General features: G+C 48.3%; 1 protein-coding gene across 4 annotated transcripts; it reads right to left on the bottom strand.

Annotated features, from left to right (window-relative positions):
• Positions 1-27,491: 27,491 nt before the first annotated feature.
• On the bottom strand, positions 27,492-103,940 carry SLC4A2 (solute carrier family 4 member 2). 4 transcript variants are annotated; one of them, XM_072154565.1, is made up of 23 exons: positions 103,870-103,940; positions 67,806-67,987; positions 61,087-61,243; positions 56,835-57,061; positions 56,571-56,671; positions 55,407-55,615; positions 54,295-54,428; positions 53,724-53,904; positions 53,423-53,558; positions 53,150-53,333; positions 52,961-53,069; positions 52,700-52,884; positions 46,015-46,228; positions 45,706-45,921; positions 43,354-43,502; positions 42,610-42,804; positions 42,286-42,507; positions 38,690-38,779; positions 38,436-38,602; positions 38,104-38,357; positions 33,424-33,593; positions 33,133-33,306; positions 27,492-28,130 (listed from the first exon to the last, which is right to left on the bottom strand). In XM_072154565.1, exons 2-23 carry the CDS (start codon positions 67,863-67,865, stop codon positions 28,050-28,052), a joined length of 3,615 nt encoding a protein of 1,204 aa, XP_072010666.1. In that variant the 5' UTR covers positions 67,866-67,987; positions 103,870-103,940; the 3' UTR covers positions 27,492-28,049. The 4 variants fall into 4 exon arrangements, with proteins under 4 accessions (XP_072010666.1, XP_072010667.1, XP_072010668.1 ...); XM_072154566.1 differs by lacking the exon at positions 103,870-103,940 and adding an exon at positions 74,127-74,222; XM_072154567.1 differs by lacking the exons at positions 67,806-67,987; positions 103,870-103,940 and adding an exon at positions 65,248-65,418.
• Between the last annotated feature and the right edge of the window lie 39,475 nt (positions 103,941-143,415).

The following is a 143,415-nucleotide window of genomic DNA, read 5'->3' as shown; positions in this document are numbered from 1 at the left end:
CTGGCAGAGGACAGGAATATATATATATACAGGGATAGAAGCTCCTGGCAGAGGACAGGATATATATATATACAGGGGATAGAGGCTCCTGGCAGAGGACAGGGATATATATATATACAGGGATAGAGGTTCCTGGCAGAGGACAGGGATATATATATATATACAGGGGTAGAGACTCCTGGCAGAGGACAGGGATGTATATATATATACAGGGATAGAGACTCCTGGCAGAGGACAGGGATATATATATATACAGGGATAGAGGCTCTGGCAGAGGACAGGGATATATATATATATACAGGGGTAGAGACTCCTGTATTCTGCAGAGGACAGGGATGTATATATATATACAGGGATAGAGACTCCTGGCAGAGGACAGGGAGTATATATATATACAGGGATAGAGGTTCCTGGCAGAGGACAGGGATATATATATATATACAGGGGTAGAGACTCCTGGCAGAGGACAGGGATGTATATATATATACAGGGATAGAGACTCCTGGCAGAGGACAGGGATGTATATATATATACAGGGATAGAGACTCCTGGCAGAGGACAGGGATATATATATATACAGGGATAGAGACTCCTGGCAGAGGACAGGGATATATATATATACAGGGATAGAGACTCCTGGCAGAGGACAGGGATATATATATATATATACAGGGATAGAGGCTCCTGGCAGAGGACAGGGATTATATATATATACAGGGATAGAGGCTCCTGGCAGAGGACAGGGATATATATATATACAGGGATAGAGGCTCCTGGCAGAGGACAGGGATTATATATATATACAGGGATAGAGGCTCCTGGCAGAGGACAGGGATATATATATATATACAGGGATAGAGGCTCCTGGCAGAGGACAGGGATATATATATATATACAGGGATAGAGGCTCCTGGCAGAGGACAGGGATATATATATATATATATATATATATATATACAGGGATAGAGGCTCCTGGCAGAGGACAGGGATATATATATATATATACAGGGATAGAGGCTCCTGGCAGAGGACAGGGAATATATATATATACAGGGATAGAGGCTCCTGGCAGAGGACAGGGATATATATATATATATATATATATATACAGGGATAGAGGCTCCTGGCAGAGGACAGGGAATATATATATATACAGGGATACAGGCTCCTGGCAGAGGACAGGGATATATATATATATACAGGGATAGAGACTCCTGGCAGAGGACAGGGATATATATATATATACAGGGATAGAGACTCCTGGCAGAGGACAGGGATATATATATATACAGGGATAGAGGCTCCTGGCAGAGGACAGGGATATATATATATATACAGGGATAGAGGCTCCTGGCAGAGGACAGGGATATATATATATATATACAGGGATAGAGGCTCCTGGCAGAGGACAGGGATATATATATATACAGGGATAGAGGCTCCTGGCAGAGGACAGGGATATATATATATACAGAGATAGAGGCTCCTGGCAGAGGACAGGGATATATATATATACAGGGATAGAGGCTCCTGGCAGAGGACAGGGATATATATATATATACAGGGATAGAGGCTCCTGGCAGAGGACAGGGATATATATATATATACAGGGATAGAGGCTCCTGGCAGAGGACAGGGATATATATATATATACAGGGATAGAGGCTCCTGGCAGAGGACAGGGATATATATATATATATACAGGGATAGAGGCTCCTGGCAGAGGACAGGGATATATATATATACAGGGATAGAGGCTCCTGGCAGAGGACAGGGATATATATATATACAGGGATAGAGGCTCCTGGCAGAGGACAGGGATATATATATATACAGGGATAGAGACTCCTGGCAGAGGACAGGGATATATATATATACAGGGATAGAGACTCCTGGCAGAGGACAGGGATATATATATATATACAGGGATAGAGGCTCCTGGCAGAGGACAGGGATATATATATATATACAGGGATAGAGGCTCCTGGCAGAGGACAGGGATATATATATATATACAGGGATAGAGGCTCCTGGCAGAGGACAGGGATATATATATAATACAGGGATAGAGGCTCCTGGCAGAGGACAGGGATATATATATATATACAGGGATAGAGGCTCCTGGCAGAGGACAGGGATATATATATATATACAGGATAGAGGCTCCTGGCAGAGGACAGGGATATATATATATACAGGGATAGAGGCTCCTGGCAGAGGACAGGGATATATATATATACAGGGATAGAGGCTCCTGGCAGAGGACAGGGATATATATATATACAGGGATAGAGGCTCCTGGCAGAGGACAGGGATATATATATATACACAGGGATAGAGGCTCCTGGCAGAGGACAGGGATATATATATATATACAGGGATAGAGGCTCCTGGCAGAGGACAGGGATATATATATATATACAGGGATAGAGGCTCCTGGCAGAGGACAGGGATATATATATATATACAGGGATAGAGGCTCCTGGCAGAGGACAGGGATATATATATATATACAGGGATAGAGGCTCCTGGCAGAGGACAGGGATAATATATATATATACAGGGATAGAGGCTCCTGGCAGAGGACAGGGATATATATATATATACAGGGATAGAGGCTCCTGGCAGAGGACAGGGATATATATATATATATATATACAGGGATAGAGGCTCCTGGCAGAGGACAGGGATATATATATATATACAGGGATAGAGGCTCCTGGCAGAGGACAGGGATATATATATATACAGGGATAGAGGCTCCTGGCAGAGGACAGGGATATATATATATATACAGGGATAGAGGCTCCTGGCAGAGGACAGGGATATATATATATATATACAGGGATAGAGGCTCCTGGCAGAGGACAGGGATATATATATATACAGGGATAGAGGCTCCTGGCAGAGGACAGGGATATATATATATACAGGGATAGAGGCTCCTGGCAGAGGACAGGGATATATATATATACAGGGATAGAGGCTCCTGGCAGAGGACAGGGATATATATATATACAGGGATAGAGGCTCCTGGCAGAGGACAGGGATATATATATATATATACAGGGATAGAGGCTCCTGGCAGAGGACAGGGATATATATATATATACAGGGATAGAGGCTCCTGGCAGAGGACAGGGATATATATATATACAGGGATAGAGGCTCCTGGCAGAGGACAGGGATATATATATATATATACAGGGATAGAGGCTCCTGGCAGAGGACAGGAATATATATATATACAGGGATAGAGGCTCCTGGCAGAGGACAGGGATATATATATATACAGGGATAGAGGCTCCTGGCAGAGGACAGGGATATATATATATATACAGGGATAGAGGCTCCTGGCAGAGGACAGGGATATATATATATATACAGGGATAGAGGCTCCTGGCAGAGGACAGGGATATATATATATATACAGGGATAGAGGCTCCTGGCAGAGGACAGGGATATATATATATATATACAGGGATAGAGGCTCCTGGCAGAGGACAGGAATATATATGTATACAGGGATAGAGGCTCCTGGCAGAGGACAGGGATATATATATATATACAGGGATAGAGGCTCCTGGCAGAGGACAGGGATATATATATATATACAGGGATAGAGGCTCCTGGCAGAGGACAGGGATATATATATATATATACAGGGATAGAGGCTCCTGGCAGAGGACAGGGATATATATATATACAGGGATAGAGGCTCCTGGCAGAGGACAGGGATATATATATATACAGGGATAGAGGCTCCTGGCAGAGGACAGGGATATATATATATACAGGGATAGAGGCTCCTGGCAGAGGACAGGGATATATATTATATATACAGGGATAGAGGCTCCTGGCAGAGGACAGGGATATATATATATATATACAGGGATAGAGGCTCCTGGCAGAGGACAGGGATATATATATATACAGGGATAGAGGCTCCTGGCAGAGGACAGGGATATATATATATATACAGGGATAGAGGCTCCTGGCAGAGGACAGGGATATATATATATATACAGGGATAGAGGCTCCTGGCAGAGGACAGGGATATATATATATACAGGGATAGAGGCTCCTGGCAGAGGACAGGGATATATATATATACAGGGATAGAGGCTCCTGGCAGAGGACAGGGATATATATATAATATATATATATATATATACAGGGATAGAGGCTCCTGGCAGAGGACAGGGTATATATATATATATATACAGGGATAGAGGCTCCTGGCAGAGGACAGGGATATATATATATACAGGGATAGAGGCTCCTGGCAGAGGACAGGGATATATATATATATATACAGGGATAGAGGCTCCTGGCAGAGGACAGGGAATATATATATATATATACAGGGATAGAGGCTCCTGGCAGAGGACAGGGATATATATATATACAGGGATAGAGGCTCCTGGCAGAGGACAGGGATATATATATATACAGGGATAGAGGCTCCTGGCAGAGGACAGGGATATATATATATATACAGGGATAGAGGCTCCTGGCAGAGGACAGGGATATATATATATATACAGGGATAGAGACTCCTGGCAGAGGACAGGGATATATATATATACAGGGATAGAGGCTCCTGGCAGAGGACAGGGATATATATATATACAGGGATAGAGACTCCTGGCAGAGGACAGGGATATATATATATACAGGGATAGAGGCTCCTGGCAGAGGACAGGGATATATATATATACAGGGATAGAGGCTCCTGGCAGAGGACAGGGATATATATATATACAGGGATAGAGACTCCTGGCAGAGGACAGGGATATATATATATACAGGGATAGAGGCTCCTGGCAGAGGACAGGGATATATATATATACAGGGATAGAGACTCCTGGCAGAGGACAGGGATATATATATATATACAGGGATAGAGGCTCCTGGCAGAGGACAGGGATATATATATATATACAGGGATAGAGGCTCCTGGCAGAGGACAGGGATATATATATATACAGGGATAGAGGCTCCTGGCAGAGGACAGGGATATATATATATACAGGGATAGAGGCTCCTGGCAGAGGACAGGGATATATATATATATACAGGGATAGAGGCTCCTGGCAGAGGACAGGGATATATATATATACAGGGATAGAGGCTCCTGGCAGAGGACAGGGATATATATATATACAGGGATAGAGACTCCTGGCAGAGGACAGGAATATATATATATATACAGGGATAGAGGCTCCTGGCAGAGGACAGGGATATATATATACAGGGATAGAGACTCCTGGCAGAGGACAGGGATATATATATATACAGGGATAGAGGCTCCTGGCAGAGGACAGGGATATATATATATATACAGGGATAGAGGCTCCTGGCAGAGGACAGGAATATATATATATACAGGGATAGAGGCTCCTGGCAGAGGACAGGGATATATATATATATATACAGGGATAGAGGCTCCTGGCAGAGGACAGGGATATATATATATATACAGGGATAGAGGCTCCTGGCAGAGGACAGGAATATATATATATATATACAGGGATAGAGGCTCCTGGCAGAGGACAGGGATATATATATATACAGGGATAGAGGCTCCTGGCAGAGGACAGGGATATATATATATATATACAGGGATAGAGGCTCCTGGCAGAGGACAGGGATATATATATATACAGGGATAGAGGCTCCTGGCAGAGGACAGGGATATATATATATATATACAGGGATAGAGGCTCCTGGCAGAGGACAGGGATATATATATATATACAGGGATAGAGGCTCCTGGCAGAGGACAGGGATATATATATATATATACAGGGATAGAGGCTCCTGGCAGAGGACAGGGATATATATATATATACAGGGATAGAGGCTCCTGGCAGAGGACAGGGATATATATATACAGGGATAGAGGCTCCTGGCAGAGGACAGGGATATATATATATATACAGGGATAGAGGCTCCTGGCAGAGGACAGGAATATATATATATATACAGGGATAGAGGCTCCTGGCAGAGGACAGGGATATATATATACAGGGATAGAGGCTCCTGGCAGAGGACAGGGATATATATATATATACAGGGATAGAGGCTCCTGGCAGAGGACAGGGATATATATATATATACAGGGATAGAGGCTCCGGGCAGAGGACAGGAATATATATATATACAGGGATAGAGGCTCCTGGCAGAGGACAGGGATATATATATATATATACAGGGATAGAGGCTCCTGGCAGAGGACAGGGATATATATATATATACAGGGATAGAGGCTCCTGGCAGAGGACAGGGATATATATATATATATACAGGGATAGAGGCTCCTGGCAGAGGACAGGGATATATATATATATACAGGGATAGAGGCTCCTGGCAGAGGACAGGGATATATATATATATACAGGGATAGAGGCTCCTGGCAGAGGACAGGAATATATATATATACAGGGATAGAGGCTCCTGGCAGAGGACAGGGATATATATATATATACAGGGATAGAGGCTCCTGGCAGAGGACAGGGATATATATATATACAGGGATAGAGGCTCCTGGCAGAGGACAGGGATATATATATATACAGGGATAGAGGCTCCTGGTAGAGGACAGGGATATATATATATACAGGGATAGAGGCTCCTGGCAGAGGACAGGGATATATATATATACAGGGATAGAGGCTCCTGGCAGAGGACAGGGATATATATGTATACAGGGATAGAGGCTCCTGGCAGAGGACAGGGATATATATATATATACAGGGATAGAGGCTCCTGGCAGAGGACAGGGATATATATATATATACAGGGATAGAGGCTCCTGGCAGAGGACAGGAATATATATATATACAGGGATAGAGGCTCCTGGCAGAGGACAGGGATATATATATATATACAGGGATAGAGGCTCCTGGCAGAGGACAGGGATATATATATATACAGGGATAGAGGCTCCTGGCAGAGGACAGGGATATATATATATACAGGGATAGAGGCTCCTGGCAGAGGACAGGGATATGTATATATACAGGGATAGAGGCTCCTGGCAGAGGACAGGGATATATATATATATACAGGGATAGAGGCTCCTGGCAGAGGACAGGGATATATATATATATACAGGGATAGAGGCTCCTGGCAGAGGACAGGGATATATATATATACAGGGATAGAGGCTCCTGGCAGAGGACAGGGATATATATATATACAGGGATAGAGGCTCCTGGCAGAGGACAGGGATATATATATATATACAGGGATAGAGGCTCCTGGCAGAGGACAGGGATATATATATATATATATACAGGGATAGAGGCTCCTGGCAGAGGACAGGGATATATATATATACAGGGATAGAGGCTCCTGGCAGAGGACAGGGATATATATATATATACAGGGATAGAGGCTCCTGGCAGAGGACAGGGATATATATATATATACAGGGATAGAGGCTCCTGGCAGAGGACAGGGATATATATATATACAGGGATAGAGACTCCTGGCAGAGGACAGGGATATATATATATACAGGGATAGAGGCTCCTGGCAGAGGACAGGGATATATATATATACAGGGATAGAGGCTCCTGGCAGAGGACAGGGACATATATATATATACAGGGATAGAGGCTCCTGGCAGAGGACAGGGATATATATATATATATACAGGGATAGAGGCTCCTGGCAGAGGACAGGAATATATATATATATATACAGGGATAGAGACTCCTGGCAGAGGACAGGGATATATATATATATACAGGGATAGAGGCTCCTGGCAGAGGACAGGAATATATATATATATACAGGGATAGAGGCTCCTGGCAGAGGACAGGGATATATATATATATACAGGGATAGAGGCTCCTGGCAGAGGACAGGAATATATATATATATACAGGGATAGAGGCTCCTGGCAGAGGACAGGGATATATATATATATACAGGGATAGAGGCTCCTGGCAGAGGACAGGGATATATATATATATACAGGGATAGAGGCTCCTGGCAGAGGACAGGGATATATATATATACAGGGATAGAGGCTCCTGGCAGAGGACAGGGATATATATATATATATACAGGGATAGAGGCTCCTGGCAGAGGACAGGGATATATATATATATACAGGGATAGAGACTCCTGGCAGAGGACAGGGATATATATATATATATATACAGGGATAGAGGCTCCTGGCAGAGGACAGGAATATATATATATATATACAGGGATAGAGGCTCCTGGCAGAGGACAGGGATATATATATATATATACAGGGATAGAGGCTCCTGGCAGAGGACAGGGATATATATATATACAGGGATAGAGACTCCTGGCAGAGGACAGGGATATATATATATACAGGGATAGAGGCTCCTGGCAGAGGACAGGGATATATATATATACAGGGATAGAGGCTCCTGGCAGAGGACAGGGACATATATATATACAGGGATAGAGGCTCCTGGCAGAGGACAGGGATATATATATATATACAGGGATAGAGGCTCCTGGCAGAGGACAGGAATATATATATATATATACAGGGATAGAGACTCCTGGCAGAGGACAGGGATATATATATATATACAGGGATAGAGGCTCCTGGCAGAGGACAGGGATATATATATATACAGGGATAGAGGCTCCTGGCAGAGGACAGGGATATATATATATATACAGGGATAGAGGCTCCTGGCAGAGGACAGGGATATATATATATACAGGGATAGAGGCTCCTGGCAGAGGACAGGGATATATATATATATACAGGGATAGAGGCTCCTGGCAGAGGACAGGGATATATATATATACAGGGATAGAGGCTCCTGGCAGAGGACAGGGATATATATATATATACAGGGATAGAGGCTCCTGGCAGAGGACAGGGATATATATATATACAGGGATAGAGGCTCCTGGCAGAGGACAGGGATATATATATATATACAGGGATAGAGGCTCCTGGCAGAGGACAGGAATATATATATATACAGGGATAGAGGCTCCTGGCAGAGGACAGGGATATATATATATATATACAGGGATAGAGGCTCCTGGCAGAGGACAGGGATATATATATACAGGGATAGAGGCTCCTGGCAGAGGACAGGAATATATATATATACAGGGATAGAGGCTCCTGGCAGAGGACAGGGATATATATATATATACAGGGATAGAGGCTCCTGGCAGAGGACAGGGATATATATATATACAGGGATAGAGGCTCCTGGCAGAGGACAGGGATATATATATATACAGGGATAGAGGCTCCTGGCAGAGGACAGGGATATATATATATATACAGGGATAGAGGCTCCTGGCAGAGGACAGGGATATATATATATATACAGGGATAGAGGCTCCTGGCAGAGGACAGGGATATATATATATACAGGGATAGAGGCTCCTGGCAGAGGACAGGGATATATATATATACAGGGATAGAGGCTCCTGGCAGAGGACAGGGATATATATATATATACAGGGATAGAGGCTCCTGGCAGAGGACAGGGATATATATATATACAGGGATAGAGACTCCTGGCAGAGGACAGGGATATATATATATATATACAGGGATAGAGGCTCCTGGCAGAGGACAGGGATATATATATATACAGGGATAGAGACTCCTGGCAGAGGACAGGGAATATATATATATACAGGGATAGAGGCTCCTGGCAGAGGACAGGGAATATATATATATACAGGGATAGAGGCTCCTGGCAGAGGACAGGGATATATATATATACAGGGATAGAGGCTCCTGGCAGAGGACAGGGATATATATATATACAGGGATAGAGGCTCCTGGCAGAGGACAGGGATATATATATATACAGGGATAGAGGCTCCTGGCAGAGGACAGGGATATATATATATATACAGGGATAGAGGCTCCTGGCAGAGGACAGGGATATATATATATACAGGGATAGAGACTCCTGGCAGAGGACAGGGATATATATATATACAGGGATAGAGGCTCCTGGCAGAGGACAGGGATATATATATATACAGGGATAGAGGCTCCTGGCAGAGGACAGGGATATATATATATACAGGGATAGAGGCTCCTGGCAGAGGACAGGGATATATATATATATATACAGGGATAGAGGCTCCTGGCAGAGGACAGGAATATATATATATATACAGGGATAGAGGCTCCTGGCAGAGGACAGGGATATATATATATATACAGGGATAGAGGCTCCTGGCAGAGGACAGGGATATATATATATATACAGGGATAGAGGCTCCTGGCAGAGGACAGGGATATATATATATATACAGGGATAGAGGCTCCTGGCAGAGGACAGGAATATATATATATATACAGGGATAGAGGCTCCTGGCAGAGGACAGGGATATATATATACAGGGATAGAGGCTCCTGGCAGAGGACAGGGATATATATATATATACAGGGATAGAGGCTCCTGGCAGAGGACAGGGATTATATATATATATATATATACAGGGATAGAGGCTCCTGGCAGAGGACAGGGATATATATATATACAGGGATAGAGGCTCCTGGCAGAGGACAGGGATATATATATATATACAGGGATAGAGGCTCCTGGCAGAGGACAGGGATATATATATATACAGGGATAGAGGCTCCTGGCAGAGGACAGGGATATATATATATATACAGGGATAGAGACTCCTGGCAGAGGACAGGGATATATATATATACAGGGATAGAGACTCCTGGCAGAGGACAGGGATATATATATATACAGGGATAGAGGCTCCTGGCAGAGGACAGGGATATATATATATACAGGGATAGAGGCTCCTGGCAGAGGACAGGGATATATATATATATATATACAGGGATAGAGGCTCCTGGCAGAGGACAGGGATATATATATATATATACAGGGATAGAGGCTCCTGGCAGAGGACAGGGATATATATATATATATATACAGGGATAGAGGCTCCTGGCAGAGGACAGGAATATATATATATACAGGGATAGAGGCTCCTGGCAGAGGACAGGGATATATATATATACAGGGATAGAGGCTCCTGGCAGAGGACAGGAATATATATATATATATACAGGGATAGAGGCTCCTGGCAGAGGACAGGGATATATATATATATACAGGGATAGAGGCTCCTGGCAGAGGACAGGAATATATATATATATATACAGGGATAGAGGCTCCTGGCAGAGGACAGGGATATATATATATATACAGGGATAGAGGCTCCTGGCAGAGGACAGGAATATATATATATATACAGGGATAGAGGCTCCTGGCAGAGGACAGGGATATATATATATATATATACAGGGATAGAGGCTCCTGGCAGAGGACAGGGATATATATATATATACAGGGATAGAGGCTCCTGGCAGAGGACAGGAATATATATATATATACAGGGATAGAGGCTCCTGGCAGAGGACAGGAATATATATATATACAGGGATAGAGGCTCCTGGCAGAGGACAGGGATATATATATATATACAGGGATAGAAGCTCCTGGCAGAGGACAGGGATATATATATATATACAGGGATAGAGGCTCCTGGCAGAGGACAGGGATATATATATATACAGGGATAGAGGCTCCTGGCAGAGGACAGGGATATATATATATACAGGGATAGAGGCTCCTGGCAGAGGACAGGGATATATATATATACAGGGATAGAGGCTCCTGGCAGAGGACAGGGATATATATATATATACAGGGATAGAGGCTCCTGGCAGAGGACAGGGATATATATATATACAGGGATAGAGGCTCCTGGCAGAGGACAGGGATATATATATATACAGGGATAGAGGCTCCTGGCAGAGGACAGGAATATATATATATACAGGGATAGAGGCTCCTGGCAGAGGACAGGGATATATATATATATACAGGGATAGAGGCTCCTGGCAGAGGACAGGGATATATATATATATACAGGGATAGAGGCTCCTGGCAGAGGACAGGGATATATATATATACAGGGATAGAGGCTCCTGGCAGAGGACAGGGATATATATATATACAGGGATAGAGGCTCCTGGCAGAGGACAGGGATATATATATATACAGGGATAGAGGCTCCTGGCAGAGGACAGGGATATATATATATACAGGGATAGAGGCTCCTGGCAGAGGACAGGGATATATATATATATACAGGGATAGAGGCTCCTGGCAGAGGACAGGGATATATATATATATATACAGGGATAGAGGCTCCTGGCAGAGGACAGGGATATATATATATATACAGGGATAGAGGCTCCTGGCAGAGGACAGGGATATATATATATATACAGGGATAGAGGCTCCTGGCAGAGGACAGGGATATATATATATATATACAGGGATAGAGGCTCCTGGCAGAGGACAGGGATATATATATATATATACAGGGATAGAGGCTCCTGGCAGAGGACAGGGATATATATATATATATATACAGGGATAGAGGCTCCTGGCAGAGGACAGGAATATATATATATATATATATATATATATATATATATACAGGGATAGAGGCTCCTGGCAGAGGACAGGGATATATATATATACAGGGATAGAGGCTCCTGGCAGAGGACAGGGATATATATATATATATATATATACAGGGATAGAGGCTCCTGGCAGAGGACAGGGATATATATATATATATATATATATATACAGGGATAGAGACTCCTGGCAGAGGACAGGGATATATATATATATATATATATATATACAGGGATAGAGGCTCCTGGCAGAGGACAGGGATATATATATATATATATATACAGGGATAGAGGCTCCTGGCAGAGGACAGGAATATATATATATACAGGGATAGAGGCTCCTGGCAGAGGACAGGGATATATATATATACAGGGATAGAGGCTCCTGGCAGAGGACAGGGATATATATATATATACAGGGATAGAGGCTCCTGGCAGAGGACAGGGATATATATATATACAGGGATAGAGGCTCCTGGCAGAGGACAGGGATATATATATATACAGGGATAGAGGCTCCTGGCAGAGGACAGGGATATATATATATACAGGGATAGAGGCTCCTGGCAGAGGACAGGGATATATATATATACAGGGATAGAGGCTCCTGGCAGAGGACAGGGATATATATATATATATACAGGGATAGAGGCTCCTGGCAGAGGACAGGGATATATATATATATATACAGGGATAGAGGCTCCTGGCAGAGGACAGGGATATATATATATATATACAGGGATAGAGGCTCCTGGCAGAGGACAGGGACATATATATATACAGGGATAGAGACTCCTGGCAGAGGACAGGGATATATATATATACAGGGATAGAGGCTCCTGGCAGAGGACAGGGATATATATATATACAGGGATAGAGGCTCCTGGCAGAGGACAGGAATATATATATATACAGGGATAGAGACTCCTGGCAGAGGACAGGGATATATATATATACAGGGATAGAGGCTCCTGGCAGAGGACAGGGATATATATATATACAGGGATAGAGACTCCTGGCAGAGGACAGGGATATATATATATACAGGGATAGAGGCTCCTGGCAGAGGACAGGGATATATATATATACAGGGATAGAGGCTCCTGGCAGAGGACAGGGATATATATATATATATACAGGGATACAGGCTCCTGGCAGAGGACAGGGATATATATATATACAGGGATAGAGGCTCCTGGCAGAGGACAGGGATATATATATATATACAGGGATAGAGGCTCCTGGCAGAGGACAGGGATATATATATATACAGGGATAGAGGCTCCTGGCACAGAACAGGAATATATATATATAGGGATGAAAGGGTTAAGAAGTGTCACTAGGAATATCCATCTTTGAGTGGATTAAAGGCAAGTGATTGGGTGAGATTTAAAGAAAGGCGTGTCCAGTCTGGAGAAACTGATCTTGTAGGACAAGGGAAGGAGGCGCGGTCACTCTCCTGCAGCTGATAGAGGCGTGGCAATGCTCATAGGAACCAATAGTGTTTATCAATGAGAAGATGGAGGGAAGTAGAGGGGGGAGGGGCTAAGTATTCTAAACAGTAAATGTAAAAAGGTATAAAGTCGTATGGAGACGGCGCCAGCAACGCCCCGGATGAAGCCGCGCTGGTGATACCCGGGGTGTGGCGGACATGTGACACTGGCGCTGCTGGGATGGAGATATACAGGAGATATATGGGATATATACTATTATCCGGACACGGTGAAATGACCTTGGAGCCTGATGATGATGATTCCAGGTGTGAATGGTGCCCTAGTCTGCTCTGCGGAGACCTGCGGTACTGACACATCTCACAATGGACTGTATAATCCAATAGATTTTCTGGAAGGTTCCTGGAGCTCTGGTCACTGACATTTTCTTACCTTAAAATCATAGCTCCCAACCGTCCCGATTTTGCCAGGAAAGTCCCATTTTTCTTACCTCTGCTCCGCGTCACGGGCAGCTATGAGATTGTCACGGATTTTCCCCCCAGGTCCCGCTGTGTCCCCATAGTAAATACTTTGAAAGCCAGAACTGATAGTACAGAATGGTTTCTACAGACATCGGGCAGGGAATCCTTTTCAGAGAAGTGTCGGGTTAGCGGAGAGCAGGGACCACGTCATCAGGTCAGATCACCATCTGTCCATATATGGTCACTGCTCTGGGGAAGCCTAGGAGATGCAGTGACCATATATGGACAGATGCTGATCTGACCTGATGACGTAACCAAGGATTCCCTGCCCGATGTCTGCTCTGGTGAAGCCTAGGAGATGCAGACATCGGGCAGGGAATCCTTGGTTACGTCATCAGGTCAGATCAGCATCTGTCCATATATGGTCACTGCATCTCCTAGGCTTCCCCAGAGCAGACATCGGGCAGGGAATCCTTTTCAGAGAAGTGTCGGGCTTAGCAGAGAGCAGGGACCACGTCATCAGCTTCAGATCAGTATCTGTCCATATATGGCCACTGCATCTCCTAGGGTTCCCCAGAGCAGACATTGGGAAGGGAATCCTTTTCAGAGAAGTGTCGGGTTAGCGGAGAGCAGGGACCACATCATCAGGTCAGATCAGCATCTGTCCATATATGGTCACTGCATCTCCTAGGGTTCCCCAGAGCAGACATCGGGAGGGAATCCTTTTCAGAGAAGTGTCGGGCTTAGCAGAGAGCAGGGACCACGTCATCAGGTCAGATCACCATCTGTCCATATATAGTCACTGCATCTCCTAGGGTTCCCCAGAGCAGACATCGGGCAGGGAATCCTTCTCAGAGAAGTGTCGGGCTTAGCAGAGAGCAGGGACCACGTCATCAGGTCAGATCAGCATCTGTCCATATATGGTCACTGCATCTCCTAGGGTTCCCCAGAGCAGACATCGGGCAGGGAATCCTTTTCAGAGAAGTGTCGGGTTAGCGGAGAGCAGGGACCACATCATCAGGTCAGATCAGCATCTGTCCATATATGGTCACTGCATCTCCTAGGGTTCCCCAGAGCAGACATCGGGCAGGGAATCCTTTTCAGAGAAGTGTCGGGTTAGCGGAGAGCAGGGACCACGTCATCAGGTGCAGATCAGCATCTGTCCATATATGGTCTCCAGGGCTTCCCCAGACACAAGCTCTTAAATTAACCCCTTAAGGACACATGGTTTTTCTGCTCATTTCTCGCTCTCCAACTTCAAAAATCCATAACTTTTTAATTTTTCAGTGTACAGACCTGTATGAGGGTTTATTTTGTGCGTAACAAATTTTACTTTCCCGTAATGTTTTTTTTTTAAAACATTGCCGTGTACTGCGAAGCTGAAAAAAAATTCCAAATGTGGAAAAATTTTTAAAAAACGCCACGTTCTTGTGGGCTCAGTTTTTACGACTTTGACTGTGCACTCAAAATAACACCTCAGCTTTATTCTTTGGTTCGGTGCGATCGCGGTGACACCAGATTTATTGGTTTTATTGTGTTTTAATACATTTTCAAAAATTAAACGAATGTGTACAAAAAAGAAAAAAATTTTTTTGCCATCTTCTGAAGCTAATAACTTTTTCATACTTTGGCGCGCAGAGATGTGTGAGGGGTCATTTTTTGCGAAATGAGCCGACGTTTTCATTGCTACCATTTTGAGGTCTGTGCGACATATTGATAATTTTTTATTTCATTTTTTATGTGATGTAAAAAGGTGTAAAAGTCGCATTACGGACATTTGGGCGCCATTTCCCGCCTCGGAGGTCACCGCCGGCCGTAACCGTTTTTATATTTTGATAGATCGGGCATTTTGGGACGCGGTGATACCTGATGTGTCTGTGATTTTTACTGTTTTTTATGTTTTATATCAGTTCTAGGGAAATGGGGGTGATTTGAATTTTTAATATTTTATTAATTTTTTTTATTTTTTAAACTTTTTTTTTCCCCACTATTTCTTAGACCCTCTATGGTACATTAACCCTAGATGGTCAGATCGCTCCTACCGTATACTGCAATACTTCTGTATAATACTTCTGTATTGCAATATATGGCATTTTTGCCACTGGCTCATTGTAACGAATCTCCAGAAGCCATGTAGCCTCATGTCAAAAGAAGACCCGAGGATACCATGGCAACCGATCGCCGCCCCCTGATGACGTTCAGGGGCGCGCCGATCGTAAAAAAGATGGCTTTTAAACACCGCCGGCGACTTTGCCGGGGTGTGACAGGGTTAATAGCCGTGATCGGTGCAAGCACCGACCGCGGTTATTAGCGGTGGAGGTTTTCTGCAAAATACAACAGCCTCCACCTCTGTATGAAGAGGACTCAGCCCGTGAGCGCTCTTCATACACTCCTTATACCTCTGCGCCGTAGAGCTACGGCGCAGAGCGTTAAGGGGTTAAATAAAGTTTTGGCCAGGCTGAGATTCGCACCGGGGACCCTCTGCACTGCAGACAGGAGCCTTAACTAACTGAGCTATAAGCCCAGTGATACATGTCTGAGGATTTCTGGTAACTAAGAAGTGTTATCTGCCATTTACACTGTGACACAGACTAATGCCCTGATATATAGAGAGGGATCTTCTCAGAGATTATTATTGTAATTATTCAGACTATTATTATTATAAACAGTCCAAAAAAAGAGTACACTCACATTTCCCTTGGCAGGTCTGGATGTCGGGGTTCTCCAAAGCAGGTGCTGCAACGGCGTCTGGCAAATAGAGTAATCCAAGGAAAAAACTGTGGTAGCCGGAGCACATGTTATAAATTCAAAACATTGCTTTATTAAATATCCATTAAAAAGCACACATTGAGTGCATGGACGGTGCAGGTTACAGAGGCAAAAAAACCTACGCGTTTCAGCTCACTGCGGAGCCTTAATCATGGTATGCACTGCAACATTAAAAACAAACCTTTAAACCCTAAGGTACACCTGAACAATTAGTGGCTGCCGACATCACATCCGGCAACATAGGCGTCAACACAACAGTTAGCTTGTGTAAAGTTTACAAAAAGTTAACTTGTATAAAGTTTACATAAGAAATGTAAAGTTTGTGCAAAGTTTACAAAAAGTTAACTTGTATAAAGTTTACACAAGAAATGTAGACATAAATGTGTAGAAGATATATCTAAGATACATACACTTGTCCTCATAAGAGTTGTTAGTAAATATATGACAGGTCATTCTTAAAATTCATGCCATGAGGATACCTGGAATTTAGTGCGAAGATCCAAAAAGCCTCCCTCCTAAGGAGGAGTTTTCTCCAATTGCCTCCCCTTAAGGGTCGATTAACATGTTCAATGCCAAAGAAGGAAAAACCACAAAGGTTCTTATTGTGTGTCTCTATGAAGTGTTTGGCAGCTCCTGAGGCATTGACGTCTCCATTCTTTATGCTGGTTAAATGTTGAGCTATCCTTGTTTTTAACTTCTGTATTGTGCATCCAACATAAATGACAGAACAACATGTGCAACGAATAATGTAGACCACGTATTGTGTGTTGCAGTTGATGAAGGTTTTTATCTTTCTACTGGCACCCGTGTCAGTTGTAAATTCTACTGTTTTGTTGGCTGCAAAAACACAAACATTACATCTATTGCCTCCACATTTAAAGAAACCTGTCATCGACAGCCAACTATGGGGTTTAACATTCATATTGGGGACACTAGGCGACAAAATGTTGCCAAGCGTTTTACCACGCTTGGCGACACTTCTGTGGCCATTCCTCATGATCTCACACAAAACATTATCTTGATTCAATACCGGAACATATTTCCGAATAATGTTTTTGATGCTGTTGAATTGTGCACTGTACGGGGTACTGAAGGGAGGTATAAATGTAGCAACCGACTCAGAAATAGGATTATTCTTTCTCTCCAGTAAATTTTTCCTATTTATTTTTCCAGCTTTTTCCCTGGCATTCTCTAACAAGGATGGGGAGTACCCTCTCTTTCTAAGTTTGTTGTTGATGTTGAATGATTGTGCACGAAATTCCGCATCGGTGGAGCAAATGCGCCGTGCTCGTAAAAATTCACCGTACGGAATCGCGTGCACAGTATGTGGTGGGTGACTGCTGGATGCCGACAAAATGGAGTTGCCTGCTAATGGTTTCGAAAACATATTAGTAACAACAGTTCCCTTGTTTGGTATGCCCCTTAAATTTCTATCCAAAAAGTGTATAGCTGTAGAGGGATTTTCAGATGTAAATTTTAGATTGAAGTCATTCTCATTAATGTACATGACAAAATCCGAAAAAGATGTTGCATCACCCTGCCATACCATCAGTATGTCATCCACATACCTTCCATAAAAAATAATGTTTCGTAAAAAAGGGTTATAAGTGGAAAAGATGGTTCTCTCTTCCCACCATGCCACAAAAAGTATGGCTAGTGATGGGGAGAATTTTGAGCCCATTGGGGCACCGCAAATTTGTAAAAAATACTCTCCATTAAACATAAAAAAATTGTTGTTAAGTAAATATTCAACACAGGAAAGTAAAAACATTTTTAAATCAGAATCAAATAGACTGTATCTGTTGAGGTGGTAATGGATGGCCTTGATGGCCAGGGTATGGGGGATACATGAATATAAGTTGACAACATCGCAGGTACCAAATAAAAATGACTTCTTCCATTTGAAATTGGAGAAAACTCCTCCTTCCTCTCGTCCTACAGGCAGCACTGATGGGTAAGAGTCTGGAGTCCTAATTATGACAGAAGAACACAATAACAATGTTAATTAACAATAAATCAATTAACCGACTGCCCTATAAGTATCCTAGGAGTCAAGGAAGAGGCGTGTTTTTTTCTTCTGTCCTAATTAGGTTTACTGCCAGTATCCTCTTGCTCCCCTGAGGCCTGGGCTGCGGTGCACGTCCAGCAGGGTAGAAGCAAATGTCTTACCAGTGGCAATCTTGGTGAAACTAAATTCTGAGGCTGTCCTTCCCCCCGTGGTGGCGGAAGTCCAGTATTTTCGGAGTTTCTGGATAAACTCCCCTCCTACTGCGTCTCCCATTGGAAGCGGGAACCGCTGTATTCTCAGGTACGGCTTTTGAATAAGCAGAGAAGTGGAGGTCAGATTTGTGTTGCACTCAATACTTTGGGGTATAGCTGCTGTTTTGCCGCATCTCCCCCTTCCTGAAGCCACCATCTGCAATGTACCGTAAGGTGGTTTCTATATTGTTGTGAACAAAGCTCTTGCTAACCTTAGGGCTCAGCGCGTCCCCTGCATCCTTTTCTTATGTTAGAAGGATTTGGTTGTTAGCCCGGGTGTCGCCTCTGACCAGGTGCATTGCATTTCCTGTTGGGAATGTTTTAAGGCTGTACTGTTCAGGTATGCTCTCTGCACCTGCCAGGCAGCAGAGTCAGTCTGAGCTTAAGGTTTGTTCCTTTCATGAGTGCCCTTGTTCCTTCATTTGGCATGTCCTAACACTTGTTGTTTGTGTTACAGATGTCCAGCCTTGGTAAAAGGAAGAGAAAGTCTCATCATAGAGACTGTATTAGCTGTGAGCAGCCTATACCGGATGATTGCCCTGATGATGTTTGTGCCCCTTGTGCAGCTCCTGCTCAGACTTCAGGAGGAGATGTATTTTTTCAGTGGATGAAGGAAAAAATGTCTGCTGTATTTGATGAGATGAGTTCAAAGAAAAAGAAGTCTAAAAGACATCATAAACGTAGAAAACATCACAGGCAATCATCTTCTATATCTTTACCTTCTAGTAGCTGCTCAGAAGCCCAGATAATTTCTGGGGATAGCCCTGAATCGGAAGGTTCTGGGCCAGATGTATCTGAGGATTTTTTTCTGTTTCACAAAGATAAAACCTCTAAATTGATCAAGGCGGTTAAAAGTGTAATGGAGACAGATAAGAGTCATAATGACTCTGTTAACCAAGATGCACTTTTTTATTTTCCCAGAAAAAAAGCCAAAGTATTGCCTAGTCATCCTGATCTTAAAGTCCTCTTTGAACAGGGTTGGTCTAAGCCTGAAAAAAGATTTGATTTGGGGTCTCGTTTTCGAGCAGTATACAAAATCGACCCTAAAGAATGTGAAGAATGGGAATTGCCTCCCAAGATTGATATCCCAGTGGCTAAACTATCTAAAAAATCTATTTTTCCTGCAGATGAATCTTCTTTACTTAAAGACCCTCTTGACAGGAAAGCTGACGCTATGCTCCGCAGAAGCTATCAACTCTCAGCAGCCATGGCTAAGGCATCTCTTGCTACTGTGCCTGTTGCACGAGCCTTAAGATTATGGCTAAGCCAGATTGGTCGGGACATTTTGGATGGAGTCCCTAGAGAAGAAATTTATGAGAATTTGTCTTCTGTTAAACTTGCAGGCGATTTTCTGTGTGATTTTTCTCTTGACTCTTTAAAACTTGCATCTAAGAACATGCTAACGGCTAACTCTGCACGTCGTGCCCTGTGGATAAAGCCCTGGACAGGGGATGTAGCCTCCAAACATCACTTCTGTTCACTTCCCATCCACCCACCTTCCTTGTTTGGGAAAGACCTGAAGGAGGTGTTGAAGAATCTTAGTGAAGATAAGGGGAACTCTTTTCCACAAGTAGCCAGTACCTCCAAAAAACCGAGCTTTCCACCTAGAAAAGCAAGACCGGAAAGACCTTTTCGTGCATTTCGTAACCGACGTAGAGGAGTTCAGAAGTCTAAAGACAGAACTGTCTTCCACAGTAAAAAAAACGAGAAGCCTGACTTCTGACGCCATGCCAGGTCTGTCTCCAGTAGGTGCAAGGGTGGCAGACTTCGCTCACTTATGGACAGACATCACATCCGATGCTTGGGTACTGTCCACAGTAAAAAACGGATACGCTTTGGAATTCGACAAGATTCCGCCAGAAAGATTTTTGAGTACAAAAATCGAGAAATCTCAGATCCTTCCCTTGTTGCACGAATTTATCCAAAAAAGAGCTCTAGAAGAAGTCCCTTTGTTAGAAAGAGGAAAAGGAGTATACTCCGCCATATTTGCTGTACCAAAGCCGAACAACAGGTGGAGATTAATTATAGACCTCCGCTATCTAAACAAATTCTTGACCAAAATTGCATTCAAGATGGACTCCATAAAATCAGCCACCGCCATTCTACAGCAAAGCAACTACATGGCCAAAATAGACCTGGCCGATGCTTATCTCCACATTCCCATCAGGAGAGGTCACAGAAAATATCTGAGAATAGCAATTGTGACCAATTCAAGAACTCTTCACTACCAGTTCACCTGTCTGCCATTCAGCATTACATCAGCCCCTCGCGTCTTCACCAAGACCACCATAGTTCTGGCGGCTGCACTGAGACTTCGGGGGATACAGATCGTGCCCTATTTGGACGACTGGCTGATCATAGCAGAGAATCAATCTCTCTTGAAACTTCATCTTCAGATGACAATCGATCTTCTACAACAACTGGGTTTCCTAATCAATTGGGAAAAATCCCTTCTTATTCCAACAACCAGAATTCAGTTCCTGGGGTATATTCTCGACTCGTGCAGTATGACTATTCATCTTCCTCAGGAGAGAATCTTGAAAATCAAGCAGTCCATGCACTACCTTATTAAGACAAGATGCTCAACGGTCAGAACAGCCATGAGGGTCCTGGGTCTGATGACTTCAATAATAGAAGCAGTTCCTTGGGCAAAGGCACATTTCAGACAGCTACAACTCAACATTCTGGCTGTTTGGAACAAATCTCCAGCAGGATTCGACAAACCGATTGTACTAACTCCTCAGACCAGAGTCAGCCTCGGTTGGTGGTTGAGGAAGAATTTGGCGTCCGGCAGATCTTTACGTTTTGTTCAACCCCAGATCCTGACAACCGATGCCTCATCCTCAGGTTGGGGGGCCCACCTCGGCAATCTCTGGGTTCAGGACAAATGGAATTCCACAGACAGGACTCTGTCCTCAAATCAAAGGGAATTGAAAGCCATTTATTTAGCCCTGAAATTCTTTCAGACCCATCTGAAAAAACAGCATGTGAAGGTACAGACCGACAATCTGTCATGTATTACATAAACAAGCAAGGGGGTACCAGGAGCACACCCCTCATCAAACTGTGTCAAAAGATTATCTCCTGGGCCGAGGAAAACCTTCAGAGTCTGTCAGCAGTCCACATTCGAGGGTCTCTGAACACTCAGGCAGACATTTTAAGCCGCTCTCAACTAAGACCAGGGGAATGGTCCCTGAACAGTGTTATCTTCCAACAGATTGTCAGTCGGTTCGGTTGTCCACAAATGGACATGATGGCGACCAAACAGAACTCGAAGTTGCCAATGTTTTGCTCTCTTTACAGGTCAGACCAACCCTATGCAGTGGATGCCCTGTCTCTTCCCTGGACCAACCTGTTCGTTTACATATTTCCTCCGATACCGCTCATTCAGAGGATACTTTACAAAATCAAAGAAGAGAAACCGAATGCAATTCTGATCCTACCATTTTGGCCACGCAGAGTATGGTTTCCTCTTGTAATGAGGTTGTCCAAGGGCGAATATTGGAAACTTCCTGCAGTTCCACATCTCTTGGAACAGATGGGGATTTTCCATCCATCACCACAGAAGCTACAGCTTACGGCCTGGAGATTGAGAAGAAGACCCTAACAGGTCTAGGTCTTTCATCCAGAGTTATAAAGACATTGTTGTCAGCTAGAAGACCAGCGACCATTAAGTCCTATGGTAGAGTTTGGAAAGTCTTCACATCCTGGTGTTCAGATAATTCTGTATCTGAACCTTCAGTCTCAGATATTCTTACTTTTCTACAGGATGGCCTTGATAAAGGTTTAAAACCTGCTACCTTGAAGCTTCAGTTTGCTGCAATCAATGCTTTAAATAACAATAGATTCTCATCTAATCATTTAGTACGGAGATTCTTCAAGGCTTTAAGGAACATCAAACCTCCTATTAGGCCACCATGTCCACAGTGGGATCTTGCCTTGGTCCTCCATCATCTCACAGAACCTCCCTTTGAGCCTATACAGGAAGCTTCTCTCAAATGTTTATCATGGAAGATCTTCTTTTTAGTTGCCGTTTCCACTGCTAGAAGAATTTCAGAGCTGCAAGCCTTATCCTGCAAAGAGCGATACTTACAGATAAGACCAGACTGCATCATACTAAGAACCGTTCCATCGTTTCTTCCTAAAGTGGCCTCAGTTTCTAATTTAAATCAGGAATATTATCTTCCAGCTTTGTGTCCAACTCCTGCTAATGCTCATCAGCAAGTTCTGCATCTTCTGGATGTTAGAAGATCCGTCTTGACTTATCTAGAGAAGACAAAATCTTTTAGAAAATGTGAATCTCTGTTTCTCCAATTTCAAGGTCCAAGAAAAGGGATGAAGGCCTCTGCAGCCTCTCTCTCTCGATGGATAAAGCAGAGTATTTCTATGGCTTACAGAGCCTTGGGACAACCTTCACCTTTACAGATTAGGGCTCATTCTACAAGATCTACTGCTACTTCCTGGGCAGAGTATGCAATGCTCTCTATAGATCAGATCTGTCAAGCAGCTTCTTGGACTTCTTCTAATACGTTTGCTAAACATTACAGGCTGGATGTCTCCTCAGCTGGCTCAGCCTTTGGCGTATCGGTGCTATCTACAGTGGCTTCGAAAATTTGTCCCCCCCTTTGATTTGCTACCTAAATCCCATCAGTGCTGCCTGTAGGACGAGAGGAAGATCTAAATTTTGCTTACCTGAAAATTTCTTTTCCTCGAAGTCCAAAGGCAGCACTATTATATTCCCTCCCAATAAAATAATTTTTTTGCTGCATAAAACACGCCTCTTCCTTGACTCCTAGGATACTTATAGGGCAGTCGGTTAATTGATTTATTGTTAATTAACATTGTTATTGTGTTCTTCTGTCATAATTAGGACTCCAGACTCTTACCCATCAGTGCTGCCTTTGGACTTCGAGGAAAAGAAATTTTCAGGTAAGCAAAATTTAGATCTTAGGAGGGAGGCTTTTTGGATCTTCGCACTAAATTCCAGGTATCCTCATGGCATGAATTTTAAGAATGACCTGTCATATATTTACTAACAACTCTTATGAGGACAAGTGTATGTATCTTAGATATATCTTCTATACATTTATGTCTACATTTCTTGTGTAAACTTTATACAAGTTAACTTTTTGTAAACTTTACACAAACTTTACACAAGCTAACTGTTGTGTCGACGCCACTAATTGTTCAGGTGTACCTTAGGGTTTAAAGGTTTGTTTTTATTGTTGCAGTGCATACCATGATTAACCCCTTAAGGACGCAGGGTTTTTCGGCTAATTTCTCGCTCTCCAACTTCAAAAATCCATAACTTTTTCATTTTTACGTGTACAGACCTGTGTGAGGGCTTATTTTGTGCGTAACAAATTTTACTTTCCCGTAATGTTATTTATTTTAACATGCCGTGTACTGCGAAGCTGCAAAAAAATTCCAAATGTGGAAAAATTGAAAAAAAACTGCATGTGCGTCACGTTCTTGTGGGCTCAGTTTTTACGACTTTCACTCTTCGCTCCAAATAACACGCCTACTTTATTCTTTGGTTCGGTGCGATCGCGGTGACACCAGATTTATAGGTTTTATTGTGTTTTAATACATTTTCAAAAATTAAACGAATGTGTACAAAAAAGAAAAATTTTTTTTTGCCATTTTCTGAAGCTAATAACTTTTTCATACTTTAGCGCACAGAGCTGGGGGTGGGGTCATTTTTTGCGAAATGAGGCGACGTTTTCATTGCTGCCATTTTGAGGTCTGTGCGACATTTTGATCATTTTTTATTTCATTTTTTATGTTATGTAAAAAGGTGTAAAAGTCGCATTTCGGACATTTGGGCGCCATTTCCCGCCTCGGAGGTCACCGCCGGCCGTAACCGTTTTTATATTTTGATAGATCGGGCATTGTGGGACGCGGCGATACCTAATATGTCTGTGATTTTTACTGTTTGTTATGTTTTATATCCGTTCTAGGGAAAGGGGGGTGATTTGAACTTTTTATATTTTATTAATTTTTTTTATTTTTTAAACTTTTTTTTTTCTTTTTTTTTTCACTATTTTTTAGACCATCTAGGGTACATTAACCCTCGATGGTCAGATCGCTCCTACCATATACTGCAATACTTCTGTATAATACTTCTGTATTGCAATATATGGCGTTTTTGCAGGTCTTACATTACAATGAGCCACTGGCTCATTGTAACGAACCTGCATAAACCATGTAGCCTCGTGTCAAGAGAAGACCTGAGGCTACCATGGTAACCGATCGCCGCCCCCCGATGACGTTCGGGGGCGTGGCGATCGAAAAAAAGATGGCGGCGCCCGCGGGGCGGCGTTTGCGGGCGTTTAGAGGGTTAATAGCCGCGATCGGTGCAAGCACCGACCGCGGTTATTAGCGGTGGGGGTTTTGTGCAAAATGCAAAAACCCCCACCTCTGTATGAAGAGGACTCAGCCCGTGAGCCCTCTTCATACATCCCTTATACCTCTGCGACGTAGAGCTACGGCGCAGAGCGTTAAGGGGTTAAGGCTCCGCAGTGAGCTGAAACGCGTAGGTTTTTTTGCCTCTGCAACCTGCACCGTCCATGCACTCAATGGGGGTCATTTACTAAGGGCCCGATTCGCGTTTTCCCGACGTGTTACCCGAATATTTCCGATTTGCGCCGATTGTACCTGAATTGCCCCCGGATTGTGGCGCACGCGATCGGATTGTGGCGCATCGGCGCCGGCATGCGCGCGACGGAAATCGGGGGGCGTGGCCGAACGAAAACCCGACGTATTCGGAAAAACCGCCGCATTTAAAAACCGAAAAAGTGTCGCTTGGGGAGCGCTTACCTTCACCTGGTCCGAGGTGGTGCATTCCGGCGCGATGAGATGACTTTCAGCGCAGCAGCGCCACCTGGTGGACGGCGGAGGAACTGCCTTCATAAATCCCGTCCGGACCCGAATCCAGAGCAGAGAACGCGCCGCTGGATCGCGACTGGACCGGGTAAGTAAATGTGCCCCAGTGTGTGCTTTTTAATGGATATTTAATAAAGCGATGTTTTGAATTTATAACATGTGCTCCGGCTACCACAGTTTTTTCCTTGGATTATTATATTATTATTATTATAAATGTTATTATTTTTATTATTATGGAGACTATTATTATTTTTACTATTATTAATAATCATCATCTCCGTAATAATAATAATAATAATAATCTCCATAATAATAATAATAATAATAATAGTCGCAATAATTACAATAATCTCTGAGAAGATCCCTCCCTATATACCAAAGCATTAAATCTGTGTCACAGTGTAACAGTAGCAGTCACAGTTCTTAGTTACCAAAATTTTAATCCTTGTTAATCACAGAGGTTATAGCTCAGTTGGTTGGGGCGCTGTGTTATTATTGTACATGGACACTGCAGGTTCTGGGTTCAAATCCCATAGAGGATCATTTTTTTTTTTAATTGAGATGATGGAGGACCTCATCTTAGGAGCGATGGCGGCACAAACGCTTGACACCAGTTTTGTTAGATTTGAACAAGGGAGGGGGGGCTCCCTCTCCGGGGCGCAGGTCTATGTCCACGATTGTGTGGAAGGGGCTCACGAGGGTCTTGTGCACTTACCGTAGAGTCGGACCTCCAGATGCTCCAAGTCATTGTGTGGAACTGTAGATCCGATCATTTTAATCATCCAGCTGACGAGTCCAATGGCCATTATGCAGCAGGAGGACGGTGGGGTGTGGCCTGTGGACTTTGGGGTGTGGCAAGTGGGGTGTGGCCTGTGGGGTGTGTGGTGGGGCCTGTGGACTTTAGGGTGTGGTCTGTGGGGTGTGGCCTATGGGGTGTGGTCACCTCATTTTGGGCTGAATTTGTGACATCTTTTCTGAGATAGCCCGGCTTTGTCTTCTTTCCTTCCCGGGGGGGGGGGGGGGGGATTTCCTGGAGTTGGGGTCATTACTAAATCCAATGCTGGAATTCTCATCCTAGGAATTTAATGGCCACCACCAGCCAATCACAGCCCTGCCGACCTCCGCAGGGAGGAGCTTGTAAACACCAGACAATCTCGAAAATACACACACGGAAATATTTATTCCGAAAAATTAAATTAGGTGCAACTACCTCCTACATCAGAAAGTGAGTACACGCAGATAAGACGCGTGTGACAGGGGGAGGGGTGACGGTACATTCCACAGCCACCTGCCGGGGGAGGGGCTTCTGGGAAAGGGCAGGGTCCACCAGGATAATAATACTGAGTATCACCCTGTCGCTACATGTCACATCTGCTGCACTCTGGGCGGGGCTTATGAGAGTACTCAGGGGCAGGTCTGAGGGGCGGCAGCCGAAAATATCCAGGAGGGCGGCAGCTTCACCTCATCGGCTGACGAGTCAATACAATATAAGTTAATGTAACAGTAATGTCCATAAGAGGGCGCTAGAGAGCGAGCTCACAGTCTGTATCCAGGAAAGCCCCACCTCTACTGTAAACCCCTCCCACGAGGAGCTCAGCCCCTCCTCAAATCACTTCTACATTTGATTACACAGACAAGAAGATTCCACGGGTTGGTCCACCAAAAATCTTCTGCCGTACGACTAAGGCCATAACCACGAAATCCAAGGCACGGAAACATTTACACTGGCATCGGCATCTCGTTATATTCATCCACCCCCTCCTGCTCATCGAAGATCGGCTGCACATCATCAGCGTCCAACTGCGGAGAGACGAGAGTCTAAGAGACCTAAGAGTCTAAGAGGTCCCAAGCCACCAATCACCTGCTGAATCTCATCTGTATAATATATCATCCACTGTCTACTGGATATTACACCTCACCTGTATCTCACCTGTCACCGTGTATTATACTGTATACTGGATATTACACCTCACCTGTATCTCACCTGTCACCCTGTATTATACTGTATACTGGATGTTACACCTCACCTGTATCTCACCTGTCACCCTGTATTATACCGTATACTGGATATTACACCTCACCTGTATCTTACCTGTCACCGTGTATTATACCGTATACTGGATGTTACACCTCACCTGTACCTCACCTGTCACCGTGTATTATACTGGATATTACACCTCACCTGTATCTTACCTGTCACCGTGTATTATACCGTATACTGGATGTTACACCTCGCCTGTATCTCACCTGTCACCCTGTATTATACCGTATACTGGATGTTACACCTCACCTGTATCTCACCTGTCACCGTGTATTATACCGTATACTGGATGTTACACCTCACCTGTATCTCACCTGTCACCGTGTATTATACCGTATACTGGATGTTACACCTCACCTGTATCCCACCTGTCACCCTGTATTATACCGTATACTGGATGTTACACCTCACCTGTATCTCACCTGTCACCGTGTATTATACCGTATACTGGATGTTACACCTCACCTGTATCTCACCTGTCACCCTGTATTATACCGTATACTGGATATTACACCTCACCTGTATCTCACCTGTCACCCTGTATTATACCGTATACTGGATATTACACCTCACCTGTATCCCACCTGTCACCGTGTATTATACTGAATACTGGATATTACACCTCACCTGTATCTCACCTGTCACCCTGTATTATACCGTATACTGGATATTACACCTCACCTGTATCCCACCTGTCACCGTGTATTATACCGTATTCTGGATATTACACCTCACCTGTATCTCACCTGTCACCGTGTATTATACCGTATACTGGATGTTACACCTCACCTGTCACCCTGTATTATACCGTATACTGGATGTTACACCTCACCTGTATCTCACCAGTCACCCTGTATTATACCGTATACTGGATGTTACACCTCACCTGTATCTCACCAGTCACCGTGTATTATACCGTATATTGGATGTTACACCTCACCTGTATCTCACCAGTCACCCTGTATTATACCGTATACTGGATGTTACACCTCACCTGTATCTCACCTGTCACCGTGTATTATACCGTATACTGGATGTTACACCTCACCTGTCACCCTGTATTATACCGTATACTGGATGTTACACCTCACCTGAATCTCACCTGTCACCGTGTATTATATCGTATACTGGATGTTACACCTCACCTGTATCTCACCTGTCACCCCTTATTACACCGTATACTGGATGTTACACCTCACCTGTATCTCACCTGTCACCGTGTATTATACCGTATACTGGATGTTACACCTCACCTGTATCTCACCTGTCACCGTGTATTATACCGTATACTGGATGTTACACTTCGCCTGTATCTCACCTGTCACCGTGTATTATACCGTATACTGGATGTTACACCTCGCCTGTATCTCACCTGTCACCGTGTATTATACCGTATACTGGATATTACACCTCGCCTGCATCTCACCTGTCACCGTGTATTATACCGTATACTGGATATTACACCTCACCTGTATCTCACCTGTCACCGTGTATTATACCGTATACTGGATATTACACCTCACCTGTATCTCACCTGTCACCGTGTATTATACCGTATACTGGATATTACACCTCGCCTGTATCTCACCTGTCACCCTGTATTATACCGTATACTGGATGTTACACCTGACCTGTATCCCACCTGTCACCCTGTATTATACCGTATACTGGATGTTACACCTCACCTGTATCTCACCTGTCACCGTGTATTATACTGTATACTGGATGTTACACCTCACCTGTATCCCACCTGTCACCCTGTATTATACCGTATACTGTACGTTACACCTCACCTGTATCTCCCCTGTCACCCTGTATTATACTGTATACTGTACGTTACACCTCACCTGTATCTCCCCTGTCACCGTGTATTATACCGTATACTGGATGTTACACCTCACCTGTATCTCACCTGTCACCCTGTATTATACTGTATACTGGATATTACACCTCACCTGTATCTCACCTGTCACCGTGTATTATACCGTATACTGGATATTACACCTCGCCTGTATCTCACCTGTCACCGTGTATTATACCGTATACTGGATATTACACCTCGCCTGTATCTCACCTGTCACCGTGTATTATACCGTATACTGGATGTTACACCTCACCTGTCACCCTGTATTATACCGTATACTGGATGTTACACCTCACCTGTATCTCACCAGTCACCCTGTATTATACCGTATACTGGATGTTACACCTCACCTGTATCTCACCAGTCACCGTGTATTATACCGTATACTGGATGTTACACCTCACCTGTATCTCACCAGTCACCCTGTATTATACCGTATACTGGATGTTACACCTCACCTGTATCTCACCTGTCACCGTGTATTATACCGTATACTGGATGTTACACCTCACCTGTCACCCTGTATTATACCGTATACTGGATGTTACACCTCACCTGTATCTCACCTGTCACCGTGTATTATACCGTATACTGGATGTTACACCTCACCTGAATCTCACCTGTCACCGTGTATTATATCGTATACTGGATGTTACACCTCACCTGTATCTCACCTGTCACCCCTTATTACACCGTATACTGGATGTTACACCTCACCTGTATCTCACCTGTCACCGTGTATTATACCGTATACTGGATGTTACACCTCACCTGTATCTCACCTGTCACCGTGTATTATACTGTATACTGGATGTTACACCTCACCTGTATCTCACCTGTCACCGTGTATTATACTGTATACTGGATATTACACCTCACCTGTATCTCACCTGTCACCATGTATTATACTGTATACTGGATATTACACCTCACCTGTATCTCACCTGTCACCCTGTATTATACTGTATACTGGATATTACACCTCACCTGTATCTCACCTGTCACCGTGTATTATACTGTATACTGGATATTACACCTCACCTGTATCTCACCTGTCACCGTGTATTATACTGTATACTGGATATTACACCTCACCTGTATCTCACCTGTCACCGTGTATTATACTGTATACTGGATGTTACACCTCACCTGTATCTCACCTGTCACCGTGTATTATACCGTATACTGGATATTACACCTCGCCTGTATCTCACCTGTCACCCTGTATTATACCGTATACTGGATGTTACACCTGACCTGTATCCCACCTGTCACCCTGTATTATACCGTATACTGGATGTTACACCTCACCTGTATCTCACCTGTCACCGTGTATTATACTGTATACTGGATGTTACACCTCACCTGTATCCCACCTGTCACCCTGTATTATACCGTATACTGTACGTTACACCTCACCTGTATCTCCCCTGTCACCGTGTATTATACCGTATACTGGATATTACACCTCGCCTGTATCTCACCAGTCACCGTGTATTATACCGTATACTGGATGTTACACCTCACCTGTATCTCACCTGTTACCGTATATTATACTGGATGTTACACCTCACCTGTATCCCACCTGTCACCCTGTATTATACCGTATACTGGATATTACACCTCACCTGTATCCCACCTGTCACCGTGTATTATACTGTATACTGGATGTTACACCTCACCTGTATCTCACCTGTCACCGTGTATTATACCGTATACTGGATGTTACACCTCACCTGTATCTCACCTGTCACCGTGTATTATACTGTATACTGGATATTACACCTCACCTGTATCTCACCTGTCATCGTGTATTATACTGTATCAGTGGTCACTTACACATTTCATTTCTCGGTCAGTGAATATTCTTCTTAGTATGAAAATCCTCAGAGGAACAGTGAGGATGAGGATGAAGGGGAAGGCGAGAGACGCGGCCGTGGACATGACGGCCCATAGAATGGCCAGACAGACCAGCTGCAGCGCACCTGTATCTCACCTGTCACCGTGTATTATACCGTATACTGGATATTACACCTCACCTGTATCTCACCTGTCACCGTGTATTATACCGTATACAGGATATTACACCTCACCTGTATCTCACCTGTCACCGTGTATTATACCGTATACTGGATATTACACCTCGCCTGTATCTCACCTGTCACCGTGTATTATACTGTATACTGGATATTACACCTCACCTGTATCTCACCTGTCACCGTGTATTATACCGTATACTGTACGTTACACCTCACCTGTATCTCCCCTGTCACGTGTATTATACCGTATACTGGATGTTACACCTCACCTGTATCTCACCTGTCACCAAGTATTATACCGTACACTTGATATTACACCTCACCTTTATCTCACCTGTCACCCTGTATTATACTGTATACTGGATGTTACACCTCACCTGTATCTCACCTGTCACCGTGTATTATACTGTATACTGGATATTACACCTCACCTGTATCTCACCTGTCACCGTGTATTATACTGTATACTGGATGTTACACCTCACCTGTATCTCACCTGTCACCGTGTATTATACTGTATACTGGATATTACACCTCACCTGTATCTCACCTGTCACCATGTATTATACTGTATACTGGATATTACACCTCACCTGTATCTCACCTGTCACCCTGTATTATACTGTATACTGGATATTACACCTCACCTGTATCTCACCTGTCACCGTGTATTATACTGTATACTGGATATTACACCTCACCTGTATCTCACCTGTCACCGTGTATTATACTGTATACTGGATATTACACCTCACCTGTATCTCACCTGTCACCCTGTATTATACCGTATACTGGATATTACACCTCACCTGTATCTCACCTGTCATCGTGTATTATACTGTATCAGTGGTCACTTACACATTTCATTTCTCGGTCAGTGAAGATTCTTCTTAGTATGAAAATCCTCAGAGGAACAGTGAGGATGAGGATGAAGGGGAAGGCGAGAGACGCGGCTGTGGACATGACGGCCCATAGAATGGCCAGACAGACCAGCTGCAGCGCTGTGAAGAGATGCATCCGGAGCGTGCGCACCTGAGGGCGAGACACGGCAGGTGAGCTGGGACACAACACATCCCCCTCCTCCGGGCTCGGCCGCACCCTTACACCGGGGGGAGGGGACACTTACCCACACCTGCTTTATGGACCTACCTTCTTAACATAAATTTCATCAGGATGATGCTTCGGGGGCTTCAGGAGAAGTTGGATGCGCTCATAGAACTGGATTCCGTTCAGTGAAGTGATCCCCATATACAGAAATATCCCAAACAGAACCGCAAGTGGGATCTTACGAAGAACCTCTCCAATCACAATGGAAAGTCCTAACATATAAGAGTCTGAGGTCAGTACAGAATCAGACAACGAGGACCTGACCAGGATATGCAATGCATCTACATCTGGTACCAGGATATCCAACGCATCTACATCTGGTGCCAGGATATCCTACTGATCTACATCTGGTACCAGGATATCCAACGCATCTACATCTGGTGCCAGGATATCCCACGCATCTACATCTGGTGCCAGGATATCCCACTGATCTACATCTGGTACCAGGATATCCTACTCATCTACATCTGGTACCAGGATATCCTACTCATCTACATCTGGTGCCAGAATATCCTACTGATCTACATCTGGTACCAGGATATCCTACTGATCTACATCTGGTGCCAGGATATCCTACTCATCTACATCTGGTGCCAGGATATCCAACGCATCTACATCTGGTGCCAGGATATCCAACGCATCTACATCTGGTGCCAGGATATCCAACTCATCTGTATCTGGTGCCAGGATATCCTACTCATCTACATCTGGTGCCAGGATATCCAACGCATCTACATCTGGTACCAGGATATCCTACTCATCTACATCTGGTAGCAGGATATCCTACTGATCTACATCTGGTACCAGGATATCCTACTGATCTACATCTGGTACCAGGATATCCTACTCATCTACATCTGGTAGCAGGATATCCCACTCATCTATATCTGGTAGCAGGATATCCTACTAATCTATATCTGGTACCAGGATATCCTACTGATCTATATCTGGTAGCAGGATATCCTACTCATCTACATCTGGTAGCAAGATATCCTACTCATCTACATCTGGTGCCAGGATATCCTACTCATCTACATCTGGTGCCAGGATATCCTACTGATCTACATCTGGTGCCCGGATATCCTACTGATCTACATCTGGTGCCAGGATATCCTACTCATCTACATCTGGTGCCAGGATATCCTACTGATCTACATCTGGTGCCAGGATATCCTACTCATCTGTATCTGGTGCCAGGATATCCTACTCATCTACATCTGGTACCAGGATATCCTACTCATCTACATCTGGTGCCAGGATATCCTACTCATCTGTATCTGGTGCCAGGATATCCAACGCATCTACATCTGGTGCCAGGATATCCTACTCATCTACATCTGGTGCCAGGATATCCTACTCATCTACATCTGGTGCCCGGATATCTTACTCATCTACATCTGGTGCCAGGATATCCTACTGATTTATATCTGATACCAGGATATCCTACTGATCTACATCTGGTACCAGGATATCCTACTGATCTACATCTGGTACCAGGATATCCTACTGATCTATATCTGGTACCAGGATATCCAACGCATCTACATCTGGTGCCAGGATATCCAACGCATCTACATCTGGTACCAGGATATCCTACTCATCTACATCTGGTGCCAGGATATCCTACTCATCTACATCTGGTGCCAGGATATCCTACTGATCTACATCTGGTGCCAGGATATCCTACTCATCTACATCTGGTACCAGGATATCCTACTCATCTACATCTGGTGCCAGGATATCCTACTCATCTGTATCTGGTGCCAGGATATCCAACGCATCTACATCTGGTGCCAGGATATCCAACGCATCTACATCTGGTGCCAGGATATCCAACTCATCTACATCTGGTGCCAGGATATCCTACTCATCTACATCTGGTGCCAGGATATCCTACTCATCTACATCTGGTGCCAGGATATCCTACTCATCTACATCTGGTGCCAGGATATCCTACTCATCTACATCTGGTGCCCGGATATCATACTCATCTACATCTGGTACCAGGATATCCTACTGATCTATATCTGGTACCAGGATATCCTACTCATCTACATCTGGTAGCAGGATATCCTACTGATCTACATCTGGTACCAGGATATCCTACTGATCTACATCTGGTAGCAGGATATCCTACTCATCTACATCTGGTAGCAGGATATCCCACTCATCTATATCTGGTAGCAGGATATCCTACTAATCTATATCTGGTACCAGGATATCCTACTGATCTATATCTGGTAGCAGGATATCCTACTCATCTACATCTGGTGCCAGGATATCCTACTCATCTACATCTGGTGCCAGGATATCCTACTCATCTACATCTGGTGCCAGGATATCCTACTGATCTGTATCTGGTGCCAGGATATCGAATGCATCTACATCTGGTACCAGGATATCCTACTGATCTGTATCTGGTGCCAGGATATCCTACTGATCTGTATCTGGTGCCAGGATATCCTACTCATCTACATCTGGTACCCAGATATCCTACTGATCTACATCTGGTGCCAGGATATCCTACTGATCTACATCTGGTGCCCGGATATCCTACTGATCTACATCTGGTGCCCGGATATCCTACTGATCTACATCTGGTGCCAGGATATCCTACTCATCTACATCTGGTACCAGGATATCCTACTCATCTACATCTGGTGCCAGGATATCCTACTCATCTGTATCTGGTGCCAGGATATCCAACGCATCTACATCTGGTGCCAGGATATCCAACGCATCTACATCTGGTGCCAGGATATCCAACTCATCTACATCTGGTGCCAGGATATCCTACTCATCTACATCTGGTGCCAGGATATCCTACTCATCTACATCTGGTGCCAGGATATCCTACTCATCTACATCTGGTGCCAGGATATCCTACTCATCTACATCTGGTGCCCGGATATCATACTCATCTACATCTGGTACCAGGATATCCTACTGATCTATATCTGGTACCAGGATATCCTACTCATCTACATCTGGTAGCAGGATATCCTACTGATCTACATCTGGTACCAGGATATCCTACTGATCTACATCTGGTAGCAGGATATCCTACTCATCTACATCTGGTAGCAGGATATCCCACTCATCTATATCTGGTAGCAGGATATCCTACTAATCTATATCTGGTACCAGGATATCCTACTGATCTATATCTGGTAGCAGGATATCCTACTCATCTACATCTGGTGCCAGGATATCCTACTCATCTACATCTGGTGCCAGGATATCCTACTCATCTACATCTGGTGCCAGGATATCCTACTGATCTGTATCTGGTGCCAGGATATCGAATGCATCTACATCTGGTACCAGGATATCCTACTGATCTGTATCTGGTGCCAGGATATCCTACTGATCTGTATCTGGTGCCAGGATATCCTACTCATCTACATCTGGTACCCAGATATCCTACTGATCTACATCTGGTGCCAGGATATCCTACTGATCTACATCTGGTGCCCGGATATCCTACTGATCTACATCTGGTGCCAGGATATCCTACTGATCTATATCTGGTGCCAGGATATCCTACTGATCTGTATCTGGTACCAGGATATCCTACTGATCTGTATCTGGTACCAGGATATCCTACTGATCTGTATCTGGTACCAGGATATCCTACTGATCTGTATCTGGTACCAGGATATCCTACTGATCTATATCTGGTACCAGGATATCCTACTGATCTATATCTGGTACCAGGATATCCTACTCATCTACATCTGGTGCCAGGATATCCTACTCATCTACATCTGGTGCCAGGATATCCTACTCATCTACATCTGGTACCAGGATATCCTACTGATCTGTATCTGGTGCCAGGATATCGAATGCATCTACATCTGGTACCAGGATATCCTACTGATCTGTATCTGGTGCCAGGATATCCTACTGATCTGTATCTGGTGCCAGGATATCCTACTCATCTACATCTGGTACCCAGATATCCTACTCATCTACATCTGGTGCCAGGATATCCTACTCATCTACATCTGGTGCCCGGATATCCTACTGATCTACATCTGGTGCCAGGATATCCTACTGATCTGTATCTGGTACCAGGATATCCTACTGATCTACATCTGGTACCAGGATATCCTACTGATCTACATCTGGTACCAGGATATCCTACTGATCTACATCTGGTACCAGGATATCCTACTGATCTGTATCTGGTACCAGGATATCCTACTGATCTGTATCTGGTACCAGGATTGATCTGTATCTGGTACCAGGATATCCTACTGATCTACATCTGGTGCCAGGATATCCTACTGATCTACATCTGGTGCCAGGATATCCTACTGATCTATATCTGGTGCCAGGATATCCTACTGATCTATATCTGGTGCCAGGATATCCTACTGATCTATATCTGGTGCCAGGATATCCTACTGATCTGTATCTGGTGCCAGGATATCCTACTGATCTGTATCTGGTACCAGTATATCCTACTCATCTACATCTGGTACCAGGATATCCTACTGATCTATATCTGGTGCCAGGATATCCTACTGATCTGTATCTGGTGCCAGGATATCCTACTCATCTGTATCTGGTACCAGGATATCCTACGGATCTACATCTGGTGCCAGGATATCCTACTCATCTACATCTGGTGCCAGGATGTCCAATAGACAGATCTTGAGAACAAAGCAGCCCATGGACATGTAAAGGAGACAATGTGTTGGGGCAGTATCTTCTCACCTACGAGGATGGCCACCAGCAGTCCCGTCACTCTCTGCTCTTTCACCTCTTGGATTTTTGGTTTATCTCCAGGCGCCACGGCCTTACTCATAACAGTCAATGCGTTGGCATGTGTGACGGAGCGAACAGTAGTGGCCGCCATCCAAGGCAACCCAAAAAGTGCCGATATTCCACCCATTACCACAATGAGCAGCAAGTCCAGATGAAAGCCCGAGCCCTTCACCAGCATCCGCTCCTTCTTACTAATAATCAGCCTGAAGGAAAAAGTCACCGTTACCAAGGAAATCCACAGCAGCTCCAGAGACTTTACCAGACATGAGGTCTGCACTCACGTAGTGATCTGAGTCTCCATGAAGATCAGGATATAGACCAGGATAGCTGGAAGAATACTGGCAAACATCATCCAGATAGGGAAAGGCTCCACAGAGCCCAGAGGGTTGATCACCCATCCCCTCTTCTCTGGGGAGGTCACCTTGAATCCATCGGGAACACTGAGCTTCTGTGAAGAGACATTGACAACACTGGTCAATACTCCCCACACATGGGTGATTGTACAGCACCCATAACATTATTACGTGTCATCTACCTGGGTGTAGGTGTCCGTAATACTGACGTCAACCAAGACCATGATGAGAATAGCAATAGGAACTCCAAAATCTCCTATGACACGACGGACCTGAAACCACATAGAGGCCAATAAAGAAAGAGCATACAGAGGTCCATACATTATAGCAGAGGCGCAAAACGATGGGTGACCCCCTAGAAGAAAATTACTGACCCATCACGGCCCACGCATGAGACGACTTCTATACTGTACTGACCCATCACAGCCCACGCATGAGATGACTTCTCAACTGTACTGACCCTCCTCACTGCCCACACATGAGACGACTTCTATACTGTACTGACCCATCACTGCCCACACATGAGACGACTTCTATACTGTACTGATCCTCATCACTGCCCACACATGAGACAACTTCTCTACTGTACTGATCCATCACTGCCCACACATGAGACGACTTCTATACTGTACTGACCCTCCTCACTGCCCACACATGAGACGGCTTCTATACTGTACTGACCCTCCTCACTGCCCACACATGAGACGGCTTCTATACTGTACTGATCCTCATTATTGCCCACACATGAGGCGGCTTATATACTATACTGACCCATCACAGCCCACACATGAGACGACTTCTCAACTGTACTAATCCATCACTGCCCACACGTGAGACAACTTCTATACTGTACTGACCCTCCTCACTGCCCACACATGAGACGGCTTCTATACTGTACTGACCCTCCTCACTGCCCACACATGAGACGGCTTCTATACTGTACTGATCCTCATTATTGCCCACACATGAGACGGCTTCTATACTATACTGATCCATCACTGCCCACACATGAGACGACTTCTATACTGTACTGACCCTCCTGACTGCCCACACATGAAACGGCTTCTATACTGTACTGATCCTCATCATTGCCCACACATGAGATGACTTCTATACTGTACTGACCCTCCTCACTGCCCACACATGAGACGGCTTCTATACTGTACTGACCCATCACTGCCCACACATGAGACGGCTTCTATACTGTACTGACCCATCACTGCCCACACATGAGACGACTTCTATACTGTACTGATCCTCATCACTGCCCACACATGAGACAACTTCTCTACTGTACTGATCCATCACTGCCCACACATGAGACGACTTCTATACTGTACTGACCCTCCTCACTGCCCACACATGAGACGGCTTCTATACTGTACTGACCCTCCTCACTGCCCACACATGAGACGGCTTCTATACTGTACTGATCCTCATTATTGCCCACACATGAGGCGGCTTCTATACTATACTGACCCATCACAGCCCACACATGAGACGACTTCTCAACTGTACTAATCCATCACTGCCCACACGTGAGACAACTTCTATACTGTACTGACCCTCCTCACTGCCCACACATGAGACGGCTTCTATACTGTACTGACCCTCCTCACTGCCCACACATGAGACGGCTTCTATACTGTACTGATCCTCATTATTGCCCACACATGAGACGGCTTCTATACTATACTGATCCATCACTGCCCACACATGAGACGACTTCTATACTGTACTGACCCTCCTGACTGCCCACACATGAAACGGCTTCTATACTGTACTGATCCTCATCATTGCCCACACATGAGATGACTTCTATACTGTACTGACCCTCCTCACTGCCCACACATGAGACGGCTTCTATACTGTACTGACCCATCACTGCCCACACATGAGACGACTTCTATACTGTACTGACCCATCACTGCCCACACATGAGACGACTTCTATACTGTACTGATCCTCATCACTGCCCACACATGAGACGACTTTTCTACTGTACTGATCCTCATCACTGCCCACACATGAGACGACTTCTCTACTGTACTGACCCATCACTGCCCACACATGAGACGACTTCTCTACTGTACTGATCCATCACTGCCCACACATGAGACGACTTCTCTACTGTACTGACCCATCACTGCCCACACATGAGATGATTTCTATACTGTACTGACCCTCCTCACTGCCCACACATGAGACGACTTCTATACTGTACTGATCCATCACTGTCCACAAATGAGATGACTTCTATACTGTACTGACCCATCACTGCCCACACATGAGACGACTTCTATACTGTACTGACCCATCACTGCCCACACATGAGACGACTTCTATACTGTACTGATCCTCCTCACTGCCCACACATGAGACGACTTCTCTACTGTACTGATCCATCACTGCCCACACATGAGACGACTTCTCTACTGTACTGATCCATCACTGCCCACACATGAGACGATTTCTATAGTGTACTGAACCATCACTGCCCACACATGAGACGACTTCTATAGTGTACTGACCCATCACTGCCCCCACATGAGACGACTTCTATACTGTACTGACCCTTATCACTGCTCACACATAAGACGACTTCTATACTGTACTGACCCTTATCACTGCTCACATATAAGACGACTTCTATACTGTACTGATCCTCATTACTGCCCACACATGAGACTTCTATACTGTACTGACCCATCACTGCCCACACATGAGACGACTTCTATACTGTACTGACCCATCACTGCCCACACATGAGACAACTTCTATAGTGTACTAATCCTCCTCACTGCCCACACATGAGACGACTTCTGTACTGTACTGACCCATCACTGCCCACACATGAGACGACTTCTGTACTGTACTGACCCTCCTCACTGCCCACACATGAGACGACTTCTATACTGTACTGACCCATCACTGCCCACACATGAGACGACTTCTATACTGTACTAATCCTCCTCACTGCCCACATATGAGACGACTTCTATAGTCTATTGATTCTCATCACTGCCCACACATGAGACGACTTCTATACTGTACTGATCCATCACTGCCCACACATGAGACGACTTCCATACTGTACTGATCCCCATCACTGCCCACACATGAGACGACTTCTATACTAAACTGACCCATCACTGCCCACACATGGAGATGACTTCTATACTGTACTGATCTATCACTGCCCACACATGAGACGACTTCTATACTGTACTAATCCTCCTCACTGCCCACATGAGACGACTTCTATAGTCTATTGATTCTCATCACTGCCCACACATGAGACGACTTCTATACTGTACTGACCCATCACTGCCCACACATGAGACGACTTCTATACTGTACTGACCCATCACTGCCCACACATGAGACGACTTCTATACTGCACTGACCCATCACTGCCCACACATGAGACGACTTCTATACTAAACTGACCCATCACTGCCCACACATGAGACGACTTCCATACTGTACTGATCCCCATCACTGCCCACACATGAGACGACTTCTATACTAAACTGACCCATCACTGCCCACACATGGAGATGACTTCTATACTGTACTGATCTATCACTGCCCACACATGAGACGACTTCTATACTGTACTGACCCATCACTGCCCACACATGAGACGACTTCTATACTGTACTGATCTATCACTGCCCACACATGAGGTGACCACAATCAGCCTGGAAATGGGTGGATCTTCAGGAACGTGTCTATGATCATAGATAGAGTCGGGGGAACAGTAAGACCAACTCACCCTTCCCGGAAAAAAGTTGCTGTTTTTTAGCTTCCGCAAGAAAAAGGCAATAAAGAAAGTCCCAGCCATGAGCACCAGCGATAGTAGAGCGGTGTTGGGTTGTCCTGTGACATTTTTTTGCACCATAGGCATGGTCTCATTGTGCTGCAGGTCTTCGGTCACATTGAGGAACTCGGAGTCCGTCAGGTTCTTGCAGTTAGTGAGAGGATGCTCCTGAAACACCTAGGAGCCGAAGTGGTGGAGATGCGGCATTGTTCGAGGGTCATGGGTCACACAGACTAAAATAGACATTAGGAACATGAAAAGGGAAGCTTCTTATCTCACCTTAAACAATTTGAAGAAAGTCTCGTAGATGAAGATGAGGGAGATCAGGATGGAAAAGATTTCCTGGGTAAAGCGTGAGACAAAACGAACCAAGAAGCTTCCTTCACAAGCCACCATGGCCACCACAATCACAATCAGCCAAGCCCCGATCCAGACACGACCGACCAGGTACTCCATACCATTAGCCGAGCAAAACTGTGCAGGAGAAGAATCGTGGTCTGTAAGTCCATCGTGTTCTCCTACATCACTGCCCGAAGCTTCCAATCACCTAGAATCACCCCTTCCTAGCCTCCCCTGACCCTCGGGCAGCCCAATATCTTCAATCTTAGACGTCCTAAAGGAAATCATGGAATGGGAGGCAATGCAAATAAGATTCTGCGATGTTCTTTTAGAGGGCACCTACCTCCGTGAGCAGAGACAAACATTGGGCAGCTGTTATTCCTGTGGCCTGGTCTTGTGTTGAGCCTTGGGGGCTGTCACACATGGCACCTAGTCCACACTACATTGTCATGCAGCCCATATTCCTATTTGTGTCTGCTCTGGGGGGCGAAAGCCACCAGAAGACCCCCACCCATCAGAATGGCCGCAGGTCCCTCTCCTCATACCCCCTGTATCACCACCCACATCTGGAGAAGACATCACATCAAGGAATGGGGTGACTACTACCAAGGACCACTACACGTGGACCCCCATATTTTTATCTTTATTGATTCATCAAACGTTTTCCCTTATAGGAAACCTCACCGAATAAAAGGCTTCTTCAAACACCAGCAGTGGTCCCGAAAAGCCAACAATCAGCAGTGGCTGTGCCCCAAGGAGACAGAATATGACCCCCTGCAAACAGGTCCCAATGATAAGTTCTGACACCCCAAGGAGGCCACCGGTCTTCTCACCTGTGGACGGAATATTGACAACGACAAACGGATAGAAAGATGAGGAGGAAACTGAACACTGAGAATATGTGCCACGGATGATGACTACCAAATGTGTGAAACCAGAATGAACACCAAATGTGTGACACCAAATCTGTGCCACGGAGGATGACCACTAAATGTGTGCCATGGAGGATGACACCAAATGTGTGAAACAAGAATGAACACCAAATGTGTGACACCAAATCTGTGCCACGGAGGATGACCACTAAATGTGTGCCACGGAGGATGACACCAAATGTGTGAAACAAGGATGAACACCAAATGTGTGACACCAAATCTGTGCCACGGATGATGACACCAGTAGTGTGCCACAGAGGATGAATACCAAATATGTGAAATGAGGATGACCACCAAATGTGTGCCAAGGAGTAGACACTAAATGTGTGCCACAGAGGGTGACCTCCAAATATGAGCCACTAATGGATCAAAAGAGGGAAATAAAGTAGAGAACAACAGAATTTGCTAGTGCGGGTTATCTTTGGTGAATATAGGAGGTGGAGAATGTTACTCACCTTCCTTGGTTGTGCAGCCACGTCCTGGCCCCAGGATCTCAGGGAGATAAATGACCGGGACACATGACACCCTACAATCAGAGCGTCCTGGGTCCTCCCTGCCCCGTAAGTAGGTCCCCGCAGGGTCCTTCTTCTCTCCACTTCATTATTATATCGGCCACAAAAACTCATCGACCTTCTCATGGCCCCATTGGCTCCCACGCGCGGTTACACTCACTCCTGGCTCCGGGGGTCACTTATACCTACCTACCTACCCTCTACACCTGAAGATTGTGGCTTTATAATATTATGATATCTTCTATTACTAATGTTTTATACCTTTCTACATTTCCTACTACAAGGATTATATTCATAAGACGCCGACCCCACGGTCTGCAGAGCCACCTACCTGCGCTTTATCCCCCACAAGCTGTGACTGATTTCTCCATTATTTGGATGATGGATTTATGTATCTGAGAAGATCTTCACTTATTTTTGTGTAAATGTGAAATATTTTATATCTCGTTACATTCCCTTGGATTGAGAAGGTCTCTGCTGTCTTTTAGACCTGATGAAGGCCCTGTAGAAGGGTGCGAAGCGCGTTGTCCCAATAAAGAATTTCTGAGTTTTACTGGGGTTCATTTTGGACAATAACAGGTCCATAAAACCCCCTCTATGCCGACTGGGGGTCTCCCTGATATCCTGTGGCCAGGACGTGGCTGTCGCTCTCCCTTCTAGGTCTCACACTGAGGCTCATAGCACAGGGAGGTGAGTAATGTTCTCCACCTCAGGAATCCTTCCAATTATCACCAAAAATAAGTCCCCACTAGGGAGCAGCGTTGTCTTCAGTTTTTGCCTAAATATATGCCATGGAGGAGGACCACTAAATATGTGCCATGGGGGGGGGGGGGGGGGGAGACCACCAAATATGGGCCTTGGGCGGGGGGAACAACCACTAAATATGTGCCATGGGGGGGAGGGTGAACCACCAAATATGTGCCATGGGGGGGGGGGGGAGACCACCAAATATGTGCCTGGGGGGGGGGGAACAACCACTAAATATGTGCCATGGGGAGGTGAACCACCAAATATGTGCCATGGAGGGGGGTGACCACCAAATATGTGCCATGGGGGGGGGGTGACCACCAAATATGTGCCATGGGGGGGGAACAACCAAATATGTGCCACGGGCGGGGGGGGCACCAAATATGTGTTATTGGGGGCACCAAATATGTGTTATGGGGGGGATGACCACCAAATATGTGCCATGGGGGGTGACCACCAAATATGTGCCATGGGGGGTGACCACCAAATATGTGCCATGGGGGGTGACCACCAAATATGTGCCATGGGGGGGATGACCACCAAATATGTGCCATGGGGGGGATGACCACCAAATATGTGCCATGGGGGGGATGACCACCAAACATGTGCCATGGGGGGGATGACCACCAAACATGTGCCATGGGGGGGATGACCACCAAACATGTGCCATGGGGGGGTTGACCACTAAATATGTGCCATGGATACTTGTTGTGAAGGATAACCACAAAGTACACAAGATCCTGCAGCCTGAGAACCTACCAGAGAGTGATGTGTACAAACCGGTGATGGGGTAAGTGAGGAGATGGGATAGGTGTCCTGCAGGGGGTTACAGACCGAGCACTCACCCAGAAGCCCCCCGAATGTGATGGCAGGTGACAGGGCTGCAAAGTAGATGAAAATGACAGCAGCCATGCATTGTGCGTCCAGTGCGTCACGGAAATCACTCGCATATTTTGGATACCGCCGCTGGATGTCTCGTACAAGACCTCCAAATGGTCTGCCCGTCCTACGGAGAGGATCATCTCCTCCATCATCAGATACAGCAGCTTTGGTCAGAAGAGCTAAAGAGGAAACAGCACATGAACACAACGAGTGATGGAACGTGAGGAGGAGGGGGGATGTGCAGAAGAAGCCGAGGGAAGAGCATCAGCAACCTTTATCCTGTTCAGCAGTGGCTTCCTCTAGGACCTTCTTCTCCTGGCCTTGGCGCCGTCTTAGCATCTCTCGTTGGAACAGAGCTACAGAACGTAGGAGTTCTTCTCCCATCACTTCAGAAGGGGGGAGCACAACACTACAGTCCAAGAACTCATTAATGGCGCTCAGGAGATCCTGACGGTCATCAGCAAGGTAGGCGGCCTCATGGAAAGACTAAAGAGGAGACATACAGGACGGATCAACAAGGTGCCGGGAGGAGGAGAAGAGGTGCCTAAAGATAAAGGTCTGAGGAGGAGAGCACAGGAGGAGGAGGAGAGGTGCCTAAAGATAAAGGTCTGAGGAGGAGAGCGGAGGAGAAGGAGAGCACAGGAGGAGGAGAAGAGGTGCCTAGAGATAAAGGTCTGAGGAGGAGAGCACAGGAGGAGGAGAAGAGGTGCCTAAAGATAAAGGTCTGAGGAGGAGAGCGGAGGAGGAGAAGAGGTGCCGAAAGATAAAGGTCTGAGGAGGAGAAGAGGTGCCTAAAGATAAAGGTCTGAGAGGGAGAGCGGATGAGGAGGAGAGGTGCCTAAAGATAAAGGTCTCAGGAGAGCACAGGAGGAGGAGAAGAGGTGCCTAAAGATAAAGGTCTGAGGAGGAGAGCAGAGGAGGAGAAGAGGTGCCTAAAGATAAAGGTCTGAGGAGGAGAGCAGAGAAGGAGGAAGAGAAGAAGAAGAGGTGCCTAAAGATAAAGGTCTGAGGAGGAGACCAGAGGAGGAGGAGAGGTGCCTAAAGATAATAACGGTCTGAGGAGGAGAGCGGAGGAGGAGGAGAGGTGCCTAAAGATAAAGGTCTGAGGAGGAGGAGGAGGAGAGGTGCCTAAAGATAAAGGTCTGAAGAGGAGAGCGGAGAAGGAGGAGAAGAGGTACCTAACGACAAAGGTCTGAGAGGACAGCGGAGGAGGAGGAGGAGGAGGAGGAGGAGGAGAAGAGGTGTCTAAAGATAAAAGTTTGAGAGGAAAGCAGAGGGGGAGGAGAGGTGCCTAAAGATAAAGGTCTGAGGAGGAGAGCGGAGAAGGAGGAGGAGAAGAGGTGCCTAGAGATAAAGGTCTGAGAGGAGAGCAGAGAAGGAGGAGGAGAAGAGGTGCCTAGAGATAAAGGTCTGAAAGGAGAGCGGAGAAGGAGGAGGAGAAGAGGTGCCTAGAGATAAAGGTCTGAGAGGAGAGCGGAGGAAGAGGAGGAGGAGAAGAGGTGCCTAGAGATAAAGGTCTGAGAGGATAGCGGAGGAGGAGATCGGAGGAGGAGGAGAGGTGCCTAAAGATAAAGGTCTGAGGAGGAGAGCGCAGGAGGAGGAGAAGAAGAGGTGCCTAAAGATAAAGGTCTGAGGAGGAGAGCGGAGGAGGAGAAGAGGTGCCTAAAGATAAAGGTCTGAGGAGGAGGAGGAGGAGAGGTGCCTAAAGATAAAGGTCTGAGAGGACAGCGGAGGAGGAGGAGGAGGAGGAGGAGAAGAGGTGTCTAAAGATAAAAGTTTGAGAGGAAAGCAGAGGGGGAGGAGAGGTGCCTAAAGATAAAGGTCTGAGGAGGAGAGCGGAGAAGGAGGAGGAGAACAGGTGCCTAGAGATAAAGGTCTGAGAGGATAGCGGAGGAGGAGATCGGAGGAGGAGGAGAGGTGCCTAAAGATAAAGGTCTGAGGAGGAGAGCGCAGGAGGAGGAGAAGAAGAGGTGCCTAAAGATAAAGGTCTGAGGAGGAGAGCGGAGGAGGAGAAGAGGTGCCTAAAGATAAAGGTCTGAGGAGGAGGAGGAGGAGAGGTGCCTAAAGATAAAGGTCTGAGAGGACAGCGGAGGAGGAGGAGGAGGAGGAGGAGAAGAGGTGTCTAAAGATAAAAGTTTGAGAGGAAAGCAGAGGGGGAGGAGAGGTGCCTAAAGATAAAGGTCTGAGGAGGAGAGCGGAGAAGGAGGAGGAGAACAGGTGCCTAGAGATAAAGGTCTGAGAGGAGAGCAGAGAAGGAGGAGGAGAAGAGGTGCCTAGAGATAAAGGTCTGAAAGGAGAGCGGAGAAGGAGGAGGAGGAGAAGAGGTGCCTAGAGATAAAGGTCTGAAAGGAGAGCGGAGAAGGAGGAGGAGTAGAGGTACCTAGAGATAAAGGTCTGAGAGGAGAGCGGAGGAGGAGGAGGAGGAGGAGAAGAGGTGCCTAGAGATAAAGGTCTGAGAGGATAGCGGAGGAGAAGATCGGAGGAGGAGGAGAGGTGCCTAAAGATAAAGGTCTGAGGAGGAGAGCGCAGGAGGAGGAGAAGAAGAGGTGCCTAAAGATAAAGGTCTGAGGAGGAGAGCGGAGGAGGAGGAGGAGAAGAAGAGGTGCCTAAAGATAAAGGTCTGAGGAGGAGAGGAGAGCACAGGAGGAGAAGAGGTGCCTAAAGATAAAGGTCTGAGGAGGAGAGCGCAGGAGGAGGAGAAGAAGAGGTGCCTAAAGATAAAGGTCTGAGAAGGGAGAGCAGAGGAGGAGAAGAGGTGCCTAAAGATAACGGTCTGAGGAGGAGAGCGGAGGAGGAGGAGAGGTGCCTAAAGATAAAGGTCTGAGGAGGAGGAGGAGGAGAGGTGCCTAAAGATAAAGGTCTGAGGAGGAGAGCGCAGGAGGAGGAGAAGAAGAGGTGCCTAAAGATAAAGGTCTGAGGAGGAGAGCGGAGGAGGAGGAGGAGGAGAAGAAGAGGTGCCTAAAGATAAAGGTCTGAGGAGGAGACCGGAGGAGGAGGAGAGGTGCCTAAAGATAAAGGTCTGAGGAGAGGAGAGCACAGGAGGAGAAGAGGTGCCTAAAGATAAAGGTCTGAGGAGGAGAGCGCAGGAGGAGGAGAAGAAGAGGTGCCTAAAGATAAAGGTCTGAGGAGGAGAGCAGAGGAGGAGAAGAGGTGCCTAAAGATAACGGTCTGAGGAGGAGAGCGGAGGAGGAGGAGAGGTGCCTAAAGATAAAGGTCTGAGGAGGAGGAGGAGAGGTGCCTAAAGATAAAGGTCTGAAGAGGAGAGCGGAGAAGGAGGAGAAGAGGTACCTAACGATAAAGGTCTGAGAGGACAGCGGAGGAGGAGAAGGAGGAGGAGAAGAGGTGCCTAGAGATAAAGGTCTGAGAGGAGAGCAGAGAAGGAGGAGGAGAAGAGGTGCCTAGAGATAAAGGTCTGAGAGGAGAGCGGAGGAGGAGGAGGAGGAGGAGGAGAAGAGGTGCCTAGAGATAAAGGTCTGAGAGGATAGCGGAGGAGGAGATCGGAGGAGGAGGAGAGGTGCCTAAAGATAAAGGTCTGAGGAGGAGAGCGCAGGAGGAGGAGAAGAAGAGGTGCCTAAAGATAAAGGTCTGAGGAGGAGAGCGGAGGAGGAGGAGGAGAAGAAGAGGTGCCTAAAGATAAAGGTCTGAGGAGGAGAGGAGAGCACAGGAGGAGAAGAGGTGCCTAAAGATAAAGGTCTGAGGAGGAGAGCAGAGGAGGAGAAGAGGTGCCTAAAGATAAAGGTCTGAGGAGGAGAGCAGAGAAGGAGGAGGAGAAGAAGAAGAGGTGCCTAAAGATAGAGGTCTGAGGAGGAGAGCGGAAGAGGAGGAGAGGTGCCTAAAGATAAAGGTCTAAGGAGGAGGAGAGGTGCCTAAAGATAAAGGTCTAAGGAGGAGGAGGAGGAGAGGTGCCTAAAGATAAAGGTTTGAGAGGAAAGCGGAGGGGGAGGAGGAGGAGAAGAGGTGCCTATAGATAAAGGTCTGAGGAGGAGAGCGGAGAAGGAGGAGGAGGAGAAGAGGTGCCTATAGATAAAGGTCTGAAAGGAGAGTGGAGAAGGAGGAGGATAAGAGGTGCCTAGAGATAAAGGTCTGAGAGGAGAGCGGAGAAGGAGGAGGAGAAGAGGTGCCTAAAGATAAAGGTCTGAGAGGAGAGCGAAGGAGGAGGAGGAGAAGAGGTGCCTAAAGATAAAGGTCTGAGAGGATAGCGGAGGAGGAGATCGGAGGAGGAGGAGGAGAGGTGCCTAAAGATAAAGGTCTGAGGAGGAGAGCGCAGGAGGAGGAGGAGAAGAGGTGCCTAAAGATAAAGGTCTGAGGAGGAGAGCGCAAGAGGAGGAGAAGAAGAGGTGCCTAAAGATAAAGGTCTGAGGAGGAGAAGGAGAAGAGGTGCCTAAAGATAAAGGTCTGAGATGGAGAGCGGAGGAGATGGGGGGAGGAAAACACTAAGGAGGAAAGAAAAATACAAAATCATTCAAAGTTCAGGTCATGGTCCTGCTCAACACCAATATTCATCTTGCCATCCTTCCTCACCAATTCTCACTGCAACCACCATACTGCTCCTCACTACTCCCCCCATACTGCTCCTCACTGATCTCCCCATAGTGCTCCTCACTGCTGTACTATGTGCAGGGGGGTGTACCATGTGTAGGGTCCTGTGTACCATGTGTAGGGTCCTGTGTACCATGTGTAGGGTCCTGTGTACCATGTGTAGGGTCCTGTGTACCATGTGTAGGGTCCTGTGTACCATGTGTAGGGTCCTGTGTACCATGTGTAGGGTCCTGTGTACCATGTGTAGGGTCCTGTGTACCATGTGTAGGGTCCTGTGTACCATGTGTAGGGTCCTGTGTACCATGTGTAGGGTCCTGTGTACCATGTGTAGGGTCCTGTGTACCATGTGTAGGGTCCTGTGTACCATGTGTAGGGTCCTGTGTACCATGTGTAGGGTCCTGTGTACCATGTGTAGGGTCCTGTGTACCATGTGTAGGGTCCTGTGTACCATGTGTAGGGTCCTGTGTACCATGTGTAGGGTCCTGTGTACCATGTGTAGGGTCCTGTGTACCATGTGCAGGGGGTGGGTACCATGTGTAGGGTCCTGTGTACCATGTGCAGGGGGTGGGTACCATGTGCAGGGGGTGGGTACCATGTGCAGGGGGTGGGTACCATGTGCAGGGGGTGGGTACCATGTGCAGGGGGTGGGTACCATGTGCAGGGGGTGGGTACCATGTGCAGGGGGTGGGTACCATGTGCAGGGGGTGGGTACCATGTGCAGGGGGTGGGTACCATGTGCAGGGGGTGGGTACCATGTGCAGGGGGTGGGTACCATGTGCAGGGGGTGGGTACCATGTGCAGGGGGTGGGTACCATGTGCAGGGGGTGGGTACCATGTGCAGGGGGTGGGTACCATGTGCAGGGGGTGGGTACCATGTGCAGGGGGTGGGTACCATGTGCAGGGGGTGGGTACCATGTGCAGGGGGTGGGTACCATGTGCAGGGGGTGTGTACCATGTGCAGAAGGTGTGTACTATGTGCAGGGTGTGTACCATGTGCAGGCGGTGTGTACTATGTGCAGGCGGTGTGTACTATGTGCAGGCGGTGTGTACTATGTGCAGGCGGTGTGTACTATGTGCAGGCGGTGTGTACTATGTGCAGGCGGTGTGTACTATGTGCAGGCGGTGTGTACTATGTGCAGGCGGTGTGTACTATGTGCAGGCGGTGTGTACTATGTGCAGGCGGTGTGTACTATGTGCAGGCGGTGTGTACTATGTGCAGGCGGTGTGTACTATGTGCAGGCGGTGTGTACTATGTGCAGGCGGTGTGTACTATGTGCAGGCGGTGTGTACTATGTGCAGGCGGTGTGTACTATGTGCAGGCGGTGTGTACTATGTGCAGGCGGTGTGTACTATGTGCAGGCGGTGTGTACTATGTGCAGGCGGTGTGTACTATGTGCAGGCGGTGTGTACTATGTGCAGGCGGTGTGTACTATGTGCAGGCGGTGTGTACTATGTGCAGGCGGTGTGTACTATGTGCAGGCGGTGTGTACTATGTGCAGGGGGTGTACTATGTGCAGGGGGTGTACTATGTGCAGGGGGTGTACTATGTGCAGGGTGTGTACTATGTGCAGGGTGTGTACTATGTGCAGGGTGTGTACTATGTGCAGGGTGTGTACTATGTGCAGGGTGTGTACTATGTGCAGGGTGTGTACTATGTGCAGGGTGTGTACTATGTGCAGGGGGTGTACTATGTGCAGGGGGTGTACTATGTGCAGGGGGTGTACTATGTGCAGGGGGTGTACTATGTGCAGGGGGTGTACTATGTGCAGGGGGTGTGTACTATGTGCAGGGGGTGTGTACTATGTGCAGGGAGTGTGTACTATGTGCAGGGAGTGTGTACTATGTGCAGGGGGTGTGTACTATGTGCAGGGGGTGTGTACTATGTGCAGGGGGTGTACTATGTGCAGGGTGTGTACTATGTGCAGGGTGTGTACTATGTGCAGGGAGTGTACTATGTGCAGGGGGTGTACTATGTGCAGGGGGTGTACTATGTGCAGGGGGTGTACTATGTGCAGGGGGTGTACTATGTGCAGGGGGTGTACTATGTGCAGGGTGTGTACTATGTGCAGTGTGTACTATGTGCAGGGTGTGTACTATGTGCAGGGTGTGTACTATGTGCAGGGTGTGTACTATGTGCAGGGTGTGTACTATGTGCAGGGTGTGTACTATGTGCAGGGTGTGTACTATGTGCAAGGGGCACCAGATTTAATGATAAATGTGTCGCCCGGTCCGAGCAGCGGATGCGCGCCCCCCCCCCCGGTGCAGACAATTCTTATGTAAATGTACAAGTAACTTACACCTGAAAGAACGTGCAAAGTCTGAATGAAAAATGGCGCAAGCACCTTAGTAAATCTGGACGTGCACCATCGCTGCACGAGACTACAACCACCACCGGAGCAGGAGGGTTAGAAGACTCACCTTGTCAGACATGAGGGTGGAGATGGACCTCCCAATCTCGTGGTAGTCCATATTGGACGTGCTGGGACCGAGTAGGATGAACAGGAATCGCACAGGAATGGGAACCTCCAAAACAGAGTCCAACTCCACCGCCTCCTGGAGACGCACAAACGCCATGGTGGGCTGGTCAAGGAACTCCACGCACCCTGAGGACACGCAAGGACAAAATGAGCAATTCACCAACATAAACAGCCGACAGACAAGACCCCTGGGGACACTCACCAACCAGCACCACGCTGGCCTCTGCGTTCTCCGGGATCTTCTCCAGGAGCTTCAGTTCATGTTTAGATTTGGACCGTTGGATGGTGGGGAAGGAGGGAAGAGACTCTCGCTAAGGGATACACAGAGAAGGACACCATGACCGTCTGATCCTTATACAGAGGGGAACAGCTCATGTCTGCCTCATCTCACCTCACGATGATCCACCTCGATTCTGGCCTCCTGCTCTGCGGGGTCACCACCCATTAGAGGGTCAGTCAGGTTGGGCTCACTGTTCTGAGAAATATGGTTGTTGCTGTGATGTCCAAGCAGAGAGCCGAGGCTGGCAGCTGAAATGTTCCTGGAGAAGGTCGAATCCTTCTCATCACTTGGATGGCTAAAAGGCAAGGAACATGTATCATCTTGTAGAAGGGTCCAGAGTAGTGACCATCCATGATCCCACATAACACATGGACGCGTACAGACCTGTGCTTCAGGAGCAGCGCTCTCAGCACGTTGGCTCTGTCCTCAGCCTTGATCTGGTCACTGATGATCATCTGCTCCACAACCTGATGAGCGATTCCAGGCAGCGTTCTCTGGTCCAAGTCTAGAAGAACGGCACCTGGGGAAGAAAGGGAGATGCCTTCACATTACCAAACCCTACCATTTATCTCCTCCTCATCACTTATCTCACCGACTCATCCGCCACCAGAGCCACAATTCCTGATCTCTAACCTTACCTCACCTGAAGCCACCTCCAAGTTGCCATCTCCAATTTTCTACTAACCATGTGACAGCGTTCTCCGGAGCTCCAGAAGACTGCGGAAACTCAGAGAGGCCACGTGCGGCTTCCCCCATTGGTCTGTCTCAGCTTCCACATCTTCTTCAAATTTTATCCAGCGTGCTGTTTCCTTCCACTGCAATTCCTGGTGCTTGTCCAGGACTAACTCATTGAGCTCCACAAAAACCTGGGGAGGTGAGACAACGGACAGTAAGTCTCCTGCTCTGCCCCTCCTACAAGTGATGCCAGTATTCAGGCACCTTATTTTCAGTGCACGCCCCTTCTCACATCCACGCCCACTTTTTCATTCCAGGCAAAAAATTGTCTAAAAACTTTTTAAAACCCCTGATAAAAGTGGCGCAAAGCATTTAAGTTTTGGGTGCAAATTATGAGAGAATTCTGTCTCCAGCAGATTGACCAACCTGCCCCAATGTGTCTCATAGACCGAAACTCTAAAGGCTTAAACCCAAAATCTGTATCCCCAGACCTCAGCGCTCCACACTGCACCAGCACTTTGGATGTATCGGAGGCCCTGGAGGGACCTCTCAGTAACCCTGTCACGACCTCCTGGCCTCACCTCGTGGGGCTGCAGTGTCACGCTCTTCCGATGCGGATGTCTCTCTTTGTGCTCCTTGTTAATGTGAACCACTTGCCCTTTGCTCTTTCGAACAAGATGTCTCCTTACAGCTGGAAGGTCCTCAAAGCGATGACCTACAAGAGACACGAGACGATAAATAATTCCTATACAGGTTAGAGGGCGTGGAAACACCCGGAATAATTGGGGGATATGGTGAGGGGTTATGGGGGCATCTGAATAGAGGTCAAGCCAATGGTATCAGACAGCAAGGTGTACATTGTGCCAAATGTGGACCTCAATGATGGCAGCTTCAGGTTCTGCCACCACACCTGACCCAACATGTCACTTCAAAGGCCCAAACACTAGTACTGGGACATGCTATAATCTGGTGGCCTTCTCCATGGAGACCACGTTTCCACAGAAAGAGCCTGGAGAGTTATTTTAGATGTGGGGCAAGTGGTCTAAAAAGGGACATTCAATCCAGGGTAAGCTTCCGCAGAGGGTATGGTGGACCATTATGACCATATAATGGATAGCACTCTTGATATATAATCTAGGGCAGTGGTGGCGAACCTATGGCACAGGTGCCAGAGGTGGCACTCAGAGCCCTTTCTGTGGGCACTCAGGCCATCACCCTGCATAAAGGTCACCATTCAGGACTCCAAGTGACTTGAAGAGTGCAGGAGGAGCAAGGAGGAGTGGTCAGAGCTGGATTACCATTGAAGCCCCTTCTCAGGGCCTGCGATTCATCCTGTTAAAGGGACCTTAGAGGGACCTACAATAACAATCCAAATTTCTCCATCTTTCTACTGCATTGGTGTTTTCAGGATGCCAATACACATGAATCTGTGACACAGCAGGGAGCAATACGTTACTTTAAATTGGCATTTGGCACTTTGTGAAAAATTTGTGGCTTTCAATTGTAGTTTGGGCACTCAGTCTCGAAAAGGTTCGCCATCACTGATCCAGGGTAATCATTTGTGGTGTGCATCTACATAGGTTTGTTCCGTGGTTTCTGAAGATCTGTGGCTGGGATAAGGAACTGCACATATTTTAGGTCCAGGACAAGAACATCAGAGGCAAAAATCTCTTCCTCATAGGGAAGTTCTTACTCTTCATGTAGTCCAGATCGGCCGATGCCAGGGTCTGGGCCTCCGTCTCATCTGTAGGTACAAGGTGGTAGTGGTCCTCAGGATGGGTCATGCTGCCAATCCTGCGCCGTTCTGTAAGGCTGTAGCTGCGATGCGGAAGCTGCCTGTGAGGAGGACGCGCAGAGCCGGCTCCCTCTGTAGTCGGGGAGGTGCATTTTCCCTGTTCCTGTCTGATGATACCGGGATTATGGATATTAGGAATTTTAAGAAACACATCAAAAAAATCTAGAACTGACGACTAAATTATATATCGCGACAACCAACTGCTACCTGTCCAACCTGACCATCTCTGTCTGTAGGGATCAGCCACCCTCTGCGTCTACACCGCGACAGCCACCCTCTGCGTCTACACCGCGACAGCCACCCTCTGCGTCTACACCGCGACAGCCACCCTCTGCGTCTACACCGCGACAGCCACCCTCTGCGTCTACACCGCGACAGCCACCCTCTGCGTCTACACCGCGACAGCCACCCTCTGCGTCTACACCGCGACAGCCACCCTCTGCGTCTACACCGCGACAGCCACCCTCTGCGTCTACACCGCGACAGCCACCCTCTGCGTCTACACCGCGACAGCCACCCTCTGCGTCTACACCGCGACAGCCACCCTCTGCGTCTACACCGCGACAGCCACCCTCTGCGTCTACACCGCGACAGCCACCCTCTGCGTCTACACCGCGACAGCCACCCTCTGCGTCTACACCGCGACAGCCACCCTCTGCGTCTACACCGCGACAGCCACCCTCTGCGTCTACACCGCGACAGCCACCCTCTGCGTCTACACCGCGACAGCCACCCTCTGCGTCTACACCGCGACAGCCACCCTCTGCGTCTACACCGCGACAGCCACCCTCTGCGTCTACACCGCGACAGCCACCCTCTGCGTCTACACCGCAACAACTATCCTCTGCGTCTACACCGTAAGAACTATCCTCTGCGTCTACACCGTAACAACTATCCTCTGCGTCTACACCGTAACAACTATCCTCTACGTCTACACCGTAACAACTACCCTCTACGTCTACACCGTGACAACTACCCTCTACAACTATCCTCTACGTCTAAACCTTGACCACTAACCTTTGTACCACGTTGGTACCTCACAAGTCTCTGTGCTCCACTTACCTCAATGCCTCGGATTTCTGCTCCTTACTTCCAGTGTCCCCTGATGACCCCAGCACCACCCCAGAATTTCTCTGAGGGATATTGTCCTCCACTGGGAAAAACTATGAGAAGAAGACGTGTTAGAGGCTTATAGATGGAGACAACTGAGGACTCCTTGGTTTCTGTTGACAGCCAGCCTCCCACAATGCCCACCTTTATTGGAGTGCAGATGTCACCAAGCGAGATCAAGGGTCACCAGCATGGCGAGATCATGGGGCTACTCACCTGCAGCTCCGTCCCTTCATCTGGAGTTTTATCTCCATCAGTTTCCTCTCCTTCTTCTTCCTCTTCTTCTTCCCTCTCTTGAATGGTCCCGGGGGTATCTCCAGAAAGTGAGGTTCTTTTCCGCTTTTTCTTCTTCTTCTTGTGTTTACGAGGGTCTCGGCTGGCAAGATCAGAGGAGAGGTGGGAGGACAGAGGATGGTGGATATGATGTGAGGACTGCCGGTGGTCTAAAGCACAAGGAACAGTCACTTATGTTATGAGAAACAAATCAGAACTTCAGCCAGAAGTCACCATGCATTGTGCCACAATCATCTACGTCATATTCTACTGAACCCCACTTATGGCGATCTCCTGTCCCAAAATTGTCCTCATCCTCTGCCCCACATCTGTCTTAGATATCCTGTCCCTTACCTTCCTCATGATTTCCAGACCTTCACCTGATGTTCTCCTGCCCCTCATCCTCCTCATGATCTCCTGCCCCTCATGATCTCCGGCCCCTCAGCCTCCTCATGATCTCCGGCCCCTCATGATCTCCGGCCCCTCATGATCTCCGGCCCCTCATGATCTCCGGCCCCTCATGATCTCCGGCCCCTCATGATCTCCGGCCCCTCATGATCTCCGGCCCCTCATGATCTCCGGCCCCTCAGCCTCCTCATGATCTCCGGCCCCTCAGCCTCCTCATGATCTCCGGCCCCTCAGCCTCCTCATGATCTCCGGCCCCTCAGCCTCCTCATGATCTCCGGCCCCTCAGCCTCCTCATGATCTCCGGCCCCTCAGCCTCCTCATGATCTCCGGCCCCTCAGCCTCCTCATGATCTCCGGCCCCTCAGCCTCCTCATGATCTCCGGCCCCTCAGCCTCCTCATGATCTCCGGCCCCTCAGCCTCCTCATGATCTCCGGCCCCTCAGCCTCCTCATGATCTCCGGCCCCTCAGCCTCCTCATGATCTCCGGCCCCTCAGCCTCCTCATGATCTCCGGCCCCTCAGCCTCCTCATGATCTCCGGCCCCTCAGCCTCCTCATGATCTCCGGCCCCTCAGCCTCCTCATGATCTCCGGCCCCTCAGCCTCCTCATGATCTCCGGCCCCTCAGCCTCCTCATGATCTCCGGCCCCTCAGCCTCCTCATGATCTCCGGCCCCTCAGCCTCCTCATGATCTCCGGCCCCTCAGCCTCCTCATGATCTCCGGCCCCTCAGCCTCCTCATGATCTCCGGCCCCTCAGCCTCCTCATGATCTCCGGCCCCTCAGCCTCCTCATGATCTCCGGCCCCTCAGCCACCTCATGATCTCCGGCCCCTCAGCCACCTCATGATCTCCGGCCCCTCAGCCACCTCATGATCTCCGGCCCCTCAGCCTCCTCATGATCTCCGGCCCCTCAGCCTCCTCATGATCTCCGGCCCCTCAGCCTCCTCATGATCTCCGGCCCCTCAGCCTCCTCATGATCTCCGGCCCCTCAGCCTCCTCATGATCTCCGGCCCCTCAGCCTCCTCATGATCTCCGGCCCCTCAGCCTCCTCATGATCTCCGGCCCCTCAGCCTCCTCATGATCTCCGGCCCCTCAGCCTCCTTCTCATGATCTCCTGCCCCTCAGCCTCCTTCTCATGATCTCCTGCCCCTCATCCTCCTTCTCATGATCTCCTGCCCCTCATCCTCCTTCTCATGATCTCCTGCCCCTCATCCTCCTTCTCATGATCTCCTGCCCCTCATCCTCCTTCTCATGATCTCCTGCCCCTCATCACCCTCCTCATGATCTTCTGCTCCACACCCTCCTCATGATCTTCTGCTCCACACCCTCCTCATGATCTTCTGCTCCACACCCTCCTCATGATCTTCTGCTCCACACCCTCCTCATGATCTTCTGCTCCACACCCTCCTCATGATCTTCTGCTCCACACCCTCCTCATGATCCTCTGCCCCTCACCCTCCTCATGATCCTCTGTCCCTCACCCTCCTCATGATCCTCTGTCCCTCACCCTCCTCATGATCCTCTGTCCCTCACCCTCCTCATGATCCTCTGTCCCTCACCCTCCTCATGATCCTCTGTCCCTCACCCTCCTCATGATCCTCTGTCCCTCACCCTCCTCATGATCCTCTGTCCCTCACCCTCCTCATGATCCTCTGCTCCTCACCCTCCTCATGATCCTCTGCTCCTCACCCTCCTCATGATCCTCTGCTCCTCACCCTCCTCATGATCTTCTGTCCCTCACCCTCCTCATGATCTTCTGTCCCTCACCCTCCTCATGATCTTCTGTCCCTCACCCTCCTCATGATCTTCTGTCCCTCACCCTCCTCATGATCTTCTGTCCCTCACCCTCCTCATGATCCTCTGTCCCTCACCCTCCTCATGATCCTCTGTCCCTCACCCTCCTCATGATCCTCTGCCCCTCACCCTCCTCATGATCCTCTGTCCCTCACCCTCCTCATGATCTCCTGCCCCTCAGCCTCCTCATGATCTCCTGCCCCTCAGCCTCCTCATGATCCTCTGCCCCTCAGCCTCCTCATGATCCTCTGTCCCTCACCCTCCTCATGATCTTCTGCCCCTCACCCTCCTCATGATCCTCTGCCCCTCACCCTCCTCATGATCCTCTGCCCCTCACCCTCCTCATGATCCTCTGTCCCTCACCCTCCTCATGATCCTCTGTCCCTCACCCTCCTCATGATCCTCTGTCCCTCACCCTCCTCATGATCTTCTGTCCCTCACCCTCCTCATGATCCTCTGTCCCTCACCCTCCTCATGATCCTCTGTCCCTCACCCTCCTCATGATCCTCTGTCCCTCACCCTCCTCATGATCCTCTGTCCCTCACCCTCCTCATGATCCTCTGTCCCTCACCCTCCTCATGATCCTCTGTCCCTCACCCTCCTCATGATCCTCTGTCCCTCACCCTCCTCATGATCCTCTGTCCCTCACCCTCCTCATGATCCTCTGTCCCTCACCCTCCTCATGATCCTCTGTCCCTCACCCTCCTCATGATCCTCTGTCCCTCACCCTCCTCATGATCCTCTGTCCCTCACCCTCCTCATGATCCTCTGTCCCTCACCCTCCTCATGATCCTCTGTCCCTCACCCTCCTCATGATCCTCTGTCCCTCACCCTCCTCATGATCCTCTGCCCCTCACCCTCCTCATGATCCTCTGCCCCTCACCCTCCTCATGATCTTCTGCCCCTCACCCTCCTCATGATCTTCTGCCCCTCACCCTCCTCATGATCTTCTGCCCCTCACCCTCCTCATGATCTTCTGCCCCTCACCCTCCTCATGATCCTCATGATCCTCTGTCCCTCACCCTCCTCATGATCCTCTGCCCCTCACCCTCCTCATGATCCTCATGATCCTCTGTCCCTCACCCTCCTCATGATCCTCTGTCCCTCACCCTCCTCATGATCCTCTGTCCCTCACCCTCCTCGTGATCCTCTGCTCCTCACCCTCCTCATGATCTTCTGCTCCTCACCCTCCTCATGATCCTCTGTCCCTCACCCTCCTCATGATCCTCTGTCCCTCACCCTCCTCATGATCCTCTGTCCCTCACCCTCCTCATGATCTTCTGTCCCTCACCCTCCTCATGATCCTCTGTCCCTCATCCTCCTCATGATCCTCTGTCCCTCATCCTCCTCATGATCTTCTGTCCCTCACCCTCCTCATGATCCTCTGTCCCTCACCCTCCTCATGATCTTCTGCTCCTCACCCTCCTCATGATCCTCTGTCCCTCATCCTCCTCATGATCCTCTGTCCCTCACCCTCCTCATGATCCTCTGCCCCTCACCCTCCTCATGATCCTCTGCTCCTCACCCTCCTCATGATCCTCTGCTCCTCACCCTCCTCATGATCTTCTGTCCCTCACCCTCCTCATGATCCTCTGTCCCTCATCCTCCTCATGATCCTCTGTCCCTCATCCTCCTCATGATCTTCTGTCCCTCACCCTCCTCATGATCCTCTGCCCCTCACCCTCCTCATGATCCTCTGCCCCTCACCCTCCTCATGATCTTCTGCCCCTCACCCTCCTCATGATCTTCTGCCCCTCACCCTCCTCATGATCTTCTGTCCCTCACCCTCCTCATGATCTTCTGCTCCTCACCCTCCTCATGATCCTCTGCTCCTCACCCTCCTCATGATCCTCTGTCCCTCACCCTCCTCATGATCCTCTGTCCCTCACCCTCCTCATGATCTTCTGTCCCTCACCCTCCTCATGATCCTCTGTCCCTCATCCTCCTCATGATCCTCTGTCCCTCATCCTCCTCATGATCTTCTGTCCCTCACTTACACTGGAAGTCCTCTTCACTGTAGCTCTTCCCCAGCTCAGTTGGGCTTCGTGGATGAGCATCCTGAAGAATATCTTCAAATCTTTCGACGCCGAGAGCCTGTATGACATCTCCTTCATCTTCATAGTGAAGGGAATTCTGGGGCGACAGTTGTGGTGGCTGCAAAACAAAACCCAAAATGGCTCAATCAGATGATACAAGGGCCTCCAGAACTCCCTCTTGAGAACATATAGACCTTCAAACTACAAAAATGTGTGTGCAGCCTGAAGACCTTCTGTCAGAGGAGATGTAAAGGAACCAGCAGCCATGTCCTACAGCCACACCACCCGCTCAACTCCGGACTTTACATGATGTTGGAATATTTGGGAGAGGCGGAAACACGGATAGTGGTGAATTAATAATCAAATTCTTCATCTCCACCAGCTCCGATATCAACAACTGGCAAAATTGTGAATGGGAGGGGGGGACCCTATCAGAAGCCACGCCGTGGAGCTGCCTGGTGTGGTGGACAAGCACAGAATCAGAAAACTGGGGAGAACCTGGCAGGATGAGCAGAGACTCACAAAGAGACTTACCTGAGTCATGCTGGTGGAGAGCCGAGGACTGGCTGGGGGGACGAGCACTTAAAGTGAATGGAGCAGGAGGAGGCACCAGGCTTAGGAGCTCTGGACTTGGAGGAAGGGTTGACATTGTGGGGACGATTCTTATCAGTGGAAGATTGTAGAACGGACACAAGGACGCTGCGACATTACAATGTATCAAACCTCCTACCACCACAAATATTGACTCAACAACGTCACGTGTGGCTCCAGAACACAACACACGTGAAGATCATGTGTACAGGACCTAAGCCACCACAGCAGGGGAAAGTCATACATGGCCAACTGTGCTGGAGACAACACGTAGGCCTTGGATGCTACCAAAAAAAACAGAGAAAGGACAAAGCAGCAGCGCATTCCAATAAAGGAGGTACCCATGACCTTCTAAGGTCACCCACCAGGTTATATCATTCTGACTGTAGGGTGACACCAGGTTCTGATACACACAAAGTCAGCCGTAGAGCAGAGACCACACCAGCCGTAGAGCAGAGACCACACCAGCCGGAGAGCAGAGACCACACCAGCCGGAGAGCAGAGACCACACCAGCCGGAGAGCAGAGACCACACCAGCCGGAGAGCAGAGACCACACCAGCCGGAGAGCAGAGACCACACCAGCCGGAGAGCAGAGACCACACCAGCCGGAGAGCAGAGACCACACCAGCCGGAGAGCAGAGACCACACCAGCCGGAGAGCAGAGACCACACCAGCCGGAGAGCAGAGACCACACCAGCCGGAGAGCAGAGACCACACCAGCCGGAGAGCAGAGACCACACCAGCCGGAGAGCAGAGACCACACCAGCCGGAGAGCAGAGACCACACCAGCCGGAGAGCAGAGACCACACCAGCCGGAGAGCAGAGACCACACCAGCCGGAGAGCAGAGACCACACCAGCCGGAGAGCAGAGACCACACCAGCCGGAGAGCAGAGACCACACCAGCCGGAGAGCAGAGACCACACCAGCCGGAGAGCAGAGACCACACCAGCCGGAGAGCAGAGACCACACCAGCCGGAGAGCAGAGACCACACCAGCCGGAGAGCAGAGACCACACCAGCCGGAGAGCAGAGACCACACCAGCCGGAGAGCAGAGACCACACCAGCCGGAGAGCAGAGACCACACCAGCCGGAGAGCAGAGACCACACCAGCCGGAGAGCAGAGACCACACCAGCCGGAGAGCAGAGACCACACCAGCCGGAGAGCAGAGACCACACCAGCCAGAGAGCAGAGACCACACCAGCCAGAGAGCAGAGACCACACCAGCCAGAGAGCAGAGACCACACCAGCCAGAGAGCAGAGACCACACCAGCCAGAGAGCAGAGACCACACCAGCCAGAGAGCAGAGACCACACCAGCCATAGAGCAGAGACCACACCAGCCATAGAGCAGAGACCACACCAGCCGGAGAGCAGAGACCACACCAGCCAGAGAGCAGAGACCACACCAGCCAGAGAGCAGAGACCACACCAGCCAGAGAGCAGAGACCAAAACACACGATGAGCAGAGACCAAAACACACGATGAGCAGAGACCAAAACACACGATGAGCAGAGACCAAAACACACGATGAGCAGAGACCAAAACACACGATGAGCAGAGACCAAAACACACGATGAGCAGAGACCAAAACACACGATGAGCAGAGACCAAAACACACGATGAGCAGAGACCAAAACACACGATGAGCAGAGACCAAAACACACGATGAGCAGAGACCAAAACACACGATGAGCAGAGACCAAAACACACGATGAGCAGAGACCAAAACACACGATGAGCAGAGACCAAAACACACGATGAGCAGAGACCAAAACACACGATGAGCAGAGACCAAAACACACGATGAGCAGAGACCAAAACACACGATGAGCAGAGACCACACCAGCCGGAGAGCAGAGACCACACCAGCCGGAGAGCAGAGACCACACCAGCCGGAGAGCAGAGACCACACCAGCCGGAGAGCAGAGACCACACCAGCCGGAGAGCAGAGACCACACCAGCCGGAGAGCAGAGACCACACCAGCCGGAGAGCAGAGACCACACCAGCCGGAGAGCAGAGACCACACCAGCCGGAGAGCAGAGACCACACCAGCCGGAGAGCAGAGACCACACCAGCCGGAGAGCAGAGACCACACCAGCCGGAGAGCAGAGACCACACCAGCCGGAGAGCAGAGACCACAGCACCCGGAGAGCAGAGACCACAGCACCCGGAGAGCAGAGACCACAGCACCCGGAGAGCAGAGACCACAGCACCCGGAGAGCAGAGACCACAGCACCCGGAGAGCAGAGACCACAGCACCCGGAGAGCAGAGACCACAGCACCCGGAGAGCAGAGACCACAGCACCCGGAGAGCAGAGACCACAGCACCCGGAGAGCAGAGACCACAGCACCCGGAGAGCAGAGACCACAGCACCCGGAGAGCAGAGACCACAGCACCCGGAGAGCAGAGACCACAGCACCCGGAGAGCAGAGACCACAGCACCCGGAGAGCAGAGACCACAGCACCCGGAGAGCAGAGACCACAGCACCCGGAGAGCAGAGACCACAGCACCCGGAGAGCAGAGACCACAGCACCCGGAGAGCAGAGACCACAGCACCCGGAGAGCAGAGACCACAGCACACGGAGAGCAGAGACCACAGCACACGGAGAGCAGAGACCACAGCACACGGAGAGCAGAGACCACAGCACACGGAGAGCAGAGACCACAGCACACGGAGAGCAGAGACCACAGCACACGGAGAGCAGAGACCACAGCACACGTTGAGCAGAGACCAAAACACACGTTGAGCAGAGACCAAAACACACGTTGAGCAGAGACCACAGATTTTAATGAACTGCTTAAAAAACAGCACATGTGCCACCACCCTTAGGCCGGGGTCACGCGGTCCGCTAGGGTTGTGTTCATAATGCGAAGCTAGTGCACAGGGGGCGGGCCTTGGCCCCATTGCATATGCGTTTTTTAGAGAAATGCATGCGATTGGAAACCAGGTCCCGGTGTCCTGCATTAAAACAATACAAGACACCGGGGCCTGCTTATCGATTCCATGCGTTTCCCTGGAAACACATATCCAAGCGGGCCAAGCCCCGCCCCCTGTGCACTCGTGAAACCTGTGACCCCGCCCTTACAGTAAAGGGTTCTGCTCAGGGGCAATGACCACTACGCAACCACCGAGGTCCAGGACTCTCGGTCAAAGCGCGGCGAGTGATGGAGAAGGTCCCGTAGGGAAAGGGTGAGTGCAGGTAAGTACCAGGGTGCGAGCTAAGAATGGAGGGAAAGTCTTGTGTGCACCTTCCCTTATAACAGCAGAAAATAATACAGAAGAAACTGAACCTCAGGAACCTTATGGGAGGGACCGCGAGGGGCGGGGCTTACAGGTCAAGCAGAGGACACACAGAGGTTTGGGGGCACAGGGGGCAGTGCGGGTCACAGGTCATAGTAGGGATTGTGAAGGCTCATGCTGAGGTCACAGTGAGGGGAATGGATCAGAGGTCATGCTGGGGTCACACTGTAGTTTGGGGTCTGGGTGCAGCTTTGGTTTAACCCTTCCATGGCTGTGAATTCTCACCTGATGGAGCAGGAAGTCCATGGAGGGTCACGGTGTGGACAGGTCACATGTCACCACACAGGCCTGATTAACCCCTCGTAACCCTGGAAGAAGACATCTGCTGCTTCTACTGCTTCCAACCCGGGGACAGAGAGACCCCAAATATCCAGAGCAACTGAATCTCTCCCCGGAGACTGCAGCCGGGAACCAGGAGCCGCCCCGTTACTGATTAACCCGAAAGCAAACACCAACAATCAGCCAGATACAGCGAGGAAGTCCTGACCGCCGCACCTGTCCCCCCACATCAGGGACCCCCCATGTAATATCACACATGTAATACACCCCCTCCCCCCCATGTAATATCACACATGTAATACACCCCTCCCCCCATGTAATATCACACATGTAATACACTCCCTCCCCCCCATGTAATATCACACATGTAATACACCCCTCCCCCCCATGTAATATCACACATGTAATACACCCCCTCCCCCATGTAATATCACACATGTAATACACCCCCTCCCCCCATGTAATATCACACATGTAATACACCCCTCCCCCCATGTAATATCACACATGTAATACACCCCTCCCCCCATGTAATATCACACATGTAATACACCCCTCCCCCCATGTAATATCACACATGTAATACACCCCTCCCCCCATGTAATATCACACATGTAATACACCCCTCCCCCCATGTAATATCACACATGTAATACACCCCTCCCCCCATGTAATATCACACATGTAATACACCCCCCTCCCCCCCATGTAATATCACACATGTAATACACCCCCCTCCCCCCCATGTAATATCACACATGTAATACACCCCCCTCCCCCCCATGTAATATCACACATGTAATACACCCCTCCCCCCATGTAATATCACACATGTAATACACCCCCTCCCCCCATGTAATATCACACATGTAATACACCCCTCCCCCCATGTAATATCACACATGTAATACACCCCCCTCCCCCCATGTAATATCACACATGTAATACACCCCCCTCCCCCCATGTAATATCACACATGTAATACACCCCCCTCCCCCCATGTAATATCACACATGTAATGCACCCCTCCCCCCATGTAATATCACACATGTAATACACCCCCCTCCCCCCATGTAATATCACACATGTAATACACCCCTCCCCCCATGTAATATCACACATGTAATACCCCCCTCCCCCCATGTAATATCACACATGTAATACACCCCCTCCCCCATGTAATATCACACATGTAATACACCCCTCCCCCCATGTAATATCACACATGTAATACACCCCCTCCCCCATGTAATATCACACATGTAATACCCCCCCCATGTAATATCACACATGTAATACACCCCCTCCCCCATGTAATATCACACATGTAATACACCCCCCTCCCCCCATGTAATATCACACATGTAATACACCCCTCCCCCCATGTAATATCACACATGTAATACACCCCTCCCCCCATGTAATATCACACATGTAATACACCCCTCCCCCCATGTAATATCACACATGTAATACACCCCTCCCCCCATGTAATATCACACATGTAATACACCCCTCCCCCCATGTAATATCACACATGTAATACACCCCTCCCCCCATGTAATATCACACATGTAATACACCCCTCCCCCATGTAATATAACACATGTAATACAGCCCCCTCCCCCCATGTAATATCACACATGTAATACACCCCTCCCCCATGTAATATCACACATGTAATACACCCCTCCCCCCATGTAATATCACACATGTAATACACCCCCCTCCCCCCATGTAATATCACACATGTAATACACCCCTCCCCCCATGTAATATCACACATGTAATACACCCCCTCCCCCATGTAATATCACACATGTAATACACCCCTCCCCCCATGTAATATCACACATGTAATACACCCCCTCCCCCATGTAATATCACACATGTAATACCCCCCCCCATGTAATATCACACATGTAATACACCCCCCCCCCCATGTAATATCACACATGTAATACACCCCTCCCCCCATGTAATATCACACATGTAATACACCCCTCCCCCCATGTAATATCACACATGTAATACACCCCTCCCCCCATGTAATATCACACATGTAATACACCCCCCCCCATGTAATATCACACATGTAATACACCCCCCTCCCCCCATGTAATATCACACATGTAATACACCCCCTCATGTAATATCACACATGTAATACACCCCTCTCCCCCCATGTAATATCAGACATGTAATACACCCCTCCCCCCATGTAATATCACACATGTAATACACCCCCTCCCCCCATGTAATATCACACATGTAATACACCCCTCCCCCCATGTAATATCACACATGTAATACACCCCCTCCCCCCATGTAATATCACACATGTAATACCCCCCCATGTAATATCACACATGTAATACACCCCCTCCCCCCATGTAATATCACACATGTAATACCCCCCCATGTAATATCACACATGTAATACCCCCCATGTAATATCACACATGTAATACACCCCCCTCCCCCATATTTCATATCTTACTTACATTGTGGATAACAGATGACACAATCTCGTGGACCTCAGAAGACACCTGTGAGCTGCTCATGACAGAGGAACATACGAGCCGCCTGAGACTTTGTGTGGGGTCCAGTTTGGAGGGGTCAGGACCTTGGCTCAGCCCTTCTCCTTATCGCGCTTCCGCTGTAGCAGGCGTGGGGGCATCATAACCTGTGAGGATACAACGACATAAAAGATAAAGACGTAGAAGATCCCACAGGATCCGTGGGGAATGTGACCTGAACCCTTCACCCGGCATCGGAAATAGACGACCCACCCAAAACACCTGACACATCGAGTTACCCCAGGGATCCGAAATACCCCACCTCTCACCTGCCGTACAGACCAAATATACCCCACATGTGCTACATACACGATCCGACATACACATCATCATCTACCACATGTCCACCCTACACCACATCATCATCATCTACCACATGTCCACCCTACACCACATCATCTACCACATGTCCTCCCTACACAACATCATCATCTACCACATGTCCTCCCTACACAACATCATCATCTACCACATGTCCTCCCTACACAACATCATCATCTACCACATGTCCACCATACACCTCATCATCATCTACCACATGTCCACCATACACCACATCATCATCTACCACATGTCCACCATACACCACATCATCATCTACCACATGTCCACCCTACACCACATCATCTACCACATGTCCTCCCTACACCACATCATCATCTACCACATGTCCACCCTACACCACATCATCTACCACATGTCCTCCCTACACTTCATCATCTACCACATGTCCTCCCTACACAACATCATCATCTACCACATGTCCATCCTACACCTCATCATCATCATCATCTACCACATGTCCATCCTACACCTCATCATCATCTTCTACCACATGTCCACCCTACACCACATCATCATCTACCACATGTCCACCCTACACCACATCATCATCTACCACATGTCCACCCTACACCACATCATCTACCACATGTCCTCCCTACACCACATCATCATCTACCACATGTCCACCATACACCTCATCATCATCATCTACCACATGTCCATCCTACACCTCATCATCATCATCATCTACCACATGTCCACCCTACACCACATCATCATCTACCACATGTCCACCCTACACCACATCATCATCTACCACATGTCCACCCTACACCACATCATCATCTACCACATGTCCACCCTACACCACATCATCTACCACATGTCCTCCCTACACAACATCATCATCTACCACATGTCCTCCCTACACAACATCATCATCTACCACATGTCCAACATACACCACATCATCATCATCTACCACATGTCCAATATACACCACATCATCATCTACCACATGTCCACCATACACCTCATCATCATCTACCACATGTCCACCCTACACCACATCATCATCTACCACATGTCCACCCTACACCACATCATCATCTACCACATGTCCACCCTACACCACATCATCATCTACCACATGTCCACCATACACCACATCATCATCTACCACATGTCCACCATACACCACATCATCATCTACCACATGTCCACCATACACCACATCATCATCTACCACATGTCCAACATACACCACATCATCATCATCTACCACATGTCCAATATACACCACATCATCATCTACCACATGTCCTCCCTACACCACATCATCATCTACCATATGTCCAACATACACCAAATCATCATCATCTACCACATGTCCACCATACACCACATCATCATCTACCACATGTCCACCATACACCTCATCATCATCTACCACATGTCCACCATACACCTCATCATCATCTACCACATGTCCACCATACACCACATCATCATCTACCACATGTCCACCATACACCACATCATCATCTACCACATGTCCACCATACACCTCATCATCATCTACCACATGTCCATCCTACAGCACATCATCATCTACAACATGTCCTCCCTACACCACATCATCATCTACCACATGTTCTCCCTACACCACATCATCATCTACCACATGTCCACCCTACACCACATCATCATCTACCACATGTCCATCCTACACCTCATCATCATCATCTACCACATGTCCATCCTACACCACATCATCATCTACCACATGTCCACCCTACACCACATCACCATCTACCACATGTCCACACTACACCACATCATCATCTACCACATGTCCACCCTACACCACATCATCATCTACCACATGTCCACCCTACACCACATCATCATCTACCACATGTCCACCATACACCTCATCATCATCTACCACATGTCCACCATACACCACATCATCATCATCTACCACATGTCCACCATACACCTCATCATCATCTACCACATGTCCACCCTACACCTCATCATCATCATCATCTACCACATGTCCACCATACACCACATCATCATCTACCACATGTCCTCCCTACACCACATCATCATCTACCACATGTTCTCCCTACACCACATCATCATCTACCACATGTCCACCCTACACCACATCATCATCTACCACATGTCCATCCTACACCTCATCATCATCATCTACCACATGTACATCCTACACCACATCATCATCTACTACATGTCCACCCTACACCTCATCATCATCTACCACATGTCCACCCTACACCACATCATCATCTACCACATGTCCTCCCTACACCACATCATCATCTACCACATGTCCACCCTACACCACATCATCATCTACCACATGTCCACCCTACACCACATCATCATCTACCACATGTCCACCCTACACCACATCATCATCTACAACATGTCCTCCCTACACCACATCATCATCATCTACCACATGTCCATCCTACACCACATCATCATCTACCACATGTTCTCCCTACACCACATCATCATCTACCACATGTCCACCCTACACCACATCATCATCTACCACATGTCCACACTACACCTCATCATCATCTACCACATGTCCTCCCAACAACACATCATCATCTACCACATCATCATCTACCACATGTCCACACTACACCACATCATCATCTACCACATGTCCACCATACACCACATCATCATCTACCACATGTCCACCCAACAACACATCATCATCTACCACATGTCCACCATACACCTCATCATCTACCACATGTCCACCATACACCACATCATCCTCTACCACATGTCCACCCTATACCACATCATCATCTACCACATGTCCACCATACACCTCATCATCATCTACCACATGTCCTCCCAACAACACATCATCATCTACCACATCATCATCTACCACATGTCCACACTACACCACATCATCATCTACCACATGTCCACCATACACCACATCATCATCTACCACATGTCCACCCAACAACACATCATCATCTACCACATGTCCACCATACACCACATCATCATCTACCACATGTCCACCCTACACCACATCATCATCTACCACATGTCCACCATACACCTCATCATCATCTACCACATGTCCACCATACACCTCATCATCATCTACCACATGTCCACCATACACCACATCATCATCTACCACATGTCCACCCTACACCACATCATCATCTACCACATGTCCACCATACACCTCATCATCATCTACCACATGTCCACCCAACAACACATCATCATCTACCACATGTCCACCATACACCTCATCATCATCTACCACATGTCCACCATACACCACATCATTATCTACCACATGTCCACCATACACCACATCATCATCTACTACATGTCCACCATACACCACATCATTATCATCTACCACATGTCCTATCCTCAAAAACCACCCGCACAGTGTCTGGCGGACACCCCAGGACAGAGCCGGCTTTCCTAATCAGTCTGATTCTCTTCCTTGCGGAGATGTGGCTTCCCCAACAGACTTCACCAGAGAAGATGCTGATGCCAGTACAAAGCTGAAGAATGTCTCAAGTAGAGCCCCCACACTCCGAATGCCCTCAGCCTTCTCAGCAGGTAGAGCCGGCTCTAAATCCTCCTGTGATGTGCATATATCAGAGCCGGCAGGTAGAGCCGGCTCTGACCCCTCCGGAGATGTGCATTTATGTCCTCAGCCTCCTCAGCAGGTAGAGCCGGCTCTGACCCCTCCGGAGATGTGCATTTATGTCCTCAGCCTCCTCAGCAGGTAGAGCCGGCTCTGACCCCTCCGGAGATGTGCATTTATGTCCTCAGCCCACTCCAGCTTATTGTTGAGGAGGACATCCAAGTACTTATAGGACTTCACTGCCTCTGTGTCCGTCCCCTGGATGAGCACTGGCTGAGACGCAAGTTCACCACCATCTCCTCGGTCTTCCCAGCATTAACCCTAAGGTGGTTCTGCTGCCACTAGTCCAAAAATTCCCGGATCAGAAACTTGTACTCCTTGTTGTTCTCACCTGTAATGAGGCCAAAGATAGCAGACTCATCAGAGAACTTCTGGAGGTGGCGGCTACATGAATTGTCCCTGAAGTTAGCTGTGTACAATGTGACGAGGAAGGAGCCAGGACTGTACCTGGAGGTGCACCTGAACTACCTGGAGGTGCACCTGGACTACCTGGAGGTGCACCTGTAGTACTCATCATAGTGTCCCACACACAGTCCCGGCTCTCACATACTGAGGTCGGTTTGTGAGGTAGGTCTAGGGTCCAAATAGAAAAGGTGCTGGTCCACTCCAGCCAGGTCCAGTTTGTCCCTTAGTAGCCCTGGCTGTATGGTGTCTCCAGGTGATGTAGAAGGTGGGTGATCATCCCCCCAATGCCCGGTCGATAAGCGACCTGTAGGGCGTCCATAGATGTGCGAGAACCAACCTCTCCAAGGTCTCCATGGATTGGGATGTTAAGGTCCAATGGGTGAAGTGTTTTGGAGCTGGTACCACAGTTGTGGCACCGACAACCTCCTGGTCCTGCCGCCGTGGCCACCTCCAGGCTTCTCGTAGAGGAGGTCCATGTGTTGGTTAGTCTTCAGTGACTCCTCAATGGAAAAATGAGTCGTTGGGGCTCATTTACTAAGGGATTGATCGCCGCACTTTCACCGGGTTTCCTGAATATTTCTGGTTTGCGCAGAATTGCTCCGGGTTCTTGGCGCATGAGATTGGATTTTGGCGCATCGGCGCCGGCTTGCACGCGACAGAAATAGGGGGCGTGGGCATCGGACAACCTGATGGATTCGGACAAACCATGGAATTTAAAAAAGGATTTGTGTCGCAAGATTAGCGATTACCTGCACCGGGAAGAAGAAGGTGAACTCCGGCGGACCTCAGCGCAGCAGCGACACAGGAAGGAACGCACAATGTTGCCCTTTACATTTGATTCCAAAACGTTATTTAGAAATGGATAAAATCCCATAAAATCTCTTCTGGCGCCCCCTGCTCTCACCGTGCCCTTTACTGGGCCACACTGACCATCATATGAACCTGCAGAGGGCGACACGAAGACAGCCGCCACATTGCGGCTTGGGCTTCATGTACCAATGACATCTCCCGCCTCGCCCCCCCCCCAATCTCCCATCTCGCCCCCCCCCAATCTCCCGTCTCGCCCCCCCCCCCAATCTCCCGTCTCGCCCCCCCCCAATCTCCCGTCTCGCCCCCCCCCCCAATCTCCCGTCTCGCCCCCCCCCCCCCATCTCCCGTCTCGCCCCCCCCCCCCAATCTCCCGTCTCGCCCCCCCCCCAATCTCCCGTCTCGCCCCCCCCCCCAATCTCCCGTCTCGCCCCCCCCCCCAATCTCCCGTCTCGCCCCCCCCCCCCAATCTCCCGTCTCGCCCCCCCCCCCAATCTCCCGTCTCGCCCCCCCCCCCAATCTCCCGTCTCGCCCCCCCCCCCAATCTCCCGTCTCGCCCCCCCCCCAATCTCCCGTCTCGCCCCCATCTCTAGTTTCGGCTTGTAGTGATAGGACCGTGTGATGCGGCCAAACACGTGAGAAGGAGACAACAATGTCACAGGGAGAGAATATCATCCCGACCTCTCACAGCTGAGGGTTTGTAACTGTTGTATCCTGCAGCTTGGATTGGAGACTGATACACAGCAGTGACCCCTCAGCAGTGACCCCTCAGCAGTGACCCCTCAGCAGTGAGAAGTCATGACCCAGGACCTTCAGGTCAATGTCATGATGAGATTCAGAAGAAGGGTCCACACCAGTCCTGAAAGGGTTAAGCCCATCACTGGCGGGGGCTGCTGCGACCCCTGACCCAGAGCCCCAGAGACATCAGAGAAAGGGTTAACGTCATGACCATGAAGGGGTTAATGAAGGAAGCAGCAGGGAAGGGGTTAACCATGAGACCGACTGACCTGACATCAGTGCAGCAGCGCAGTCATGTGACAGGTGGTCACATGATCCCTCAAATGCCGAAACCTGCTGCAGCACAGCATGCTGGGAGAATCCGGAGGAGACCAGGGGGATGCTCTGCAGTAACACCACAAGCTGCAAGGAGGACGCTCTGCAGTCACCCCACACGCTGCAAGGAGGACGACGCTCTGCAGTCACCCCACACGCTGCAAGGAGGACGACGCTCTGCAGTCACCCCACACGCTGCAAGGAGGACGACGCTCTGCAGTCACCCCACACGCTGCAAGGAGGACGACGCTCTGCAGTCACCCCACACGCTGCAAGGAGGACGACGCTCTGCAGTCACCCCACACGCTGCAAGGAGGAGGACGATCTGCAGTCACCCCACACGCTGCAAGGAGGAGGACGATCTGCAGTCACCCCACACGCTGCAAGGAGGAGGACGATCTGCAGTCACCCCACACGCTGCAAGGAGGAGGACGCTCTGCAGTCACCCCACACGCTGCAAGGAGGAGGACGCTCTGCAGTCACCCCACACGCTGCAAGGAGGAGGACGCTCTGCAGTCACCCCACACGCTGCAAGGAGGAGGACGCTCTGCAGTCACCCCACACGCTGCAAGGAGGAGGACGCTCTGCAGTCACCCCACACGCTGCAAGGAGGAGGACGCTCTGCAGTCACCCCACACGCTGCAAGGAGGAGGACGCTCTGCAGTCACCCCACACGCTGCAAGGAGGAGGACGCTCTGCAGTCACCCCACACGCTGCAAGGAGGAGGACGCTCTGCAGTCACCCCACACGCTGCAAGGAGGAGGACGCTCTGCAGTCACCCCACACGCTGCAAGGAGGAGGACGCTCTGCAGTCACCCCACACGCTGCAAGGAGGAGGACGCTCTGCAGTCACCCCACACGCTGCAAGGAGGAGGACGCTCTGCAGTCACCCCACACGCTGCAAGGAGGAGGACGCTCTGCAGTCACCCCACACGCTGCAAGGAGGAGGACGCTCTGCAGTCACCCCACACGCTGCAAGGAGGAGGACGCTCTGCAGTCACCCCACACGCTGCAAGGAGGAGGACGCTCTGCAGTCACCCCACACGCTGCAAGGAGGAGGACGCTCTGCAGTCACCCCACACGCTGCAAGGAGGAGGACGCTCTGCAGTCACCCCACACGCTGCAAGGAGGAGGACGCTCTGCAGTCACCCCACACGCTGCAAGGAGGAGGACGCTCTGCAGTCACCCCACACGCTGCAAGGAGGAGGACGCTCTGCAGTCACCCCACACGCTGCAAGGAGGAGGACGCTCTGCAGTCACCCCACACGCTGCAAGGAGGAGGACGCTCTGCAGTCACCCCACACGCTGCAAGGAGGAGGACGCTCTGCAGTCACCCCACACGCTGCAAGGAGGAGGACGCTCTGCAGTCACCCCACACGCTGCAAGGAGGAGGACGCTCTGCAGTCACCCCACACGCTGCAAGGAGGAGGACGCTCTGCAGTCACCCCACACGCTGCAAGGAGGAGGACGCTCTGCAGTCACCCCACACGCTGCAAGGACGACGCTCTGCAGTCACCCCACACGCTGCAAGGAGGAGGACGCTCTGCAGTCACCCCACACGCTGCAAGGAGGAGGACGCTCTGCAGTCACCCCACACGCTGCAAGGACGACGCTCTGCAGTCACCCCACACGCTGCAAGGACGACGCTCTGCAGTCACCCCACACGCTGCAAGGAGGAGTTTGGTTTGAGGGCAGTATTATAGTAGTTATAGTCTTGTACATAGGGAGCAGTATTATAGTAGTTATATTCTTGTACATAGGGGGCAGTATTATAGTAGTTATATTCTTGTACATAGGGGGCAGTATTATAGTAGTTATATTCCTGTACATAGGGAGCAGTATTATAGTAGTTATATTCCTGTACATAGGGGGCAGTATTATAGTAGTTATATTCTTGTACATAGGGGGCAGTATTATAGTAGTTATATTCCTGTACATAGGGGGCAGTATTGTAGTAGTTATATTCCTGTACATAGGGGGCAGTATTATAGTAGTTATATTCCTGTACATAGGGGGCAGTATTATAGTAGTTATATCCCTGTACATAGGGGGCAGTATTATAGTAGTTATATTCTTGTACATAGGGGGCAGTATTATAGTAGTTATATTCCTGTACATAGGGGGCAGTATTATAATAGTTATATTCCTGTACATAGGGGGCAGTATTATAGTAGTTATATTCCTGTACATAGGGGGCAGTATTATAGTAGTTATATTCCTGTACATAGGGGGCAGTATTATAGTAGTTATATTCCTGTACATAGGGGCAGTATTATAGTAGTTATATTCCTGTACATAGGGGGCAGTATTATAGTAGTTATATTCCTGTACATAGGGGGCAGTATTATAGTAGTTATATTCCTGTACATAGGGGGCAGTATTATAGTAGTTATATCCCTGTACATAGGGGGCAGTATTATAGTAGTTATATTCCTGTACATAGGGGGCAGTATTATAGTAGTTATATTCCTGTACATAGGGGGCAGTATTATAGTAGTTATATTCCTGTACATAGGGGGCAGTATTATAGTAGTTATATTCCTGTACATAGGGGGCAGTATTATAGTAGTTATATTCCTGTACATAGGGGGCAGTATTATAGTAGTTATATTCCTGTACATAGGGGGCAGTATTATAGTAGTTATATTCCTGTACATAGGGGGCAGTATTATAGTAGTTATATTCCTGTACATAGGGGGCAGTATTATAGTAGTTATATTCCTGTACATAGGGGGCAGTATTATAGTAGTTATATTCCTGTACATAGGGGGCAGTATTATAGTAGTTATATTCCTGTACATAGGGGGCAGTATTATAGTAGTTATATTCCTGTACATAGGGGGCAGTATTATAGTAGTTATATTCTTGTACATAGGGGGCAGTATTATAGTAGTTATATTCCTGTACATAGGGGGCAGTATTATAGTAGTTATATTCTTGTACATAGGAGGCAGTATTATAGTAGTTATATTCCTGTACATAGGGGGCAGTATTATAGTAGTTATATTCCTGTACATAGGGGGCAGTATTATAGTAGTTATATTCCTGTACATAGGGGGCAGTATTATAGTAGTTATATTCTTGTACATAGGGGGCAGTATTATAGTAGTTATATTCCTGTACATAGGGACAGTATTATAGTAGTTATATTCTTGTACATAGGGGACAGTATTATAGTAGTTATATTCTTGTACATAGGGGGCAGTATTATAGTAGTTATATTCTTGTACATAGGGGACAGTATTATAGTAGTTATATTCCTGTACATAGGGGGCAGTATTATAGTAGTTATATTCCTGTACATAGGGGGCAGTATTATAGTAGTTATATTCTTGTACATTGGGGGCAGTATTATAGTAGTTATATTCCTGTACATAGGGGGCAGTATTATAGTAGTTATATTCCTGTACATAGGAGGCAGTATTATAGTAGTTATATTCCTGTACACAGGGGGCAGTATTATAGTAGTTATATTCCTGTACATAGGAGGCAGTATTATAGTAGTTATATTCCTGTACATAGGGGGCAGTATTATAGTAGTTATATTCTTGTACATAGGGGGCAGTATTATAGTAGTTATATCCCTGTACATAGAGGGCAGTATTATAGTAGTTATATTCCTGTACATAGGAGGCAGTATTATAGTAGTTATATTCCTGTACATAGGGGTCAGTATTATAGTAGTTATATTCCTGTACATAGGGGTCAGTATTATAGTAGTTATATCCCTGTACATAGGGGGCAGTATTATAGTAGTTATATCCCTGTACATAGGGGGCAGTATTATAGTAGTTATATTCCTGTACATAGGAGGCAGTATTATAGTAGTTATATTCCTGTACATAGGGGTCAGTATTATTGTAGTTATATCCCTGTACATAGGGGGCAGTATTATAGTAGTTATTTTCCTGTACATAGGGGGCAGTATTATAGTAGTTATTTTCCTGTACATAGGGGCAGTATTATAGTAGTTATATTCTTGTACATAGGGGGCAGTATTATAGTAGTTATATTCTTGTACATAGGGGGCAGTATTATAATAGTTATATTCCTGTACATAGGGGGCAGTATTATAGTAGTTATATTCTTGTACATAGGGGGCAGTATTATAGTAGTTATATACTTGTACATAGGGGGCAGTATTATAGTAGTTATATTCTTGTACATAGGGGGCAGTATTATAGTAGTTATATCCCTGTACATAGGGGGCAGTATTATAGTAGTTATATTCTTGTACATAGGGAGCAGTATTATAGTAGTTATATTCCTGTACATAGGGGGCAGTATTATAGTAGTTATATTCTTGTACATAGGGAGCAGTATTATAGTAGTTATATTCCTGTACATAGGGGGCAGTATTATAGTAGTTATATTCTTGTACATAGGGGGCAGTATTATAGTAGTTATATTCTTGTACATAGGGGGCAGTATTATAATAGTTATATTCCTGTACATAGGGGGCAGTATTATAGTATAAACAAAATCATAAATACATTCTTCTGTATACACAATTAGGAATTAAACAAATATAATCTCAGAGTAAATGTAACTTAGAGTCTATAGCTGCTGCTGCTGGAAAGGAAAAAGAAAAAAGCTAAATCAATAAATATAGAAATTAAACACCAGATATATTCCTCCATAATTTCCTATTTCTCTGGTCTTTTCTGACTTCCAGTGATTTTATCCACCGGAGCTCAGACCATATTTGGGATACCACAGCCGTGTAGTTATAGTCCTCACTATGTAGGGACACCCGGGTTCTGGCATGCCAGTGGTAATACTTTATCACTGTTATTATGAGATACATGGTTCCCGGATCTATATCACCATCTGGAGATGGGACGCCATAGATGATGTCCGGGTACTGGAGGAATTGCAGCCTCGGGATGTTCAGCAGGTCAGACACTTCCTTCCAGATCTTCCTCCCTCCCCAGCACTCAGAGATGAAATGCTCCATCGTCTCCTCCTGCTGACACCCCAGGGGACACTTCCTATCTGCCACACTCACAAACTTTAGGTTCCCTCTCACAAATAACTTCCCATGTAGTGACAACCAAGAGATATCAAACAACTTGGGGGGAAGTCGCTTCCCATTGAGGAACCCGAGACTCTTCTGTAAGGTGGTGGTCACACAGTCTCTGAGAGCAAGTGGGGAGTGGTAGAAAGCCCGACATATCCTAGAGTAGAGATCTCTCCTGGTGTTACTGACAATGTAGGACTTCTCCAGCTTCCACATCCTGACACACTTCAGACCATATACCAGATACTGGGGGAGGAAGCCAGGAGTCCATCGGCCCCTCTTGAGACTGCCGCCTCGCACCCAAGACTCTGCAGAAGGCAATATCCAGTCCCTGACACTACTTACCCACAGGAGATCATTGTTTGAGTCCAGGCAACCAAAATTGACTTTCAGAAACATGGAGTCAAAGAAGACCCTTGGATTTAACATATCCAGCCCACCCTCTCTCCTCTGCAGGTAGGTGATCCCTCTTTTTACTGGGTTCAACCTGTTCCCCCATAAAAGCTGGAAGAACAGGCTAAAGAGCCGAGCGGAGAAAGATTCTGGCAAAGGAAAGACGACAGAGACATAGAGGAAGACAGGGACCAGGTAAGTCTTCAGCAGAGTAACCCTTTCTCTATAGGTCAGCCTCCAGTTCTTCCATCGCTGAACCTTTACATTTCCGGCTTCCAACTTCTCCTCCCAATTTAGTTTGGCATTGTCTTCCCTCCCAAATATCACCCCAAGGATCTTAATATGGGTGGAGGCCTTGGCGAACTGTGGCAGATCAAAGCCAGGAGCAGCATCCAATGTCCAGAAAGCTTGACTCTTCTCAAGGTTGACCATAGACCCGGAGGCCTCTGAGTAACTTCTGATGGCTGCAGACAACATCTCCACCTCACGAGGCTCAGATATCACCACAGTCACATCATCCGCGTAGGCGACTACCTTCAAAGGCAAGCAATGGGGGACAGGCACCCCCTGAAAATCACACCGCTGCAGTGATCTCAGGAACGGGTCTATGGCAAACACATACAGCAGTGGACTCAGAGGACAACCTTGTCGCACCCCTGCCTCTACTCCGAAAGTGTCCCCCTGCCAACCATTGATCAGAGGAAAGCTCTTCGCCTCTCTGTACAAAGTTCTCAGCCAACCTATAAATTGTCCCGGAATACCGTACTTTGACAAAGTGGCCCATAGATAATCGTGATCAACCCTGTCAAAGGCTTTAGCCTGGTCCAGACCTACAACATATCTCCCACACCTCAGAGCTTTACATCTCTCAAACATCTCCCTTATCGAGATGACTGCTCCAGAGATGTTCCGCCCTCTTACTGTGCCGTACTGGGAGCCTGCCAACAGTGCCGGGGACAAACAGACTAATCTAGAGAATAGAATTTTTGCCAGAATCTTCCTGTCGACATTCAAGAGGGCGATCGGCCTCCAGTTCTTGATGTCACTCGGCTCCTTACCTTTGGACAGCAGAATAAGGGAGGACACTCTCATGGATGGAGGCATCAGGTGATTTTCTAGACAATTGGTAAACACATCCACAAGGATCGGGGCTAAGAGGTCTCTGAACTTCTTATAGAATTCTGCTGTTATACCGTCAGGACCTGGTGCCTTCTTCAGATGTAACTTATCAATGGCCTCTTTAACCTCCTCCTCTGTTATTCCTGCTGTCAAAGGAGAAAAGTCCAAATCCCTAATGTCAGGACCTGGAGTTGCCTCCAAGAATTGAGCCATTTTGTCTTTATCCAAAACCTTCTTCTGAAATAACTCAGCATAGTAGGATCTCACCACCCCCAGGATACCCTCCCGAGATTCCTGTAAAACTCCCTGGGAGTCAGTGAGACCTGTGATTGATTTCTTGGCCACACGTTCCCGGCAACTCTCATACAGATCTGGCGTGACTAAGTCTCCATAGTCACGCTCCACAACCAGGGACGTGTAGCGGCTGTACTGATACTGCTTTATTTCAGACTTCAGTCGGTCAATCTTTTGTTTGTCCCCCCCTCCCGCCGAATACAGTGACTCCAATTCTTTCCGCAGCTTGAGATACTGGCTGTACTTACTCTTACCCTTCTTTACTGACAGTCTCTTTAAGAGGGACCTGATCTCCTCCTTGACGTTCTCCCACCAGTCAGATATATTGTCATAGAAATACACTCTCTCCGATTCACCCTGTATAAGAGAGTGGACTTGCTCCTGGACAAAAACCTCTTCTAATAGGGTAGAATTTAGTCTCCACAAGCCTCTTCCTATATCTGGCCGTTCTGTATTACCCAAGTAGAAGTATAGGGCCAGGTGATCCGAGTATGGGACAGACTTCTCACTTCTATCCCCAATGACCTCCGAGGGACTCACCAGCGCCAGGTCTATTCTGCTATACCTCCCAGCACAGGAGTAGGTAAATTTGGGTTTTCTACCACCCTGCACAAAGACATCAGACAAACCTGACTGTGTTATAATATCATTTAAGACCTTAGAGTCCCTAGCAAGAGGCCTACCAGTGGGTCTGTCACTCAATGTCCTAGTGGCGTTGAAATCACCCGCCATGATGACTGGGAGAGATGTAAATAAATATGGCTTCACATCATTAAATAGATTGACTCTGTCAGTCACTGTCTGTGGACCATAGATATTGATAAGCCGGAGCCTTCTACCTCGGATAGTAACCTCCAGCACCAAACATCTTCCCATCGACACCTCGGTTAGTCTGTGAATGGTGACATCGTGGGTATTAAACAGTATGGAGACCCCGGCACACGGCTCCACAGACAGTGACCAGATGGACGGCCCGGAGCGCCATTCTCTCTCTGCTTCTTTTAACAAACTAAGACTATTAAGATGAGTCTCCTGTAGGAAAAAGACATCGGCATCGAGATAATGTAGATGTTCATACACCGCATGTCTTGTCCTTCTTGCCCTAATGCTGTTGACATTGCTAGATATTATTTTCAGGTTGAAGTTCGCCATTAGAGCTATAACAAGAAGCAGAGAGAGTGTCCCCATCATCATAAATCTGGATCAGATCCCTCCTCTTCACCACCCGTCTCCATGTCTGATTCAGAATCTGGCCCCACCCTATGGGGTCTCCGTTTTGAGGGGGGGTCACCATCGGGATCCTCATCATACTCTGCCACCATCCTCTGCAGTTCCTTCTCTAGCTCCTCCTCTGCGTCTGACTCTGAGAGGACACTGAATCTATTGACTGTCATGGTCATGTCTGTTCCACTGTCCACTCTGATCTTTGATGACTTGTGAACTGTGGTCCACTCACCCTCAGGCTTCCGGGTGGACCTATCTTTTTTCCTCCTCTTATTAGCAGATGTTGTGGCTGGAGAGGGAATGAGCACTGAGGGTGGTGCAACCTGCTGGACAACTTCCATATCTCCCTCTGTGGTTTGGGTCTGAGGCTGGTCTGGTGTTGGTACAGCATCACTTGATTCTAGGACCTGCTGAGGTTCTGGCGTAGCCTGATCTGACCCTAATAACAATGCCTCCTCCTCCCCCAGGTCATCTGCCCCTGCCAATAGGTCTTCATCAGGGAAGCTCTTACAGATGTTGTGCCAGGCATTGGGACAATCCCTGTGGGCATGCCCGATCTCACCGCACAGGTTACACCTGATGTTCTGGCAGTCCGCACTCACATGGCCGATATCCCCACACAGGCTGCACTTGACCACAGAGCAATTACTGGCGATGTGACCGACTCTACCGCATTTGAAGCATCTACGGAGCTGACCTGGATAGAAACATACCCCCTTCTCCCGGCCAATGAAGAAGGAGTTGGGCAGATGCTGGGTTATGTTGTTGTATTGTCTTAATTTCACCAGGACCTTCCACCCTCCTGTCCAGATCCCGTCCTCATCCCGGGTCTTGGTGAGCTCTGACATAAGGTCACAGTGCCTCTTGAGCCAGATGACAATATCCTGCTGGGGAACAGACTCATTCCAGAAGATGACTGTGACAGTGACTGGACCAAGCTTAGAGATGGGGATGAAGCTGAAATTATTCCACCCCTCTGCATCTCTAAACCTGGGGAAGATGGCCCAAAAGCGGTCCAGGTTACCCATCAGCTTAAAGCTCACATCATATCCCTGGCGATCGGGGAGGTTAATTACTGCCAAAATGTCACTTGGCGAGAAACCCATTTGTTCACACAATAGCGACCTGACCACAAACCGCCTGTCAGGTAGGTCCTCCTTGGCCCCTTTGTGCCTAAATCTCACCACATTCCTCCTCTTAAATGCCTGACCGGTGTAATGAGAGCCGGATGAAAAAGATGGTGCACCCCGGCTCCAGGCGTTGCCAGAAGAAGACTGGTGAGGGCCCGTACCCTGCTGTGTCTGGGGGCGCTGCGGGGGCTGCTGGGCTCCTGCACTCTGAGGGTCTGCTACCTCAGCAACTAGAGGGGGGAAGTCCTGAGCATCAGACTGTACTACCCCCTCCCCACCATCAGCCTCCATACACTGCTCTGCCTGCTCTATGGCAACATCCCACACAGACTGCGCTTCCCCTGCTGGAACATTATCACACACAATGGTATTATCAGGAGGAGATACAGATGCATCAGCATTATCACCAACATTGGGGGCAGCAGTGTCACAGATATTAGAAACAGCATTAGGCACTGATGTATGAGCAGTATCAGGCACTGAAGTCCCATCAATGTCAGTACAATCAGTCCCAGCAGAGTCCTGATGATCCTGCTCAGATGCCACAGCGTTACCTTCAGGATCAGGTGCACAGTCCTGCTGCAGTGAGCCGTCATCTGGGACTTGTGGTGCTTGTTCTCCGCTACCATCAGGCAGATGTCCACGTTGCACGCTGAATGCTGGGACATGTGGTGTTTGCTCTGCTCTGGTAACATCAGAGGGACGGCTGTGATCCTTCTGCTGATTGCAGGCTGCTGGGACTTGTGGTGCTTCTGCTGTGGGTGGTTGCTGTTTCATGGCTTTATCTTTCTTGTAGAGATCCCCTTGCTGGTATGGGAAAGTCGCAGGCTGGAGTATAGGTTTCCCCTTGGTCTCAGTTGCCGGATTAGATGCCCCTCCATGATGTCTCTGGGCCTGGAAGCGCTCCTGGTTCCTGTAGGTCTCTGCCAGGGGACCCATCTGCTCCAGGACAGCCTCAGTCTGGGCGACATTGTCAGCGAGCTGCTTGGCCAGGGTGGTGAGCTTCTTGTCTAACAGCTCATGTCTCTCCGGGTTTGCTGCCTTCAGCTTGTAGGCACAGTCAATGTTTTTTTGTAGCAGCAGTTTTTGTTCCTTCAGGTTTCCCAGTCTCTTTACCAGTGCTGGGATCTGATCAGCCAGGAGGAGCTCAGGTGCACGCTCAGCCGCTGCACATGGAGGTGCTGCAGGTGCACACTCAGCCGCTGCACATGGAGTTGCTGCAGGTGCACGCTCAGCCGCTGCATAGGGAGTTGCTGCAGGTGCACGCTCAGCCGCTGCACATGGAGGTGCTGCAGGTGCACGCTCAGCCGCTGCACATGGAGGTGCTGCAGGTGCACGCTCAGCCGCTGCACATGGAGTTGCTGCAGGTGCACGCTCAGCCGCTGCATAGGGAGTTGCTGCAGGTGCACGCTCAGCCGCTGCACATGGGGGTGCTGCAGGTGCACGCTCAGCCGCTGTACATGGAGTTGCTGCAGGTTTCTTACAGGTGGTAGGTGATGGCACTCTGCTGGGTCCGGGCCTCTGCGCCACTGTTGGGTTCTGACGCGCTGCGGCTCTTACTGCTGGGGGGTGACACTGTCCAGTAGCAGCACTTGTGGCAGCCTGAGGGCGCGTTCACACGTTGCGTTTTCATTGCGTTTGGAACGCATATACAACAGCTGATGTGAGGTAATTTGCCTAATTACATTACCGTTTACGTTTGTAAACGCAATGTTAACGCATGCGTTAACAAAACGCATGTGTTAACGCTTTGTTAACGCATGCGTTAACATCGCGTTTACGATGCGTTTTGTTAACGCATACGTTAACAGTGATGAAATTAGGCAAAACACCTCTCCTCAGCTGTTGTATATGCGTTTCAAACGCAATGAAAACGCAGGTCAAAACGCAATGTGTGAACGCGCCCTGAGGCCTCCCTGCTAGTTTGGTCTCGGCCTTGCTGCCTCCACTCCCATACCTTGTGCGCTCAGAGCGGATCAGTACAGGCTGCTGCAGGTTCTCCAGCAAGGTCTGCTTCTCCAGAGATGTCCTCCTCTGCCTGGATGATGGAGGTGTACACGGCACAGGTGAGGCCGGGGCTGGAGGCTTCCTCTGCCTGGATGATGGAGGTGTACACGGCACAGCTGAGGCCGGGGCTGGAGGCTTCCTCTGCCTGGCTGATGGAGGTGTACACGGCACAGGTGAGGCCGGGGCTGGAGGCTTCCTCTGCCTGGATGATGGAGGTGTACACGGCACAGGTGAGGCCGGGGCTGGAGGCTTCCTCTGCCTGGATGATGGAGGTGTACACGGCACAGCTGAGGCCGGGGCTGGAGGCTTCCTCTGCCTGGATGATGGAGGTGTACACGGCACAGCTGAGGCCGGGGCTGGAGGCTTCCTCTGCCTGGCTGATGGAGGTGTACACGGCACAGGTGAGGCCGGGGCTGGAGGCTTCCTCTGCCTGGATGATGGAGGTGTACACGGCACAGCTGAGGCCGGGGCTGGAGGCTTCCTCTGCCTGGATGATGGAGGTGTACACGGCACAGGTGAGGCCGGGGCTGGAGGCTTCCTCTGCCTGGATGATGGAGGTGTACACGGCACAGCTGAGGCCGGGGCTGGAGGCTTCCTCTGCCTGGATGATGGAGGTGTACACGGCACAGGGGAGGCCGGGGCTGGAGTCCTCCTCTGCCTGGATGATGGAGGTGTACAAGGCACAGCTGAGGCCGGGGCTGGAGTCCTCCTCTGCCTGGATGATGGAGGTGTACACGGCACAGGTGAGGCCGGGGCTGGAGGCTTCCTCTGCCTGGATGATGGAGGTGTACAAGGCACAGCTGAGGCCGGGGCTGGAGTCCTCCTCTGCCTGGATGATGGAGGTGTACACGGCACAGGTGAGGCCGGGGCTGGAGGCTTCCTCTGCCTGGATAATGGGGGTGTACACGGCACAGGTGAGGCCGGGGCTGGAGGCTTCCTCTGCCTGGATGATGGGGGTGTACACGGCACAGCTGAGGCCGGGGCTGGAGGCTTCCTCTGCCTGGATGATGGAGGTGTACACGGCACAGCTGAGGCCGGTGCTGGAGACTTCCTCTGCTCCTGCACAACCTGCTCGCTCCTCTGTCCTGGATGACCCGACATTCCCTGGCATTCCCTCACTGGCTTCTGCTGCACATTCACACTGGTAGGTGACTTCACCAAACTGGCACTAACTACTGCTGCTTCTTTCTTCACAAACTCTTCATTATTTACTCCGCTGCTTCTGGCAGAACTGCAGCCGCTGACATGACTTACTGTACCGGAGACTTTAGGATTTTCATCCATTGGTTTGGGTGTCTGGGAGTTATTTCCCAGATTAGGCCTTGGAGCCTGGGCCTTGCATGGGGAAGATCCCCACCCAGGGTGGCCCCGCCCCGGGCTAGCTCCAGACATGAGGAGACCTCAGGAGCTCACACTGCACACAACCTCTCAGCAAGGGGGCAGTATTATAGTAGTTATATTCCTGTACATAGGGGGCAGTATTATAGTAGTGATATTCCTGTACATAGGGGGCAGTATTATAGTAGTTATATTCTTGTACATAGGGGCAGTATTATAGTAGTTATATTCCTGTACATAGGGGGCAGTATTATAGTAGTTATATTCCTGTACATAGGGGGCAGTATTATAGTAGTTATATTCTTGTACATAGGGGCAGTATTATAGTAGTTATATTCCTGTACATAGGGGGCAGTATTATAGTAGTTATATGCCTGTACATAGGGGCAGTATTATAGTAGTTATATTCTTGTACATAGGGGGCAGTATTATAGTAGTTATATTCCTGTACATAGGGGGCAGTATTATAGTAGTTATATTCCTGTACATAGCAGGCAGTATTATAGCAGTTATATTCCTGTACATAGGGAGCAGTATTATAGTAGTTATATTCCTGTACATAGGGGCAGTATTATAGTAGTTATATTCCTGTACATAGGAGGCAGTATTATAGTAGTTATATTCTTGTACATAGGGGGCAGTATTATAGTAGTTATATTCCTGTACATAGGGGGCAGTATTATAGTAGTTATATTCCTGTACATAGGAGGCAGTATTATAGTAGTTATATTCTTGTACATAGGGGGCAGTATTATAGTAGTTATATTCCTGTACATAGGGGGCAGTATTATAGTAGTTATATTCTTGTACATAGGGGGCAGTATTATAGTAGTTATATTCCTGTACATAGGGGGCAGTATTATAGTAGTTATATTCCTGTACATAGGAGGCAGTATTATAGTAGTTATATTCCTGTACATAGGAGGCAGTATTATAGTAGTTATATTCCTGTACATAGGGGGCAGTATTATAGTAGTTATATTCTTGTACATAGGGGGCAGTATTATAGTAGTTATATTCTTGTACGTAGGGGGCTGTATTATAGTAGTTATATCCCTGTACATAGGGGGCAGTATTATAGTAGTTATATTCTTGTACATAGGGGGCAGTATTATAGTAGTTATATTCCTGTACATAGGGGTAGTATTATAGTAGTTATATTCCTGTACATAGGGGGCAGTATTATAGTAGTTATATTCTTGTACATAGGGGGCAGTATTATAGTAGTTATATTCTTGTACATAGGGGGCAGTATTATAGTAGTTATATTCTTGTACATAGGGGGCAGTATTATAGTAGTTATATTCCTGTACATAGGGGGCAGTATTATAGTAGTTATATTCTTGTACATAGGGGGCAGTATTATAGTAGTTATATTCCTGTACATAGGGGGCAGTATTATAGTAGTTATATCCTTGTACATAGGGGGCAGTATTATAGTAGTTATATTCTTGTACATAGGCGGCAGTATTATAGTAGTTATATTCTTGTACTTAGGGGGCAGTATTATAGTAGTTATATTCCTGTACATAGGGGGCAGTATTATAGTAGTTATATCCCTGTACATAGGGGGCAGTATTATAGTAGTTATATTCCTGTACATAGGGGCAGTATTATAGTAGTTATATTCCTGTGCATAGGGGGCAGTATTATAGTAGTTATATTCCTGTACATAGGGGGCAGTATTATAGTAGTTATATTCCTGTACATAGGGGGCAGTATTATAGTAGTTATATTCCTGTACATAGGGGGCAATTTTTATTAGTATAAAACAAACATAAATACATAAATACTTTTCCATCAAATAAATCAACATTAAAGGTCATCAGTATAAATCATACATGTTCATAAAAATAAAATTTAGATTAACAGATACAATCGCATATTACAATGAGTCTAGATGAATGTTCCTCCAAAGTCTTATATTCTCCCCCTTTTTCCTGACCTCTAATGACCGGATCCACCTGAGCTCGGACATGATGAGGCTTATGGCTTTATCATGGTGGAATGGCTCGCTATGGATGGACACTCTGGTTCTCATGTGCCAGTGATAGTATTTAATGACTTGGATAACTATGTACATGGTCTCCTGGTTAATGTTATGTACATTAGGTGTCACACCATAGAGGATCTCGGGGTACCTGAGGGACTGCAGTGATGGGATTCTTATCTTGGTGGATATGTCACGCCAGATGTTCCGTCCACCCCAGCACTCTGATATAAAGTGGACCATAGTCTCCTCTGTCTGACACCCGAGGGGACACATACGGTCTGCCACACTAAGGAACTTTAGATTTCCCCTGACAAAGAGCTTTCCCTGTAATGAGAGCCAGGCAATGTCACAGAACTTATGGGGAAGCCTCCGACCATTCAAGAACCTCAGACTGTCCTGTAGGGTGGTGGTTGGACAGTCTGGAATTGCCAGCTGTAAACAATAGAAGGTCCTACAGACTCTGGAGTACAGATCTTTCCTGGTCTTACTCTCAATAAAACCATTGTCTATACCCCATTTCTTCAGACACCTTATTCCATACTCCAGATACTGGGGGAGAAAGCCAGGAGTCCACCGACCCCTCTTGAGACTGCCGCCTCGCATCCAAGATTCTGCAAATGGCAATATCCAGTCCCTGACACTACTTACCCACAGGAGACTGTGGTTTGAGTCCAAGTTACCAAAATTAGCTTTCAGAAACATGGAGTCAAAGAAAACCCTTGGATTTAACATATCCAGTCCACCCTCTCTCCTCCGTAGGTAGGTGATCCCTCTTTTTACTGGGATCAACCTGTTCCCCCATAAAAGCTGGAAGAACAGGCTAAAGAGCCGAGCAGAGAAAGATTCTGGCAAAGGAAAGACGACAGAGACGTAGAGGAAGACAGGGACCAGGTAAGTCTTCAGCAGAGTAACCCTTTCTCTATAGGTCAGCCTCCAGTTCTTCCATCGCTGAACCTTTACATTTCCGGTATCCAACTTCTCTTCCCAATTTAACTTGGAATTATCTTCCCTCCCAAATTTCACCCCAAGGATTTTAATATGGGTGGAGGCCTTTGCGAACTGTGGCAGGTCAAAGCCAGGAGCATCATCCAATGTCCAGAAAGCTTGACTCTTCTCTAGGTTGACCAGAGACCCGGAGGCCTCTGAGTAACTTCTGATGGCTGCAGACAACATCTCCACCTCTCGAGGTTCAGATATCACCACAGTCACATCATCCGCGTAGGCAACAACATCCAGGGGCAAGCAATGGGGGACCGGCACCCCCTGAAAATCGCACCGCTGCAGTGATCTCAGGAACGGATCGATGGCAAACACATACAGAAGTGGACTCAGGGGGCAGCCCTGTCGAACCCCTGCCTCTACCCTGAAAGTGTCCCCCTGCCAACCATTGATCAGAGGAAAGCTCTTCGCCTCTCTGTACAAAGTTCTCAGCCAATCTATAAATTGTCCCGGAATACCGTACTTTGATAAAGTGGCCCATAGATAATCGTGATCAACCCTGTCAAAGGCTTTAGCCTGGTCCAGACCTACAACATATCTCCCACACCTCAGAGCTTTACATCTCTCAAACATCTCCCTTATCGAGATGACTGCTCCAGAGATGTTCCGCCCTCTTACTGTGCCGTACTGAGAGCCTGCCAACAGTGCCGGGGACAAACAGACTAATCTACAGAATAGAATTTTTGCCAAAATTTTTCTGTCAACATTCAAGAGGGCGATCGGCCTCCAGTTCTTGATGTCACTCGGCTCTTTCCCTTTGGACAGCAGAATCAGCGATGAGACCCTCATGGATGGAGGCATCAGGTTATTTTCTAGACAATTTCTGTAAACATCCACGAGGATTGGAGCTAAGAGGTCTCTGAACTTCTTATAAAATTCTGCTGTTATCCCATCTGGACCTGGTGCCTTCTTCAGATGTAACTTATCAATGGCCTCTTTTATCTCCTCCACCGTTATTTCTGCTGTCAAAGGAGAAAAGTCCAATTCTCTAGTGTCAGGGCCTGGAGTTGCCTCCAAGAATTGGGTCACTTTTTCCTTATCCAAAGCTTTCTTCTGAAATAAGTCAGTATAGTACGATCTCACCACCCCCAGGATACCATCCCGAGATTCTTGTAAAACACCCTGGGAGTCAGTGAGACCTGCGATCAGTTTCTTCTCCACACGCTCCCGGCAATTCTCAAATGGATCCGGTGCCCCTCGGGTGCCATAGTCCCTTTCCACTACCAGGGAGGTGTACCTACTGTACTGATACTGCCTTATCTCAGATTTCAGCCGGTCAATCCTTTGTTGGTCATCCCCACCCGCCGAATAGAGTAACTCCAATTCTTTACCCAGTCTCAGATACTGGCTGTACTTACTTCTCCCTTTCTTAATTGACAGTCTCTGCAAGAGGGATCGGATCTCCTCCTTGACGTCCTCCCACCAGTCGGCCATGTTGTCATAAAAATCCACTCTGTCAAGTTGGTTCTGGAAAAAATAGTGCAAGTATTCCTCGACAGAATTGTCATCTAATAGACTAGAATTTAGTCTCCATAGCCCTCTACCAACATCAGGATACTTATTGGCACCCAAACAAAAATATAAGGCCAAATGATCGGAGTATGGGACCGTTCTTTCCCTTCTTTCCCTTATGGCTTCAGTAGGACTCACCAGAGCGAGATCAATCCTACTGCTGCGTCCTGCACATGTGTAGGTGAACTTAGGACTCCTACCACCTTGTACAAAAACATCAGACAGGCCAGACTGCTGAATTATACTATTAAGGACCTTACAGTCTCTGGTAAGGGGCCTACTGTTCCTGTCCCTGGTGGTAGTGGTGGCATTAAAGTCCCCGGCCATGATGACAGGAATTGATGTGAACAGATAAGGCTTTACATCATTAAAAAGCTGAGTCCTTTCGGTCACTGTCTGTGGGCCATAGATGTTAATGAGCCGGAGTCTTCTGCCTCTGATGGTGACCTCTAGCAGCAGGCACCGTCCCATCGATACCTCGGTGAGTCTGTGGACGGTGACATCGTGGGTGTTAAATAAGATGGAGACTCCGGCATAAGGCTCCACAGCCAGCGACCAAAAGGACGGACCAGACTGCCAATCTCTCTCCGCCTCTCGCATGAGACCCAAGGTGTTTAATCGTGTCTCCTGTAAGAAATATACATCGGCCTCGAGATACTTCAGGTGGTCATATACAACATGCCTGGTCCTTCTAGCCCTAATACTATTCACATTGCTGGTGACCACAGAAAGATGGAAGTCTGCCATCAGAAGAAGAAATAGAAAGAGCATCCCCATCATCATAGATCAGAGTCAGAGTTGTCTACTTGACTACTAATCTCCATATCCCATACAGACTGAGACTCGGCATGAAGGGGTTTCCTTTTTGTGGGAGGATCCCCCCCTGGGTCGTCATCATACTCCTCCATCATGCGCTTCAGTTCTCTCTCTATTTCCTCCTCTCCATCTGACTCGGACAGTACACTGTACCTATTAGTGGTTACGGTAACATCAGCCTGACTCTGCACTTTCATTTTAGAGGGTTTTTGGACAGTGGTCCATGCAGTCTCGGGTTTTCTGGTGCTCCTGTCCTTTTTCCTCTTTTTAACAGCACTATTATTATCCCCAGTGGCAGGTGCTGAGGCAGGGGAAGGGACAGGCACTGGCTGCTCTGCAGGCTGCTCCACTACCTCCATGTCCCCCTCAATGTTAGCTATCTCTGGGTGGTCCGGGGCACTACCACCAATGTCAGGGGTCTCTGGTACCGTTTGAACTGACCCTGACAATAGGGCCTCCTCCTCCTGCTCCTCATCTGGTACATCTGCCCCTTCCATCAGGTCTTCATCGGGGAGGTCCCTACAGATGTTGTGCCAGGCTTCAGGACAGTCCCTATGGGGGTGACCAATCTGACCACAAAGGTTGCACCTGATGGTCTGGCAGTTGGCGTTCACATGGCCGAGGTCCCCGCACAGGGTGCACTTCACTGTGGTGCAGTTACTCGCCACATGACCGGATCTCCCACACTTAAAACATAACCTGGGCTGACCGACGTAGAAACACACACCCTTCTCTCTGCCGATAAAGAAGGAATTGGGGAGGTGATGGGTGACGTTCTGGTTCTGATGTAATCTGACCAGGACCCTCCACCCCCCGGTCCAGATTCCATCCTCATCCCTGGTCTTGGTCATGTCTGACATGAGGGTGCAATGTCTCTTGAGCCAGATAATGATGTCCTGAGGGGGGACAGACTCGTTCCAGAACATGATGGTGACAATGGCTGTATCTAGTTTGGATATGGGAATGAAACTAAACTTACTCCATCCCTCAGTATCTCTGTATCGGGGGCATTGAGCCCAGAACCGGTCCAGATTACACATGAGCTTGAAGCTGATATCATACCCCTGTCTATCAGGAAGATTTATTACGGCCAGGATGTCGGCTGGCTGGAAACCCATCTGGGTGCACAACATGTCCCTGACCACATACCTCCTGTCAGGCAGATCCTCCTTAGCCCCTCTATGCCTAAACCTGACAACGTTCCTCCTCTTGAAAGCCTGGCCGGTGTAATGGGTGCTGGAGGAGAAAAATGGGGAACCTCGACTCCACGCATTCCCTGATGTCTGACCCCTATCCTGCTGTGGGGGATGTGTGGGCTGTGCACTGTCTGTACTAGGGGGCTGCTGACCACCCGGACCATGGGGCATCTGAGCAGCTGGACCATAGGGCTCTGCTGCTTGTGGTGTAACTAAAGGGGGAAATTCCTCGCCCTCTACAACATCAACATTGGGGGTCTCTGTGTCACCAGCTGCCACTGATTGTACCTGAGATGACTCCTCAGCTGGGACATTATCAACCACAAAAACATCAACATTATCAGAAACATCTTCAATATCAGACATGTCAGCAACAGTATCAGAATTAACCCTTTGCACAGCACAGTCCTGAATGTCCTGCTCAGATTCATCCTGAACCTCACAGTCCTGCACAGATATACCTTGGGGTACAGATACAGTGTTACCTGCATGTGAGAGTCCAGAGTCCTCCTGCAGTGCGCTGCCTCCTGGGACTTGTGGTGTCTCCTCCACTACTTCACTGGCAACATCAGGTTTACTTACTGCTGGAGCTTGTAGTACCTCGCCAGGGCATGCTGGGACTTGTAGTACCTCGTCAGGGCACTCTGGGACTTGTAGTACCTCGCCAGGGCATGCTGGGACTTGTAGTACATCATCAGGTGTAGTGGCAGGACTTGGCTGTTGTTGCTTTTTCTTGTAGACTTGTCCCTCTTCAAAGGGCAGAGTAGCTGGCTGTAGTATGGGCATAGCTCCCAACCGTCCCGATTTTGACGGGACTTTCCCGTTTTTCGTACCCCTGCCCCGCGTCACGGGCAGCTATGATATTGTCACGGATTCTCCCCCCAGGTCCCGCTGTGTCCCGCTGCTGTGTCCGCATAGTAAATACTTTGAAAGTCTGAACTCACAGTACAGAATGGCTTCTACAGACATCGGGAGGGAATCCTTTTCAGAGAAGTGTCGGGCTTAGCGCAGAGCAGGGACCACGTCATCAGCTTCAGATCTGTCCATATATGGTCACTGCATCTCCTAGGGTTCTCCAGAGCAGACATCGGGCAGGGAATCCTTTTCAGAGAAGTGTCGGCTTAGTGGAGAGAGCAGGGACCACGTCATCAGCTCAGATCTCTATCTGTCCATATATGGTCTCCAGGTCTTCCCCAGACACAAGCTCTTTATATAATTAAATTAAATAAAGTTTTGCCCAGGCTGAGATTCGAACCTGGGACCCTCTGCACCATAGACAGGAGCCTAACTAACTGAGCTATAAGCCCAGTGATACAGAGCTGAGGATTTCTGGTAAGTAAGACATGTTATCAGCCAGTGTTACATTGTGATACAGACTAATGCACTGATATATAGTGAGGGATCTTCTCAGAGATTATTATTGTAATTATTGAGACTATTATTATTATTATAAATTTTATTATTATGGAGATGATTATTAATAATGGTAAAAATAATAATAATCATCTCAATAATAATAATAATAATAATAATAATAGTCTCAATAATTACAATAATCTGAGAAGATCCCTCCCTATATACCGAGGCAGTATATAGTTCTTAGTTACCAAAATTCTCCACTTGTTAATCACTGAGGTTATAGCTCAGTGGGTTGAGGCGCTGTGTTATTATTGTACATGGACACTGCAGGTTCTGGGTTCAAATCCCAATGAGGATAATATTTTTATTTTTTTTTTTTTTAAATTATGATTTTTATTATTTTTAATATGGCTAAAATTTGGGGCGTGGCCAGGGAGTGATTGGGGGTGTGGCTTAGGGGGATCGCCGCGGCACGCTACGCGTGCCGCCATTTTGTCCCTCTTTCCTTTTCCCAAATGTTGGGAGGTATGGTATGGGCCTTACATGGGACTGCTGAGTCTCAGTCCTGGATGATGAGGCCTGGTCTCTCTCAATCCTCTGCTGGTTTCTGAAAGTTTCTCCCACTGGCCCCATTTGCTCAATGATGGACTCCATCTCCTGCACAATGTCAGCCAGTTGTTTTGCGCACGTGTCCAGCTTCTTGTCCAGCAGGACCTGCTTCCCCGGGTTTGCTGCTTTTAGCTTATACGTGCAGTCAATCTGTTTTTGCAGGAAAAGTTTCTGCTCTTTCAATGCCTCCATCTTCCTCACCAGTCCTGGGATCTGTCTGGCCAGCTGGAGCTCCGGTGATGGCTCTGGGGGCTGCAGCTCAGGTGATGGCTCTGGGGGCTGCAGTTTGCTGCTGCGGTGTTGTTCCGGCCTGCTTGCAGTACTGGACCCTGCAGGTGCACCATGACCGCTGTTTCCTGGCACTGAACCCCGTGATTTTGGCGCAGAGTTCAGAGATTCCTGGATTTTCCCGGCTGCTGTCACTGCTCGGGGGTCACAATCTCCTGATGGGCGACTGGATCCCGGATGTCTTGCAGACACGACGCTGGTAGCACCTTTGGATCTTACTTCATGGCTGCCTTTGGTCTCTTTCACAGCCTGCATTCCCCCAAACCTGGTGCGCTCAGCTGGTAACATCACTTGCTGCTGCAGGTTCTCCTGGATTGTCTGCCTCTCCAGTGATGTCCTCCTCTGCCTGCTCGGGGTGGAGGTGGATTGTCCACCTGAGGCTTGCACTGGACGCTGCTGCACACTCTGGATGATACCTGACTTTGGACTCTGCGATACTTCATGCTTGTTCACAGGCAGAACAACCTTCCCACTGGTAGGTGGTTTCACCAAATTCTTGCTTACTGTTACTTCTTTTTCTACACCAACTTTCCTGACACCACTGCAACTGCTGACATTTGTTCCAATAACAGACATTTTAGGGTTAACATCTCTTACTTCAGCTTGCTGATTGCTGTTCGCAAAATTAGGCCTAGAAGCCTGGGCCTTGCTTGGGGAGCTTCCCCACCCAGGGTGGCCCCGCCCTGGGCTATCTCCAGACATGCAGAGGTCTCAGGAGCTCAAACCACGCACAACCTCACCTCTAGGAGGCAGTATTATAGTAGTTATATTCTTGTACATAGGGGGCAGTATTATAGTAGTTATATTCTTGTACATAGGGGGCAGTATTATAGTAGTTATATTCTTGTACATGGGGGGCAGTATTATAGTAGTTATATTCTTGTACATAGGGGGCAGTATTATAGTAGTTATATTCTTGTACATAGGGGGCAGTATTATAGTAGTTATATTCTTGTACATAGGGGGCAGTATTATAGTAGTTATATTCTTGTACATGGGGGGCAGTATTATAGTAGTTATATTCTTGTACATAGGGGGCAGTATTATAGTAGTTATATTCCTGTACATAGGGGGCAGTATTATAGTAGTTATATTCCTGTACATAGGGGGCAGTATTATAGTAGTTATATTCCTGTACATAGGGGGCAGTATTATAGTAGTTATATTCTTGTACATAGGGGGCAGTATTATAGTAGTTATATTCTTGTACATAGGGGGCAGTATTATAGTAGTTATATTCTTGTACATAGGGGGCAGTATTATAGTAGTTATATTCTTGTACATAGGGAGCAGTATTATAGTAGTTATATTCTTGTACATAGGGGGCAGTATTATAGTAGTTATATTCTTGTACATAGGGGGCAGAATTATAGTAGTTATATTCTTGTACATAGGGGGCAGAATTATAGTAGTTATATTCTTGTACATAGGGGGCAGAATTATAGCAGTTATATTCCTGCACATAGGGGGCAGTATTATAGTAGTTATATTCCTGTACATAGGGGGCAGTATTATAGTAGTTATATTCCTGTACATAGGGGGCAGTATTATAGTAGTTATATTCCTGTACATAGGGGGCAGTATTATAGTAGTTATATTCCTGTACATAGGGGGCAGTATTATAGTAGTTATATTCCTGTACATAGGGGGCAGTATTATAGTAGTTATATTCTTGTACATAGGGGGCAGTATTATAGTAGTTATATTCCTGTACATAGGGGGCAGTATTATAGTAGTTATATTCCTGTACATAGGGGGCAGTGTTATAGTAGTTATATTCCTGTACATAGGGGGCAGTATTATAGTAGTTATATTCCTGTACATAGGGGGCAGTGTTATAGTAGTTATATTCCTGTACATAGGGGGCAGTGTTATAGTAGTTATATTCCTGTACATAGGGGGCAGTATTATAGTAGTTATATTCCTGTACATAGGGGGCAGTATTATAGTAGTTATATTCCTGTACATAGGGGGCAGTGTTATAGTAGTTATATTCCTGTACATAGGGGGCAGTGTTATAGTAGTTATATTCCTGTACATAGGGGGCAGTGTTATAGTAGTTATATTCCTGTACATAGGGGGCAGTGTTATAGTAGTTATATTCCTGTACATAGGGGGCAGTGTTATAGTAGTTATATTCCTGTACATAGGGGGCAGTGTTATAGTAGTTATATTCCTGTACATAGGGGGCAGTGTTATAGTAGTTATATTCCTGTACATAGGGGGCAGTGTTATAGTAGTTATATTCTTGTACATAGGGGGCAGTGTTATAGTAGTTATATTCTTGTACATAGGGGGCAGTATTATAGTAGTTATATCCCTGTACATAGGGGGCAGTATTATAGTAGTTATATTCCTGTACATAGGGGGCAGTATTATAGTAGTTATATTCCTGTACATAGGGGGCAGTATTATAGTAGTTATATTCCTGTACATAGGGGGCAGTATTATAGTAGTTATATTCTTGTACATAGGGGGCAGTATTATAGTAGTTATATTCCTGTACATAGGGGGCAGTATTATAGTAGTTATATTCCTGTACATAGGGGGCAGTATTATAGTAGTTATATTCCTGTACATAGGGGGCAGTATTATAGTAGTTATATTCTTGTACATAGGGGGCAGTATTATAGTAGTTATATTCTAGTACATAGGGGGCAGTATTATAGTAGTTATATTCTTGTACATAGGGGGCAGTATTATAGCAGTTATATTCCTGTACATAGGGGGCAGTATTATAGTAGTTATATTCCTGTACATAGGGGGCAGTATTATAGTAGTTATATTCTTGTACATAGGGGTCAGTATTATAGTAGTTATTTTCCTGTACATAGGGGGCAGTATTATAGTAGTTATATTCCTGTACATAGGGGTCAGTATTATAGTAGTTATTTTCCTGTACATAGGGGGCAGTATCATAGTAGTTATATTCCTGTACATAGGGGGCAGTATTATAGTAGTTATATTCCTGTACATAGGGGGCAGTATTCAGCTGTGGGTCACATGTTCAGTGAGTGTCAGCTCTGTGGCTCAGTGTTTCTTGCTAGTGAATAATTTTCTGGGATTTATAGTAAGACAATAATGGAGAATGAAGCTTTGTGTGTGTAATGGAGATGTATAATCCTGCGGCTTTGTCCCGGGAATGTTGGGGTCACAGATGTCGCTCTCCCCAGGGGCCACGGTGCTGGAGACGCTGTGTAGTGAGTGACAGGATCTGCTACACACCTCAGCTGCCGCAGAACCTCCTCATGTACACCTCAGCTGCCGCAGAACCTCCTCATGTACACCTCAGCTGCCGCAGAACCTCCTCATGTACACCTCAGCTGCCGCAGAACCTCCTCATGTACACCTCAGCTGCCGCAGAACCTCCTCATGTACACCTCAGCTGCCGCAGAACCTCCTCATGTACACCTCAGCTGCCGCAGAACCTCCTCATGTACACCTCAGCTGCCGCAGAACCTCCTCATGTACACCTCAGCTGCCGCAGAACCTCCTCATGTACACCTCAGCTGCCGCAGAACCTCCTCATGTACACCTCAGCTGCCGCAGAACCTCCTCATGTACACCTCAGCTGCCGCAGAACCTCCTCATGTACACCTCAGCTGCCGCAGAACCTCCTCATGTACACCTCAGCTGCCGCAGAACCTCCTCATGTACACCTCAGCTGCCGCAGAACCTCCTCATGTACACCTCAGCTGCCGCAGAACCTCCTCATGTACACCTCAGCTGCCGCAGAACCTCCTCATGTACACCTCAGCTGCCGCAGAACCTCCTCATGTACACCTCAGCTGCCGCAGAACCTCCTCATGTACACCTCAGCTGCCGCAGAACCTCCTCATGTACACCTCAGCTGCCGCAGAACCTCCTCATGTACACCTCAGCTGCCGCAGAACCTCCTCATGTACACCTCAGCTGCCGCAGAACCTCCTCATGTACACCTCAGCTGCCGCAGAACCTCCTCATGTACACCTCAGCTGCCGCAGAACCTCCTCATGTACACCTCAGCTGCCGCAGAACCTCCTCATGTACACCTCAGCTGCCGCAGAACCTCCTCATGTACACCTCAGCTGCCGCAGAACCTCCTCATGTACACCTCAGCTGCCGCAGAACCTCCTCATGTACACCTCAGCTGCCGCAGAACCTCCTCATGTACACCTCAGCTGCCGCAGAACCTCCTCATGTACACCTCAGCTGCCGCAGAACCTCCTCATGTACACCTCAGCTGCCGCAGAACCTCCTCATGTACACCTCAGCTGCCGCAGAACCTCCTCATGTACACCTCAGCTGCCGCAGAACCTCCTCATGTACACCTCAGCTGCCGCAGAACCTCCTCATGTACACCTCAGCTGCCGCAGAACCTCCTCATGTACACCTCAGCTGCCGCAGAACCTCCTCATGTACACCTCAGCTGCCGCAGAACCTCCTCATGTACACCTCAGCTGCCGCAGAACCTCCTCATGTACACCTCAGCTGCCGCAGAACCTCCTCATGTACACCTCAGCTGCCGCAGAACCTCCTCATGTACACCTCAGCTGCCGCAGAACCTCCTCATGTACACCTCAGCTGCCGCAGAACCTCCTCATGTACACCTCAGCTGCCGCAGAACCTCCTCATGTACACCTCAGCTGCCGCAGAACCTCCTCATGTACACCTCAGCTGCCGCAGAACCTCATAGTACACACCTCAGCTGCCGCAGAACCTCATAGTACACACCTCAGCTGCCGCAGAACCTCATAGTACACACCTCAGCTGCCGCAGAACCCCATAATACACACCTCAGCTGCCGCAGAACCTCATAATACACACCTCAGCTGCCGCAGAACCTCATAGTACACACCTCAGCTGCTGCAGAACCTCATCATACACACCTCAGCTGCCGTAGAACCTCATCATACACACCTCAGCTGCCGCAGAACCTCATCATACACACCTCAGCTGCCGCAAAACCTCATAATACACACCTCAGCTGCCGCAGAGTCTCATTGTACACAGCTCAGCTGCTGCAGAACCTCATAATGTAGACTCTCAAATTTTTCAAAAACTCTTCAGGAAATTTAGTCTAGTGTGAATATCTCCTTGTTCTTGTAGATGTCACATCCCCGTATCCTGGCAACAAGCCACCACTTTATATCCTCCATATATTGTACATCATGCGCAGAGGAGGCGCAGGAGCAGAGCAGGCGCAAGATCAGGCACAGGCGCAAGGGCAGGCACAGGCGCAAGGGCAGGCACAGGCGCAAGGGCAGGCACAGGAGCAGAGCAGGCACAGGAGCAGAGCAGGCACAGGAGCAGAGCAGCACAGGGGCAGAGCAGGCACTGGCGCACAGAGCAGGAGCAGAGAAGACACAGGAGCAGCCCAAAGCAGAGAAGGCACAGGAGCAGCACAGGAGCAGAGCAGGCACAGGAGCGGATTCCCCCTAAACCACACCCCTAACGACACCAAGGCCACGTCCCAAATTTTTATTACTAATAATCATCTTCATTATAATAATTATAATCACCATAATAATAATAATAATAATAAAAAAAATACCCAGTTTGGGAATTGAGCTCATAAACTCCACACTCTACATGTAACAGAGATGATTCCCCTATCCATTAGGCTATGGGCTTAGTGGTTACTGATGGGAGGATTTCAGGCTCCATGCACTGGTGTATAGATACATCTTCTCAGAGATGACTATTGTCATTATTATTATTATTATCATGGAGACTATCATTATAATTTTTAATAATAATAATCTCAATTATTTTAATGATCTCAATAATAATAATTTCTGAGAAGTTTCCTCTCTATGTATCAGTGTCACAATGTAACAGTGGAACTCTTAGTTACATACAATCCTCTCCCTGACATCCCCTGAGCTTATAGCCTAGTGGGCAGAGGCTCCTATCTCAGAGGCAGAGGGTCTGGGGTGCGAGACCCGGGCGGGGCATACATTTATTTAATTATATAAAGAGCTTGTGTCTGGGGGAGCCCTGGAGACCATATATGGACAGATGGTGATCTGACCTGATGACGTGGTCCCTGCTCTCCGCTAAGCCGACACTTCTCTGAAAAGGATTCCCTCCCGATGTCTGCTCTGGGGAACCCTAGGAGATGCAGTGACCATATATGGACAGATGCTGATCTGACCTGATGACTGGTCCCTGCTCTCTGCTAAGCCCGACACTTCTCTGAAAAGGATTCCCTGCCCGATGTCTGCTCTGGGGAACCCTAGGAGATGCAGTGACCATATATGGACAGATGGTGATCTGACCTGATGACGTGGTCCCTGCTCTCTGCTAAGCCCGACACTTCTCTGAAAAGGATTCCCTGCCCGATGTCTGCTCTGGGGAAGCCTAGGAGATGCAGTGACCATATATGGATAGAGATCTGAACCTGCTGACGTGGTCCCTGCTCTCCGCTAAGCCGACACTTCTCTGAAAAGGATTCCCTGCCCGATGTCTGCTCTGGGGAACCCTAGGAGATGCAGTGACCATATATGGACAGATGCTGATCTGACCTGATGACGTGGTCCCTGCTCTCCGCTAAGCCGACACTTCTCTGAAAAGGATTCCCTCCCGATGTCTGCTCTGGGGAACCCTAGGAGATGCAGTGACCATATATGGACAGATGCTGATCTGACCTGATGACGTGGTCCCTGCTCTCCGCTAACCCGACACTTCTCTGAAAAGGATTCCCTCCCGATGTCTGCTCTGGGGAACCCTAGGAGATGCAGTGACCATATATGGACAGATGGTGATCTGACCTGATGACGTGGTCCCTGCTCTCCACTAAGCCGACACTTCTCTGAAAAGGATTCCCTGCCCGATGTCTGCTCTGGGGAACCCTAGGAGATGCAGTGACCATATATGGACAGATGGTGATCTGACCTGATGACGTGGTCCCTGCTCTCCGCTAAGCCCGACACTTCTCTGAAAAGGATTCCCTCCCGATGTCTGCTCTGGGGAACCCTAGGAGATGCAATGACCATATATGGACAGATGGTGATCTGAAGCTGATGACGTGGTCCCTGCTCTCCGCTAACCCGACACTTCTCTGAAAAGGATTCCCTCCCGATGTCTGTAGAAACCATTCAGTATCACAGGTTCTGTGTCTGACCTCTCAGAGACCCTGCTACTTTCCTCCCCTTTCCTGCTTTGACTTTTTTACCCTTGCCCTGCATAGTGGTTCTGCAGCTTCAGTGTGTCACAACCGGGAGGCAGAACTCCGTTGGTTGGTCCAGGACACCGTGGGGCACATGCATGCCCATATCTATGTCACAGTGTAGCTCCCCCCAGACACGTCACAGTGTAGCTCCCCCCAGACACGTCACAGTGTAGCTCCCCCCAGACACGTCACAGTGTAGCTCCCCCCAGACACGTCACAGTGTAGCTCCAGGTCACATTGTAGCCCCCCCAGACATGTCACATTGTAGCCCCCCCAGACATGTCACATTGTAGCCCCCCCAGACATGTCACATTGTAGCCCCCCATGTCACATTGTAGCCCCCCATGTCACATTGTAGCCCCCCCATGTCACATTGTAGCCCCCCCATGTCACAGTGTAGCTCCCCCATGTCACAGTGTAGCTCCCCCATGTCACAGTGTAGCTCCCTCCAGACACGTCACATTGTAGCCCCCCCAGACATGTCACATTGTAGCCCCCCCAGACATGTCACATTGTAGCCCCTCCCAGACATGTCACATTGTAGCCCCTCCCAGACATGTCACATTGTAGCCCCTCCCAGACATGTCACATTGTAGCCCCCCCCAGACATGTCACATTGTAGCGCCCCCCCAGACATGTCACATTGTAGCCCCCCCCAGGCATGTCACATTGTAGCCCCCCCCAGGCATGTCACATTGTAGCCCCCCCCAGGCATGTCACATTGTAGCGCCCCCCAGGCATGTCACATTGTAGCGCCCCCCAGGCATGTCACATTGTAGCGCCCCCCAGGCATGTCACATTGTAGCCCCCCCCAGGCATGTCACATTGTAGCCCCCCCCAGGCATGTCACATTGTAGCCCCCCCCAGCCATGTCACATTGTAGCCCCCCCCAGCCATGTCACATTGTAGCCCCCCCAGACACGTCACATTGTAGCCCCCCCAGACACGTCACATTGTAGCCCCCCCAGACACGTCACATTGTAGCCCCCCAGACACGTCACATTGTAGCCCCCCAGACATGTCACATTGTAGCCCCCCAGACATGTCACATTGTAGCCCCCCAGACATGTCACATTGTAGCCCCCCCCAGACATGTCACATTGTAGCTCCCCCCAGACATGTCACATTGTAGCCCCCCAGACATGTCACATTGTAGCCCCCCAGACATGTCACATTGTAGCCCCCCAGACATGTCACGATATACTTCTCTCCTGCACATTGTTCTCCTTCCCTGGATCAGCTCTTACCTCATGATGTGTCCGAGCAGCAGCTGAGACTTCACTGACTGCACAGGAATGTTCACACCAGAGCACGGAGCCCGCCCTAATGAACAGAGCCCTGCCCTAATACACAGAGCCCTGCCCTAATACACAGAGCCCTGCCCTAATACACAGAGCCCTGCCCTAATACACAGAGCCCTGCCCTAATACACAGAGCCCTGCCCTAATACACAGAGCCCTGCCCTAATACACAGAGCCCTGCCCTAATACACAGAGCCCTGCCCTAATACACAGAGCCCTGCCCTAATACACAGAGCCCTGCCCTAATACACAGAGCCCTGCCCTAATACACAGAGCCCTGCCCTAATACACAGAGCCCTGCCCTAATACACAGAGCCCTGCCCTAATACACAGAGCCCTGCCCTAATACACAGAGCCCTGCCCTAATACACAGAGCCCTGCCCTAATACACAGAGCCCTGCCCTAATACACAGAGCCCTGCCCTAATACACAGAGCCCTGCCCTAATACACAGAGCCCTGCCCCAATACACAGAGCCCTGCCCCAATACACAGAGCCCTGCCCTAATACACAGAGCCCTGCCCTAATACACAGAGCCCTGCCCTAATACACACAGCCCTGCCCTAATACACAGAGCCCTGCCCTAATACACAGAGCCCGCCCTAATACACAGAGCCCTGCCCTAATACACAGAGCCCGCCCTAATACACAGAGCCCTGCCCTAATACACAGAGCCCTGCCCTAATACACAGAGCCCGCCCTAATACAGAGCCCCGCCTAATACACAGCACTGCCCCCATCCCCCATATACACAGCACTGCCCCCCTCCCCCATATACACAGCCCCCTCCTCCCCCATATACACAGCCCCCTCCTCCCCCATATACACAGCCCCCTCCTCCATATACACAGCACTGCCCCCCTCCTCCATATACACAGCACTGCCCCCCTCCCCCATATACACAGCACTGCCCCCCTCCCCCATATACACAGCACTGCCCCCCTCCCCCATATACACAGCACTGCCCCCCTCCCCCATATACACAGCACTGCCCCCCTCCCCCATATACACAGCACTGCCCCCCTCCCCCATATACACAGCACTGCCCCCTCCCCTTTACACAATGTATAAGAACAGATGGAAGAAGAATTCACCCTCTCTGCTCGGGATTCATTTGCAGCTTTGGTTGTGTGTAGAGAAATTTCTGCTCTTGTGTCACGAGCCTCGTCCCCGGTCTCCATGAAGATGGTGAATGCAGAGGCCAAAACCAGTAATTACAGAGCGGTCCTATGGAAACCCCGTGATGTCACAGGGGGCGGAGCTACCAGGGGGCAAATACTTAAACATCCACCTACTGCTGCACCAGACACCTCTCCTAATCTCCTAATCCCTCCTCACATGTAATCTCCAGTCCTCCCCCTGTCCTCTCCATACATCTCTCCTAATCTCCTGATATATATCACATGTAATCTCCAGTCCTCACCCTGTCCTCTCCATACATCTCTCCTAATCTCCTGATATATATCACATGTAATCTCCAGTCCTCACCCTGTCCTCTCCATACATCTCTCCTAATCTCCTGATATATATCACATGTAATCTCCAGTCCTCACCCTGTCCCCTCCATACATCTCTCCTAATCTCCTGATATATATCACATGTAATCTCCAGTCCTCCCCCTGTCCTCTCCATACATCTCTCCTAATCTCCTGATATATATCACATGTAATCTCCAGTCCTCCCCCTGTCCTCTCCATACATCTCTCCTAATCTCCTGATATATATCACATGTAATCTCCAGTCCTCCCCCTGTCCTCTCCATACATCTCTCCTAATCTCCTGATATATATCACATGTAATCTCCAGTCCTCCCCCTGTCCTCTCCATACATCTCTCCTAATCTCCTGATATATATCACATGTAATCTCCAGTCCTCCCCCTGTCCTCTCCATACATCTCTCCTAATCTCCTGATATATATCACATGTAATCTCCAGTCCTCCCCCTGTCCTCTCCATACATCTCTCCTAATCTCCTGATATATATCACATGTAATCTCCAGTCCTCCCCCTGTCCTCTCCATACATCTCTCCTAATCTCCTGATATATATCACATGTAATCTCCAGTCCTCCCCCTGTCCTCTCCATACATCTCTCCTAATCTCCTGATATATATCACATGTAATCTCCAGTCCTCCCCCTGTCCTCTCCATACATCTCTCCTAATCTCCTGATATATATCACATGTAATCTCCAGTCCTCCCCCTGTCCTCTCCATACATCTCTCCTAATCTCCTGATATATATCACATGTAATCTCCAGTCCTCCCCCTGTCCTCTCCATACATCTCTCCTAATCTCCTGATATATATCACATGTAATCTCCAGTCCTCCCCCTGTCCTCTCCATACATCTCTCCTAATCTCCTGATATATATCACATGTAATCGCCAGTCCTCCCCCTGTCCTCTCCATACATCTCTCCTAATCTCCTGATATATATCACATGTAATCTCCAGTCCTCCCCCTGTCCTCTCCATACATCTCTCCTAATCTCCTGATATATATCACATGTAATCTCCAGTCCTCCCCCTGTCCTCTCCATACATCTCTCCTAATCTCCTGATATATATCACATGTAATCTCCAGTCCTCTCCCTGTCCTCTCCATACATCTCTCCTAATCTCCTGATATATATCACATGTAATCTCCAGTCCTCCCCCTGTCCTCTCCATACATCTCTCCTAATCTCCTGATATATATCACATGTAATCTCCAGTCCTCCCCCTGTCCTCTCCATACATCTCTCCTAATCTCCTGATATATATCACATGTAATCTCCAGTCCTCCCCCTGTCCTCTCCATACATCTCTCCTAATCTCCTGATATATATCACATGTAATCTCCAGTCCTCCCCCTGTCCTCTCCATACATCTCTCCTAATCTCCTGATATATATCACATGTAATCTCCAGTCCTCCCCCTGTCCTCTCCATACATCTCTCCTAATCTCCTGATATATATCACATGTAATCTCCAGTCCTCTCCCTGTCCTCCCCATACATCTCCCCTAATCTCCTGATATATATCACATGTAATCTCCAGTCCTCCCCCTGTCCTCTCCATACATCTCTCCTAATCTCCTGATATATATCACATGTAATCTCCAGTCCTCCCCCTGTCCTCTCCATACATCTCTCCTAATCTCCTGATATATATCACATGTAATCTCCAGTCCTCCCCCTGTCCTCTCCATACATCTCTCCTAATCCCCTGATATATATCACATGTAATCTCCAGTCCTCCCCCTGTCCTCTCCATACATCTCTCCTAATCTCCTGATATATATCACATGTAATCTCCAGTCCTCCCCCTGTCCTCTCCATACATCTCTCCTAATCTCCTGATATATATCACATGTAATCTCCAGTCCTCCCCCTGTCCTCTCCATACATCTCTCCTAATCTCCTGATATATATCACATGTAATCTCCAGTCCTCCCCCTGTCCTCTCCATACATCTCTCCTAATCTCCTGATATATATCACATGTAATCTCCAGTCCTCCCCCTGTCCTCTCCATACATCTCTCCTAATCTCCTGATATATATCACATGTAATCTCCAGTCCTCCCCCTGTCCTCTCCATACATCTCTCCTAATCTCCTGATATATATCACATGTAATCTCCAGTCCTCCCCCTGTCCTCTCCATACATCTCTCCTAATCTCCTGATATATATCACATGTAATCTCCAGTCCTCTCCCTGTCCTCTCCATACATCTCTCCTAATCTCCTGATATATATCACATGTAATCTCCAGTCCTCCCCCTGTCCTCTCCATACATCTCTCCTAATCTCCTGATATATATCACATGTAATCTCCAGTCCTCCCCCTGTCCTCTCCATACATCTCTCCTAATCTCCTGATATATATCACATGTAATCTCCAGTCCTCCCCCTGTCCTCTCCATACATCTCTCCTAATCTCCTGATACCTCCTCACATGTAATCTCCAGTCCTCACCCTGTCCTCTCCATACATCTCTCCTAATCTCCTGATATATATCACATGTAATCTCCAGTCCTCCCCCTGTCCTCTCCATACATCTCTCCTAATCTCCTGATATATATCACATGTAATCTCCAGTCCTCACCCTGTCCTCTCCATACAGCTCTCCTAATCTCCTGATATATATCACATGTAATCTCCAGTCCTCACCCTGTCCCCTCCATACATCTCTCCTAATCTCCTGATATCTCCTCACACGTAATCTCCAGTCCTCCCCCTGTCCTCTCCATACATCTCTCCTAATCCCCTGATATATATCACATGTAATCTCCAGTCCTCCCCCTGTCCTCTCCATACATCTCTCCTAATCTCCTGATATATATCACATGTAATCTCCAGTCCTCCCCCTGTCCTCTCCATACATCTCTCCTAATCTCCTGATATCTATCACATGTAATCTCCAGTCCTCCCCCTGTCCTCTCCATACATCTCTCCTAATCTCCTGATATATATCACATGTAATCTCCAGTCCTCACCCTGTCCTCTCCATACAGCTCTCCTAATCTCCTGATATATATCACATGTAATCTCCAGTCCTCACCCTGTCCCCTCCATACATCTCTCCTAATCTCCTGATATATATCACATGTAATCTCCAGTCCTCCCCCTGTCCTCTCCATACATCTCTCCTAATCCCCTGATATATATCACATGTAATCTCCAGTCCTCCCCCTGTCCTCTCCATACATCTCTCCTAATCTCCTGATATATATCACATGTAATCTCCAGTCCTCCCCCTGTCCTCTCCATACATCTCTCCTAATCTCCTGATATCTATCACATGTAATCTCCAGTCCTCCCCCTGTCCTCTCCATACATCTCTCCTAATCTCCTGATATATATCACATGTAATCTCCAGTCCTCACCCTGTCCTCTCCATACAGCTCTCCTAATCTCCTGATATATATCACATGTAATCTCCAGTCCTCACCCTGTCCCCTCCATACATCTCTCCTAATCTCCTGATATCTCCTCACACGTAATCTCCAGTCCACCCCCTGTCCTCTCCATACATCTCTCCTAATCTCCTGATATATATCACATGTAATCTCCAGTCCTCCCCCTGTCCTCTCCATACATCTCTCCTAATCTCCTGATATATATCACATGTAATCTCCAGTCCTCCCCCTGTCCTCCCCATACATCTCTCCTAATCTCCTGATATATATCACATGTAATCTCCAGTCCTCCCCCTGTCCTCTCCATACATCTCTCCTAATCTCCTGATATATATCACATGTAATCTCCAGTCCTCCCCCTGTCCTCTCCATACATCTCTCCTAATCCCCTGATATATATCACATGTAATCTCCAGTCCTCCCCCTGTCCTCTCCATACATCTCTCCTAATCTCCTGATATATATCACATGTAATCTCCAGTCCTCCCCCTGTCCTCTCCATACATCTCTCCTAATCTCCTGATATATATCACATGTAATCTCCAGTCCTCCCCCTGTCCTCTCCATACATCTCTCCTAATCTCCTGATATATATCACATGTAATCTCCAGTCCTCCCCCTGTCCTCTCCATACATCTCTCCTAATCTCCTGATATATATCACATGTAATCTCCAGTCCTCACCCTGTCCTCTCCATACATCTCTCCTAATCTCCTGATATATATCACATGTAATCTCCAGTCCTCTCCCTGTCCTCTCCATACATCTCTCCTAATCTCCTGATATATATCACATGTAATCTCCAGTCCTCCCCCTGTCCTCTCCATACATCTCTCCTAATCTCCTGATATATATCACATGTAATCTCCAGTCCTCCCCCTGTCCTCTCCATACATCTCCCCTAATCTCCTGATATATATCACATGTAATCTCCAGTCCTCCCCCTGTCCTCTCCATACATCTCTCCTAATCTCCTGATATATATCACATGTAATCTCCAGTCCTCCCCCTGTCCTCTCCATACATCTCTCCTAATCTCCTGATATATATCACATGTAATCTCCAGTCCTCCCCCTGTCCTCTCCATACATCTCTCCTAATCTCCTGATATATATCACATGTAATCTCCAGTCCTCCCCCTGTCCTCTCCATACATCTCTCCTAATCCCCTGATATATATCACATGTAATCTCCAGTCCTCCCCCTGTCCTCTCCATACATCTCTCCTAATCTCCTGATATATATCACATGTAATCTCCAGTCCTCCCCCTGTCCTCTCCATACATCTCTCCTAATCTCCTGATATATATCACATGTAATCTCCTGTCCTCCCCCTGTCCTCTCCATACATCTCTCCTAATCTCCTGATATATATCACATGTAATCTCCAGTCCTCCCCCTGTCCTCTCCATACATCTCTCCTAATCTCCTGATATATATCACATGTAATCTCCAGTCCTCCCCCTGTCCTCTCCATACATCTCTCCTAATCTCCTGATATATATCACATGTAATCTCCAGTCCTCCCCCTGTCCTCTCCATACATCTCTCCTAATCTCCTGATATATATCACATGTAATCTCCAGTCCTCCCCCTGTCCTCTCCATACATCTCTCCTAATCCCCTGATATATATCACATGTAATCTCCAGTCCTCCCCCTGTCCTCTCCATACATCTCTCCTAATCTCCTGATATATATCACATGTAATCTCCAGTCCTCCCCCTGTCCTCTCCATACATCTCTCCTAATCTCCTGATATATATCACATGTAATCTCCAGTCCTCCCCCTGTCCTCTCCATACATCTCTCCTAATCTCCTGATATATATCACATGTAATCTCCAGTCCTCCCCCTGTCCTCTCCATACATCTCTCCTAATCTCCTGATATCTATCACATGTAATCTCCAGTCCTCACCCTGTCCTCTCCATACATCTCTCCTAATCTCCTGATATATATCACATGTAATCTCCTGTCCTCCCCCTGTCCTCTCCATACATCTCTCCTAATCTCCTGATATATATCACATGTAATCTCCAGTCCTCCCCCTGTCCTCTCCATACATCTCTCCTAATCTCCTGATATATATCACATGTAATCTCCAGTCCTCCCCCTGTCCTCTCCATACATCTCTCCTAATCTCCTGATATATATCACATGTAATCTCCAGTCCTCCCCCTGTCCTCTCCATACATCTCTCCTAATCTCCTGATATATATCACATGTAATCTCCAGTCCTCTCCCTGTCCTCTCCATACATCTCTCCTAATCTCCTGATATATATCACATGTAATCTCCAGTCCTCCCCCTGTCCTCTCCATACATCTCTCCTAATCTCCTGATATATATCACATGTAATCTCCAGTCCTCCCCCTGTCCTCTCCATACATCTCTCCTAATCTCCTGATATATATCACATGTAATCTCCAGTCCTCCCCTGTCCCCTCCATACATCTCTCCTAATCTCCTGATATATATCACATGTAATCTCCAGTCCTCCCCCTGTCCTCTCCATACATCTCTCCTAATCTCCTGATATATATCACATGTAATCTCCAGTCCACACCCTGTCCTCTCCATACATCTCTCCTAATCTCCTGATATATATCACATGTAATCTCCAGTCCTCCCCCTGTCCTCCCCATACATCTCTCCTAATCTCCTGATATATATCACATGTAATCTCCAGTCCTCCCCCTGTCCTCTCCATACATCTCTCCTAATCTCCTGATATATATCACATGTAATCTCCAGTCCTCCCCTGTCCTCTCCATACATCTCTCCTAATCTCCTGATATATATCACATGTAATCTCCAGTCCTCCCCCTGTCCTCTCCATACATCCCTCCTAATCTCCTGATATATATCACATGTAATCTCCAGTCCTCCCCCTGTCCTCTCCATACATCTCTCCTAATCTCCTGATATATATCACATGTAATCTCCAGTCCTCCCCCTGTCCTCTCCATACATCTCTCCTAATCTCCTGATATATATCACATGTAATCTCCAGTCCTCCCCCTGTCCTCTCCATACATCTCTCCTAATCTCCTGATATATATCACATGTAATCTCCAGTCCTCCCCCTGTCCTCTCCATACATCTCTCCTAATCTCCTGATATATATCACATGTAATCTCCAGTCCACACCCTGTCCTCTCCATACATCTCTCCTAATCTCCTGATATATATCACATGTAATCTCCAGTCCCCCCACTGTCCTCTCCATACATCTCTCCTAATCTCCTGATATATATCACATGTAATCTCCAGTCCTCCCCCTGTCCTCTCCATACATCTCTCCTAATCTCCTGATATATATCAGATGTAATCTCCAGTCCTCCCCCTGTCCTCTCCATACATCTCTCCTAATCTCCTGATATATATCACATGTAATCTCCAGTCCTCCCCCTGTCCCCTCCATACATCTCTCCTAATCTCCTGATATATATCACATGTAATCTCCAGTCCTCCCCCTGTCCTCTCCATACATCTCTCCTAATCTCCTGATATATATCACATGTAATCTCCAGTCCTCCCCCTGTCCTCTCCATACATCTCTCCTAATCTCCTGATATATATCACATGTAATCTCCAGTCCTCCCCCTGTCCTCTCCATACATCTCTCCTAATCTCCTGATATATATCACATGTAATCTCCAGTCCTCACCCTGTCCTCTCCATACATCTCTCCTAATCTCCTGATATATATCACATGTAATCTCCAGTCCTCCCCCTGTCCTCTCCATACATCTCTCCTAATCTCCTGATATATATCACATGTAATCTCCAGTCCTCCCCCTGTCCTCTCCATACATCTCTCCTAATCCCCTGATATATATCACATGTAATCTCCAGTCCTCCCCCTGTCCTCTCCATACATCTCTCCTAATCTCCTGATATATATCACATGTAATCTCCAGTCCTCCCCCTGTCCTCTCCATACATCTCTCCTAATCTCCTGATATATATCACATGTAATCTCCTGTCCTCCCCCTGTCCTCTCCATACATCTCTCCTAATCTCCTGATATATATCACATGTAATCTCCAGTCCTCCCCCTGTCCTCTCCATACATCTCTCCTAATCTCCTGATACCTCCTCACATGTAATCTCCAGTCCTCACCCTGTCCTCTCCATACATCTCTCCTAATCTCCTGATATATATCACATGTAATCTCCAGTCCTCCCCCTGTCCTCTCCATACATCTCTCCTAATCTCCTGATATATATCACATGTAATCTCCAGTCCTCACCCTGTCCTCTCCATACAGCTCTCCTAATCTCCTGATATATATCACATGTAATCTCCAGTCCTCACCCTGTCCCCTCCATACATCTCTCCTAATCTCCTGATATCTCCTCACACGTAATCTCCAGTCCTCCCCCTGTCCTCTCCATACATCTCTCCTAATCTCCTGATATATATCACATGTAATCTCCAGTCCTCCCCCTGTCCTCTCCATACATCTCTCCTAATCTCCTGATATATATCACATGTAATCTCCAGTCCTCCCCCTGTCCTCTCCATACATCTCTCCTAATCTCCTGATATATATCACATGTAATCTCCAGTCCTCACCCTGTCCTCTCCATACATCTCTCCTAATCTCCTGATATATATCACATGTAATCTCCAGTCCTCCCCCTGTCCTCTCCATACATCTCTCCTAATCTCCTGATATATATCACATGTAATCTCCAGTCCTCCCCCTGTCCTCTCCATACATCTCTCCTAATCTCCTGATATATATCACATGTAATCTCCAGTCCTCACCCTGTCCTCTCCATACATCTCTCCTAATGTCCTGATATATATCACATGTAATCTCCAGTCCTCACCCTGTCCTCTCCATACATCTCTCCTAATCTCCTGATATATATCACATGTAATCTCCAGTCCTCCCCCTGTCCTCTCCATACATCTCTCCTAATCTCCTGATATATATCACATGTAATCTCCAGTCCACACCCTGTCCTCTCCATACATCTCTCCTAATCTCCTGATATATATCACATGTAATCTCCAGTCCTCCCCCTGTCCTCTCCATACATCTCTCCTAATCTCCTGATATATATCACATGTAATCTCCAGTCCTCCCCCTGTCCTCTCCATACATCTCTCCTAATCTCCTGATATATATCACATGTAATCTCCAGTCCTCCCCCTGTCCTCTCCATACATCTCTCCTAATCTCCTGATATATATCACATGTAATCTCCAGTCCTCCCCCTGTCCTCTCCATACATCTCTCCTAATCTCCTGATATATATCACATGTAATCTCCAGTCCTCCCCCTGTCCTCTCCATACATCTCTCCTAATCTCCTGATATATATCACATGTAATCTCCAGTCCTCCCCCTGTCCTCTCCATACATCTCTCCTAATCTCCTGATATATATCACATGTAATCCCCAGTCCTCCCCCTGTCCTCTCCATACATCTCTCCTAATCTCCTGATATATATCACATGTAATCTCCAGTCCTCCCCCTGTCCTCTCCATACATCTCTCCTAATCTCCTGATATATATCACATGTAATCTCCAGTCCTCACCCTGTCCTCTCCATACATCTCTCCTAATCTCCTGATATATATCACATGTAATCTCCAGTCCTCCCCCTGTCCTCTCCATACATCTCTCCTAATCTCCTAATCCCTCCTCACATGTAATCTCCAGTCCTCCCCCTGTCCCCTCCATACATCTCTCCTAATCTCCTGATATATATCACATGTAATCTCCAGTCCTCCCCCTGTCCCCTCCATACATCTCTCCTAATCTCCTGATATATATCACATGTAATCTCCAGTCCTCCCCCTGTCCTCTCCATACATCTCTCCTAATCTCCTGATATATATCACATGTAATCTCCAGTCCTCCCCCTGTCCTCTCCATACATCTCTCCTAATCTCCTGATATATATCACATGTAATCTCCAGTCCTCCCCCTGTCCTCTCCATACATCTCTCCTAATCTCCTGATATATATCACATGTAATCTCCAGTCCTCCCCCTGTCCTCTCCATACATCTCTCCTAATCTCCTGATATATATCACATGTAATCTCCAGTCCTCCCCCTGTCCTCTCCATACATCTCTCCTAATCTCCTGATATATATCACATGTAATCTCCAGTCCTCTCCCTGTCCTCTCCATACATCTCTCCTAATCTCCTGATATATATCACATGTAATCTCCAGTCCTCCCCCTGTCCTCTCCATACATCTCTCCTAATCTCCTGATATATATCACATGTAATCTCCAGTCCTCCCCCTGTCCTCTCCATACATCTCTCCTAATCTCCTGATATATATCACATGTAATCTCCAGTCCTCTCCCTGTCCTCTCCATACATCTCTCCTAATCTCCTGATATATATCACATGTAATCTCCAGTCCTCCCCCTGTCCTCTCCATACATCTCTCCTAATCTCCTGATATATATCACATGTAATCTCCAGTCCTCCCCCTGTCCTCTCCATACATCTCTCCTAATCTCCTGATATATATCACATGTAATCTCCAGTCCTCCCCCTGTCCTCTCCATACATCTCTCCTAATCTCCTGATATATATCACATGTAATCTCCAGTCCTCCCCCTGTCCTCTCCATACATCTCTCCTAATCCCCTGATATATATCACATGTAATCTCCAGTCCTCACCCTGTCCTCTCCATACATCTCTCCTAATCTCCTGATATATATCACATGTAATCTCCAGACCACACCCTGTCCTCTCCATACATCTCTCCTAATCTCCTGATATATATCACATGTAATCTCCAGTCCTCCCCCTGTCCTCTCCATACATCTCTCCTAATCTCCTGATATATATCACATGTAATCTCCAGTCCTCTCCCTGTCCTCTCCATACATCTCTCCTAATCTCCTGATATATATCACATGTAATCTCCAGTCCTCCCCCTGTCCCCTCCATACATCTCTCCTAATCTCCTGATATATATCACATGTAATCTCCAGTCCACACCCTGTAATCTCCATACATCTCTCCTAATCTCCTGATATATATCACATGTAATCTCCAGTCCTCACCCTGTCCTCTCCATACATCTCTCCTAATCTCCTGATATATATCACATGTAATCTCCAGTCCTCCCCCTGTCCTCTCCATACATCTCTCCTAATCTCCTGATATATATCACATGTAATCTCCAGTCCTCCCCCTGTCCTCTCCATACATCTCTCCTAATCTCCTGATATATATCACATGTAATCTCCAGTCCTCACCCTGTCCTCTCCATACATCTCTCCTAATCTCCTGATATATATCACATGTAATCTCCAGTCCTCCCCCTGTCCTCTCCATACATCTCTCCTAATCTCCTGATATATATCACATGTAATCTCCAGTCCTCACCCTGTCCTCTCCATACATCTCTCCTAATCTCCTGATATATATCACATGTAATCTCCAGTCCTCCCCCTGTCCCCTCCATACATCTCTCCTAATCTCCTGATATATATCACATGTAATCTCCAGTCCTCCCCCTGTCCTCTCCATACATCTCTCCTAATCTCCTGATATATATCACATGTAATCTCCAGTCCTCTCCCTGTCCTCTCCATACATCTCTCCTAATCTCCTGATATATATCACATGTAATCTCCAGTCCTCTCCCTGTCCTCTCCATACATCTCTCCTAATCTCCTGATATATATCACATGTAATCTCCAGTCCTCCCCCTGTCGCCTCCTGTAATTTTCATACCTTGATGCCTCCATTATTGCTGTGTGCAGACTCTCTGTGCTCCACAGACATGTGATCAAAGATCCTACACTGGTAAATAGGAGGGACCTGCAGACCCATCCTGCTCCCTCCCCTGCTCTGTGTGAGTGAGATGGACGGAGAGAACATAGACACACTGGAGGCCAGGACAGACGGACTGAAGGAGAGACAGGAAGTTGTGTGGTGATGCAGGTACATGCAGAGACCTGTCTAATAAGTGGCCAAACCCTTTAAGATCAGGTGATGACGGTCAGTTGTCCAGCTCTAAGGACATAATTAAGGGTCTTACAGTCCTGCACAGGGTGTACTGCAGCCCCTATGACATCGCCCTCTCCCCTGAGCCTGGTGCCTTCAGGACCACTACAAGTGGCCACTAGAAGCCTCCAGCAATGTCAGACATCTCAGGTATGTGAAGAGCAACTCAAGATGTTCCCAGATACATAGGACTGAAGAGTAGAACATAGTATTATAGGTTTTGTTATGTACAATCTATATACACTCACCGGCCGCTTTATTAGGTACACCTGTCCAACTGCTCGTTAACACCTAATTTCTAATCAGCCAATCACATGGCGGCAGTGCATTTAGGCATGTAGACATGGTCAGGACAATCTCCTGCAGTTCTCCCGAGCATCAGTATGGGGAAGAAAGGTGATTTGTGGCCTGTGAATGTGGCATGGTTGTTGGTGCCAGAAGGGCTGCTCTGAGTATTTCAGAAACTGCTGATCTACTGGGATTTTCACGCACAATCATCTCTAGGGTTTACAGAGAATGGTCCGAAAAAGATAAAACATCCAGTGAGCGGCAGTTCTGTGGGCGGAAATGCCTCGTTGATGCCAGAGGTCAGAGGAGAATGGGCAGACTGGTTCGAGCTGATAGAAAGGCAACAGTGACTCAAATCGCCACCCGTTACAACCAAGGTAGGCAGAAGAGCATCTCTGAACGCACAGTACGTCCAACTCTGAGGCAGATGGGCTACAGCAGCAGAAGACCACACCGGGTGCCACTCCTTTCAGCTAAGAACAGGAAACTGAGGCTACAATTTGCACAAGCTCATCGAAATTGGACAGTAGAAGATTGGAAAAACGTTGCCTGGTCTGATGAGTCTCGATTTCTGCTGCGACATTCGGATGGTAGGGTCAGAATTTGGTACAACAACATGAAAGCATGGATCCATCCTGCCTTGTATCAGCGGCTCAGGCTGGTGGTGGTGTCATGGATCCATCCTGCCTTGTATCAGCGGCTCAGGCTGGTGGTGGTGGTGTCATGGATCCATCCTGCCTTGTATCAGCGGCTCAGGCTGGTGGTGGTGGTGTCATGGATCCATCCTGCCTTGTATCAGCGGCTCTGGCTGGTGGTGGTGGTGTCATGGATCCATCCTGCCTTGTATCAGCGGCTCAGGCTGGTGGTGGTGGTGTCATGGATCCATCCTGCCTTGTATCAGCGGCTCAGGCTGGTGGTGGTGGTGTCATGGATCCATCCTGCCTTGTATCAGCGGCTCAGGCTGGTGGTGGTGGTGTCATGGATCCATCCTGCCTTGTATCAGCGGCTCAGGCTGGTGGTGGTGGTGTCATGGATCCATCCTGCCTTGTATCAGCGGGTCAGGCTGGTGGTGGTGGTGTCATGGATCCATCCTGCCTTGTATCAGCGGCTCAGGCTGGTGGTGGTGGTGTCATGGATCCATCCTGCCTTGTATCAGCGGGTCAGGCTGGTGGTGGTGGTGTCATGGATCCATCCTGCCTTGTATCAGCGGCTCAGGCTGGTGGTGGTGGTGTCATGGATCCATCCTGCCTTGTATCAGCGGGTCAGGCTGGTGGTGGTGGTGTCATGGATCCATCCTGCCTTGTATCAGCGGGTCAGGCTGGTGGTGGTGGTGTCATGGATCCATCCTGCCTTGTATCAGCGGCTCAGGCTGGTGGTGGTGGTGTCATGGATCCATCCTGCCTTGTATCAGCGGGTCAGGCTGGTGGTGCTGGTGTCATGGATCCATCCTGCCTTGTATCAGCGGGTCAGGCTGGTGGTGCTGGTGTCATGGATCCATCCTGCCTTGTATCAGCGGGTCAGGCTGGTGGTGGTGGTGTCATGGATCCATCCTGCCTTGTATCAGCGGCTCAGGCTGGTGGTGGTGGTGTCATGGATCCATCCTGCCTTGTATCAGTGGCTCAGGCTGGTGGTGGTGGTGTCATGGATCCATCCTGCCTTGTATCAGCGGCTCAGGCTGGTGGTGGTGTCATGGATCCATCCTGCCTTGTATCAGCGGCTCAGGCTGGTGGTGCTGGTGTCATGGATCCATCCTGCCTTGTATCAGCGGCTCAGGCTGGTGGTGGTGGTGTCATGGATCCATCCTGCCTTGTATCAGCGGCTCAGGCTGGTGGTGGTGGTGTCATGGATCCATCCTGCCTTGTATCAGCGGCTCAGGCTGGTGGTGGTGTCATGGATCCATCCTGCCTTGTATCAGCGGCTCAGGCTGGTGGTGCTGGTGTCATGGATCCATCCTGCCTTGTATCAGCGGCTCAGGCTGGTGGTGGTGGTGTCATGGATCCATCCTGCCTTGTATCAGCGGGTCAGGCTGGTGGTGGGGGTGTCATGGATCCATCCTGCCTTGTATCAGCGGGTCAGGCTGGTGGTGCTGGTGTCATGGATCCATCCTGCCTTGTATCAGCGGGTCAGGCTGGTGGTGGTGGTGTCATGGATCCATCCTGCCTTGTATCAGCGGCTCAGGCTGGTGGTGGTGGTGTCATGGATCCATCCTGCCTTGTATCAGCGGCTCAGGCTGGTGGTGGTGGTGTCATGGATCCATCCTGCCTTGTATCAGCGGCTCAGGCTGGTGGTGGTGGTGTCATGGATCCATCCTGCCTTGTATCAGCGGGTCAGGCTGGTGGTGGTGTCATGGATCCATCCTGCCTTGTATCAGCGGCTCAGGCTGGTGGTGGTGGTGTCATGGATCCATCCTGCCTTGTATCAGCGGGTCAGGCTGGTGGTGCTGGTGTCATGGATCCATCCTGCCTTGTATCAGCGGCTCAGGCTGGTGGTGGTGGTGTCATGGATCCATCCTGCCCTGTATCAGTGGGTCAGGCTGCTGGTGGTGGTGTCATGGATCCATCCTGCCTTGTATCAGCGGGTCAGGCTGGTGGTGCTGGTGTCATGGATCCATCCTGCCTTGTATCAGCGGGTCAGGCTGGTGGTGGTGGTGTCATGGATCCATCCTGCCTTGTATCAGCGGCTCAGGCTGGTGGTGGTGGTGTCATGGATCCATCTTGCCTTGTATCAGCGGGTCAGGCTGGTGGTGGTGGTGTCATGGATCCATCCTGCCTTGTATCAGCGGGTCAGGCTGGTGGTGCTGGTGTCATGGATCCATCCTGCCTTGTATCAGCGGGTCAGGCTGGTGGTGCTGGTGTCATGGATCCATCCTGCCTTGTATCAGCGGGTCAGGCTGGTGGTGGTGGTGTCATGGATCCATCCTGCCTTGTATCAGCGGGTCAGGCTGGTGGTGGTGGTGTCATGGATCCATCCTGCCTTGTATCAGCGGCTCAGGCTGGTGGTGCTGGTGTCATGGTGTTGTTGCTGCCCATGTCCATCCCTTTATGAGCACAATGTCCCCTGTAACATCTGATGGCTACTTTCAGCAGGATAATGCGCCATGTCATAAAGCTGGAATCATCTCAGACTGGTTTCTTGAACATGACAAGGAGGTCACTGGACTCAAATGGCCTACACAGTCACCAGATCCCAATCCAATAGAGCATGTTTGGGATGTGGTGGAACGGGAGATTGGCATCATGGATGTGCAGCCGACAAATCTGCGGCAACTGTGTGATGCCATCATGTCAATATGGAGCAAAATCTCTGAGGAATGCTTCCAGCACCTTGTTGTATCTATGCCACGAAGAATTGAGGCAGTTCTGAAGGCAAAAGGGGGTCCAACCCGTTACTAGCATGGTGGACCTAATAAAGTGGCCTGTGAGTGTAGATCCTGACAATAAGCTCCTCTCATTATCTCCATGTAATACCAGTAATACCATAGTCTAGTGGATGGGGGCGCTGTATCTCTATATACCAGTGCATGGAGCAGGTGTCACAGTGTAACTCTATGGAGGCTCTAGTGATATAACATCCCCCAGTGTAACCAGTAATACCATAGTCTAGTGGATGGGGGCGCTGTACCTCTATATACCAGTGCATGGAGCAGGTGTCACAGTGTAACTCTATGGAGGCTCTAGTGATATAACATCCCCCAGTGTAACCAGTAATACCATAGTCTAGTGGATGGGGGCGCTGTACCTCTATATACCAGTGCATGGAGCAGGTGTCACAGTGTAACTCTATGGAGGCTCTAGTGATTATAACATCCCCCAGTGTAACCAGTAATACCATAGTCTAGTGGATGGGGGCGCTGTACCTCTATATACCAGTGCATGGAGCCTGTGTCACAGTGTAACTCTATGGAGGCTCTAGTGATATAACATCCTCCAGTGTAACCAGTAATACCATAGTCTAGTGGATGGGGGCGCTGTATCTCTATATACCAGTGCATGGAGCAGGTGTCACAGTGTAACTCTATGGAGGCTCTAGTGATTATAACATCCCCCAGTGTAACCAGTAATACCATAGTCTAGTGGATGGGGGCGCTGTACCTCTATATACCAGTGCATGGAGCCTGTGTCACAGTGTAACTCTATGGAGGCTCTAGTGATATAACATCCCCCAGTGTAACCAGTAATACCATAGTCTAGTGGATGGGGGCGCTGTATCTCTATATACCAGTACATGGAGCAGGTGTCACAGTGTAACTCTATGGAGGCTGTAGTGATATAACATCCCCCCCAGTGTAACCAGTAATACCATAGTCTAGTGGATGGGGGCGCTGTATCTCTATATACCAGTGCATGGAGCAGGTGTCACAGTGTAACTCTATGGAGGCTCTAGTGATATAACATCCCCCAGTGTAACCAGTAATACCATAGTCTAGTGGATGGGGGCGCTGTATCTCTATATACCAGTGCATGGAGCCTGTGTCACAGTGTAACTCTATGGAGGCTCTAGTGATATAACATCCCCCAGTGTAACCAGTAATACCATAGTCTAGTGGAAGGGGGCGCTGTATCTCTATATACCAGTGCATGGAGCGTGTGTCACAGTGTAACTCTATGGAGGCTCTAGTGATGTAACATCCTCCAGTGTAACCAGTAATACCATAGTCTAGTGGATGGGGGCGCTGTACCTCTATATACCAGTGCATGGAGCAGGTGTCACAGTGTAACTCTATGGAGGCTCTAGTGATATAACATCCCCCAGTGGAACCAGTAATACCATAGTCTAGTGGATGGGGGCGCTGTATCTCTATATACCAGTGCATGGAGCAGGTGTCACAGTGTAACTCTATGGAGGCTCTAGTGATATAACATCCCCCAGTGTAACCAGTAATACCATAGTCTAGTGGATGGGGGCGCTGTATCTCTATATACCAGTGCATGGAGCCTGTGTCACAGTGTAACTCTATGGAGGCTCTAGTGATATAACATCCCCCCAGTGTAACCAGTAATACCATAGTCTAGTGGATGGGGGCGCTGTATCTCTATATACCAGTGCATGGAGCAGGTGTCACAGTGTAACTCTATGGAGGCTCTAGTGATATAACATCCCCCCAGTGTAACCAGTAATACCATAGTCTAGTGGATGGGGGCGCTGTATCTCTATATACCAGTGCATGGAGCCTGTGTCACTGTGTAACTCTATGGAGGCTCTAGTGATATAACATCCCCCAGTGTAACCAGTAATACCATAGTCTAGTGGATGGGGGCGCTGTATCTCTATATACCAGTGCATGGAGCAGGTGTCACAGTGTAACTCTATGGAGGCTCTAGTGATATAACATCCCCCCAGTGTAACCAGTAATACCATAGTCTAGTGGATGGGGGCGCTGTATCTCTATATACCAGTGCATGGAGCCTGTGTCACAGTGTAACTCTATGGAGGCTCTAGTGATATAACATCCCCCCAGTGTAACCAGTAATACCATAGTCTAGTGGATGGGGGCGCTGTACCTCTATATACCAGTGCATGGAGCAGGTGTCACAGTGTAACTCTATGGAGGCTCTAGTGATATAACATCCCCCAGTGTAACCAGTAATACCATAATCTAGTGGATGGGGGCGCTGTATCTCTATATACCAGTGCATGGAGCCTGTGTCACAGTGTAACTCTATGGAGGCTCTAGTGATATAACATCCCCCAGTGTAACCAGTAATACCATAGTCTAGTGGATGGGGGCGCTGTACCTCTATATACCAGTGCATGGAGCGGGTGTCACAGTGTAACTCTATGGAGGCTCTAGTGATATAACATCCCCCAGTGTAACCAGTAATACCATAGTCTAGTGGATGGGGGCGCTGTATCTCTATATACCAGTGCATGGAGCAGGTGTCACAGTGTAACTCTATGGAGGCTCTAGTGATATAACATCCCCCCAGTGTAACCAGTAACACCATAGTCTAGTGGATGGGGGCGCTGTATCCCTATATACCAGTGCATGGAGCAGGTGTCACAGTGTAACTCTATGGAGGCTCTAGTGATATAACATCCCCCAGTGTAACCAGTAATACCATAGTCTAGTGGATGGGGGCGCTGTATCTCTATATACCAGTGCATGGAGCAGGTGTCACAGTGTAACTCTATGGGGGCTCTAGTGATATAACATCCCCCCAGTGTAACCTGTAATACCATAGTCTAGTGGATGGGGGCGCTGTACCTCTATATACCAGTGCATGGAGCCTGTGTCACAGTGTAACTCTATGGGGGCTCTAGTGATATAACATCCCCCCAGTGTAACCAGTAATACCATAGTCTAGTGGATGGGGGCGCTGTATCTCTATATACCAGTGCATGGAGCCTGTGTCACAGTGTAACTCTATGGAGGCTCTAGTGATATAACATCCCCCAGTGTAACCAGTAATACCATAGTCTAGTGGATGGGGGCGCTGTATCTCTATATACCAGTGCATGGAGCGTGTGTCACAGTGTGAATCTATGGAGGCTCTAGTGATATAACATCCCCCAGTGTAACCAGTAATACCATAGTCTAGTGGATGGGGGCGCTGTATCTCTATATACCAGTGCATGGAGCGTGTGTCACAGTGTGAATCTATGGAGGCTCTAGTGATATAACATCCCCCAGTGTAACCAGTAATACCATAGTCTAGAGGATGGGGGCGCTGTATCCCTATATACCAGTGCATGGAGCAGGTGTCACAGTGTAACTCTATGGAGGCTCTAGTGATATAACACCCCCCAGTGTAACCAGTAATACCATAGTCTAGTGGATGGGGGCGCTGTACCTCTATATACCAGTGCATGGAGCAGGTGTCACAGTGTAACTCTATGGAGGCTCTAGTGATATAACATCCCCCCAGTGTAACCAGTAATACCATAGTCTAGTGGATGGGGGCGCTGTACCTCTATATACCAGTGCATGGAGCTTGTGTCACAGTGTAACTCTATGGGGGCTCTAGTGATATAACATCCCCCCAGTGTAACCAGTAATACCATAGTCTAGTGGATGGGGGCGCTGTACCTCTATATACCAGTGCATGGAGCAGGTGTCACAGTGTAACTCTATGGAGGCTCTAGTGATATAACATCCCCCCAGTGTAACCAGTAATACCATAGTCTAGTGGATGGGGGCGCTGTACCTCTATATACCAGTGCATGGAGCAGGTGTCACAGTGTAACTCTATGGAGGCTCTAGTGATATAACACCCCCCCAGTGTAACCAGTAATACCATAGTCTAGTGGATGGGGGCGCTGTATCCCTATATACCAGTGCATGGAGCAGGTGTCACAGTGTAACTCTATGGAGGCTCTAGTGATATAACATCCCCCCAGTGTAACCAGTAATACCATAGTCTAGTGGATGGGGGCGCTGTACCTCTATATACCAGTGCATGGAGCTTGTGTCACAGTGTAACTCTATGGAGGCTCTAGTGATATAACACCCCCCAGTGTAACCAGTAATACCATAGTCTAGTGGATGGGGGCGCTGTATCTCTATATACCAGTGCATGGAGGGTGTCACAGTGTTGCAGTGAAGCCCTTGGATACATAAAATTCTCCCATAGACAACCACTAAACCATAGTCGAAGGGTAGACGCTCAGAATCTCTATGGCAGGTGGAGCTTGTGGGTTCAAGGGCAAAAAAAAATTGTTTAATTAAATTAAATAGAAACCTTGTGTCCGGGGAAGCCCTGGAAGATGTGGAGACCATATATGGACAGATGGTGATGTCTCCCTGATGATGTGGTCCCGGCTCTGACGCTAACCTGACACTTCTATGCAAAGAATGCCCTGCCCGAAGTCTGCTCTGCACACATATACAAGGAGGCTCATTTACTAAGGGTCCTGCGGCCGCAATTCCACCGGATTTCTAGCGCAATTCCATCAGATTTTGGCGCATCGGCGCCGGCTTTCACGCGACACAAATGGGATGGGCATGGCCGTTGGACAACCTGACAGATTCGGAAAAAATGCGGAATTTAAAATATATTTTGTGTCGCAAGATAAAGCACTTACATGCACCAGGAAGAAGGTGAAGTCCAGCGGACCTCGGCGCAGCAGCGACACCTGCTGGATATCGGGTGCACGGACCTTAGTTTATCGTCGGAAGACCCGAATCCTCGTCGGAAAACGCATCACGGGATCGCGACTGGACCTGGTAAGTAAATTTGCCTCATGGAGTCTTTGGAAGTCATTCAGTACTGCAAGTAACAGAAACCTGGTTGCAACAATCTGGTTTTGGAGTCTAAGGGCTCATTCACATGGCAGTCTGCTTGGACGTACATGCGGCCATATGTACCTCTCCATAGACGGCAATAGCAGCGCGGCGGAGATATGGTGCCACACATGTGTGGCACCGATCTGGGCCGCACACCGCAAAAAGATAGAGCATGCTCTATCTTTTGGCGTGTGTGCGGCCGTGCGCCGCTATTCTCTATGGAGGGAGGAGGGGGCACCTCCTCCTCTCCAGCACACAGCGGTTTGCCCGCACGGCGGGCATACCGTGTGTGAATGGACCCTTAGTGTTGTAACTTACTTGGGTTAATGCAGGCAGGAATCGTAGTCGGTGAAGCCAGAGGTCAGTGCACAGGAGAGGCTCAGCAGTACAGAGGAGCCCGAGGTAGTTGCACAGTAGGCGATCGCAGGAGAGTAGACTACACACGCTAGATTACAGGCTAGGAGCACAAAAATCTTGCAAGGAAGTGTAATCAAGGCTGGGTTTAAATAGGAAGTTCAATCAAGGAAGGGGCGGAGCAAAGCCAGGGAAAAAGGAACTAGGAACTGGAAAATCAAAAACTAGGCCGAGGATCAGCACTGGAGCTGTCCAGAGAGCTGCATGGCTCAGTTGGTAGAGCTGCAGCTTGGGACAGCGGAGTCCACTGGTTCAAGTCCTGAGAGTAGTCTTTCAGGATGGCCTCTGGAGATCCTTGGGGTGGCTTTTCTGGATGTCTCTGATAAAAGGCTTTTGTTAGCCTAAATGCATGAACATTATTTTCAGGCTCCCAAGAATTTTCTTCTGGTCCGTACCCTTCCATTGCACTTGATACTGCAACCGACCTCTTGAGATTTTAGAATCCAGGATTTTATCCACAACAAATTCCCTTGGACCTTTACTGGTGCAGGAGGGGGCTGATTTCTTCCTGGAAATGGGTTTTCATTGAATGGTTTAAATTTTGAGAAGTGACCGCGCGCGCACCCTAGCATTCGGGGCCGCGAGCGCAAGGCGGAAGGGAGCGAGCCGCACTGGCGGGGGCAGAGAAGCACGGGTGAGCCTGCGACCCACGATATGGGTCGCGGGACCACCCGTGACAGTCCCAGAGTTTGGTGTCCTTTCAGTTTGGCCGTTTGACTGAGGATGAAAAGCAGAAGATAAATTAACTTTGATTCCTAAGACTGTACAGAAATTGTTCCAAAATCTTGATGTGAATTGCACACCTCTATCTGAGATGACATTGTCTGGTGCACCGTGCAGCCTAAAAATCTCCTTTATCATTATTTCTGCGGTTTGTTTGGCAGTAGGGATTCGTTTGGTTGGTATAAAATGGGCCATAACGACAAGGATGTGTCATTTCTGTAGAAGGAGGAAGATCCATAATAAAACCCATGGAATTTGATCCCCAAGGCCTGGATGGAACGTGGACCGAGAGGGGGAGATGGTGGAGTCTTGTTTCGTGCACATGTTATACAGGATGAAACATATTTCTTAACATCATTTTTACAATTCGGCCACCAAAAAGAACAAAGCAAAAGTCCATAAGTTTTCATGACCCCTAGATGCCCTGTAAGTTTTGAATCATGGATCAGCTTTAGGACTTCACGTCGAGCAGATTCAGGGGTACATGGTCTGTGGTCCTGCTTCAAAGGAAAGATTCCCATCCTGAGAAGGGTGATTGAGAGATGAGTCATTCTGATGTCCATCTTTGATCTTTGTTAAAAGTTCTCTGGAGTCAAGAATTATATTGGAAGGTAAGATGGTTGACTCTGTCTTAGACCCCTCCTTAGGTTCATCAAGAATCCTGGATAAGGCATCAGCCATTCCTTGATCCTGGTCGATAAGAAATAATGAAATTAAATCTAGAGAAAGTAAGCCCCCCCCCCAACCCCTGCTTGTCCTGCAGATAATCTCCTGCCCGCATGGATAGACTCTACACTCCAGTTAGGACAGTTTCAGGAGGATTTGCACCTTCCAAAAGATGTCTCCATTCAGAGAAGGCAATATTACTGGCCACCAGCTCTCTATTTCTGATGTCGTAGTTCCTTTCTGCAGATGTCATGACCTGGGAATGTAAGGCACATGGATGAAGTTGCATCTTGTCACCAACTCGTTGAGACCGAACATCTCCAACAGTCTGAGGCATCGACCTCCACAACAAACAGTAATTCAGAATTTGGATGAAGCAGTTTGGGTGCAGAAGTAAAGAGTCTTTCATTTATCAGAAGCCCCTGTGCCTCGGAGGAAGTGATTGGAAAAATGACTTTAGAAAAGTCAACAAACGGCTGAGGCCAATCCACAAGATTCCCCGGATCCATACACGGTCCTTCTGGAGATACGAGATGTCCCAGGTTTGTTCAAATTCACATTTTTCTAACTTATTATAAAGATGATTCTCCTGTAAACGTTCCAGGACTAACAACATGTCTGCGGTGTTCCTCCAAGGTGTCTGAAAATATTAGAATGTCATCAAGGTATATCACAACAAAGTGATCCAAGAAGTCTCCAAACACATTGGGGCACATTAACTTACCCGGTCCAGTCGCAATCCCACGGTGCACTGTGCCACGAGAATTCAGGTCAGCCGCGAATCACTAAGGCTGTGCGCACAAGTTCCTGCATCCGTCGCTTCTGCCTCTTCCCGGTGCATGTAAGTGCTGATCTTGCAACACAATTCCGTTTTTAAATTCCGCAGTTTGTCCGAATCCGTTGGGTTGTCCGACGGCACACCCCCCGATTTCTGTCGCGTGCAAGCCGGAGGCGATGCACCACAATCCGATCGCATGCGCCAAAAACCTGGGGCAATTCACCGCACAATGGAAATATTTGGGAAACCCAACGGAATTTCGGTCCCGCAGACCCTTAGTAAATGAGCCCCATTGTTTATAATGCTGGGAGGTGCAAGGGCATTACATAAGCCGAATCACATGACCCGGTATTCATAATCTCCAGATCTAGTTCTAGAGGCCCCTGGATGAACACCTATGGATTGTCTGACCCTCCCCCTCATCTCCCTTATGCTGATCAGCCTCCTCCTCATCATCTCCCTTATGCTGATCAGCCTCCTCCTCATCTCCCTTATGCCGATCAGCCTCCTCCTCCTCATCTCCCTTATGCCGATCAGCCTCCTCCTCCTCATCTCCCTTATGCCGATCAGCCTCCTCCTCATCATCTCCCTTATGCCGATCAGCCTCCTCCTCCTCATCTCCCTTATGCCGATCAGCCTCCTCCTTATCTCCCTTATGCCGATCAGCCTCCTCCTCATCATCTCCCTTATGCCGATCAGCCTCCTCCTCATCATCTCTCTTATGCCGATCAGCCTCCTCCTCATCATCTCCCTTATGCCGATCAGCCTCCTCCTCCTCATCTCCCTTATGCCGATCAGCCTCCTCCTCATCATCTCCCTTATGCCGATCAGCCTCCTCCTCATCATCTCCCTTATGCCGATCAGCCTCCTCCTCATCATCTCTCTTATGCCGATCAGCCTCCTCCTCCTCATCTCCCTTATGCCGATCAGCCTCCTCCTCCTCATCTCTCTTATGCTGATCAGCCTCCTCCTCATCATCTCCCTTATGCCGATCAGCCTCCTCCTCCTCATCTCCCTTATGCCGATCAGCCTCCTCCTCCTCATCTCCCTTATGCCGATCAGCCTCCTCCTCCTCATCTCCCTTATGCCGATCAGCCTCCTCCTCTTCATCTCCCTTATGCCGATCAGCCTCCTCCTCCTCATCTCCCTTATGCCGATCAGCCTCCTCCTCTTCATCTCCCTTATGCCGATCAGCCTCCTCCTCATCTCCCTTATGCCGATCAGCCTCCTCCTCATCATCTCTCTTATGCCGATCAGCCTCCTCCTCCTCATCTCCCTTATGCCGATCAGCCTCCTCCTCCTCATCTCTCTTATGCTGATCAGCCTCCTCCTCATCATCTCCCTTATGCCGATCAGCCTCCTCCTCCTCATCTCCCTTATGCCGATCAGCCTCCTCCTCCTCATCTCCCTTATGCCGATCAGCCTCCTCCTCCTCATCTCCCTTATGCCGATCAGCCTCCTCCTCTTCATCTCCCTTATGCCGATCAGCCTCCTCCTCCTCATCTCCCTTATGCCGATCAGCCTCCTCCTCTTCATCTCCCTTATGCCGATCAGCCTCCTCCTCATCTCCCTTATGCCGATCAGCCTCCTCCTCATCATCTCCCTTATGCCGATCAGCCTCCTCCTCATCATCTCCCTTATGCTGATCAGCCTCTTTCTCCTCGTCTCCCTTATGCTGATCAGCCTCCTCCTCATCATCTCCCTTATGCCGATCAGCCTCCTCCTCCTCATCTCCCTTATGCCGATCAGCCTCCTCCTCATCATCTCCCTTATGCCGATCAGCCTCCTCCTCCTCATCTCTCTTATGCTGATCAGCCTCCTCCTCATAATCTCCCTTATGCCGATCAGCCTCCTCCTCATCATCTCTTTTATGCCGCTCAGCCTCCTCCTCCTCATCTCCCTTATGCCGATCAGCCTCTTCCTCCTCGTCTCCCTTATGCCGATCAGCCTCCTCCTCCTCATCTCCCTTATGCCGATCAGCCTCCTCCTCATCATCTCCCTTATGCCGATCAGCCTCCTCCTCCTCATCTCTCTTATGCTGATCAGCCTCCTCCTCATCATCTCTTTTATGCCGCTCAGCCTCCTCCTCCTCATCTCCCTTATGCCGATCAGACTCTTCCTCCTCGTCTCCCATATGCCGATCAGCCTCCTCCTCATCATCTCTCTTATGCCGCTCAGCCTCCTCCTCATCATCTCCCTTATGCCGCTCAGCCTCCTCCTCATCATCTCCCTTATGCCGCTCAGCCTCCTCCTCATCATCTCCCTTATGCCGATCAGCCTCCTCCTCATCATCTCCCTTATGCCGATCAGCCTCTTCCTCCTTGTCTTCCTTATGCTGATCAGCCTCCTCCTCATCATCTCCCTTATGGCGATCAGCCTCCTCCTCATCATCTCCCTTATGCCGATCAGCCTCTTCCTCCTCGTCTCCCTTATGCCGATCAGCCTCCTCCTCATCATCTCCCTTATGGCGATCAGCCTCCTCCTCATCATCTCCCTTATGCCGATCAGCCTCTTCCTCCTCGTCTCCCTTATGCCGATCAGCCTCCTCCTCATCATCTCCCTTATGCCGCTCAGCCTCCTCCTCATCATCTCCCTTATGCCGATCAGCCTCTTTCTCCTCGTCTCCCTTATGCCGATCAGCCTCCTCCTCATCATCTCCCTTATGCCGATCAGCCTCCTCCTCCTCATCTCTCTTATGCTGATCAGCCTCCTCCTCATCATCTCCCTTATGCCGATCAGCCTCCTCCTCCTCATCTCCCTTATGACGATCAGCCTCTTCCTCCTCGTCTCCCTTATGCCGATCAGCCTCCTCCTCATCTCTCTTATGACGATCAGCCTCTTCCTCCTCGTCTCCCTTATGCCGATCAGCCTCCTCCTCCTCATCTCCCTTATGCCGATCAGCCTCCTCCTCATCATCTCCCTTATGCCGATCAGCCTCCTCCTCCTCGTCTCCCATATGCCGATCAGCCTCCTCCTCATCTCCCTTATGACGATCAGCCTCTTCCTCCTCGTCTCCCTTATGCCGATCAGCCTCTTCCTCCTCATCTCCCATATGCCGATCAGCCTCCTCCTCATCTCCCTTATGACGATCAGCCTCTTCCTCCTCGTCTCCCTTATGCCGATCAGCCTCTTCCTCCTCGTCTCCCTTATGCCGATCAGCCTCTTCCTCCTTGTCTCCCTTATGCCTCAGGATAAGGAGGATGAGGCTGATCAGCTTTTTTCTTGGAATTGTTGGTACTTGTCTTTTTGAAGAGAAATCTCAGAGCGTTGCTTTTGCTTCTGGATAAATACATTTATATGACAATTGTCCTTGCAGTATTCAGAGGGAAGATAACAGACCTTGATTCCCAGTTGATAGAAGGATTATGTATAGAAAACCCCAAATTCCTAGAATAACTGGAAACTTGGGAGAAGAAATGAAAAGTAAGAGTTTCATGATGATCAATGCAGATCCCAAGATCAATTGTCTCCTGAGTTACAGCCCCAGAAGATAAAGAAGATCCATCAACTGTTTCCATTTTGATTGGCTTGGATTTAGGCCTACTCGCAATGTTATTGTCACCTGCAAACTGTAAGTCCATAAACCTACCTCCTGCAGCAGAATCCAGCATAGCAGAACATTGTAATGTGCGGATCTTATTAGGACACTTGATGGATAATGTCCCGATTCCCCACTATTTCAGCACGAGCCTCTCTTCCTCCACCGCAGTGCGAGGTTCTGGGATGACATCCATCTGCGTAGGTTCAGGTGATGTTTCAGTCTTTTGTTGTGTATTATATGTAGATTGGATGGAAGAGGAAGTCGGATTGTTTCCAAATATTCACAATTTTTCATTTTTACTTTCTGTAAGTTTCTGATCAATTCGGACGCTTAACAAAGTCTTCAAAACTATCAGGGGCCTCGGCTCCGGGAAGCTCATCTTTCACTTGTTCTGATAACCCTTGTTGAAACGGACTCTTCTGGGCTGGTAGATCCCACTTGGTCAGGTTGGATTTGGAAAAATATGCGCCATTGATTTAGGAAACTCGGCAATGGCGACGATCTCCATTGAATTGTGACGGCAGGGGTGTGCGGGTATCTGGATGTGTCCCCTGGTTGTGCATTGCCAGAATTTGCCTTTGTAACTTGATTATTCCTTTTTGTTGATCCTTTACCAGAGTTTGTAACTTAGAAAATTTTTCCTGATAAGTGGCACCAAAATCTTGTAGTTCGGCCTCCTGTTGTCTCAGAGTGGTCACAACACACTCCATGGTAAGCAAGATTATTCTGTAACAATCTGGTTTTGGAGTCTAAGTGTTGTAACTTACTTGGGTAATTGCAGGCAGGAATCGTAGTCGGTGAAGCCAGAGGTCGGGAAGCAGGAGAGGCTCAGCAGTACAGAGGAGCCGACAGCGTAGTCAGGAGGAAGCCGGGGGTCTTAGCACAGGAGAGGCTCAGCAGTACAAACGAGCCGACAGCGTAGTCAGGAGGAAGCTGGGGGTCTTAGCACAGGAGAGGCTCAGCAGTACAGAGGAGCCGACAGCGTAGTCAGGAGGAAGCCGGGGGTCGTAGCACAGGAGAGGCTCAGCAGTGCAGAGGAGCCGACAGCGTAGTCAGGAGGAAGCCGGGGGTCGTAGCACAGGAGAGGCTCAGCAGTGCAGAGGAGCCGACAGCATAGTCAGGAGGAAGCCGGGGGTCAGCGCACAGGAGAGGCTCAGCAGTACAGAGGAGCCGACAGCGTAGTCAGGAGGAAGCTGGGGGTCTTAGCACAGGAGAGGCTCAGCAGTACAGAGGAGCCGACAGCGTAGTCAGGAGGAAGCTGGGGGTCTTAGCACAGGAGAGGCTCAGCAGTACAGACGAGCCGACAGCGTAGTCAGGAGGAAGCTGGGGGTCTTAGCACAGGAGAGGCTCAGCAGTACAGAGGAGCCGACAGCGTAGTCAGGAGGAAGCTGGGGGTCTTAGCACAGGAGAGGCTCAGCAGTACAGAGGAGCCGACAGCGTAGTCAGGAGGAAGCCGGGGGTCTTAGCACAGGAGAGGCTCAGCAGTACAGAGGAGCCGACAGCGTAGTCAGGAGGAAGCCGGGGGTCTTAGCACAGGAGAGGCTCAGCAGTACAGAGGAGCCGACAGCGTAGTCAGGAGGAAGCTGGGGGTCGTAGCACAGGAGAGGCTCAGCAGTGCAGAGGAGCCGACAGCGTAGTCAGGAGGAAGCCGGGGGTCAGCGCACAGGAGAGGCTCAGCAGTGCAGAGGAGCCGACAGCGTAGTCAGGAGGAAGCCGGGGGTCATAGCACAGGAGAGGCTCAGCAGTACAGAGGAGCCGACAGCGTAGTCAGGAGGAAGCCGGGGGTCGTAGCACAGAAGATCAGCGTCAGTATTGAGGGAGCAGGCAGGTATCGTAGTCAGGAGGAAGCCGGGGGTCGTAGCACAGGAGATCAGCGTCAGTATTGAGGGAGCAGGCAGGTATCGTAGTCAGGAGGAAGCCGGGGTTCGTAGCACAGGAGATCAGCGTCAGTTTTGGGAGGTAGACAGGTAGCGTAGTCAGGAGGAAGCCGGGGGTCGTTGTACAGTAGAAGTCAATCACAGGAGAGAAGGAGACACGCGAGACTACAGGCTGGAAGCACAATAATCTTACAAAGATGTATAGGCAAGGCTGGGTCTAAATAGGAAGTACAATCTAGGAAGGGGTGGAGCAAGGCCAGGGAAACAGGAAGTAGGAACTGGAAAATAAAGAACTAGGCCAAGGATCAGCACTGGAGCTGTCCTGAGAGCTGCATAGCTCAGTTGGTAGAGCTGCAGCCTGGGACAGCGGAGTCCACTGGTTCAAGTCCTGACACTGATATTAAACCGTTCTTGCTTTGAAAGTATTGTACAAGTGTCGAGATTTCGATGCATCATGCAACCGTAAGCCTGATCCATCAAGAGGTTTCGGTTTCTTGATCTACTGGCGGGGTCCTGTGCAGTACTGCCTGGCATAGAAATAAATTCTAGCTTCATCGAGTGTGCAGCAATGGGGATAGTAAAGCGGTGGCGTTAGGGGGAATAATCACAAGTGCTAGCAATAAGCCACAAGAATTGGTGATGATTTCAGGGCTTCTAAGGTGCAGAGGCCCTGATAAATATCCTCTCATTATCTCTATGCCCTGACTATAGGCTCCTCTCATTATCTCTATGCCCTGACTATAGGCTCCTCTCATTATCTCTATGTCCTGACTATAGGCTCCTCTCATTATCTTTATGTCCTGACTAGAGATGAGCGAACATACTCGTCCGAGCTTGATGCTGGTTGGAGCATTAGCGTACTCGAAACTGCTCGTTGCTCGGACGAATACTTTGCCCGCTCGAGAAAATGGCAGCTCCCGCCGTTTTGCTTTTTGGCGGCCAGAAACAGAGCCAATCACAAGCCAGGAGACTCTGCACTCCACCCAGCATGACGTGGTACCCTTACACGTCGATAGCAGTGGTTGGCTGGCCAGATCAGGTGACCCTGGGATAGACTAGCCGCTGCCCGCGCTGCTCGGATCATTCTGTGTCTGGATGCCGCTAGGGAGAGAGCTGCTGCTGGTCAGGGAAAGCGTTAGGGTGTTCTATTAGCTTACTGTTAGGCAGGAGTGATTCTACAAGAACCCAACAGCCCTTCTTAGGGCTACAATAACGTTATACTTTTTTTTTTGTTTGCTTGTGGCTGGGCTTGCTGGCACTAGTAGTGCAGCTAGTACCATATTGTGAGGAATTTGCAGGGGGACTTGCTACCGTTGTGTTTAGCGCTTAGTGACGCACATATCCACCTCAAACACCAAAGTGGGAAAATTTATTAGGGGTTTGAGTAGAATTAGGCACAGTCTGCCAGTTTCTTTTTATTTTACGTTTATTTTTTCATAACTCAGCGTTATCTCATCTGGCATAGTAGTGTGCTTTCATACTTGGCTAGAAAATAGCCATAGGAGAATCCAAACGGCTTAATTACGCCTACAGTAGCGTTATATATATTTGATTTCTGGTTGATCTGCTGGTGGCTGTAGTTGCTGCAGTGCATCTACTAGCAAATTGTGAGCAATTTGGAGTGAGACTTGCGACCGCTGTGTTTAGCGCTTAGTGACGCACATATCCATCGCAAAGACCGAAGTGGGAAAATTTATTAGGGGTTGGATTTCAATTAGGCACAGTCTGGCAGTTTCTTTTTATTTTATGTTTATTTTTTCATAACTCAGCGTCATCTCATCTGGCATAGCAGTGTGCTTTCATACTTGGCTAGAAAATAGCCATAGCAATAGGATAGCATTGTTTGGTTTTAAAAACTAAAAAACACAAAAAAAAACTAAAAAACACAAAAAAACACAAAAAAAAGTAAAAAAAAAATTAATGTTACAACTTTCATTTTCAAAATGTTTAACCCGAGGGCTAGGGGTAGAGGACGAGGGCGGGGACGTGGGCGTCCAACTACTGCAGGGGTCAGAGGCCGTGGTCCTGGGCGGGGTGAGACACCACCTGCTGATGAGGGAGCAGGGGAACGCCGCAGAGCTACACTCCCTAGGTTCATGTCTGAAGTTACTGGGACTCGTGGTAGAGCACTGTTGAGGCCAGAACAGTGCGAACAGGTGATGTTGTGGATTGCCGACAATGCTTCGAGCAATTTGTCCACCAGTCAGTCTTCCACGCAGTCCACCCATGTCACCGAAATCTGCACTCCTCCAGCTCCTGCACCTCAGCCTCCTCCCCCCCAGTCTGCCCCCTCCCAGGAAAATTTGGCATTTGAACTGGCATACTCTGAGGAACTGTTTTCTGGACCCTTCTCACAGTCACAAACCACTTGTCCGGTTGCTGCTGAGCAATTTTCCGATGCCCAGGTTTTCCACCAGTCGCAGTCTGTGGGTGATGATGACCTTCTTGACGTAGTGGAAGAAGTGTGTAAAGAGGTGTCCGACGATGAGGAGACACGGTTGTCAGACAGTGGTGAAGTTGTTGTCAGGGCAGGAAGTCCGAGGGGGGAGCAGACTGAGGGATCGGAGGATGATGAGGTGACAGACCCAAGCTGGGTTGAGAGGCCGGGTGAACACAGTGCTTCTGAGACCAGGGAGAGTCCTCGACCAGAACAGGTTGGAAGAGGCAGTGGTGGGGCCAGACGGAGAGGCAGGGCCAGAGCAGGTGCATCAGCGCCAAATGTGTCACGTAGTGAAGCTCTCGTGGCGAGGGCTCCCGCGGCGAGGGCTAGATTTTCAGAAGTCTGGAGGTTCTTTAAAGAAACACCGGATGACCGACGGACTGTGGTGTGCAACCTTTGCCAAACCAGGATCAGCAGGGGTTCCACCACTACTAGCTTAACTACCACCAGTATGCGCAGGCATATGAATGCTAAACACCCCACTCAGTGGCACCAAGCCCGTTCACCTCCGGCCGTGCACACCACTGCTCCTTCCCCTGTGTCAGCTGATAGTCAGCCCCCTGCCCAGGACCCTGGCACAAAAACCCCATTGTCGCCTCCACGATCCTCCACAGCATCCACCAGCGTTCAGCTCTCCATACCCCAGACGCTGGAGCGGAAACGGAAATATAGTGCAACCCACCCGCACGCCCAAGCCCTTAATGTCCACATCTCCAGATTGCTTAGCCTGGAGATGCTGCCCTATAGGCTAGTAGAGACCGAGGCCTTTCGCAAACCTCATGGCGGCGGCCGCCCCTCGGTATTCGGTCCCCAGCCGCCACTACTTTTCCCGATGTGCCGTCCCAGCCCTGCACCAGCACGTGTCAGACAACATCATCCGTGCCCTGACCAACGCCGTTTCTGACAAGGTCCACCTGGCCACAGACACGTGGACGAGTGCTGCCGGGCAGGGCCACTATATATCGCTGACGGCACATTGGGTTAACTTGGTGGAGGCTGGGACCGAGTCTGACCCTGCGGCTGGTCATATACTGCCGACGCCGAGGATTGCGGGGCCTACCTCGGTCCAGGTCTTTCAGGCCTACTATGCCTCCTCCTCCTCCCACCCCTCCTCCACCTCCTCCTCCGAACTACCATCCGTGGGCATGCCGCCATCAGTCGGTAGCTCTAGGCACGGCAGCAGTGCCGTCGCTAAGCGACAGCAGGCGGTGCTCAAACTGCTGAGCCTAGGCGATAAAAGGCACACCGCCCAAGAGCTATTACAGGGCATCACGGCGCAGACTGATCTGTGGCTGGCACCGCTGAACCTGAAGCCAGGCATGGTTGTGTGTGACAACGGCCGTAACCTGGTGGCGGCTCTGCAACTCGGCAGACTGACACATGTGCCATGCCTGGCCCATGTGTTAAATCTCATAGTTCAGCGTTTCCTCAAGACATACCCCAATCTGTCTGATTTGCTCACGAAGGTGCGCCGCATCTGTGCGCATTTCAGGAAGTCCAGCACAGATGCTGCCACTCTCAGGGCAGCGCAGCGCCGCCTCCAACTGCCCGCTCACCGACTGTTGTGCGACGTGCCCACGAGGTGGAATTCAACATTAACCATGTTATCCAGAGTTTACCAGCAGCGCAGAGCGATTGTAGACTGCCAGATGTCAACTTCCACCAGAACTGGTAGTCAGGTCAGTCAGCTTCCTCAAGTCTACAATGAGGAGTGGACATGGATGTCTGATATCTGTCAGGTGCTGAGTAACTTCGAGGAGTCAACACAGATGGTCAGTGGCGATGCCGCCATCATCAGCCTCACCATCCCGCTGCTTGGCCTGTTGAAAAACTCTCTGATCAGCATGAAGTCGGAAGCTTTGCGCTCGTCACAAGAGACGGGGGAAGAAGATTCCCTTGTTGATAGCCAAAGCACCCTTAGGTCTGTTTCTCAGCGCATATCGTAGGAGGTGGAGGAGGATGAGGAGGAAGAGGAGGAGAATGTTGGCGAGACACAAGAGGGGACCATTGTTGAGTCCTTCACTGTTGAGCGTGTATGGGCAGAAGAAGAGGAGTTGGAGGAGTTGGAGGAGGAGGAAATGGACAGTCAGGCCAGTGAGGGGAGTGAATTCTTACGCGTTGGTACTCTGGCGCATATGGCAGATTTCATGCTAGGCTGCCTATCCCGTGACCCTCGCGTTCAAAGAATTTATTCCAGCACCGATTACTGGGTGTTCACTCTCCTGGACCCACGGTACAAGCAAAATCTTTCCCCTCTCATCCCTGGAGAGGAAAGGAGTGTGAGAATGCATGAATACCAGCAGGCCCTGGTGCACAAGCTGAAACAGTATTTCCCTTCTGACAGCGCTAGCGGCAGAGTGCGTAGTTCTGCGGGACAAGTAGTGAGGGAGAGTAGGCGAGCAGGCAGCTTGTCCAGCACTGGCAAGGGTACGCTTTACAAGGCTTTTGCCAGCTTTATGTCACCCCAGCAAGACACTGTCACCTGTCCCCAGTCTCGGCAGCGTAGGGCTGATCTTTACAGAAAGATGGTGAGGGAGTACGTAGCTGACCATACCATCGTCCTAAATGATCACACAGCTCCCTACAACTACTGGGTTTTAAAGCTGGACATGTGGCACGAACTGGCGCTGTACGCCTTGGAGGTTCTTGCCTGCCCTGCCGCTAGCGTGTTGTCCGAGCGGGTTTTCAGTGCAGCTGGTGGCATCATCACCGATAAGCGTACACGCCTGTCGACTGACAGCGCTGACAGGCTGACGCTTATTAAGATGAATAAAGCCTGGATTTCTCATAATTTCCAATCTCCAGCAGGTGAAGGAAGCTCAACCTGAATAATTTATGCACTCCTCCTCCTCCTCATTTTCCTCCTTCTCCTCCTCTTTGTACACTAAAGCAGAGGAAACTGGCTATTTTTTGACAGGGCCCACTGGCTCTAGGTATAGTACTTTATGCATTTAATTTTTCTGGAGGGCCACCTACCCGGTCCTCTGTTTTAAACAAATTTTGGGAGTGCCACATACAGGCACTCAATCTATTTCATTTTTCTGGAGGGCCACCTACCTGCTCCTCTGGTTTGAAAACTTTTTTGGACTGCCACATACAGGCACTATCCAAATTAAATTGTCTCCATAGCAGCCTCCACACGTTGTCTCCATTGCTACCTCCAAAAGTCGTCCATATAGCTGCCTCCATACATCGTCCCCTTATCAAACGAGGTGTGTCAGGCAGAAATTTGGGTTGTTTTCATGGATTCCACATCAAACTTGTTAACTTTGTCGCCACCCTGCTGTGTTATCCACAAAATATACTGGCAAACTTTTATCATTTACCAATATTATTTCAGCGCTTCTTGCGCATCTGTTTACATTCCCCTCACCCGCCATATCCTAAACTTATAAGAACGCTACTACACTTGATCTTATACAAAAGGTTCTTAGAAGTGCTGTTTGGGGAGTAGCCTAGAGACAGGGGCTTGGATTGGCGAAAGCTCGCCTGGCAGCGGAGCGCCAGCTCCATGCGCATCATGCGCTTCTTGCGCATCTGTTTACATTCCCCTCACCCGCCATATCCCAAACTTATAAGAACGCTACTACACTTAACTTGGTGCAGGCTGGGACCGAGTCTGACCCTGGGGCTGGTCATATAATGCCGACGCAGAGGATTGCGGGGCCTACCTCGGTCCAGGTCTCAAAGGCCTAGTATACCTCCTCCTCCTCCCACCCCTCCTCCACCTCCTCCTCCTCCGAATTACCATTCGTGGGCATGGCGCCATCAGTCGGTAGCTCTAGGCACAGCAGCAGTGCCGTCGCTAAGCGACAGCAGGCGGTGCTCAAACTGCTGAGCCTAGGCGATAAAAGGCACACCGCCCAAGAGCTATTACAGGGCATTCCACATCAAACTTGTTAACTTTGTCGCCACACTGCTGTGTAATCCACAAAATATACTGGCAAACTTTTATCATTTACCGATATTATTTCAGCGCTTCTTGCGCATCTGTTTACATTCCCCTCACCCGCCATATCCTAAACTTATAAGAACACTACTACACTTGATCTTATACAAAAGGTTCTTAGAAGTGCTGTTTGGGGAGTAGCCTAGAGACAGGGGCTTGGATTGGCGAAAGCTCGCCTGGCAGCGGAGCGCCAGCTCCATGCCAAGAACCAACTAACATAGTTTTAACTGCAGCACCTTTAATCTACTACTAGTTCACTGCCTCCATACATGGTCCCCTTATCAAACGAGCTGTGTCAGGCAGAATTTTGGATTGTTTTCATGGCTTCCATGTTAACTTTGTCGCCACCCTGCTGTGTAATCCACAAAATATACTGGCAAACTTTTATCATGTACCGATATTATTTGAGCGCTTCTTGCTCACCTCCTTTGGTTCCTCTCTGCCACCCATTGGTTTGAAGCCTGAGTCCATTTAGGGTATGTCGCCATGACACTCTCTAGCCTGCCGCTGCTGCCGCTGCCTCTGCATGCCGTCCCCTATAGTGTCAGGGTCAATTATTGGATGTTATACATGCTATCTAGCTTCATTCTGTCACTCTGTCATGGCCATGCTGTTGCCCATAATTGTGGCATAATGGTGCGATTAAGCAGCCTCAGAGGCATCCATGCATGCTGCCCCTGCTGTTTCCTGTCCATTTCCGTGGTGTTTCCATCCTTTTCTGAGGTTCCCAGGTGTTTGGCCAAGCTTCCCTGTGCAGAGCCTTGGTCCCCTTGAAAAATGCTCGAGTCTCCCATTGACTTCAATGGGGCTCGTTATTCGAGACGAGCACTCGAGCATCGGGAAAAGGTCGTCTCGAATAACGAGCACCCGAGCATTTTAGTGCTCGCTCATCTCTAGTCCTGACTATAGGCTCCTCTCATTATCTCTATGCCCTGACTATAGGCTCCTCTCATTATCTCTATGTCCTGACTATAGGCTTCTCTCATTATCTCTATGTCCTGACTATAGGCTCCTCTCATTATCTCCATGTCCTGACTATAGGCTCCTCTCATTATCTCCATGTCCTGACTATAGGCTCCTCTCATTATCTCCATGTCCTGACTATAGGCTCCTCTCATTATCTCTATGTCCTGACTATAGGCTCCTCTCATTATCTTTATGTCCTGACTATAGGCTCCTCTCATTATCTCCATGTCCTGACTATAGGCTCCTCTCATTATCTCCATGTCCTGACTATAGGCTCCTCTCATTATCTCTATGCCCTGACTATAGGCTCCTCTCATTATCTCTATGTCCTGACTATAGGCTCCTCTCATTATCTCTATGTCCTGACTATAGGCTCCTCTCATTATCTCTATGTCCTGACTATAGGCTCCTCTCATTATCTCTATGCTCTGACTATAGGCTCCTCTCATTATCTCTATGCCCTGACTATAGGCTCCTCTCATTATCTCTATGTCCTGACTATAGGCTCCTCTCATTATCTATATGTCCTGACTATAGGCTCCTCTCATTATCTATATGTCCTGACTATAGGCTCCTCTCATTATCTCTATGCCCTGACTATAGGCTCCTCTCATTATCTCTATGTCCTGACTATAGGCTCCTCTCATTATCTCTATGCCCTGACTATAGGCTCCTCTCATTATCTCTATGCCCTGACTATAGGCTCCTCTCATTATCTCTATGCCCTGACTATAGGCTCCTCTCATTATCTCTATGCCCTGAATATAGGCTCCTCTCATTATCTCTATGCCCTGAATATAGGCTCCTCTCATTATCTCTATGTCCTGACTATGGGCTCCTCTCATTATCTCTATGTCCTGACTATAGGCTCCTCTCATCTATATAAGTCCTGACTATAGGCTCCTCTCATTATCTCTATGCCCTGACTATAGGCTCCTCTCATTATCTCTATGTCCTGACTATAGGCTCCTCTCATTATCTCTATGCCCTGACTATAGGCTCCTCTCATTATCTCTATGTCCTGACTATAGGCTCCTCTCATTATCTCTATGTCCTGACTATGGGCTCCTCTCATTATCTCTATGCCCTGACTATAGGCTCCTCTCGTTATCTATATGTCCTGTCTATAGGCTCCTCTCGTTATCTATATGTCCTGTCTATGGGCTCCTCTCATTATCTCTATGTCCTGACTATAGGCTCCTCTCATTATCTCTATGTCCTGACTATAGGCTCCTCTCATTATATCTATTCCCTGACTATAGGCTCCTCTCATTATCTCTATGTCCTGACTATAGGCTCCTCTCATAGTCCTCTATAGTCAGGGCATAGAGATAATGAGAGGAGCCTATATTCAGGACATAGAGATAATGAGAGGAGCCTATAGTCAGGGCATAGAGATAATGAGAGGAGCCTATAGTCAGGGCATAGAGATAATGAGAGGAGCCCATAGTCAGGACATAGAGATAATGAGAGGAGCCTATATTCAGGGCATAGAGATAATGAGAGGAGCCTATATTCAGGACATAGAGATAATGAGAGGAGCCCATAGTCAGGACATAGAGATAATGAGAGGAGCCTATAGTCAGGGCATAGAGATAATGACTATAGGCTCCTCTCATTATCTCTATGTCCTGACTATAGGCTCCTCTCATTATCTCTATGCCCTGAATATAGGCTCCTCTCATTATCTCTATGTCCTGACTATGGGCTCCTCTCATTATCTCTATGTCCTGACTATAGGCTCCTCTCATCTATATAAGTCCTGACTATAGGCTCCTCTCATTATCTCTATGCCCTGACTATAGGCTCCTCTCATTATCTCTATGTCCTGACTATAGGCTCCTCTCATTATCTCTATGCCCTGACTATAGGCTCCTCTCATTATCTCTATGTCCTGACTATAGGCTCCTCTCATTATCTCTATGTCCTGACTATGGGCTCCTCTCATTATCTCTATGCCCTGACTATAGGCTCCTCTCGTTATCTATATGTCCTGTCTATAGGCTCCTCTCGTTATCTATATGTCCTGTCTATGGGCTCCTCTCATTATCTCTATGTCCTGACTATAGGCTCCTCTCATTATCTCTATGTCCTGACTATAGGCTCCTCTCATTATATCTATTCCCTGACTATAGGCTCCTCTCATTATCTCTATGTCCTGACTATAGGCTCCTCTCATAGTCCTCTATAGTCAGGGCATAGAGATAATGAGAGGAGCCTATATTCAGGACATAGAGATAATGAGAGGAGCCTATAGTCAGGGCATAGAGATAATGAGAGGAGCCTATAGTCAGGGCATAGAGATAATGAGAGGAGCCTATAGTCAGGACATAGAGATAACGAGAGGAGCCTATAGTCAGGGCATAGAGATAATGAGAGGAGCCTATAGTCAGGGCATAGAGATAATGAGAGGAGCCTATAGTCAGGGCATAGAGATAATGAGAGGAGCCTATAGTCAGGACATAGAGATAATGAGAGGAGCCTATAGTCAGGACATAGAGATAATGAGAGGAGCCTATAGTCAGGGCATAAAGATAATGAGAGGAGCCTATAGTCAGGACATAGAGATAATGAGAGGAGCCTATAGTCAGGACATAGAGATAATGAGAGGAGCCCATAGTCAGGACATAGAGATAATGAGAGGAGCCTATAGTCAGGGCATAGAGATAATGAGAGGAGCCTATAGTCAGGGCATAGAGATAATGAGAGGAGCCTATAGTC

This window comes from Engystomops pustulosus, chromosome 5 (assembly GCF_040894005.1).
Source record: "Engystomops pustulosus chromosome 5, aEngPut4.maternal, whole genome shotgun sequence".
Classification (NCBI taxonomy): Eukaryota; Metazoa; Chordata; class Amphibia; order Anura; family Leptodactylidae; genus Engystomops; species Engystomops pustulosus.
This window is presented reverse-complemented; position numbering and strand designations above follow the sequence as displayed.

Bases quoted from the DNA above. Each gene is read 5' to 3' on its own strand.
- SLC4A2 (XM_072154565.1), bottom strand. From the start codon at position 67,865: ATGAGCAGCTCACAGGTGTCTTCTGAGGTCCACGAGATTGTGTCATCT. The intron at 43,503-45,705 runs GTGAGTGCTCGG...TTCCGTCCACAG, and splicing joins CACATTCGGGGGGCTTCTGG to GTGAGAAGACCGGTGGCCTC. The intron at 33,307-33,423 runs GTAGGTCCATAA...TCTCGCCCTCAG, and splicing joins ATGAAATTTATGTTAAGAAG to GTGCGCACGCTCCGGATGCA.